The sequence below is a fragment of the Gossypium hirsutum genome, chromosome A06 (assembly GCF_007990345.1).
Source record: "Gossypium hirsutum isolate 1008001.06 chromosome A06, Gossypium_hirsutum_v2.1, whole genome shotgun sequence".
Classification (NCBI taxonomy): Eukaryota; Viridiplantae; Streptophyta; class Magnoliopsida; order Malvales; family Malvaceae; genus Gossypium; species Gossypium hirsutum.
In genome coordinates this window covers 107,479,325-107,623,503 of record NC_053429.1, presented here as the reverse complement: position 1 = coordinate 107,623,503, position 144,179 = coordinate 107,479,325, and the positions used below count along the sequence as shown (strand labels likewise).

Here is a 144,179-nt window from a genome sequence, read left to right as displayed (position 1 = left end):
CTAATTAAACATGATTAATGTTACTAAGTATGCAAAACAAATGAGAATGTTAACATAGAATAATGAGCAATATACAATAACACAAGTTTAATAACAATGACATGAAAGAGCTAGAAAAATTGCTTTCCTTAACTTAAAATTATGAAAAATAATGTTAATTACGTTACAAAAAAATCGTGGCAAATTGACTATTTACTAACCCAGAATTTATAAGTTATGAAGTCATACTTTTTAACCTATAAGTTTCTTTAGCATACTTCTATGTTCAATTAACTTCAAAGTTTCATAAGTAGACATCATATTTAGGGGTTATACAAGGTAATAATATTGCTAAATATCACTAAGAATTCAACCATTAAGAGATCAAACATGCACCGTTCAAATAGTGTCTACTAATTACCATCTTGTTTGGATTAAGTAATTAGTTCATATGCTTCCCTACATTAATTATGCATGATTAAGCATGTTCATGATATTATCTGAATGACTAAACAACCAATGCATATAACAACATCAAAAGAGTATTAATAACATAAGCTAAAGGATTGCAACCAATTTAGCATCAACAGAATTAAGTCATTATCGTTAAATTGAAAGCAAAAGAGTAAATGACAATCATGTTTATCAACTTGAACAAAATAAAAGATTAAAGGAAAAGAAACTATAAGTTGATTTCAGTGGTTTTCATGGCACTACTCATATTACTCCTCCTTATCTATTCTCCTTTGCTTCAATGCATAAATGCTCTAAAAGTTTCGAATTTGGCTGCTCTCAAAACCCTCTGAATTGCTTTCTCAATTCTATGTTGGTTGCTCTCAAATGTAGTGTGAGTGAGTGATGATTGAAGTGTAGCTAGTGCCCCCCTTTTATACTAGTGAAACCCATTGATTCTTTACTGTTTTTAGCATGGTCATCCCTTAAATATCTCCATCTAGGTGGCCTGTCCTTGATTAGTGGAGCATGAGTGGATGACATGCTTTGCTAAGTTGAAGAAATTGATTGAATTGTGAGAGGTGGACAATCACCTTGATTTGTAAAAAGGGAGGTCCATGATTCTATCCATGCTGATTTGGTGGTTAAATTAGGTGATTACCAAGTCATATGGATGGTTTGGGCTCCTTCCTCCCTTAGTAGGTTGTCCAGACTTGTTAACCCACTTTAGGTTGGATCAAAAGGAGTTTTGAGGTCCAATAAACATCTTTAGGGAGTCTAAAGATAACAACACATCACCCAATATCATAAGTCTTTGTGGGTCAAATGAGACCTATTTAAGAACTTGACCTATATGGGGTGTTTTGTATGCAATGGTCATAGGTTTTAATTCACAGCTTGTGACATTCTTCCCCACCCATTCTCACAACCCCCACGTTACATCCTTGAAATGACACTAGTTGGACTCATATTGAAACTCTTTCGATGCCTCGATCGATTCCTGACTAGCCTTTCTGTCAAGTACTCCTACCTTTTGAAACACTTACCTCGGCTTCTACTGTCTCCTAACTCAAATTGTTTCTCCTTTTTGGTACATCTTATTCACAAGAGCCTATTGCTCTCACTTTGTCCAACTTATGACTTGCCTTAGACCAGTCCCCTTGATCCATACAAATAGGCTTCGATGTGGCTACGTTCAACATCAACTTAACTTTGAGTATTCTCGCTAACTCTGGTTTGTAAACCCCTAAGCTTATCTGCTTCAAAACTCTAAAAAAAGGCCTCTATGTCCTTGTCAAGCTAGGTCAAAATTAAAAACACTACCAAAGTGTTTGAGATGTATCTCAATTGTTGCATTTACTCATATTAGCTGCCCAATTTACATCGCCATTTTTCCCTCAAAGTCTAATGCACAAACCACCTCTCTCTTAGGTGGTAGCCTCACTGGTAACTCAACAGGTTTCATATTAGTTTGTCGCCCCTCTAGAATTCCCAATAAGGTCTTTGTAGCACTCCTCAGATCTATCGAGTCAATATTCTTTCCCTAATGAACATCCTTAGCTAGTTGGATTATTGACAATGCCTTTGTTCACCCTTCATGTCTTAATTCATCGGCACAACACATTGTTGTTGTCGATGTAACACCCCTTACCCATACTCGAGACCGGGATCAAGTACGAGGCGTTACCAGACATGTACTTGAATATTTTTGGGAAATACAGGTTATAAAATTTCGTTCCAATTTGAACCCAATCAAACAACATCTTAGTGTCCCTATTATGGGCATACGAGGCCCAAAACATACATTGAGAAAGGTCCTAGACTAAACCGAGGACCTAAGAAAGTTCTTGAAAATTTTTTTAAGTTAAGCCTCACACGCCCGTGTAGAGGCAATGCACACGCCCGTGTGCTTTGGGACACGCCCGTGTCCCCTGCCCGTGTGGAATTAATTGAATTTATTTTCTATTTCAAACCTACAGGGGTTTTCACACGGCCAAGCACATGCCTGTGTCCCTGACCCGTGTCCTTCACACGGCCTAGACACGCTCGTGTGGTCGCCCGTGTCCAATAACTCGAGCATTTTGTTTATGACGTCAGCATGCATTTAGAGGCACACGGCCAAGACACACACTCATGTGCTAGGCCGTGCCTTCCACACGGTTGAGACACACAGTTGTGTCTCTACCCGTGTGTTTACTACCATGCATTCTGACTTAATATTTTTAGGAACAGGGGACACACAACCATTTCACACGCCCAAGGGGCGGTTCGTGTGTTACACACGCCCTTGTGTCCACCCGTGTGGATCTTCTTAGGCTATTTTCCAAGCCTTAGGTCACCCTCTAATAACCATATCCACTTATAGTTTTCAATAACACTTAACATGGTCTAATTATACTCTTAAATGACCTTAATATACCTCATTGCATGTAAACCTCATCTCATCGATTTTTATACATGCTAGGTTGTCCCCTTTATCTTAAGGATTTCCATGACTTGTGACTCAATTAAGATTGGCTCGTTATCTTAACTCATTGCCAAAATTGTGGCCTAACCACCCCATGTAATTTGGTCATGCTACATATAACTAATTGTAATACACCATATTTAATCATCACAAGAACATTGGAACATAACATGCACAATTTGGTAGGTCATAACCTACACCAACATGAGCCAATTTCCATGGCCATATACAAGTGAATATGTATACTTTTATAAGCCTTCTTATTAGCTAATCAAATGACAAATATAACAAAATAAAAAAAGGCCTATACATGCCATTGAACAAAATAAGAGTATCTATATACCAAAGCTAGACAAGATGATAGTGTGTTGACTCTCTAACCGTCTCCCAATCTTCGCGAGTCCACGAGCTCTGTAAGACAGGGAAAAGAGAGGGGTAAGTATTTACATGCTTAGTAAGCCCGAATAAATGGAAAGTAAACTTACCGATTAATTAGCATGCACCCATATTAGGCAATAAAACCAACAAGCATAAAATAGTTTCCCTATCACATGCACTCAATCAACAAGTTAGTCTCATAACAATGCACCATGTAATTTGTCTTAGATGAGCTCATCATTCAAAATTTTCATTTTTATATCTCATGTTCCCATTGGGTTTCTCAGAAGTCTCGATGGATTATCCATTTACCGTCAAGTCATAAGAGCAATCATTTCAAGTATGCACTCCCGTGAATCTCACATCATACGGCGGGATTACCAGTCTAGGATAAATCCCCTGCAATGTAAACTTATAGGGTGATGTCGGGATTACCAGTCCAGGCTAAATCCCTTGCAGCGACAAACACCCGTAAAGAGCTCGGATCTGAATTACCAGTCCAGGCTAAATTTAGACCTAGTCGGATTACCTGTCCGGGCTAAATCCACAATGTACACATATTCTTCGGGAGGCTCGATCACTCAAGGAACACCGATCCGAGCTAGATCCTTCCTATATTTGAGGTCAACGGATTACCCATCCGGGCTAAATCCTTTTCTGCAACACATGCAGGATCTCAAGTCATGTAGATCATGGTTTATCCATCGAGTTTCCCTTTTGACTTCAACCGAGACATTTATTATCATTTCATTATTATTAACATACTTCATGGATTTTCATGCCATCACTATAGTCAATTTTCATACATTCATAGCACATGCAACTAGGCATATTAATAGTTTACTTAAAGTTATTCAAACTTACCTGGTATCCGTTTCGGTTTTGCGTCTCGGTTATTTCGAAACCTTTTATTTTCCTCGATCGACCTTCGGAATTTGTTGCTCAGGGTCTATACCAATAAAAATGAATCATTAATACCTCACATTATTCTTTTCGAGTCTAAATTTTACCCGGACAAAATGACCATTTTGCCCCTAACCTTTCACATTATTTACGATTGAGTCCCTAGGCTCGTATGATGAAATGCATGAATTTTCTACATTACCCAAGCCTAGTTGAATGTTCTTTCCTCTTATGGCAACCCACATTTTTCCATTATTTCACATTTCTACCACATTTTACACCTTTTACAAAAAGGTCTTTTTAGGGGTTTTTCATGAAAATCACCTAAAAAAAGATGTTTAACACACATCCAACTTTCATATTCCTCCATAAATCATCAAAGAATAAACATGTCACACATGGGTCACTTTACATACATGAACCCTAGCTCAAAATAAGGGTAGAAATGGAGAGAGTAAGTTACCGGGATTTCAAAAATACGAAGAACATTAAAAACGGGGCTTGGGAGCACTTACTATTGAGCTTGAAAAGTGAATAAACCCTAGCTATGGTGGCTCTCAAATTTTGGCAGCAAGGTGGAGAATATGAGCTGAGTTTTGACTTATTTTCCCCTTTTATTTCATTAATTAGCCAAATGACCAAAATGCCCTTAAGCCCTTTCTTTCAAATTTATCCATACAAGCCCATTTTTGTCCAAAAACTTAAAAATTGGGAAAATTGATCTTTAAGGACTTCTAATTAATAATCTAAAGCAATTTCATACAAATTGATTTTAAAATCCAAGTTTTGCACTTTATTCAATTTCCTTAATTTCCAATTGGACACCTTACTCATAGAATTTCTTCATGAAACTTTAACACATGCATATACTCATATTCTAGACCTCATAATAATCATAAAATAAATATTTTGATGTCAGATTTGTGGTCCCGAAACCACTATTTCGATTAGGCCCTATTTTGGGATGTTACAGTCGAGTATCTGGGATGCATATACAGTCAACAAAAATAACCAAAAGAGCATTAATCTTGTCAAGAAAAATTAAGTCAAGAACAAATTTGTAATCATCCAAGTGAATTACCTCTAAGTCTTCCTTGCCTTTCTACTGACCGATCTGTAGCTCAACTACTTGTGCTACTCCCATAGTTGGGACCTATTTGGAATTAATAGTATTAACCTTCTTAGTTGATTCACTAACCGAGAGACCAAGTTTAACCATAGCTTTTTTTTATATGAACAGGTATGATGCCCCTGTATCAATAAGAGCACTCTTCCTTTGACCTGCAATGTTAATGTCCACGTACATAAACCCTTTCAGCTTGTGGTCCCTTTTTGCTTTTGTAGAATTGAGTATCATTAACCCAAGCTTCAAATCCTTACTCTATGGCTCTGTTTCCACTTTTTTTATTGATCACGGAAGTCTTGGATTGCTCTGGACTGTCCCGTATCCTATGCGAACCTGAACGTAATAAGCATTTCACTAGCTTCTTCTTATTCTCATTGCCCCTCTTGACTTCAACCCCATGCACAATTGAACCAAGCCTTATTGAAACTTTTTCTAGCTCATCATCCTCTTTTATAGAAAAAATACACGGATCACTTTGGAAGTCCCTCACCAATGTAGACCTTCACAAATGAAGCATTTCAATAGTCCTTTCTTATTTTTCCCATGACTTTTCAGGTTTCCTTTTCCCATTTTATGGTTTCCCCTTACCACTATGACCACCATTATCATTGCTAAACTTAACCTGCCCATATTCATCTTCCCCATAACTTCCCTTCTTTTTAAACTTGAAAGAGTCAAACTTATATTTCCTCGAAAAAGCTCAATTAAAGACTTTATTATGATCATGGTTTTCGATAGTTCTTGGACCTCTCGGCGTTTCAATTCCTGCTTAAACTACGACTTCAAACCATCCATGAGAAAGAAGAATGTCTCTTTCGCACTTAGATCTATGATTTAGAGCATGAATTCACTAAACCCCTTTATATACTACTAAATTGTGCCATGTTACGAAAACTGACGCAACTTAATCCGAGCCTCCTTCTCAGGATATTGAGAGTAAAACTACTCAAACTCATTTTGGAACTCCTCCCAAGTCCCAGTCGCAACATGGCCACGCTTTTCATCTATAGACCTATAACTCCACTAAAGAATAGCAAGATCAATAAAATATCGAGCAATAGTACTTATCTTAGCATCATCATCCTTGATGTTGACACATCCTGAAAATCGAGTCAGTAGAATTCGATATTAGATGGTGGGCTTGAGAGAAAAATTGGGTTTAATATCATAGGAATTAAAATAGAATAAAGAAATTAGTTAGTTAGTAATAGTAAAAATAATAATAATCAAATTAAATAATTATGGTATTAAGAATCGTGGCATTAGTAAAGATTAATAAAGACTTATTTGGAATAGTGGTTAAAGTAGAGGTTAAATATGTAAATTAAAAACTGGTGGTTAAAAGGGAAGCTATTAGAAAAAGGGAAAAATAAGAGAGGACTAAGAGGGCAAATAACCCAATTAAAAAAAGTTAGTTGGCTATAAAAAAGCCACACCCATTATTTTTATTTTGTTTCCCTCCATCCTTTTTTATTTTAAAATTTTGTTAGATCTAATATTGAAAGTTTTCTCTAAAAAATTTCTACATCTTTTATATTTTCTTAGCATCCAAAGACTCTCTTTCTCCAATTTCTCATCTAAACTTGGCTCGTTTTTGCTCAATCGGTACAAATTTGTGGAGGTTTTCGAACTAAAGGTAAATTTATTGTTTTCTTATGTATTAACTTTTTATTAGGTGTTTTTAATTTGAATTTTCATAGATCTAAGCAAGAATATTAAATATCCATGGTTTTTAAAGCTATCTTTTGTATAAAAATGGTGAATCTCATAATAAAGAGCTAAGAGATGTTTTTAAAATGATTTTTAATATATTTTGACGAGATTAAGAGGTTTACAAATTCAATTTATCAAAATCTTTAAGTAATTGCATGAATTAAATGGTTTTCTTTTGAGAATGAATGAACAATGTTTTTACAAAAACAATATTAATTAAAGAAATTAAGGAAAGTTAGAGATCTAGATCTGTAATTACATTTTAATTAAGGGGTTAGGAGGTAGAAATTAAGGATTTAATTAAGTTAAAAAGAAGAAATTAAGCAGAATAGATTGTACGAAATAAGTCGAATAAGTATGTGTGAGTGGAGAGCCGTTGTATGAACACAAAGAGATAAGGTAGATTGTTTTTGAATTCTTAGTAATATGTATATTTTTGTCTGAAGTTGAAAATGTTGGTGGAGCCTCAACAAACTGGGATAAAGGTAAGTGAAAAGTTGTCTAATTCGACGAGCCGTGGTGAGCTACAGGTGAGTGCATTTTGTATATTGTGTTTTTGCATGAAGCACACCCCTTGTGGTATGCAAACTTTGGCTTTTCTTAGTTCAAACAGTTAAAATTTTGTTTGAATAGCTGGGCATGCAAGCTGTGTAAAATTAAGGGTGCCAGATGAATAAATAAAACTCACGTGCACATTGTTATAATATAAATATACAAGCTGTAAACTGTAAATTTTGACGTGATAAAGGTGATGGAACCATTAATTGTTGCATGTGTAGGTAAGCTAAATATTGAAGATAGACTGAAGTGCTAAAAGGTAGGTTACACACATATATATATATAATATATATAATATTTAATGTAGGCTGAAGTGCTAAAAGGTAGGTTACACATATATATATAATATATATATAATATTTAATGTTGTTTATATAATATATATATGAGTGGGGTTGATAAATATATATGTATGGGTTGTTATACATATATTATATTATATGCGTGGATCTTAATATATATACTTATGGGTCTAGTTCTATATATATTTATGGTATTTTAATATATGCTAAAATTTGACGTGATAAATGTTACAAAATAAATATGTATAAATGTGTAATGTATATATTCGTATATGATTATGTGGTACTTGTGAATGGACATAAAAATAAATAATATAATGCGGACTTTTATAACATGTAAATTCTATTGATGGCGCATATTTATGCATGCGTGAAATCTTTAAGTGAATTATGAGTTTTATGATATTGCGAGTTTTGATTAGTGAAAATTTATATTATTGTGAAATGCTAAGTGCGAGCCAATTATATTGTGTAATAAAATGTGGTTACTTAGATATGTTTGCAATGTGAACACTTGAAACCGTTGGATATCATTAGCATGTCATAGTTTTGTGAGTACTCACCATTTTATTATGTGTTGGGCATTGTGGCCCTAAGATAGCGTTGGAGAGATAAGGGAATGTTGAGCATATCTCTATTCACCGTATATAGCGTAGTGTGTTGTTGAGCATATCTCTATTCACCGTATATAGCGTAGTGTGTTTGGAGAGTGTAAGCATACGTGCTACATTTGTATAGAGATAGCGTACGACTTTATGAATCATATGGTGTGTTTTAAATATCCGTTCATCCAATGAGTATATAATTTGACTATGTTTCATATTCACGAATTGCCAATGTATCACTATGTTGAGTATGTAATTTGTGTTATATGTGAATTGTTAAACTATGTTTAAATCCTAACATGTCTAGTGTGTATATTTGTGCTGTATGCATGTGTACTCACTGAACTTCTCCAAGCTCACACTCCTTACTTTACCTTGTAGATAAATAGTTTGCAGGCTAACGGGGAGGGTGGCAAATTGGTGATCCATCGTAAGGCATTTTTTTAGAGTATGTGTGTTGAGATTTTAAACTCAAAAGTGAAGGCAATGTAGGTTGTTCCAAGGGTTTAGTATTAAAATTAGACTTAGACTTTTTAAATAAAATTTTCAACGAGTTGTAAACTAACATTACGGACTATTTTTTTTTTGGACTTTTGAACATTATAATTGGTTGCTTGATTGCTTGTTTAGATGGTTTTATTACTTGATTAATCTGATGATAATTAAATGAACTAACAAATTTTTACAACTAAGGGAGACTGTCGAGTATTAAGGCATGCCTTATACCTTCTAATTGTGTGAATGAAATGATTAATTTAGAAAAGTATGTACTTAGGTTTAATTTCCTATGAAATATTCTGCAAATGTGTGGTGTGTATGGTTGGTTGGTGTGGCTCATAAAGTTTTAAAGGGAGAGTCACCTCAGTGGCTCATATGATGTTCGAAATTTGGGTTGGAACCATCCTAGTCAAGTTTGGGGTGTGACAGATGCCCACATGGAATTATTACTCCATCTCCTATAAGAAATTGTCTACTTCCCTCGTAGACCTTGCTCCTTTAAACTTCTCTATTTTGGGGACATTAATCTTTGGTTTAGTGTTGCACTCAACACCCCTTTACCCATAACAAATTTGCACACAACCAGCTCTCCCTTAAGCTCCTCAATTCTTGTGTTCAAAGTCGCCACTATGGCTTCATTTTCATCATTCATAATTGTCATTCTAACTTCAATAGCATTTTCATCAATTCTTACAACTGTGCTTTCAATTCTTTTAATTCGGTAGGATCCATTCTATAGGGTGCTATGGATATCAATGTTGTCCCTAGAACAAGGTCTATAGAGAACTCCACTTCTCTAACTGGTGGTAAACCAGGTAATTCTTCCGAAAATACATCAGGAAATTCACAAACAACCGGCACTGACTGAATCTTCCAACTCAGATAATTTAGTATCCAAAACATATGCAAGATAAGCATCACACCCTTTTTTGATATATTTCCGTGCTGAAATTGCTGAAATCACATTAGATAACCCATCTAGTTTATCAGATTCAACATGGAGTAACTTACCATTTTGACATTTCAACACAATATTTTTTTTTTTACAATTTACCACTGCATCATGCTGAATTAGCCAATCTATTCCCAAAATCATATCAAATTCATCAAAGGGCAACAACATTAGATCAGCTGAAAAGCAATAACCCTTTACCATCAATGGACAGGTTTTACAAATTTTATCCACGATAACATACTGGCCTAGGGGGTTTGAAACTTTAACCACAAATTCAGTAAATTCAACGGTAAATTTTTAACGGACACTAAATTTGTGCATATGTATGAATGTATGGAACCAGGATAAATCAAAGTAATAATATCAATATCAAGAAGAGAAAATGTACCGGTAATGACATCTGGTGCAGTAGCATCTTCTCTAGCACGAATAGCATATGTCCTTGTCAGTTCTCGTGCTTCAGATTTAATTACTGAATCCCTTGTAATATCTCAGCTACCACTAACATTTCCAGGATGACGAGGTGGTCTGCCTCTCAAAGCAGGATTACTCAGCTTCGAAGTTTGATCAGTATCTTTTTCAATCCTTTCAGGGCAATCTTTGAGGAAATGATCAAGAGAACCACATCGGCAACAAGCTCCACTTCTCAAACAACACTCCCCAAAATAAAATTTATTATAGTGTTTACACCTCGGTTTGGGCTTACTGACACTTCCCACACTTGTTACAGATAGAGACGAAGATCTCGGGTTAGAAGGTTGAGAGCCTCGCTCTTTCCTAGGATATCCCGTAAAGGTAGTAGAATGATCATGGTACTTCTTTTATTTCTTTGAAGCAGATGATTGTGATTTTCCTATAAATCTTTTACCAGAGATCCAAGCTTTTCTCTCTGCTTGATTCTTTTCTTTACTTAATTCCTCGGCTTTGTGTGCTCGATCAGCCAAAACCACAAATTCTCTATGTTCAAGAATTCTAATCAAAAGCTTGATATCTTCATTTAGGCCCTCTTCAAAATGTTTACACATATCAGCCTCAGTCGAGACCCATTCTTTGGCATACTTGCTTAACCGAACAAACTCTCGCTCGTATTCAGATATAGTCATGTTTCCCTGTTTAAGCTTTAAAAATTCTTTCTTTTTCTGATCCAGAAATCTTTGACAAATATACTTCTTTCTAAATTCAGTCTGGAAGAATTCCCAAGTAACATGTTCTCTTAGTACCACAGAAGTTATGGTATTCCACCAATGATAAATTGTGTCTTTCAGTAAAGATATTGCACATTTTAAACACTCAGCTGGTGTACATGATAATTCATCTAAAACTTTGATGGTCTTTTCCAACCAAAACTCAACCGTCTCTGGATTATCATCAACAGTAGCCCTAAATTCCTCTGCCCTATACTTATGGATTTTATCCACTAGAGGCTTACCGATTCTAACATGTTCAGCATATTGTAGCATCTCTAGAACCAGTTGAGGAGCAGGTGGGGGAGGTTATTGTACAGCAAGATTTGTTCTGAAATATTTAGTGAACTACTCGTTCTTCATTTGAAAGAAGGCTTCTTTTGCCTCCTCACCTCGGCCCTTAGATACAAGACTTCTACTATTACTAGATACAGCTCGTTGAATGGAAGCTTGAGCAGTGCTCTCAACTTTCTCGTATTCAGCTCTAACTTGGATGGATGACATTACTATATGAAAACACATTTAAAAATGGTCAAGAGATATCACACTATCACAAATTATATAATGGCATGTATAACTAAACTCATCTTGCTACGTTAGTCTGAGAATCAGCTAAACAGTAGCTCTGATACCAATAAATATAACACCCCTAACCCGTATCCATCACAGGAATAGGGTTACAGAGTATTACTAAAGTTTACAGAATAATTTTCATGCAATTCATGTCATTTATTGTTCATAATTGAAACTAATCATATTGTCCATTAAATGGAACCTCAAAATCCAATTTAAATATTAGAATCAAGTTGGGACTAAATTAGGAAGTCAGAATTTTTTTCGCAAAATCCCAAATTTTTCTTATATACAGGGGTCACACGCCCGTGTGGATAGGCCATGTGGCTCACACGGCCAAGTGACATGCCCATGTCTCAAGCCATGTGGGCATTCGCTGTGAGGCACACAAGTGTCCCAGCCCGTGTCCTTTCCTGTGTAACTCTCTGACTTGTATCACACAGTCTACCGCACAACCGTGTACTAAGCTTTGTGGTCAATTTAATTTTCACAAATTAGGTGTAGGTTTCATAAGGCTAAGATACATGCCCGTGTTCTAGGCCATGTATCATACACGCCTGTGTCTCTGCCCGTGTGCCCAATTCTGAGCATTCTATTTCTAAATTTTAAGATGCAGGGGATACACGGCCAAACCACATGCCCATGTGTCAGGCCGCATGTGATACACGGTAAAGACACACGCCCGTGTGTCTACCCATGTGGACAAAATAAGGCCATTTCCTAGCCTTATTTCTTACTCAAATTTAACCTTCAACGTACAACAACATTTGCATACATTTGCCAACAAATTCAAGTCATTTAAATCAGGCAAACATCATTAACATGTATGAAATAGTATCACATATTCATATGATCAACTTACCTTCTTGTGATGATTTATATTTTACCTTAATTCCATTTAACCAAAACACATATGTACAAGCCCGTTTGACCCCCTAGCCCCAAACCTATTTTCTAACCCTCAAGCCCAATACCCAAACAAAAGCCCAAATAACTCCCGGGCCCAAATAACCTTAACCCTAGCCTAAATTAACAAATCAGAAACAAAAGGACAAAAAAACCTAGCTGCTGCCTCCTCGTGCCAGGTCTGCCACCGTCTGTCACGTCCACCGCCTCACCGCCCAAGTTGCACCTGCAAGCATTAATAGGAGTGGACAGAAAGCAAAAAGAAAGAAATGTAATGGCTATTTAAAAGCCAGATCCAAAAACTGTAAAGAGATCCAGACACTTTGATGAAATAATAAGCAATATTAGACAAAAAAAAACAAAGCAAAAAACTCAAGAATCACAGCAAAAACAGATCGATCGGAGACTAAGCCGAAGGTTTATCCTTATTTCTCTTCATTTTTTTTCTTTCTTTTGAATCCATTCGTATATACACTTTTCACCCTATTTTAAAACAACATATATACTAAATACAAACATGTAGAAAACACAAAAAAGGAGAAAATTTTACCTTTTTCGAAACTCCGGCCACCGTACATGGTGACCGACGACGGTGGCGCACGGCGTTCAGGCGACCGGCCGGTGACCGGCCCCCTGGCCGGGAATCGCCCCTCTCCCCTCTCTCTCCTTTTTTTTCTCTCCTCAGCCGCTAAAATGAAATTTTTAGAAGTTTTTCAGGCTTTTATAGCCTACCAAAACGGCACCGTTTTGGTGCCCAGTTTAAAACGCAGAAACGACGCCGTTTCGAGCAATGACCCGAGGACCCAACCCGCCTATGCCCAGGGTCCGCGTGTTTTTGGACTGAGGGGTTATTTGCGCCCTCAGTCCTTCCGCTTTTCCAAGCTTCACAATTGAGTCTTATTTAATTTTAATTTGGCCCTAAAATTTACTTCGTTTTCAATTTGGTACCTTTGCGAACTGCGCCGTTTTAGTAGATCGGGATATTTACTCCTTTGGTCCCTCCTGGTTGCTCGCGTGTTCAAATTAATCCCCTTTCTCCTCCATTTATTTGAAATTCGCCTCAAAATTCCACTGTTAATTCAATTTCATCCCTTTTTTACTTTTCCTCATTATTCTAATATATTATTTATAATATCATATTTTATTATTGTTGTATTTTTATTAATAGTTCATTATTATCATTTTATTATATATATATGTTATAAAGTATTATTAATAGTTTCAATATTATTATTCTTATTAACACATATGTATGTTAATAATATATTTTGTCTATTTTTTATACATAGGTATATATATGTATATTCCTCTTTTTTAATACTATGTATATATTCTGATATATTACGTGTATGTTTTGTTTTGTATACTATGTGTATATTACGTATATGCCTTTAATCTTATTAGGTATTTATTTATATATATATTTATATAATATTATTAATAATTGTTTTTTTCCATCATTACCATTTCTAATATATATATCGTATATGCTTTTATATATAGTATGCATATATCGCTCGTATTATTAGTTATATGTATATCTATTTTCAATATATGTTTATGTAATGTTTTTAGTATTATCATTATCTTTGTATTGTTACTATCGTTATTATATCTTTCGTTGTCATCACTATTGCATTATCACTTTCATCATTATTATCATTACTAACATGTATATATACTATATATTTTTATTATATTATGTATACGTTTTTATATATACACTATGCATATGTATTTTTAAATATTGTATTATCATTATGTATATATATACTTTTTCTCATATATTTCTTATTACTTCTATTATTATGTATGTACCTTAATACATATATGTATATACCACTGTCGTTATCATTTTCATTTTATTTTGCCATTTTTGTTACATTTATCTATTTATTTGCTTGCGCATTCAATTACTTCATCTTCCTCACGTACGTGTTTACATTCACATATTTCTAAGCTTCAATATTATTTCGTCTTTTATACTTGCTCATATTATTATCTTCGACATAGTCGCACCTATTATTATGTTCTTATACGTGTTAATACCATATTATGCTTCTACGTTTTACAATAAATCGCGTTACTTTTTGCTCAACATATTAAAACAATTCTTTCATAAAAGCAAAATCCGTTATTAGGTAATTCGAGATAATCGTGCCCTAACTTACTGGGTTTCGACTTTTCTCATTTAACCTAAATAACGGAATATTCTTTTTAAATTATGATACAAGTCTTAAAAATGCTTATTTTTGGAGATACTAAGTGTGGTGCCCTAACTTACCGGGTATGACACTTTGAAACTTCGAAACAAGATCTTTTACAAGTAAAGGCAATGTTCGGTGTTCGAAAATTCGAGGAAACGTGCCCTAACTTATTGGGTCTCGATCTTCCTCGTTCACCCTAACTAACCGAATATCCTTTTAAAAGAGGTCAAAATATATTTATTTTAAATACAAGGCAAGCTCATTCTCAAAAGTGCGAGATGCCGTATCCTAACTCACTGGATATAACATGTCGTTGCCTTAAGACGAGAATGTCTTTGACATTTCAATGTTTACTTTACAAAAAAGGATCATATCTTAAAATCTTTCAAGTTTTCAATCTTCGACACTAAGACACTAATTAATCAACTAGGTACCAGTTTTGGGCGTATCGAGGATGCTAATCCTTCCTCGTGCGTAACCGACTCCCAAACCCGTTTTCTTGATTTGCGTAGACCAAAATTGTTGTTTAAATAAATCAAGTTATTTATTAAAAACAACCACTTTAACGAGGTGACCCGCTCACACCTAGTCAAAAAGGATTGGTGGCGACTCCCGTTTTTTGTGTTCATTTTCAAAATCCAAGTCGATTCCCTTTTTTTTCAAAAAAATGGTTACGACAGCTTGGCGACTCCGCTGGGGATACGAATGAGAAAGTCAAACCAAAAATTGATTAACACTTGTCTTTTTATCAAAAATTGAAAATTTGGTTTTGAAATACGATCCTTTCATTGCATTTCATCAGCTATTTTTGTGGTACAATACCTGCTGCGTTGGTTCGAGTCTTTAAATAGTTTTGCATATTGCATTGCATGACCGCTGTGGTCATACCCTTTTAAGTGGGAGTGAGAAACTACTCATTCGTGAGGTTTTCACCTCTGTACAGGATAGTGGATCGCTTTCGGGATACATCCGTACCTATGTCTTCGTGAGATTTTCATCTCCGTGCAGCCATAGGGAAATGTATTCCCCTGAACTGAACTCAGTCTGTATGAGCCTATAATGGGTGAAGATTGAGGAATCTGCTGGATCAGGTACCCTTACTCTAGAACTAAACCCCATGTAGCGAGCCTTAAGAACCCGCCCTAGGTAGAGCCACTCCGAAACCCTAGTGGTCACCTGAGCAAGTGCTATATTTATTATTCTCTATTTGCTTTGAACTGCGTATAAATTATTGACTTGCTTTGTTTTACTTTGATTGTATTTGTATGGCATTTTCATTGTAAAAGGTGTTGATTCGCATTCGGTTCCTAAATAGATAGCTTATCATGGAAAAGGGGTTTTTTGATAAAGTAGAAGATAACGCGGCTGTCCGGATATGGGCTGAGACAACACAACAAGAGAAAGGTGACAGTCTTACCGAGTGATACGTGTCAGAGTTGTGGAATTTTACCCGGATCAGCGTAACTCAGAATAATCTCCAAGAGATGAAAGAAATTTGGGATCAGTGGGATGATGAGGTCAAACAGCTATTCTATTGTCATTACGGTGATTTACCTTATCTGCTCGATGTCAAGGTAGATGAACACCTGTTTCGAGCCCTTGCCCAATATTGGAATTCTGCTTACAGTTGCTTCACTTTCGGGAAAGTAGATTTGGTACCTACTATAGAAGAATACACGACCTTGCTCCATTGCCCAAAGATTCAGGTTGACAGAATTTATGCCAGACCTGCTAACGTCCCAGCATTTTTGAAAAAGCTGATGAACATCACAGGGATGAGCGAACAGTGGGTGACAACCCGGATCAAACAAAAAGGAGATTGTAAATGCATTCCTTGGAGGAACCTGAGGGATCTAGTCTTAGCGTACCCCGACGTGAAGAAAAGGGTAGATGTCTTCGCCTTGAGCATTTATGGACTGGTCATCTTCCCCAAGGCTTTGGGGCATGTAGACGAGGCTGTTGCCGACCTTTTCGACAGGCTTGGTAAAGGAACCACACATGTACCTGCAATCTTGGCTGAAAATTTCAGATCATTAAATGTTTGTAGAAGAGCGGGTGAAGGGAAATTTATTGGATGTGCACAGCTCTTGCTATTCTGGTTCCACAGCCATTTTTGGAAAGTGGAAAAGGTCTCGTATCGCATCTTCTCTGAAAATTACTCTCCACTGAAAGAGTTAGTGGCTACACCGAGGTGAGATAATGTGACAGAAGAAAATTGGATGACGGTGCTCCAAAATCTGCAAGAAGAAGATGTTGAATGGAGAGCCCCGTGGGTGGTTCCTGATGAAATATTATACCGATGCGGAGACTTCGATTGGGTTCCCTTGTTAGGAGTATAGGGGGTCGTCGGGTATGCTCCTCTGCTCGCATTGTGACAATACAGATCCAGACAGTTTACACCACCAACATACGGGTTAGCCCAGTGCGAGTTCGTGTTCACAGGGAATAATTACAAAAAGAAAGTTTGCGAGATATCAAATGCCTGAAACCAGACTCGTAGAATAAAGAAGTTTGCTGCCAATCCCATGACTATTCCTGAGTACGACCGATGGTGGAATCAGAGGATTAACGACAACATCCCTACATCAGATCAGGGGAATCCTCAGTCGATGGAAGAGCACTTGACAGTAATCCCATCTGAGCTAGAAATCATCAGGCAAGATTTCGAGAGAAAGAGTCTGGAGCTAGAAAAAAAGATCGAGCAGTTGGAAGAAGAAAAGATGCAGTTAGGGTTAGATGTCGATGTCCAGAAACTAGAAGCTGAAAAACTCAGAAAAGGGAAAAACAAGGCTGAAGAGGACTTAGACAGTTTGAAAACAGACTATACGAAGCTGCGCAGATCAATGAGAACCGCTGGGTTAGGAAAAACATCCGAACAATGGCGACATGAAGTTAAAGAAGAACAAAGCAAAGCCAACCAGTGGGAGGAAAAATTTCGCGGTGCTCAAGCTCGAGAAGATGCTCTGAAAAGAAGTTTGGTAGAAAGCCGAATGAGAAAGAAGGGTTAAAGATCTGGGTATCAGAGTTAGAAAAGTCATTGTATCAGTATCGCTCGCGTAACTCTGCAATCGAGTTGAAAGCTAGTCAGAATAGAATCGAAGAATTAAAAGAGAATATAGAAGAACTCAAAACAGCGCTGCAAAATCGTGAACTTCAGATAGAACTCCTCGAGGTAAATAACAAGTGATGGAAGGAGCAACTTCATCAATCTCAAGACCAAGTCAGAAGCAGGGACTACGTCATGAGCGAAGCTTTGACTCAAGTGCGAGAAGTGGCTGATCACTTGAAAACATTAGCAGTACAAGCCGATGTGCTGAGTTTAAAATACGAGTCAGAATCGGACCGAGGACAAAAGCTAGCTTGGCTTCTTAGGCAGGTCAAGGCCTTAAGCATCAGGGCCAAGCCTTATATGTAATCTATTTTATGTAAAGAAACTTGTTTTCTAGAAAAGTTACTCTAATGAAATCGAATTGGAATCAACGTTTTTTTGCATTCATCGCATTCATCGCATTCATGCATCAGCATTGCATCATACGCACTAAAACTCACAAGAAACCCTAAAAATCATGGCAGTTACCCTGGAACATCGTTACGGTACAAGGGGAAAAACAAGGGCAATGGACCAAAGGTTAAAGAGATTGGAACAAATGCAAAAAGAGATGCAGGATCAACTACAAGCACGTAAGCAAGAACAGCTTGCCAAAATCCAGCAAGATATGAGGGACCACATGTTGGAGCCCCAGAAAAGCATGATGGACCAATTAACTCGTCTATTGGTTGGCGGATTAGAAAAAGGGAAAAGCTATTTGATCAATGCGGAAGAAGATAATGAAGATCCTACCTACCCTCCGGGTTTTGCCCCAGCAGACGTTCAGACACAACCTGACATGTACCCAAGAAGGCCATCGGTCACAATTAGGCCCCAACCATTTCAGGCCGGTGCTTTGGCACCAATGAATTATCAGGTCGGCTCGGGCTCTAATCCGGGGGACAATCCAACCAACCCTGTGGTCTTCAATCTCGATGAAGTAATAGAAGCAAAAAAGACAATGGTAGAACTCCCGAGAGAGCTTGAAGAAAGGTGTAGATGGTTGGAAGAAAAATTTAAAGAAATGGAAAGCACCGACTATCGTGGTGGAATCGACGCTAAGGAATTAAGTTTGGCTCCAGACCTGGTACTCCCTCCCAAGTTCAAAACTCCGGAATTTGAGAAATACAACGGGACTAGCTGTCTCGAAGCTCACATCACTATGTTCTGCAGACGAATGGCAGGCCATGTCAACAATGACCAGCTATTAATTCACTGCTTCCAAGAAAGTCTGGTTGGGGCCGCTTCTAGATGGTACAACCAGCTGAGTCGCGCCCAGATCAGTTCATCAAAAGATTTAGCACAAGCCTTCATGAAGCAGTACGGTCATGTGGCAGACATAGCCCCTGATAGAATCACTTTACAGAATATGAGAAGAAGCATAATGAGAGCTTTAGGCAGTACGCCCAGCGGTGGAGAAAAGTGGCCACACAGGTCCAACCCTCTCTGTTGGAAAAGGAAACCATTATGCTCTTCATCAATACCCTGAAGGCACCTTTTATTAACCACATGCTTGGTAGTACAACCAAGAGTTTTTCGGACATAGTAATGTCTGGAGAAATGATAGAAAATGCCATAAGATGTGGGAAAATAGAGGCTGGGGAAAACACTAAGAGGTCAGCGCTGAGAAAGAAAGAGCACGAGGTGAATAATGTGAGCTCATATTCGAAGTCGATCACCGTAAGCCAACCAAGGTCGACAACTACTGGACAGTAGGACCCACCCCGACAAGAGCCCAACACAAAACAAAATAGGGAGAAACTTCAATTTACGCCCATTCCAATAACGTACAAGGAGTTATACCAGAGTTTATTTGATGCACATGTCGTGTCTCCCTTCTATCTAAAGCCAATGCAACCTCCATACCCCAAATGGTATGACACAAATGCCCAATGCGAATACTATGCAGGAGCCACAGGACACTCGATAGAAAACTGTACCACTTTCAAGAAATTGGTTGAGAGACTCATCAACATGGGGGTTGTGAAATTTGATGATACATCCAGTGCAGAGAATCCATTACCTAACCATGGGGATAAGGGAATAAATACGATAATCCAGAGTTCGGGGAAAGAAATTAAGATGAATGTTGCAGAAGTGAATACCCCGTTGAAAGAAGTATGGGAGAAAATGGTGGAAAGAGGTTTGATGGCACAGAATTCGAGGGTCAGGCCTCGAGAAGCAAAGAATTATTGTGAGTTCCACGATCAAAAGGATCATGAGATTCAGAAATACAGCCAATTCAGGGCTTTAGTACAAGGATTGATGGATAATAAGGACCTGGAATTCTTCGAATATGTCGGGAACCTGGAAGAAGCAGATGTGTGTGCCTCCGAAGAGGGGTCGACGAAGGATGTTTACAAAGTCAACCACCCAGTGGTTATCATATCACGTCTGAGAATGAATGAAGCCGGGGCACGAGTTGCGCCAAAGGTCATGATCCAAAAGCCCGTTGCTTTTCCTTATAAAGATAGCAAAAGGGTACCGTGGAACTATAACTGCAATGTGACATTCCCGAGAGAGGAGACCCCGATTAATGCATCAGAGGAAGTTCAAGACGAAGGTTTTTATACGCGCAGCAGAAGGTGTTATACCCCAAATACAAAAGTCGAGCAGGTTAAAGAAAAATCATTAGCAATTGAGCAAAAGAAAGAGAAGCCGGCGAGGCATGAACCAACTGTTAATGAATCAGTGACTGAAAAAGAAGCCAAGGAATTCTTAAAATTCCTAAAGCACAGCGAATATAGTGTCGTGGAACTGTTGCACAAACAGCCAGCGCGTATATCGGTACTGGCCTTACTTTTAAGTTCCGAAACTCATCGCAGTGCATTGATGAAGGTGCTGAATGAAACTTATGTTGCTAATGATATCTCTGTAAACAAACTAGACCGCTTAGTCAACAATATAAGTGCCACAACTTCATATTCTTCAATGACAATGAGGTACCGCCAGGGGGCCGAGGATCAACTAAAGCTTTACACATCACGACTCGCTGTAAAGGGTACACGTTACCGGGGTATTGATTGACAATGGGTCTGCACTGAATGTCCTACCCCTATCTACGCTGAGTAGGTTGCCAGTGGATAGTTCCCATATAAAGACATGCCAAAGTGTAGTGAGAGCATTTGATGGCACGGAAAGGAGGGTAATAGGGAGAATTGAAGTACCCCTCTTAATCGGGCCGAACACATACGAGGTAGATTTCTTGGTCATGGACATTACGCCTTCGTATAATTGCCTATTAGGGAGGCCATGGATACACTCAGCAGGGGCAGTCATTTCATCGCTGCATCAAAAGTTGAAATTAGTGACCGAAGGTCGGTTAGTAACAATCAATACTGAAGAGGACATCATCGCGGCGATAACTAGTGATGCCCCATATCTGAAGGCAAATGATGAAGCGATCGAGTGCTCCTTTCGATCTTTGGAGTTTGTGAACGCGACGTTCATCATCGAAGGAAATAAGATTCCAATGCCCAGGTTATCTGAGACTACAAGAATGGGACTACGGTTAACTGTTGGAAAGGGGGCTCTACCCGGAAGAGGACTCAGGAGATACCTCCAGGGAAGGATTAATGTACCAATGATGAAGGACAAACAAGACCGTTTTGGGTTAGGGTTTAAGCCGGACATGAAACAAAGAAAGAAGGAACTTGTGAAGAAGCAAGAAAGAAGGAGAGCGCGATTGAGCGGGGGAGAAATCGAATGGGAACTAATGATCTTCTCCCATATATCGAAGACTTTTGTGTCTGGAGGGGTCATTCACTACGAGCGGAAGACGTCGGGAAAGGAAATCTTGGAAGGAATGATGGAGAGTTTGGACATCAACGCCACATATGAAGAAGGGACGGGGGTAGAGAATTTGTTAGGCATTCGCCCCTATGAGCCGGGAAGTGTTCTGAATAATTGGACTGCGGAAGAGATTCCTGTAGTCTTTAGAACTAACTCAGAGTAATGTCTAAAACACACTTATTACTCTAGGCCTAGGAGTAACAAGTGTCCTTTTATGAAATAGGCTTATGTTCGAAATCGTTATTTCAATGAAATGCATCCTTTTGACTTATTCCGTGCAAATATTCTTTTATTCTTTCATTCATGATCATACCACACATATCATTGTTCTTAGATTCTCTTGCTCTTTGCATCTTCCTTCACACCTACAACAAGTCTCCAGATATCAATGATGCGAGTGACGTTACTACTAATTCAGAATCTCCTTTTGAGCGAGATATGTGTCTAGAGGGATCCCAAGACTTTGAGGATGACGGAGACTGTAACTTATCCCCTGATTTGTTAAGGATGGTAGAACACGAGGAGAAACAGATTTTACCCCATAAAGAGACCGTAGAAGTCGTGAACTTGGGAGATGAACTAGAAAGGAGAGAAGTAAAGATCGGAGCTTGCATCACCACAAAGACAAAGCGAGACCTTATTGAGTTACTCCAAGAGTTCAAGGATGTATTCGCATGGTCATATCAGGATATGTCTGGGCTAAGTACTGACATTGTGGTACACAGGCTCCCCATCAAAGAAGAATGCAAGCCAGTTCAGCAAAAGCTTCGAAGGATGCGGCCCGATGTTCTATTGAAGATAAAAGAAGAGGTCAAGAAGCAATTTGATGTTGGTTTCTTACAAGTAGTTAAGTACTCGGAATGGGTAGCCAACATCGTCCCCGTCCCTAAAAAAGATGGAAAGGTACGGATGTGTGTAGACTACAGAGGCTTAAATAAGGCCAGCCCGAAAGATAATTTCCCGTTGCCTCATATCGACACCTTAGTGGACAACACGGTAGGTTACTCACTCTTCTCCTTCATGGATGGTTTCTCGGGGTACAATCAGATCAAGATGCATCCTGAAGACATGAATAAAACCACATTTGTGACCATGTGGGGAACCTTTTGCTATAAAGTAATGCCGTTCGGATTGAAAAATGCGGGAGCAACATATCAGAGAGCCATGGTAACCCTATTTCATGATATGATGCATAAAGAAATTGAAGTCTATGTCGATGACATGATCGCCAAATCTCGGACAGAAGAAGAGCATGTGCGAGTCTTGAGGAAATTATTTTTGAGGTTGAGAAAATTCCAGTTGAAACTCAATCCCGCAAAATGTACCTTCGGGGTTAGGTCAGGAAAACTGCTAGGATTCGTGGTCAGTGGAAAAGGGATTGAGATTGACCCAGACAAAGCCAAAGCCATACAAGAGTTACCTCCACCACGTACTCAGAAGGAAGTTCGAGGATTCCTAGGAAGACTAAATTACATCGCTCGGTTTATTTCACAACTAACCGAGAAATGTGACCCCATATTCCGTCTCCTTAAGAAACACAACCCTGGTGGTTGGGACGAGGAATGCCAGAAGACCTTCGACAAAGTTAAGCAATATTTGTCTAATGCCCCAGTGTTGACACCACCTAATCCAGATAAGCCGCTGATACTGTATTTGACGGTATTTGAAAATTCTATGGGATGTGTGCTTGGCCAACACGATGAATCGGGAAGGAAAGAAAGAGCGATATATTACCTCAGTAAAAAGTTTACTGAGTGTGAGACGAGATACTCGTTCATTGAAAAGTTGTGCTATGCCTTGATCTGGACAACCCGAAGACTGAGACAATACATGTTGTATCATACAAGTTGGCTGATCTCTAAAATGGATCCTCTGAAATACTTGATGGAGCCGACTGGCTTGAACGGGAGAATGGCCTGATGGCAAATTCTACTTTCTGAATTCGATACAGTCTATGTAAACCAGAGGGCCGTAAAAGGAAGTGCGATAGCGGATTTCCTAGCCAGCAGAGCCCTAGAAGACTACGAGCCTCTGAACTTTGATTTCCCAAATAAAGATCTAATGTGCATAGCAACTACTGAAGAAGACCTTCAAGAAGGTCACCCTTGGAAGCTAAACTTTGACGGAGCATCAAATGTCGTGGGTAACAGAATCGGGGCAGTTCTGGTGTCCTTGAACGGAGATCATTATCCATTCACTAGTAAATTGGATTTTGACTGCACGAACAATATGGCAGAATACGAAGCATGCATCATGGGAATACGTGCGGCCATAGAACGTAAAATCAATGTGTTAGAGGTATATAGAGATACTGCCCTAGTGATTTATCAACTCAAAGGTGAATGGGAGACAAGAGACCCCAAATTGATCAATTACCGGAGGTTGATCCTTGAGTTAATTAAAGAGTTTGATGATATTGTCTTCTACTACCTCCCACGAAAAGAAAATCAGATGGCTGACGCCCTAGCAACTTTAGCTTCTATGATTAAGGTGAACTAACCAGAGGATGTGAAACCAATCCAAATGAGCATTTACGAGGCCCCGGCTCATTGTTACAACCTCGAAGAAGAAGAGGAAAATGATGATCACCCTTGGTACCACGATATCCTACGATATGTGAAGAATCGTAAGTACCCTGACCAAGCTACTTAGAACAACAAAAAAATGTTGAGAAGATTGGCCAATGACTATGTCTTAGACTGGGAGATCCTATACAAAAGAAGAAAGGATCAGGTACTGTTAAGATGTGTAGACGCTATTGAGGCTAAGAAAATCTTGGAGGAAGTCCATGAGGGCGTCTGCGGGACACATGCTAATGGTTTTACAATGGCCAGGCAAATTATGAGGTTCGGTTATTATTGGTCCACCATGGAAGGAGACTGCATTAACTACACCAAAAGATGTCATAAGTGCCAAATCTATGGAGACAAGATTAATGTACCTCCCTCACCTCTGCATGTCATGACTTCGCCATGGCCTTTCTCAATGTGGGGCATGGATGTGATTGGGCCAATTTCACCAAAAACTTCAAATGGGCATCGTTTCATCTTTGTGGTCATCGATTATTTCACCAAATGGGTGGAGGCCGCTTCATATGCCAATGTCACTAAATCAGTAGTTAGCAAGTTCTTGAAAAAGGAAATCATCTGTCGATATGGAATGCCGGAAAGGATCATATCTGACAACGCATTGAATTTGAACAACAGCACGATAGCGGATGTCTGCAGTCAGTTCAAGATCAGACACCACAACTCGTCACCGTATCGCCCAAAGATGAACGGTGCAGTCGAAGCAGCCAATAAGAACATGAAGAAGATTGTTGGAAAGATGACAGAAACTTATAAAGATTGGCATGAGAAGCTACTATTCACCCTCTATGCTTATCGAACGTCTATCAGAACTTCTACTGGGGCAACGCCTTTCTCATTAGTCTATGGGATGGAGGCAGTTTTACCTATCGAGGTCGAGATTCCTTCCCTCAGAGTTTTGTCATAAGTAAAGTTGGATGAAGCAGAATGGATCCAGTCCCGATACGATTAATTGAATTTGATTGAAGAAAAGAGGCTACAGGCTATTCGCCATGGTCAGATGAACCAAAAGCGAATGGTGCGAGCTTACAACAAAAAGGTTCGTCCCAGAGAGTTCCACGAGGGAGACCTAGTACTGAAAAAGATCCTGCCCATACAAAAGGACTTCAGAGGAAAATGGATGCCAAATTGGGAAGGGCCTTATGTGGTAAAGAAAGCCTTTTCTGGGGGAGCATTGATATTGGCTGAAATGGATGGCAAGACCTTATCCAATCCCGTGAATTCAGATTCGGTTAAGAAATGCTTCGCCTAAAAAAAAAGAGGAGAGGCCAGGGTGAAAACTCGCAAAGAGCACCTTGAGACCAAAGGGATTTTGAATTGAAAACCCGTAAAGGGCAATTCAAATTTTGATCAAAGGTGGGGTTGCGATGGTCTTATGGTACCTAAATTAATAAGGAGGAGAGATGTTACATCTTGGGACATCTGCAAGAGTACTCTAGATCCCCTAAACACATATTGGGCAAAAAAAGAAGTCCTCAAGAAGTTAGTACAAAGAAACTCACGCTGCGATATCTGGGGCACCTATTCCCTTTTATTCATTTTGTATTCCAGCAATGTTTGTTGACTGTGATTAATCTATTCCCTTCAAATGTTGTTTCTGATAAATTTCAGTTTTGTCATTGTTATGATCTTTTTCAAGCATTTTGCATTGAAATGATGATTAATGGACTAAAGCCATTTTCGCAAAAAGAGTTCTGCATATTACTCTAAAAGTTTCTAAATAGTACAGGAACCTGAAACAGGACTATTTTTTTTAGAACTAACCAAACTCAAAGATTGGAAGCATCTGAGAAGAAAGAGTTTAAATTGGGACTACCTCTTCGGGTTTTCTATTCAAAATTTGAGCTGAACAAGAAGACAGGGTACCATTTTAGTGAATGAACCTTGATGAACAAAGAGCAATGGCAACCTAAAAAGGGATTCACGCTCACAACATGCTACATTCACACATTCATAGATCATTCATAATACATCTAATTAGGAGTATTTGATTCACTTTAATCATAGCATCCTAATTCTTTGGCATAAGCATAAATACATAGAACTGATTCTACAGGTCATGTCCCTAGAATCAGTGAATTCACCAAGCCTTAAACCCCTAAGCAGTAGGGTAACAGGTTAAATTTACAGACCTTAACCCCCTAAGCAGTAGGGTAATAGGCTGAAAATTACAGATCTTGTCTCCTTGAAGTTGCAGTGGAACAGATCGAATCTAGCAAGTCTCATCTCCCTGAAGTTGCAGTGGAGTAGACTGAAGATTTACAAATCTTACCCCCTAAGCAGTAGGGAAACAGATCGAAAGTGATGGGCTTCAACGCCCCTAAGCAATAGGGTAACAAGCCAAATTTTCAAACCTCAAACCCCTAAGCAGTAGGGTAACAGGTTGAATTTACAGATCTAAACCCCTAAGCAGTAGGGAAATAGGTCGAGCTTTAACCCCTAAGCAGTAGGGTAACAAGCTGAATTTTGAAGATCTTATCATCCTAAGCAGTAGGAAAGCAGATCAAAAGACGGTGAGTCTTGTCTTCCTGAAGTTACAGTGAAGCAAACTGAAGTTACAAGTCTCTTCTCCCCGAAGTCGCAGTGGGGCAGACTGAATATCTACAGATCTTATCACCCTAAGCAGTAGGGAAACAGATCGAATGCAATAGGTCTTAAACCCCTAAGCATTAGGGTAACAGACCGAATTACAGATCTTATCTCCCTCAGTAGCAGGGAAACAGATCGAAGGTAAAAGAGCCTTAAACCCCTAAGCAGTAGGGTAACAGGCTGAATTTATAGATCTTACCTCCCAAAGTAGTAGTGGAGCAGATCAAAGACAATGAGCCTTGACCACTAAGCAGTAGGGTAATAGGCTGAAAATTATAGATTCTATCTTCTTGAAATAACACTGGAGAGGTTCGAAGCCACAGTAGATCTCCTAGAAGTTTCAGTGGAGTAGATTAAAGTCACAAGTCTTATCTCTTTGAGGCTGCAAGCAGAGCAGACTGAAGATAGAAAATCTTATTTCTCTGAAGCTGCAATGGAGCAGATTAAAGTAGCAAGATGCATTGGGCTGAACGATGTCACCTAAAGAAGAGGAGCACCCAAAGAAGTCAAGATTCGACATGGCTGGGCCAAACTGGTCTTTCCTAAGAGTCTTTGCTTTGTTCTTGTTTCACGGAAACAAGCAAAGAGGGGCAGTTGTACAAGCCCGTTTGACCCCCCTAGCCCCAAACCTATTTCCTAACCCTCAAGCCCAATACCCAAACAAAAGCCCAAATAGCTCCCGGGCCCAAATAACCTTAACCCTAGCCTAAATTAACAAATCAGAAACAAAAGGACAAAAAAACCTAGCTGCTGCCTCCCCGTGCCAGGTCTGCCACCGTCTGTCACATCCACCGCCTCACCGCCCAAGTTGCACCTGCAAGCATGAATAGGAGTGGACAGAAAGCAAAAAGAAAGAAATGTAATGGCTATTTAAAAGCCAGATCCAAAAACTGTAAAGAGATCCAGACACTTTGATGAAATAATAAGCAATATTAGACAAAAAAAAACAAAGCAAAAAACACAAGAATCACAGCAAAAACAGATCGATCGGAAACTAAGCCGAAGGTTTATCCTTATTTCTCTTCATTTTTTTTCTTTCTTTTGAATCCATTTGTATATACACTTTTCACCCTATTTTAAAACAACATATATACTAAATACAAACAAGTAGAAAACATAAAAAAAAGAGAAAATTTTACCTTTTTCGAAACTCCGGCCACCGTGCACTGTGGCCGGAGACGGTGGCGCACAGCGTTCCGGCGACCGGCCGGTGACTGGCCCCTGGCCGAGAATCACCCCTCTCCCCTCTCTCTCCTTTTTTTTCTCTCCTCAGCAGCTAAAATGAAATTTTTAGAAGTTTTTCAGGCTTTTATAGCCTACCAAAATGGCACCGTTTTGGTGCCCAGTTTAAAACGCAGAAACGACGCCGTTTTGGGCACTGACCCGAGGACCCGACCCGCCTATGCCCAGGGTCCGCGTGTTTTTGGACTGAGAGGTTATTTGCGCCCTCAGTCCTTCCGCTTTTCCAGGGCTTCACAATTGAGTCTTATTTAATTTTAATTTGGCCCTAAAATTTACTTCGTTTTCAATTTGGTACCTTTGCGAACTACACCGTTTTAGTAGATCGGGATATTTACTCCTTTGGTCCCTCCTGGTTGCTCGCGTGTTCAAATTAATCCCCTTTTTCCTCCATTTATTTGAAATTCGCCTCAAAATTCCACTGTTAATTCAATTTCATCCCTTTTTTACTTTTCCTCATTATTCTAATATATTATTTATAATATCATATTTTATTATTGTTGTATTTTTATTAATAGTTCATTATTATCATTTTATTATATATATATATATGTTATAAAGTATTATTAATAGTTTCAATATTATTATTCTTATTAACGCATATGTATGTTAATAATATATTTTGTCTATATTTTTTTATACATAGGTATATATATGTATATTCCTCCTTTTTAATACTATGTATATATTTTGATATATTACGTGTATGTTTTGTTTTGTATACTATGTGTATATTACGTATATGCCTTTAATCTTATTAGGTATTTATTTATATATATATTTATATAATATTATTAGTAATTGTTTTTTTCCATCATTACCATTTCTAATATATATATCGTATATGCCTTTATATATAGTATGCATATATCGCTCGTATTATTAGTTATATGTATATCTATTTTCAATATATGTTTATGTAATGTTTTTAGTATTATCATTATCTTTGTATTGTTACTATCGTTATTATATCTTTCGTTGTCATCACTATTGCATTATCACTTTCATCATTATTATCATTACTAACATGTATATATACTATATATTTTTATTATATTATGTATACGTTTTTATATATACGCTATGCATATGCATTTTTAGATATTGTATTATCATTATGTATATATATACTTTTTCTCATATATTTCTTATTGCTTCTATTATTATGTATGTACCTTAATACATATATGTATATACCACTGTCGTTATCATTTTCATTTTATTTTGCCATTTTTGTTACATTTATCTATTTATTTGTTTGCGCATTCAATTACTTCATCTTCCTCACGTACGTGTTTACATTCACATATTTCTAAGCTTCAATATTATTTCGTCTTTTATACTTGCTCATATTATTATCTTCGACATAGTCGCACCTATTATTATGTTCTTATACGTGTTAATACCATATTATGCTTCTACGTTTTACAATAAATCGCGTTACTTTTTGCTCAACATATTAAAATAATTCTTTCATAAAAGCAAAATCCGTTATTAGGTAATTCGAGATAATCATGCCCTAACTTACTGGGTTTCGACTTTTCTCATTTAACCTAAATAACGGAATATTCTTTTTAAATTACGATACAAGTCTTAAAAATGCTTATTTTCGGAGATACTAAGCGTGGTGCCCTAACTTACCGGGTATGACACTTTGAAACTTCGAAACAAGATCTTTTACAAGTAAAGGCAATGTTCGGTGTTCGGGAATTCGAGGAAACGTGCTCTAACTTACTGGGTCTTAATCTTCCTCGTTCACCCTAACTAACTGAATATCCTTTTAAAAGAGGTCAAAATATATTTATTTTAAATACAAGGCAAGCTCATTCTCAAAAGTGCGAGATGCCGTATCCTAACTCACTTGATATAACATGTCGTTGCCTTGAGACGAGAATGTCTTTGACATTTCAATGTTCACTTTACAAAAAAGGATCGTATCTTAAAATCTTTCAAGTTTTCAATCTTCGACACTAAGACACTAATTAATCAACTAGGTACTAGTTTTGGGCGTATCGAAGGTGCTAATCCTTCCTCGTGCGTAACCGACTCCCAAACCCGTTTTCTTGATTTGCGTAGACCAAAATTGTTGTTTAAATAAATCAAGTTATTTATTAAAAACAACCACTTTAACGAGGTGACCCGATCACACCTAGTCAAAAAGGATCGGTGGCGACTCCCGTTTTTTGTGTTCATTTTCAAAATCCAAGTTGATTCCCGTTTTTTTCAAAAAAAAATGGTTACGACAGCTTGGCGACTCCGCTGGTTACGACACCATTTTCAAAATCCAACTCGATTCCCGTTTTTTAAGATGCAGGGGATACACGGCCAAACCACATGCCCATGTGTCAGACCACATGTCATACACGGTAAAGACACACGCCCGTGTGTCTACCCATGTGGACAAAATAAGGCCATTTCCTAGCCTTATTTCTTACTCAAATTTAACCTTCAACGTACAACAACATTTGCATACATTTGCCAACAAATTCAAGTCATTTAAATCAGGCAAACATCATTAACATGTATGAAATAGTATCACATATTCATATGATCAACTTACCTTCTTGTGATGATTTATATTTTACCTTAATTCCATTTAACCAAAACACATACATATAAGCTAAACATGTTATATAACCTTATAATAATATACCAAATCAAACCATTACTAGCCATTCCAATGGCTAGATTACAAACATTCATTTACAAGCCATCCATTGGCTAAGTTAACATATACATGCCATTATATCAAAATAAGTTTACTATTTATACCAAAATAAGCTGGTGGATAGTGTGATAATACTCCGACCGATCTTCAACCTTTGCAAGCTTCTGAGCACTATAAAACAGAGAAAATAAAACCTAGTAAGCATTTAATGCTTAGTAAGTTCGTATAATAGGAATTAAACTTACCAATCATACTCATTTAAATAAGCATAACAAAATCATGCTTCCAAAAAATTAGCAAATTTGCCTAATCGTATATACTCAAATAAGTAAGTTAGTTACATAATTCACATATACATCAAGTAAGCATAGATGAGCTCATCATGTTACAAACTTTCAAGTATTTCGGGAACATTCGAGATATAATTCATTTAATCTCATAGTTTTTCATTTCAGGAATTTATCCGTTGAATCATTGAAATTTCAACGGATACTCAGGTAGTACACTCATGGTGTATTAAACTATAAACCGTCAACTCATAATCAGGGGTACCCATTAGGGCACTTAATCAATGAGTACACTCTCGAGCCACATATTAAGATGCTCAGATGAGTCATGTAACAAGAAATTTATCCGGGCTAAACAGGAAACTCATAAGAGTTTTATTCAGAAAGCTCATAGAGCTTTACAGGTAACTCTGAAGAGTCATTATCAGAGAGCATCGGATAAAGTAACAGAGAGTTCAAACGAGTCATATCAGGAAGCCCATAAGAGCTTATATTAGGATGCTCACGTAGAGCTGCATTTGTGTCTGCATTATAAGCTGGATCACAACCGATCGAATCATGTAACAGAACGCTCAAAAGAGCTTCGGTAGTGTGCAACACATACAAAATCACTACCGATCAGGATGCTCGCAGGAACTATATAACAAGATGCTCTAGAGGGTTATAACAGGATTTCTCGTCTGAGCTATATTTTTTCCGCAACATATGCAGGACCATATTCAATACAGGAAATCATATATATTCATCGAAATTCATCATTCAAACGAAACTTAACTCAATTAAAATTCATCATTAAAACAAAACTTAATATTTTCCGGACATGATCAGACATATGAGTATTTCATATATTTATAACATTTATACAATTCATATAATGACATACCACATTCGATCAGGAAGTTTTACCTGGAATAAAAGAACAAAAAAATGGATTCATGAAGGTTTAATTTAATTAGTAAATCACTCAAACATAAAATAAACACAATTTAGTTACACGAACTGACCTCGACACTTGTTTGTATATAAAAATCTACTAATCCGAAACTTTTTATTTTCCTCGATCTAGCTTCAAATTTGAGTTTTCCTGATTTATATAAATGAATTTAATCATAAATTTATCACATTTCATATTCAATTGGATTCAATTTACATCCTAGGTAAAATTACTATTTTGCCCCTATACTTTTCATAAATGATAATTTCGTCCCTAGGCTCGGAAAATGAAATTCATACAATTTAATCCTTATTCCAAGCCTAACCAAAATTTTCATATAATATTTACAGCACATGTATTTCACAAAATTCAGAATTTTTCTATAACTTTTACGTATTTATAATTTAATCCCTAAATCATAATTTCATCAAAATTCACTTTGTAAAAGTTGTTTATCTATCAATAACCTTTCATTTTCTACCATAAATTTCAAAATTTTAGCATATTCATCCATGGAAAAACTTTGATACTTTGATAATTTTTCAAATTAATCCCAAAAATAGATAGATTAAGTTATTCTGATCTCAAAAATATAAAAATTACTAAAAACGGGACAAGAATACTTACCCAATTAACCAAGAAAGCTTGTTTTCTCCTTCTTAGGGTTTCCATGTATATCTTAGGGATGAAGATGATATAAAATAATAATATTTCTATTTAATTATTAATCATCCATTAATTTTCCACTTTTCAATTTAGTCATTACCTTTTTCTAATTTTCCATGGATGATTCATCAAAAATATCTACTAACTTTTCTTTAATTATCTAATTACCATATAAGGACCTCAAGTTTTGAATTCCATAGTTGTTTGATACTTATAGCTACTAGAACTCAACTTTTTCATTTTATGCAATTTGGTCCTTTCCATAATTAAACACATAATTGATAAAATTTTCTTATCAGAATTTTCATATAACAATCCTATCATAATGCAGACCATGCAATAATATTAAAATAAAAAAATTTCAGCTTGGATTTGTGGTCCCGAAATCACTGTTCCGATTTCACTAAAAATAGGCTGTTACACCTAATACAAGTTTTCATTAGGGCATTCTGCTCATTTGCTTCTTTCGACATCTCAACGAAACCTTTGAACCCTAGCTCTAATACCAACTGTCATGGGGCTAGACCTTTAGTTTGGCAAACCGCATGGCCTTAGGCGATATCTTATGTTCAAAACCTCCCTAAGTTAGCCTACTCTCGAAAATTGAGGATTCTTGCAAAAATTCTCTAAGTCACCAAAATATAACAGAAGCAAACTCGAACAAAAGAGCAACGAAAAACAGAAAAGCCAAAGAAAAGTGATGCACACAAGATGTTTGAGTAAATGCTCTCAATGAATTCTTTAGCTTAGAAAGAATAAAGTGATTACAAATACATGGGGAGGCCTCTATTTATAGTTGAACTCCCCAAAACCAACAGTGCAGATTGAGTTACATTGACGGTCAATATTAGAGTCTATCTACAATTGAAAGCCTTAAGGGATTTAAACTCTATACAATATTACCCCTTTAGGATTTACACTATTTATCCTTATAACTCTAGTTATACTGGAGTGTTTCATTAGGCCATCAAAGCTTCAAGTAGATGGGTTTTTCCACGGATTCCACAAATCGAACTAGTTCCTGTGGGTTCATTTAATAAGTTGAGCTCTATAAAGCATTTTGTGTGTAATGGTCACGGATTTTGATCTGCAACCCATGACATATTCACCATGTTTCGTAAAATGTCATATTGGCTTGTTTGGCAAGTTACCTGCGCTAATAATATTTATTCTTTTATACATGCTTTTATTGTAATTTTATGCATAAATTATTAAATGTTGAATATTATCTTATAACAATTTTTTTTAAATATAATTTAATGATTTAATTTTAGGTTAACGAAGTATATGTTAATTAAATTATTTTACTTAACCTTTTAACATAGAAAATTTAATAATTTGAAATTTAAATAAATTAATTAAATATTCATATTTAAATTTTATTAATTTTGGCGTAAATTAGTATAATGTGAATTCTACATTTAAATATTAATTAATTTAATTTAATTTAAAAAACTAGTAAAATTATATATTTAGATGACATGATTATTAATTTAAAAAAATTAAAATGTATTTACTATGTTCACCTTTGATGCTTATGGTGTCTGCTATTGGTAGGTTAAGAAATCAAATTATAAGCAAGAACTGATCCAGCTGTTGCTGCTAACAGCTAAAGTGTTTTCTGCTCCTGAAAGCAAGAAAATTACAAAGAAAATGCCAACTAAGCCACTCCCATTATTCTTAATTTATGTTTTAAGGCTACTAACCACATTACTTGTATGTTAGATTATGCCTTAAGATTCCTAAATAATGCCTACTTATCATTGTCAAGAATCTTTGAATGTGTTTCTTTTAACATGATATGTTATTTCTAAATTGAAATAAACTTATAAATTTATTAACACCTATCATTTGCATCAAGATTGAAATTTTAGAATTTGAAATTTATAGTGACTTAAAATGATTCAATTAGAGAAAATAGACTAAATCTACAACTACACACATAATACAGGACTAGTAATTGAATTTAGCCAAACTTGGCTCAAGAATAAAATTTATCAAATAAAAGTATAAGGACTAAATCCACAACTTTTACAAATTACAAAGATTACAAAGACTAATAGTAGAATTTGATAAATTTAATAACGTATGAAATAAGATGATTGTGAACAGGAAGTAGGAACTTAAAAATGATTTTGTTAGTGGTTAAACCAACAAAACGTAGCTGTCCAATACTTGATTATTACCATAATCTTTGCCTATAAAAAAGGCATTTCAAATCTCTAATTCATCTTCTAAGTCAAGCTCAAAACACAGGACTCACTTCAATAGCTTAGCTTCTCTCTCCCTTTGTAATTCTTAAAGAGGGCGTACCTGTTTTTGGGTCGGTCGGAAATGCAGGGTAGCAAGGTGGCCATGATTTTGATTGTCTACATTGCGGTTGTTGCTGTTTTCGCCACCGGGATCCCCGCTTTGAGGGAAGATCAAGTGGCAATTCCACCATCACCAATGGAAAGTGGGGGACTGGCTCCGGGTGTTCCTGCTGCACTGGCTGTCTTAGCTTCAATGGTTGCATGGTTCTTTTGAATTTAAGTCCTTAATTTTACATCGTCCAAACTCCAAACCCCTTTCCTTTTCGTTCTTCTTTCAAGTTTGTTTATGTATTGACTATCCTAATAACATTACCTCTAATAATATAGACATGATCTGCTTCAACGATAGAGATAATATCCTAGTGGTTCCCACGCATATGCTGTCCTCCAGATAGCTTTAAATGGTTCTGTTCTGCATTCCATCAACAAGGAGATACAAGATAAATAGCAAAAATTTAAAACTTTCAGAGCATCTTCAACATCAGTTTTCTTGACCTGCCATTATACACACAACAATGCATATAAAAGTATACAACTGAAGCAACAACAAATGTTGATGATGGCTTTTAAAAGTGGGGATTTTGCTACAACCATCATCATCATGCTATTAATGCCCCTAATTAAAGGAGCAATAATATAGCATAGGTTAAGCTTTTCCTAATCTAAGGCATAGTTGTATAGTAGTGCCATTATTTATAACTACAAAGACAAATAGAGAGAAAACAACTAACCTCCGTATCCCGTTGTTCAAATTAATTTCCCCTCCATCAAGTATGAGTAAAACCACAGCTTTGTTTATCCAAGAAATAACCAAGAAGGTCAAATTTATCATCTCCCATTGCCATCTTGTAATTCTTTTCCGGTCTTCAGGACTGTAGCCCCTTTGTTAATCAGAAAGACATTATTGGGTAGCCTATAAGGAAAGTCCCACATTGGAAAATCGCTCTTTCAGGATTTAGTTCCACAAGAGAGGTAACCTTGATTTTTTCCTTGAAATGCTTTATACGTCACGAACTCCAGGCTTGCAGGTCATCCTCTAGAATTGATAAGATCTGGTGATCTCTGTACTGGGAGAGACCCATAAGTCGCCATTTTCTGCTTAACCTAGTAGCTATGCTGCCTGATACTAGTTAGGAAATGAATCATTATTGGACTTGGAGGTGATGCTTAGGTACATCCCGATTGGATAAAATTAATTCTAGGAATTTATATGTATATCTAAAACGAACGAAAGGGCAAGAAGTAGATGGATGAAGGAAAAGACAACAATTGGGTCGTAGATACGTCTTCCTTAATTCCTTACCTGACTCCATCATCTATATTTGACTTGACCTCCCCTTTTCCATTTTCTTTCCTCTTTTCTGCGACGAATACACCATACATACGCTGTCAAAATCAGCCTCTCTCTCTTTCCTCTTTTTTTTCTCTCAGCCCAGACAGAGAGTGAGAGATAAAGCGGTTAATGCATTTCTCCTTCCTCTTCCCACTTCTGCAACGTATACACACCATAGTATGACTCAGTTTTCGTGGAAACTGAATCAACAGTTATTTTATAGTAAAACATTTCAAAGAATCTCGCAGAACATGACTCTATGGCCTAATGGGTAGAGCGGTTAATGCACTTCTCCTTCCTCTTCTCACTTCCGCGACGTATACACCATAGCATGACTCGGTTTTCGTGGAAACTTAATCAACAGTAATTTTATATAAAATATTTCTACGTACCACTAAGACGACTCCATGGCCCAATGGATAAGGCGCTGGTCTACGGAACCAGAGATTCTGGGTTCGATCCCCAGTGGAGTCGATGATTTATTTTTCCTGTTTTCCTTAAAAAGTATCTGATAATCCATGGATTTTAAATACATTAACGGGAGCCTATTTCTTAATGCCACTGCTACTGTTTTAACCACAAAAATAACATTTATATAAAATGTGTAAAAATTCAATTAAGGTTTTTTTTTTAATTACATCCAGTTGAACTCTACTCACAAAAAAAAGTTGTTAAATTAATAGACACTCTCCTTCATCGGTTTCATCATTCACGGGAGCTTAATTGATGAAAGTAATAAGTTCACATAGTAGCATATATTTTAAAAATGTATGTTCAAAATAAATTATTATTAAAAAATTATTATACAACTGTAAAAACCATATAAAAAAACTTATAAAATCATAAAAATTATTTACTTCTTTTTATTAACTATATATATTTTTTGAATTACAATAACAGGTAAAATCCGAACAACAAATGTGACTCGAACTCAGTTCACACCTAGGATGATGAACACCCTTAACCATCAAGCCATCACATAGGGTTCAATGTGAGGGATGCAACACGAGGACTTCCTAGGAGGTTACTCATCCTAATACTATTCTCACCCAACCATGCTTAAGTGTCACATAATGTTATATTATATATATGAACTTTATGATTCGGGAAAAAAAATTACATGTCAAATTTTCTTTGGTTAATTTAGCTTACTAAGTATGTTAACACTAAACACCATAATAATATATATATATACATATTGATGTTAAGCATTTTTAAAATACAATATCACATTAATTTTTTTTAAAGTACAAATATCATAATAAAATATATATTGACATTTTAAATACCATATTAAATTTTTTTTTTAAATAATATGACATTTTGCCTTAAAAACTTAAAAAAAGAAAAAAAAAACGATGTTAGGCTCTTATATGTAAGCCTTATAATGTCAAGGTTGACTTTTTTTTTTTTTAATCATGAGATCATATATTAAATCCTGTGTCATGATTCAATCCAACATAAATTTAATTGAAAGATGAATCTTTTTATAAAATAAAATTTATTATTATAAATGTTGATATTTTTATAAATCAATAAAAATCTAATCTTTTAATTTTATCAAGATTTAATTTGACTCGAATATGAATGATCCTGCAAACCGAGGATCATTGATATGATATTTTGATTTAAATAGTCCAGTCTTCTCAATAACTAAACATAATTTAGAGCATAACATTAAGAGTAGTTTAAAGAGGGGGACGGGGGAAATGACTCCTAAGCGCTTCCATTTGACTTAAAACTTATTATTACAACACTAACTGTTACATTTTTGGCTTCAATTATTGAAGCAAGCCAACGCCTATCTCTCTCTCTATCTTCCCTAACCAATGCAAAACTAAATGACAAAGACTTTCAAGGCTCGAAGGCCGAAAAGGCAACCACTGAGTTGTGTCCACCAAATCCGAATGAATTCGAAATTGCTGAGAATCATAACAACTCGGTTAGACTTATAGGGCTCTGGTCTAAATCAACTGAAACAGGATAGGATCAGGATTCAGGAGTCTTACCAACATTAACTTCGTGTTGTTTCTTTTGGTTGGCCACAGTGTCAAACTCAACTGAAGGCTCTGGATTCTGCATTAAACAAATGCATACAATAGATCACTTCATCTATACTGATAACGCCAGATGTGATCCAGATAACCATTGTCTGGGATTAGCAATACATGGTACATTAAACATTAAACAAGCAACTAGCACATACAAATTGATTTATCGAGGGATGCAGCCATCCTGTTGTGATGGCCTTCACTGTGGCAATGGCTTCTAAACCACCCGATGCGCCTAGACAATGCCCTATCATGGACTGAAACAAGAAGCAAAGCAATTAGCCAATTGCAAGGTAGCAACATTAGAGTACACAGTCACCTCAAATTTTGCAAAACTAGGGAGAAAAAGAAGGTACCTTTGTTGCATTGATTTTGATGTCTGATGTATTCTTGAATACCTTTTTAATAGCATTGATCTCAGCTAGGTCACCAGCAAGAGTAGAAGTTGCATGTGCATTGATGTAGTTAACCTGAAAAATAGGACATGCTTATCTTGCATAATTTCCACCTTTGAAATTATGCATAAGTTTCAGAAAATAATTACATTCTGAACCCTATTATTTGCACTTTTGCATATGAAGTAAACGCCACCACCACTTAAGTATCTTAACCATTAGGTCAGTTCTCTTTGTAGTCTAACTTAAAATGAAGCTTCGATCTAATGGATAATATGACAGGTGATGAAAGAGAAGGTAATTAGATGCACTTTTCAAGGAGACTCAACTCAAAGAATGCCGCTATATTTACCATAAAACAGACAATTCATTGGAGCTTGAATTTAGTTTTTCTAGGAAAATGCTTGCAAAGGTGTCAGAAAACTAGATGGAAAGCAACAACATAACATACATGACCATAAACATCTAGAAATAATGCCAAATTCTATTACTCCAATATATTAAGAGAGTTGGGTGAAAAAACCGAGAATTACCTCCTCATGGGACACGCCAGCATCTTCAAGACTCCTCTCAATGCATGAAGACACCCCAAAACCATCAGCTCTTGGATCAGTCATGTGATGAGCATCACAATTAACAGCTCCACCCAAATACTCAGCAATAATTGGTGCACCTCTTTTCATTGCATGTTCCAAGCTTTCCATTACCTAGAAATCAAAACACAAAATATCTCATAATAGAAGCCCATTGCATTTCCATCCCCATCAAGACAAGACAATTGCATAACTATAAAACCAAATAAGTAACAACGGAACCAAAAAACTGTGCATAAAAGCAATAAACCATTAACTCAAGACCATGCCTGATTAACCAAGCAGTTCAATGTGATAAAGGACAGAAATTGGTTTTGATAATAACATAAACATTTATATTTCATTCCTACGGAACACCACAATAATGAGTATGAAAGTTGACACAAACAGTGAATTAGGCTCATCTGTGTCAAACAAAACACTACAAAAGTGACGGATTTTATATTATAAAGGAACCAGTCAGTATCTCATTGAATGTGCACACACCCAAGAGCCAGTCTCCGTGTACCTTAAACCTGGGAGAAAATGCCTACTTCTCTTAACAACAGTATCACATATCACCAATGGAGACAAAACACAATGATAAATTGCTTACCGGAAATAGACAGCATAACAATCAACAAGAAGCTAATCATGCATATATTGGAGTTTGGTTCATAAATGCAAGCTTACCAAAACACCAGCACCTTCACCCATTACAAAGCCATCTCGATCTTTGTCCCATGGTCTTGAAGCAGTTCGAGGATCATCATTTCTTTGAGACAATGCCCTACAGGCAACAAAACCTCCCAGCCCAATAGGAATGATTGCAGCCTCAGTTCCACCAGCAATCATCAATTCAGCCTCACCTCGACGGATGTGATTAGCAGCAGCATAAAAGCAATAATTGGAGGTAGCACAAGCAGTTGAAATTGAATAATTGGGACCCATAAAACCAAGTTCAATTGCAAGCAAGGCAGATGACATGTTTGTTATAGAATAAGGAATGAAGAATGGTGTTATTTTTCTATAACCTTTCTCTATCAAATTTTGAACGCCATCAGAGAACACTGTAAGGCCACCCATACCAGTTCCAACAAGCACTCCAGTTCGCTCCTTATCAATCTGCAACAAGCACAAATTCAAAAATTTCTTAAGCACTATGGGAGAATACAACGAATATATAAGCTAAAAAGAGCCAGAATAATAAATACAACATCCCGTAGTACTTGCATAATTCTAAGAATAGATATCACTCTCAGCTCTCAAAATATCTACTTTTCTTGAATCTTTCATTCTGTAGGGTAAGCAATCATCCATGAGGATCATAAACTTATTCAGGAATTTTGCCTTTCTAAACACCATTTCCAAGGAATATTTCTGGTGGATGCATCACATTTGAATGTAAAATTAGTAGTGTGATGAATAAATCGCTTTCAAATATATGATCACATTAATATTATTGCGAACAAAAAAGCTATGAGCATATCGAATGACCAACTCAACAGTGAAATTGAACAAAACAATTCTGATGACCCCATTGCTTACATCACTTTATGAATCAGATATGATGAGTCACAAAGTATATAACACAACAAAGATTCCTTGGAACTGATTAGGAGAAAGCAGAAAATGTTTTTTCTTAGCAACTCTTTTGCTTAAAAATAATGACAAAAGTTGCAGATAAAAACACTTATAAACTCAAATAACACACAAAAGAAAAAAAAACCGCAGCAAGCAAACATGCAGTAACAAGCAAAGAAAAGCATCAGGATACGTAGAATTAAGCTACAGTTGAAAGGATTTCGAGCGAATAAAGAAACAACTCTCTGGTGTAAATGCTGCACATTGTGGAAGCCAATAAAAGAATAAGCTTTGGATCTGTAGTTAAAGAACAAAAACACAAGCGAATCAATAGCAAAGCAAGAACCACCCATTTCTTAGAACAAGTCGATTAATGAAAAAAAAAACACTAAAGAAGAAGAAAAAGAACCTTGGATAAGTTATCGGCGCCAAGATCAGCATCTTCCAACGCCTTCTTGCCTGCAACAATGCAGTACCTCAAGCAATCGTCAAGCCTCCTATCGTTCTTTCCATCAATGTAACCTTCAGAAGTGAACCCCCGGATCTGACCGGCGAACCGAGTAGGAAACTTGGAAGCATCGAAGCGGTCGATGAGTCCGATCCCACTCTCTCCAGCCAGCAGCTTTTCATAGTAAGCATCCACATCGTTCCCAAAAACGGAAACCAACCCCATTCCCGTAATAACGACCCGTTTCTTGGGGTCCTTTTCGCGCTTGGGAGCTGAAACAGTGGGGGATGAAGCGGTAATGGAAGAGAATTTCTTGGCAGGCCTGGGAGGGAGTGTTGATACATTGGGAAAATGGGGATTGGGTTTGGGGTTTTTGAGAGGTTTTAAAGAGGAAGGTCGAAGAGAAGAAGAAGGTTGAAGAGCTTGCATGGTTGAAGGCCAACACCAAGGCGATGATAACAATGTGAAGACTGAAGAGAAAAGCAAGACGTTTTATAGACAGCCAAATCTAACTGCAAATATATTCAAATAAAACAAAAAATCGTAGCCAATGCGTTGTGTTAGTGTGTTTATATATATAAATTATAAAGGTTGAAATCTTGGGTTGGGAAATTCTTGAACCTGGAGAGGGCGTTGAGCTACACTTGACAGCCAGCTACTTACGCAAAGTGGGATCCATTAAAACTTAAATAAATCTCAAATCTCTTCACGGTTGGTCCATTCGTCGAGTTGTGTATGCACGTTCGCAGTGATTTGTACAAGGAAGAATGATATGAATCGGAAGTTAGGCCCGCCGTAAGGAAATTACGTATCTGTGAATGGGTATAATGGGCTATGAAAAGTAGGCCTGTCGCAGTTTGCCAAGACAAACCCAATACTTTATTACTCGACCTAGCGCGTTGAAGTCCAAATCCCAACACGGTCCGATCCGACTACAAACAGGCGAGTCGTTGCGCTGTGACCCGGCTGAGACTTGGCATTTAGCAAAGCAGAAGCTCTCGGTCCAGACTCCAGGCTAACCACAAAAAAGGAGAAGAATATGGTCTTGGTAAAGAAAGCTCCAATCAAGGTCCAAAAGTTCTCCTTCGTCTTCAACCTCCGCTGCCTATGCTAGGTTATCAACACCCCCCAATCAGTATTTCTCCCTTTTATTAATTAGGTTCATTTGTTTTTGCCGGTAAGGGATTTTCGGGGTTAACAAAGTATGTGTGTTGTTTGGATAAAAATGGTGTTGAGGATAAAAATCAAGTGAGAAAATGAAGACCTCAGCTCAACAGAGTCGTAGTGAAGCCACCAAAATGAAGCAGAACGGCTTTGTTTTACTTTTTGTGAGTAATCCTTATGTAATCGTTTACGATCATAGATTATTTCTTTAATGCTTTAGCCATAATTTTCGTTTCGGGTGTTGAATTGAAGTCACTCTGTATTCTTGTTGACGGCCTTCATCATGCAACTGGTATGCTGGTTCTTAAGAGTTTACGCTATATGAAGCCTTGGATGTCCTACCTTTTTCAAATTCATATAGAATATAATGTATGTGTATACATATATTCTGGATGGTGAACATTGGTGTCTGTATCAAAGAGTTTGCCTGCTAGTTTTTGTTGATAGAACCCAAATCTAACTGATTTTTCCTTTTTTTTAAACTGAAGGGAGGATTTTCATAAGGTATTTCAAGAGCAGAATCCGGATATCAAGTCAATGCGTGATGTATTTTATGGTTTGGAAACACAAATCTTAAGCCAGCATATGAATCTATGTCTTTCTGTCTCTAACATATATGTTAATGGATACTGCAATGTATTGTTTCAGATTGGAAAAGGCCTGCGGTGAGAAGTGGAAGATGATGACATATGAGGTTTGTGCTTTGTAATCTTGAATTGGCTCTCTTTATTCCCTATTGCTTACAAGTTCATTTGATTTCCATATGAATTGACCATGTTCACCATTGTAAATCATAATCTGGTTGTTCTCATGCCGTTGAAAACTAGACGTTATGATAATTTATATTGACCTCTTGTGGTTATGTTTTTAAGAGTTAGTTGGTGGAAACGGTTCTATTTGAGTCCGAGAGCGACGCCGTTTTTAGTAATGATAAATTGTCTTGTTTCTGGTTAAAATAATACCCCATGATCTGTGTGATGCCGACTTGTCAGAGCCTACTTAAGTTCTCTTTATGTACAAGATGCAAAATAACGGTTGGCTCGTCACATTTGCGTAAAATAATAGCCCATGATCTTGCTGCACCATATTTTTAAGACGCGCATATTATCGCTTGGTGATAAAATTGTACCATTTTTTCGTTATTTCCATTAGTTCCTTGGCCTGGCTAGGGGTGCAGAAGTTAGTAGCTTGTATAGGGATAATGTGGCAAGAATGCCAATGATCTTAAGGGTTTATTGTTTATGTATTCCTGATTTGGACAAGATAAAAATAAAGGACCATAGAGAAAATGAGATACCAATGTCAGGGTTGTTTAACATTTTAATTTCAATTTCATCTTTGATAGGAAAAAGTAAAATATTATGATATCGCAACTGAGAAACAAGCAGAGTTTGATAGAACCGTGGAAGAATACATTAAATGAAAGGTATATTGCTTTAGGTTTTATATTGTATTTTATCCACGAAGAAAGTCTTTGATATGTATTTGATGAAGAGCTGCAACAAATAAGCAGTAGCTATCTTGCTCTACATTTCCCTTGGCTGAAACTGGTGAAGATCAAGAAACTTTAAAATGATTCGGACTTTGATGATTAAACCTTGGGGTTGATATACTTAGAAATTCACTGTTTCAGTAGGAATAGGTGCAGTGGTTATGATTTATAAGATTTATATTGGTGAATTGAATTCGGACATGCCTGTATCGTTTTTATGTTATTTTCTGCTTGGAGGTCACCATTATGTTATTACCGTGCGGACTTAATAGTTCATATGACCATTGTTCAAGAAAATATTCATGAATTTGATGGCTATTAAGATCTGATACTTTTTTTAATCTGCTTTTATTTGAGGAATTTGGATCCAATTCTATTCAAGAACACACCATGATCTACTTGTATATTTTTAATTGAGAGATTTAAAGGCATGGTGTCTGTAGCAACTTTGACTACTAAGTTATTTAGATTCAGCTTGTTTGGTAGCCATTTTGGACAAGAGCAGCAAAGAAGATGATGCTTCAATCTCGCTTATTCGCTGTTTGACCCTCTCGCGAAGCTGCCCCATTGCTTTCCTTATCTCAATAAGCTCATGCAGATTGAGCTCATTAATAGGTTTTCGGAACTTGGATCTTTTACGAGCCGCCTTGACTGCCTCATCGAGTATCTCTCCTCGCTTCATCTCTGCCTGCAGCTTCTTGAGAATGGCGTTAAGTCGTCGACTGAGCCTTTCAACTTTTGCCTCTCTCTGAAGCTGAGCAACAAGTTGTCTTGGAATAGAAACTCTCGATCTCAGGTTCAGAGTTAGAAACCGCTCTGCCACCGCCTCAACGCTTGGATGCCCAAATGAGTAAGGCTTGCCACCAGGGGAGAAAACAACGATGGCAACTTGAGCAGCGCAAAGGGTAGCGAGCTCGTTCGCTTTCTTGAATAGCCCTGAGCGGCGTTTCGAGAAAGTGACCTGCCTCGAGCCACTATCCTTCACCATTTTCATCTCGATTTTTCGCCGACCCATGATTTTGTGTTTTCTTTCTAAAATATTTTGATGGCATAAGATGTGCTGAATACATCAACATTTATAGTAAGAAATCAGTGAAAACTTGAAGGCCATTTGAATTGGAAATATTTCTATATTATTTGATACTGCCAAATACTAAATAATCTTTCATTATTTTATGTATAATTAATTATCCCAACATGGAAAGAATTTAAGCATGTTTTCTAATTTGGGGCAGTCCATTCATTATGGAACTTTTAACATTGTTTTATTGGCACAATTTAATTCTATTCTAAAAATAAAAAATTATAGAAAGAAATTCAATCTTTAGCTATTTTTCTTGGATTCTCCATCTTTTAAATCATGTATCATCAACTTTTTTTGTGGGGACATTTGGTTCATTTGCAAGGTTAAATGGGTGGTTTTCTTCTAGAGAAACTAACCAAATTTGTTTTTAAAGAATAATTAAAAAATGAAATATGAATAAACCCTAAAAGGAAAATATATATATAACTACAAAAAATAAAAAGATGGCACAATTCCACCAAAACAACTTACCATACATTCATTTCCTTTAGTTGGCAATGTTTTCTATTTAGGAAACTTGATTTGTTGTGGCTTAAAACAGTGTGTAAAAGGCAAACCTGCCAAAAAAAAAGGGGTTCATTCTTATCCCCACTCCTCACCCAAATAAAAAATCCACCCATTTTTTAAATTATCAATTGAGTCTTATTTGGTATGCATTGTTATCAATGTAAGAGGACGTGAGTTTAAGTGCACTAAAACGCATTATTCAAAGGGCTATTGATAATTGTAGACATTGTCTTAAAAAGAGCAAATATGATCAAAACATATAATGAGGTTATTCAAAAAAAATTGATGTACTTCATAATTACATTTCTAACAAATTGTTAAATTAAAAAAAAAGCCGTATTATTTTTAGTTCTTTTATACAATTCTTATAACCATTTATGTCCTAAATTAACCCTTAAACCCTTAATTTGGAAGATAATATACGCTTATGCACGTACAAATATACATTCTCATATTACAATAACAATATTACCAATTGAACTAAGGCCCAACCGATAATTTTTAGCTTTTTTGTAATAGCCCAATTTTGACCTTATTTGGAACGGTGGTTTCGGGATCACGAATTCGAGTCAGAATAATATTTAAATATTATTTTCTATGATTAAAATGTGTGAAGTTGCTTTTGTAAAAGTATCGTTTAAAAATTTTAATGTTTGGAGGTCGATTGATGAAAAAGGGTTTAATCGCGTAAAATGAAAAATTTAAGGGTTAATGTATAAGGGCCAAATTCTAAATGTTTTTATACTATGGAATATTAAGGTTGCAATTTGGCCATAATTAGGAATTAGTGGCCGGCCAATATGCATGAAATAGTAACTTGAATTGTTTATTATATATTATGACATTATGATATATGTTAATATATTATATTTGATAAAAGATGAAAGTGTTCATCTTTTTATTCTCATTTGGCCGAAACTAAGAGAAAGAAAAGAAATTCTAAGCTTTGGTATTTTCGGTCCTTGCAAATTCAATTAGATCAAGAACCAAAAAGATTGGACGTAGATCGGGGAAAATCAAAAATCGTTGAGTAGTCGAACTCAACTGTCCGTCGATATCCGAGGTAAGTTATTAAGCAAATTTTTGTGTTGTTGTTGATAAAAATTTAAATCAAATTAAGTAGATGAGCCGAATTGAATTACATGAAAGATTGATGTTGCCGAATTTAAATGGATGTGTATTGAGTAATAGAATTTAGGCACTAAGTGTGCGAGTATAAACGATTACGGATGTGAATCCTGCACTAAGTGTGCGAATGTGGCTATTGAGCACTAAGTGTGCAAGTTTAAATATTGAACACTAAGTGTGCAAACTATATATATATTTTCCGAGTAAACATTAGCACTAGGTGTGCGATTTATTTGAGTAGATCGGAAATGTTTGAATAAATTAAAGCTTCAAATTTCTTGATGAACAACTATGATGTATAGCTCAAGTTTGTGCAGGAGAGCATCGATTCTATGTGATAAATATTATAAATTGAAAGTATGTATAAAGATAGATTGGTTTTAATGGCTTTGTGCTCGAATATATTAATGTTATTCGATGATGAATGTTAAATGCATTCGGTTTTTGTGTTTGTGAGTAATGTAGTATATTGTGGTTGAGCAGATGCATATTGGACTTAGTTGAAATTGGTCATATGATTAATAAATTGCTTTGAATGTGATAAGATATTGACTAAATGATCTAGTAGCATGACTTAGTTAGATGATACTAGCCTATTAAATTTAATTTGGAGTTTTTGAAGCTTATAACTTACTAAGCTATGGTAGCTTACTTTGGATGTGTTCTTCTTGTCTCTATTTTATAGATTTTGGTGATCGTTACGCACTCGGGGATCGTTAGTAAAGTCATCCACACTATCTTCAATATTTTGGTACTTTTAAAAGTTGGTTCGGTAATTATGGCATGTATAAACTAATAACTCTTTTGGAGATGTTTAAATTTCATATATGTATAATGGTTAAGTCATGCGAAAATGACTTAATTTACATGTTAAAGTTTGGATATGTTTGGTTGTGGTTAGAGTTTGCCTTTATTTGTGATGTCTAAATTATGTGTATTTGTTTATAGTAATGATCAATATGGGTTATAATATTGGTTTAGTAGGATTAATTATGGTATGTATATGTTGTGGTAAGTGAGTTGTTTTATATGTTTTTGGTTTATAATCGAAAATTTTACTTATAATTTGATCAATTATGGGTTGGATATTGATATTCGATGTTAATGGCAAGCATGAAAATGTTTTAAGCTTAATGACTGGTATTTATATTCGGTTTATTACTTATATGATTTTGGTATGCATATTGAATATATATATGGTTTTATATAGATGTTCAAAATGATTGAAATGGACATGGTTATTTTACTTAAACATTGATGACAAATTATGCACATTTGGTCTTGTTATAATATGCACATTTGGTCTTGTTATAATGTTACTTCATGCGCAAAATTTTTTTTGTTAAGTACTTATATATATCTTTTTTTGTTGAGTAAATATCAAGCATTGATGGCATTTAGTTTAACCTATTAATTGTTTTTAAATGAATTCGTAAAATGGTCAATTGACTTTGTTAGTAAGTATAAGCAAATGAGTTGTTAAGTTTATATTTAAATTTGGCTTGGCAGCATATTATTATACAGTTAAATTTTATTATATGAATGTTCAAAGGTTGTCGTGATCGTTAGGTAATACCTCATAACCCCTTTGGCGACAGAATCGGGTTAGGCAGTGTTACATTTAATTGGTATCAGAGCTACGGTTTAGCCGATTCTCAGACTAATGTAGCGTGTTTAAGTCTAGCTATACATGCCATAAATTATACTGCGATAGTGTGATGACTCCTGACACTTGAAATGTGTTTTTCGTATAGTAAATGGATCCTGATCCCGATCGAACCGTAGCAGATGATGTCGAGAGTGTAGCGCCTGCTCCTGCGCAAGGGACAGCGCTAATTGATTCTCTGCCGAATGCAAGTAACCATGATGATAGGGCTAAAAAAGCCTTTTATAATGTGATGAACGAGTGGTTTACTCAATATATTCGGACAAATTCGGCTGTTCAACAACCCTTGAACCCGAATAACCCGCCTCCGATGCCTGTGGTATCTCCGTCTATTGATCCTGTGAGATTAAATAAGCCCCCTGTTGATAAAATTTGAAAATACGGGGCCCAAGAATTTAGGGCCACAGATGATAACGACGCTGAGAAGGCTGAATTTTGGCTCAATAACACTATTCGAGTATTTGAAGAACTATTATGTACTTCTGATGAGTGTCTAAAATGTGCCATGTCTTTGTTACACGATTCTGCCTATCATTGGTGGAATACTTTGGTTTCGGTTGTGCCGAAAGAGCGGGTCACTTGGGAATTCTTTCAGGCTGAATTCTGTAAGAAATATATCAGTCAAAGATTTATAGATCAGAAATGTAAAGAGTTTATTGAGCTTAAACAGGGTCACATGACTGTCACTGAATACGAGCGAAAATTTGTGAGACTCAGTCGATATGCCCGAGAGTGTGTTTCGATTGAAGCTGCTATGTGTAAAAGATTTGAAGAAGGGCTGAATGAAGACATAAAATTGCTTGTTGGCATACTTGAAATTAAAGAGTTCGTAGTACTTGTCGAACGAGCTTGCAAAGCTGAAGAACTTGGAAAAGAGAAAAGAAAAGCTGAGTTCGAAGTTAGAGATTTCCGCAAGAGATCAACGAGTAAGACTTTTCAGTCTGCATCAAAGAAGTTCCGAGATGATGGAAACCGATCTAAGACTACTGCCGGACTTTCTATACAAGATCGACTACCAGTGAGTTCACAAGCCACTTCCACTGCCAGTGTTGGTGATACTCTACCGAATAAACTCGAGTGTCAGTAATGTGGAAGACGGCATGTGGGTGAATGTTGGAGCAAATACAATAATAGAGTCTGTTATAGATGTGGTTCACGAGATCATTTCATTCAGGATTGCCCGGAGCTAGCTGAGAAAGATAATGTTCAGAGTGTGAGACCAAGTGGCGCTGTAGCTAGGGGTAGACCACCCAAGAACACGGGAGGTAAGAGTGGTACTCAGAGGGGGGCTTCGGACACAGCAGTTCGATCCGAGACTCATGCACTTGCCCGAGCATATGCCATTTGCGCTCGAGAGGAGGCCTCATCCCCTGATGTTATTACTGGTATATTCACTCTCTATAATATTAGTGTAATTGCTTTAATTGATCCCAGTTCAACTCATTCTTATGTGTGTGAAACATTAGTATCTAGTAAGACTTTGCCTGATGAGTCTATTGAGTTTGTGATTCGGGATCAAACCACCTGGGTTGATGTGTGTTAGTTGATAAAGTGTGTAAGAACTGCCCCCTGATGATACGAGATTCATGTTTCCCGGCTGATTTAATGCTATTGTTGTTTGATGAGTTTGATATAATTCTGGGAATGGATTGGTTAACAGTACATGATGCAATAGTGAATTGTAAAAGAAAGACTATTGATTTGTGGTGCTAGAATGATGAGATAATCCGAATTGAGTCTACTGATTTGAATGGTTTACCAGCAGTGATATCTTCTGTATGGGCTCGGAAGTATGTGAGAAAGGGTTGCGAAGCTTACCTTGCGTATGTGCTTGATAGTAAAGTAACTGAAAAGAAGATAGAATCTGTACAAGTGGTGTGCGAGTATCTGGATGTGTTCCCTGAAGAATTACCGGGATTGCCCCTATTCGAGAGGTAGAGTTTGGTATTGAATTAGTACCGGGGACGACTCCGATTTCGATTGCTCCATACCGAATGGCACCTACTGAATTAAAAGAATTGAAAACCCAGTTACAGGAGCTGACAGGTAGAGGTTTTGCGCGACCGAGTTTCTCTCCCTAGGGTGCACCTGTTTTATTTGTGAAAAAGAAGGATGGAACTATGAGAATGTGCATTGATTATCGACAACTCAATAAAGTAACCATAAAGAATAAATATCCGTTACCACGCATTGATGATTTGTTCAATCAATTAAAGGGAGCTTCGGTGTTTTCAAAAATAGATTTGAGATCGGGTTACTATCAGTTGCGAGTTAGAGATTCTGATGTGCCTAAGACTGTTTTCCGAATGAGATACAGACATTATGAGTTTTTGGTGATGCCGTTCGGACTTACTAATGCACCAGCTGTTTTCATGGATTTGATGAACCGGATTTTCAGACAGTACTTAGATCGGTTTGTGGTTTTGTTTATTGATGATATATTGATCTACTCTCGTGATGAAATTGAACATGCCGAGCACTTGAAATTGGTATTACAGACTTTACGAGATAAACAGTTGTATGCAAAGTTCAGTAAATGTGAGTTCTGGTTACACGAGATTAGCTTTTTGGGGCATGTAGTTTCAACATCGAGAATACGGGTTGATTCGAGTAAGATTTCAGCTATACTTGATTGGAAACCCCCGAGAAATGTTTCAGAAGTTTAGAGTTTTCTAGGACTTGCTGGTTACTACAGGCGATTTGTAAAAGGTTTCTCGATGATTGTAACTCCAATGACAAAGCTACTTCAAAAATATATTAGATTTGAATGGACAGATATGTGTCAGAAAAGCTTTGACCAATTGAAAACTTTGTTGACTGAAGCTCCAGTGCTTGTTCAACTGGAATCGGGTAAAGAGTTCGTTATCTTTAGTGATGCATCCTTGAATGGTTTGGGTTGTGTTATAATGCAGGAAGGCAAAGTTGTAGCTTATTCCTCAAGACATTTAAAGCCACACGAAAAGAACTATCCGACACACGATCTCGAATTGGTCACTATAGTATTTGCTTTGAAGATATGGCGTCATTATTTGTTCGGTGAAAAATGTCATGTTTATTCTGATCATAAAATTCTCAAATATTTGATGACTCAAAAATATTTAAATTTGAGACAGCGACGATGGTTAGAATTGCTTAAAGATTACGAGCTTGTGATTGATTATCACCCGGGAAAGGCTAATGTGGTTGTTGATGCCCTAAGCCAAAAATCATTGTTTGCTCTGCGTGCAATGAATGCAGATATGGCTCTGACTGACGATGGTGCAATTATAGCAGAATTAAAAGCAAGACCATTATTTGTTCAGCAGATTTGGGAAGCTCAAAAGGTTGATGATGACTTGTTGGCAAAAAGGAATCATTATGATTCGAATGCTGACTCAGAATTTTAGGTTGATGCTGAGGGATGCCTACGGTTCAGAAACCGAATATGTGTACCAAAGGATCCTGAGTTGATTCGGATGATTTGTAATGAAGCTCATAATAGTAGATTGTCTATTCATCCGGGAAGTACGAAGATGTAAAATGATCTGAAACAGTACTACTGGTGATATTTCAGACTTTATGTCGAAATGTTTGATATGTCAGCAAGTAAAAGCCGAGCATCAGGTACCATCGAGATTACTTCAGCCGATTACGATACCTGAATAGAAATGGGATCGAGTCTCGATGGATTTCGTATCTGGTTTACCATTAACACCGAGCAAGAAAGATGCAATTTGGGTTATTGTTGATAGATTGACGAAGTCGGCTCACTTTATTCCAGTCCGTACAGATTACTCACTCGATAAGCTAGCTGAATTATACATTTCTCAGATTGTACAATTACACGGGGTACCTATTTTTATTGTTTCGGATAGAGATCCAATGTTTACATCGTGATTTTGGAAGAAAATGCAAGATGCACTAGGTACTAAATTACATTTAGCACTGCTTTCCACCCTCAGACGGATGGTCAGTCTGAACGAATCATTCAAATACTCAAGGATATGTTGAAATGTTGTGTTCTCGAGTTCGAGGGTACGTGGGAAAGATACTTGTCCCTGATCAAATTTGCGTACAATAATAGCTTTCAGTCGAGTATCAGGATGCCACCTTATGAAGCTTTGTATGGTCGTAAATGTCGTACACCTTTGTACTGGACCGAGCTCTGTGAGAACAAGATATTCGGGGTTGATTTGGTGAAAGAGACTGAGCAGAAAGTAAAAGTGATCCGTGAAAGTTTGAAAGCAGCGTCAGATCGTCAGAAATCATATGCGGATTTGAAGCGAAAAGACATAGAATTTCAGATAGGTGACCGAGTATTTTTGAAAGTCTCGTCGTAGAAGAAAATACTTAGATTTGGTCGTAGAGGCAAGTTAAGTCCGAGATTTATTGGGCCGAATGAGATTGTAGAGCGGATTGGGCCGGTTGTGTATAGATTACAGTTGCCACCTGAGCTAGAAAAGATCCACAATGTTTTTCATGTTTTGATGCTCCGACGGTATAGATCCGATCCTTCTCATGTGATTAGTCCATCCAAGATTGAGATTCAGTCCGATTTAACTTATGAAGAAGAACCGATCCGTATTCTGGCTCATGAAGTGAAAGAGTTGAGGAATAAGAAAATCTCGTTGGTGAAAGTGCTATGGCATAAGCATGGGGTTGAGGAAGCAACATGGGAGCTTGAGGATTCGATGAAAGAACGTTATCCAAACCTATTCATCGGTAAGATTTTCGGGGACGAAAATCCCTAAGGTAAGGAGAGTTGTAACAGCCCAATTTTGACCCTATTTGGAACGGTAGTTTTGGGACCATGAATCCGAGTTAGAATAATATTTAAATATTATTTTGTATGATTAAAATGTGTGAAGTTGCCTTTGTGAAAGTATCGTTTAAAAATTTTAATGTTTGGAGGTCGATTGATGAAAAAGGGTTTAATCGCGTAAAATGAAAAATTTAAGGGTTAATGTATAAAGGCCAAAATTATGAATATTTTTATACTATGGAATATTAAGGTTGCAATCTGGCCGTAATTACGAATTAGTGGCCGGCCAATATGCATAAAATAGTAACTTGAATTGTTTATTATATATTATGACATTATGATATATTTTAATATATTATATTTGATAAAAGATGAAAGTGTTCATCTTTTTATTCTTATTTGGCCGAAACTAAGAGAAAGAAAAGAAAGTCTAAGCTTTGGTATTTTCAGTCCTTGCAAATTCAATTAGATCAAGAACCAAAAAGATTGGACGTGGATCGGGGAAAATCAAAAATCGTTGAGTAGTCGAACTCAACTGTCCGTCGATATCCGAGGTAAGTTATTAAGAAAATTTTTTTGTTGTTGTTGATAAAAATTTAAATCAAATCAAGTAGATGAGCCGAATTGAATTACATGAAAGATTGATGTTGCCGAATTTAAAAGAAATTGATGAATTTAAATGGGTGTGTATTGAGTAATAGAATTTAGGCACTAAGTGTGTGAGTATAAACGATTACGGATGTGAATCTTGCACTAAGTATGCGAATGTGATTATTGAGTATTAAGTGTTCGAGTTTAAATATTGAGCACTAAGTGTGCAAACTATATATATATTTTCCGAGTAAACATTAGCACTAGGTGTGCGATTTATTTGAGTAGATCGGAAATGGTTGAATAAATTAAAGCTTCAAACCTCTTGATGAACAACTATGATGTATAGCTCAAGTTTGTGCAGGTGAGCATCGATTCTATGTGATGAATATTATAAATTGAAAGTATGTATAAAGATAGATTGGTTTTAATGGCTTTGTGCTCGAATATATTAATGTTATTCGATGAATAGATTGGTTTTATTGGCTTTGTGCTCGAATATATTAATGTTATTCGATGATGAATGTTAAATGCATTCGGTTTTTGTGTTTGTGAGTAATGTAGTATATTGTGGTTGAGCAGATGCATATTGGACTTAGTTGAAATTGGGCATATGATTAATAAATTGCTTTAAATGTGATAAGATATTGACTATATGATCTAGTAGCATGACTTAGTTAGATGATACTAGCCTATTAAATTTAATTTGGAGTTTTTGAAGCTTATAACTTACTAAGCTATGGTAGCTTACTTTGGATGTGTTCTTCTTGTCTCTATTTTATAGATTTTGGTGATCGTTACGCGCTCGGGGATCGTTAGTAAAGTCATCCACATTATCTTCAATATTTTGGTACTTTTAAAAGTTGGTTCGATAATTATGGCATGTATAAGCTAATAACTCTTTTGGATATGTTTAAATTTCATATATGTATAATGGTTAAGTCATGCGAAAATGGCCTAATTTACATGTTAAAGTTTGGATATGTTTATCTCTCCCGCACTTTTCTTTTTTATTTGTCATTTTTATAAGATAAGTATTTCGCATTTATGATGAAATCGAATTTATGAAGATTAATTCGTTGTCTGTTTCTGTAAAAAAAAATCCTACCTAATTTACTAATTCTTGGGAAGATAGTGAACCCTTGTAGTTGAAAAATGTTTCAGGAGGAATCTCTGAAGTAGATGGTGGTTGATAGAGCAATCCTTGATTATAATTTCCAGTACGAGTACTGCGTACAAGACAAAACTTGTGATTGGTAGTAAAACACCGATCCCCCTGTTGAGATCTAATTCGATCTTCATAGATTTCGCGAGATATTTTCTTACGAAGTTTTGTTATAGCATCTATAACTGCCTCGGGTTTAGGGGGACAGCCCGGCAAATAGACATCCACGGAAATTAGCTTATCGACCCCCCGAACAGTACTATAAGAATCAGTACTGAACATCCCTCCTGTAATTGTACACGCTTGTGGTTAGAGTTTGCCTTTATTTGTGATGTCTAAATTATGTGTATTTGTTTATAGTAATGATCAATATGGGTTATAATATTAGTTTAGTAGGATTAATTATGGTATGTATATGTTGTGGTAAGTGAGTTGTTTTATATGTTCTTGGTTTATAATCGAAAATTTTACTTATAATTTGATCAATTATGGGTTGGATATTGGTATTCGGTGTTAATGGCAAGCATGAAAATGTTTTAAGCTTAATGATTGGTATTTATATTCGGTTTATTACCTATATGATTTTGGTATGCATATTGAATATATATATGGTTTTATATAGATGTTCAAAATGATTGAAATGGACATGGTTATTTTACTTAAACATTGATGACAAATGATGCACATTTGGTCTTGTTATAATGTTACTTCATGCGCATAAATTTTTTTGTTAAGTACTTATATATACCTTATTTTGTTGAGTAAATATCAAGCATTGATGGCATTTGGTTTAACCTATTAATTGTTTTTAAATGAATTCGTAAAATGGTCAATTGACTTTGTTAGTAAGTATAAGCAAATGAGTTGTTAAGTTTATATTTAAATTTGGCTTGGCAGCATATTATTGTACAGTTAAATTTTACTATATGAATGTTCAAAGGTTGTCGTGATCGTTAGTTAATACCTCATAAACCCTCTGGCGACAAAATCGGGTTATGGGGTGTTACATTTTTTATTCTATTTATATTAATGACAAAAATAATTGTAGCATGTACATATCTATAATATATCTATAACATATATAGAAGTACAAGTTTGAAGAAACATTTGAATTGACGAGAATACATTTTTATTATTCATTATATTATTAAACTAACAATATATAAAAAAAATATTTATTTTTTAATAATAGAGTTTTTATTCAATTATATAGTTGAGTTAATGTTGAATTCAACATATTAAGAATAAGTAATATTAATTAATTATCAATAATAGATTAAATCATATCAATAATAACTTTATTTTGCATAGAATTTTTATTGCTTTGAACTATAAAATTGAGTATATTAATTAATTATTAATAATTGATATTATTTTAAATTAATTATCATTTAATTAGTGTTAAAGTTATATACCAATTATAATTAATATTTACCATTATAAATAGCATTTACTACTTAAGCATTTTCAATCAAATAACACCTAATAATATCACGAAAACAAAAAGAGACGAGATTATTAACATTGTTAAGTTTGAAGTGTCTAAGAAATAATGCAGTTTTCAAAGAGGAAACTTCAAGTTATATTCAAATGACAATATAACAGAGAGAAATAAAATATCATTTTAATCGATGATGAGGTAAACTTATAATATTCTAAATTTATTTTAAACTTATTCCTCATTCTATTATTTAATATAATTTTAATTTTACTTTATGCTTTTTATTTAAGGTTTAATATCATTTTTAGCCCCTAAATTCTCACTTTTAACTTTTTTACTATTTTTTTCAATCACTTTATTTCGTCTACTTTCATTTCGTCACTCAATATAACCCATTGACCATTTTCTCTACAAAAGTATATGATGTAGTTGTTTAAACCAATCAAAAGCTAACATGTTAATCCACATCATTTTAATGATTAAAATGCCATTAATAATTTTTTAAATTTTTTCATGAAAATTCATTTCTTTTCGAACATGAAATGTTTTAAGAATCTAGAAATGTATTGTTCATCTTTAAAATGGGGACAACACAAAATTTTGTCAATTTTTTAAGAAAGATGGAAGCTCATAAGACCGAAAATTAGCTGCTCTGGCTTCATTACTGCTCAGCATCCCAGATTGGTCCAAGATTCTTAAAGCGAAGTATAGGGAACACGGTGGTGTTGAAGATGTTGACCAATAATGGTCACGGCATCGGATCGACAAACAATGACAAACTGGAGGCTTGAATTTTAGACCCTCAATGAACCCTTCTATGTTTTCCTTAGGTTTTCTAAGAAAACTAAGCCAGGTAGTCAAAGGAGGATGAAGTTTGTAACACCCCTAACTCGTATCCGTCACCGGAATAGGGTTACGAGACATTACCGGACTTATACACTATCATTTATACAAAATCGAGTCATAAAATTTGCATTTCAAATCAATTCTTTTGAAATTTCACCATAAAGTGCCTAATATGGGCCGACGGGGCCCAATGCATGCTTTGGAAGTGGTTCGGAACTAAACTAGCAACTTTGGAAATTTTTCCTTGAAGATAGGGGCACACGCCCGTGTGGCCTAGGACATGGCCGTGTGGCCAGCCCGTGGGGATCACATGGCCGTGTGGCCATCCCGTGTGGAATTCTGACTTACATTTTCTTAAGTATCAGAGGGGCATACGGCCTGGGCACATGCCCATGTGGCTAGACCGTGTGGTAAACTGATTTTTCACAATTTTTAAGCCATTTTCACACATTTTGACACACGACCATGTTTGAAACCCGTGTCCTTCACACGACCAAGACACACGGCCATGTCTTTGGCCTGTGTACTATTCTGACTTCATATTTAAGGATGCAGGGGACACACGGTCATATCACACGCCCGTGGGCATACCGTGTGTCTACCTGTGTAGACGAAAATAGGCCTTTTTAGGTCACTTCTCACCCTTTCATCCATTTCCTGCACTTAAACACAATTATACACTAGTAGAATCCAACCAATCAATTATTTCAAGCCAAAACATGTATATTTCATTCTCAAACACAAAACATCACATTCAACTTACTTTGCATACTTAATTGTTCCTATAATTACATTATCAAATCAACCCCTATACATGCCATATAAATCAAAAAGTTGTTTAACAAAATTTACTGTAATAAATCTGGATGTGTGATCTTTGATGTAGATCTAATCCTCTGTATGTATATAAGTCATCTACAAAACAAATAACATACACAAATAAGCTTATAGAAACTTAGTAAGCTCGTAGGCATAAAAACATAAATCTTATCGAACACTGTACACAATCATATATCTTTTAATTTAATTAATTCTTCTTGTAAATCACAAAATCATTAATAAGCTCATTTGAATAATTTCCATGTTGCTATTCACGAATTTAACTCCTTTGGGCCCATTTCTCATTTATTTCCATAGTTAAATTAGGGAACAATAATGGAATTGAGTGCTTCATTATCACATTGCCATGGTAAACCATAGACTTGCACTTAGTCACATATCACACACCAAAGCCATAGCCCCGCCATGGTCTTACACGGATCACATATCATACCGATGTCATATCCCAGATACGGTCTTATACGGAATCACGTTATCACATCACACTGATGCCATTGCCCAACTATGGTCTTATACGGGAATACGTATCACATTGCTCTGATGCCATAGCCTAGCTATGGTCTTATATGGGAACATATATCACATATTTTCTGTCAATTCATCATGGTCATAAAATGAAATCACTCAAAACCATTGTTCCAACTAATTTGTATTTTTAGTTAATCATTATTTAGTAATTAATACAATTTGATAGTATTCATCTACAATAAGGTACCTTAGCAATCATAATATTTTCATAATAAAACATTGAACTTTGTCATATGAACTTACCTGGACTAATTTGCAAAATTCGTAGAAATTCAGGGATTATTCCTACAATTTCGCATTTCCAAGATTCACTTCGTTTTCTTGATCTATATTTATAAAATCATTCCTCCATTAGCATCTATTTCAATTCTATTCTACTTCACAACTTATGCCCTAAAATTTTTGAAATTATACTATTACCCCAAACTTTTTAGTTTTTACAATTTAGTCATTGCTCAATTTATTCATCAATTTAGCTAATTCCTCTCAAATAACACTTTATCAAGACATTATAAACTACTTCAAAGCATTTAACACTCAAAATTTCATCACAAAACCCTAATTCCAACAACTTTCACAATTAGATCCTAAAAATTGATTTCTATAAAAATCTCTTCATAAAATCATCATATAATAAAATTAAAACCTCAATTCCATGATAAATCATCATAAAATTTCAGCACTTATTCATGGAAACTTTCAAAATTATCCATGAAATCAAAAACTAATGAATTAAACAAGTGGACCTAGTTATAAAAGTCCCAAAAACACAAAAAAATTACAAGAAATAATCAAGAATTGAGCTTACATGTAATAAAAATATGAGAGACCAGCTTAAAAGAACCCTTCAATAGTGTTTTTTCTGGACAGGATGAAGAAAAATGAAGAAAACTCTAGATATTCTAATTTAATCCAACTTTTAACTCTTCAATTTCAACTTAATTACCATTTTGCCCTTAGTTCACACTATTTCTCAGCCATTCACTTACCTAACCGTCCAGCCCATTTTATTTTGGGCCAATTTGCTCTTTGAGTCCCTCTTATTTATTATTAAAGCTATTTAATCACTTCCTACAATTTTACATCTTATTCAATTTAGTCCTTTTTCTTCAATTAGCTATCAAAATGGTAAAATTTCCTAACGAAACTTTAATACTAACTTATTAACACTCCATAAATATTTTTAGAAATATTTATGGCTCGGTTTATAAATTTAAGGTCTCGATACCTCGTTTTTATCTCATTTTATCTATAAATTTTCTTTAATTCATAATTTCACCAAAAAAATTTCTAAAATCACACTTAAATTTTACTTACTAACATCTAAACTCACATGTCGGATTTAGTGATCTCAAATCACTATTTTGATATCACTAAAATTTGGGTCATTACAAAGGTAGCCTTTGATTAGAGCTCTGACATCGGAATAAGCTAGTTAGTGGAAGTAAAAACAAAGTGAGGTGCTAGGTTTTTACTTGGGTTTTGAGTTAAGCTGAGAAAGAAAACAAGAAAAGGGAGAAAGATGACGCTATAAGCTTGGCTGGAGGAATGGTGACGATGATGAGCGGTGCAACGACGACAGTCGTGCGACGCCTAAGATTTCAATTTAAGGAAAGAAGAAGAGAAATTAATAAAGAAAAAAAATGTTCATTATTGCTAGAATTGAGTGACCCAAATCATTATTAAAATAAAATACAGTGGTAAAATAAAAAAATCCATATAGAACTACACTTCTTTTATTTTATTTTATTTTACAATAAAGTTTTTCAACCTTATTACACTTCATCTATTTGATATTGATTAGAATAAGGTGTTTCAATCTTACTACACTCCTTCTATTAGAATATGGTTTTACAAGCCTGTAAATAGACATAGTCTACTTCTCTTGTATTTATTTGAATTAGACTTAGTGAATTATATTCTCCTCTGTCCGTGTTTTTTTTTCCGAAAGGGTTTCCTCGTAAAATCTAAGTGTTCTTTATTTTTTTCCTCTTTTCTTTGCGACACATTGTCATTGTCATTATCGATGTTCTATTTTTCACAAATTGGTATCTGAGCTTTCCGGGTTTCTTATCTCGATCATGGTAATGGTGTCGCTGAAGTTTAAAATGTTCTGTTAGATTGCAACACCAGATTTGTGTTGTGACATATTAAGATGCATGTAGTTCTTTTGTAGATGGATCGGGAGGATGCCCTGCTATGGATAGATAAGATGCCTTCGACATTGACGAATGAAGAGAAGAAGTGTAAAGATCGAAAGGCTTTGATGCAATTACATCTACATTTGTCTAACGAAATTTTGTAGGATGTGATGAAGAAGAAGACCATCACTGCATTATGGAAGAGGTTGGAGCAGTTATGTATCTTGAAAACTCTAACCAGCAAGCTGAATGTGAAACGTCTTTATGCTCATCGTTTGGAGGAAAGTGTGTTTGTGCACGAACACTTAACAGTGTTTAAAGAAATTCTCTTAGACCTTGAGGCCATGAAGGTTCAGTATGATAAAAAAGATCTAGGGTTGATTCTGCTTTGCTCGTTACCCCTGTCTTATTCAACCTTTAGAGATACAATTTTGTATAGTCGCAAGTCTCTCACAGCTGATAAGGTTTATGATTCTTTGACCTCGTATGATAAGATGAAGCATATCGTGGTTAGAATCAACTCTTAGGGAGATAGTCTCATTGTTTGTGAGAAATAAGATCGAAATGTTAATGATGATCATGGAAAAAAAGGAATAGAATCATCGCGGTAAATCTAAGGGAATATCGAAGTCTTCAAATAAAGGTAGGACTTGTAACTTCTGTAAAAGGAAGGGGCACATTAAATTTGAGTGTTTTAAACTGTAGAATAAGATCAAAAGGGAGGCTGTGAATCAAAAGAGGAAACAACCAGAAAAATTCAGTGAAGCTGCTGTTGTAGAAGACTACAGCGACGGTGAACTTCTATTGTAGAAGACTACAGCGACGATGAACTTCTACTCGCTTTTGTCAACAATTCTAAAGTGAGCGAGGAGTGGATCATTGATTCGGGCTACACCTTTCATATGAGTCCCAATCGGGATTGGTTTACAACTTACGAAATAGTGTCTGGAGGTGCTGTTTTGATGGGAAATAATGCTTATTGTAAAATCGCAGGTGTTGGAACAATTAAAGTTAATGTGTTTAATGGAGTTGTCAGAACACTTAGTGACATGCGACATGTTCCAAAATTGAAGAGAAATTTAATTTCGTTGAGTATCTTAATTCAAAAGGGTACAAATACACAACTAAAAGTGGGGTTTTAAAGATTTCCAAATGTTCTCTCGTTGTGATGAAAGGGTAGAGAAAGACTGTTAAGTGTTTTGCATGGTTCTACTATTACTGGTGATGCAGCTGTCACTTCCTATTTCTTGTCAGATAATGATGTTACTAGACTTTGGCATATGCGCCTAGGGCATATGAGTTAGAATTGCGTGGCAGAATTAAGTAAAAGAGGATTTCTTGATGGGCAAGGAATTTACAAACTGAAGTTTTGTGAGCACTGCATTTTTGTGAAACAAAACAGAATTCGATTCACCAGAGGAATCCATAACATCAACATGTAACCCATTTATACCATTTTGGTAATTAATCCAACATGTAACCCATTTTTTTAATTTAATTATTATTTTATATTATCTGTGTAAAAAAGCCTTATTGTGTACATTGAATATGGTCTATAATTTTTAATATTATTAAAAATATAAATCTATAAATGTTCTAATTATCCTTTACTTTACACAAATTAAAATAATTAAAAATGTAATATTTTATAAAATTATATAAAAATTTAACTCATAACATCACGTACAATGCAGGTGACATTAAGAATAAAAAATAACTTATGTATTGTTACTATGTTTATTAGTTATTATTTGAGTAATGTTGATTTATATTAACTATATAAATTAAAGCTATATTGTACATTGAATATGATATTATGATTTCAATGATTTAAATATTATTAAAAAAATATTTATCTACAAATGTTTTAATTATGTTTTATAATATTGATTATTACTTTACACTAATTACAATAAATAAAAATGTGTTATTCAACAAAACTATTTAATAATTAAAAACTATTGTATTTGGGTGAAACTAGTTATATTCTTGGAATTCGAATCTTTAGGGATCGAAAGAATAAAATGATAGATCTATCACAAGCTTCATACATCGATAAGGCACTGGAATGTTTTGCAATGACCGATGCAAAGACAAGTGCTCAGCTAACTGCATCAGGTTTTCATCTTTTTTTAGATGATTGTGCTAAAACAGCAGAAGAAAGAGAGCATATGAGTAAGGTTCCATATGCTTTGGCAATTGGAAGTCTTATGTATGCAATGCTTTGCACACGTCCAAATAAAAGTTTTGCAGTAGGAATGGTTAGACGATATCAGTTGAATTCTGGTCTCAAGCATTGGCAAGTTGTAAAACATATATTAAGGTATCTTAAAAGAACCAAGGATTATATGCTTATGTATTCTAGGGAGAAACTTACTCCTATTGGATACACAGACTTTGACTTCCAAACCTATAAGATTTGAGGAAATCGACATCAGGAAATATATTCGTTCTAGGCCATTGAGCCATAATATGGAGAAGTGTAAAACAAACTTGCACTGCTAACTCTACTATAGAACCGAGTATGTGGTTGCTTCTGAGGCAATGAAAGAAGCAATATGGCTTCGAAATTTCTTAATCGAACCTGAAGTCATTCCTGGTATAAAAAAAGCTATAACACTATATCGTGATAATAGTGCTGCAATAGTTAATACCAAGGAAATGAGAAGTCACAAGAGAACGAAACACATTGATCGAAAGTATCACTTAATACGTGAGGTAATAGCCAAAAAAATTGTAGATGTAGTAAAAGTATCTTCTAAAGATAACCTTGTGGATCCATTCACTAAGACTCTTGTAACTAGGAGTTTCAATAAACACGTCGATGATATGGGAATGCAAAACATGACACATTTACTTCACTAGGGTAAGTGGAAGATTGTTGAGAAATGCGTTCATATTTTAGTAAACATGTAATTATTTTCTATGTATTTGAACAATGAATAAATAAATTTCACATTTCACTATTATATCTTTTGTATTTTTATGCATAGAGAAATTGTGACAAGAAAATATTAGCTCATTAATTGTCCAAATTCAAATTGATGATAAGTAGCATTGTAAGAACATTTACATTGCGAGAAAGACAACTTACTTCAGTAGATAATCTAAATGAGTCCGTAATCTCGTAAAAGAATCAAAGTAAGCATTTGATTTAAATACTGAGAAAGATTATTATATCGTCTACAATTCCAATTAAGGAGATGACTAGTTTTAGCTATCAGAGCAGTTGACTCCACGGGTAGAGACATAGATGTATTCATTGGCAGAATGATACATTGGACTGGACCCAAGATGAATTAATTCTAAATCCGTTTGTGAATTAGTTCACTTGTGATGTTCATGGTGTGATTTACTTAAATCTTGAGTTAGTAACTGACCATGCGTATGCAACTCATGTGCTTTGATATAAGTGGAGGCTTATGCTCTAAAGATGATCGAGCCCATAGCCGGCATGTTAGGTACATGACTTGTGTATGGCATGGCTTTACTAGCAATAGTGGAATTCATAGCTCAATTAAAGAGTTAATGATATCCTCTCATTGGCATTGTGTGGATCTATAAATATGAAACTTGACCACAAGTTACTTGTTCTCGAACGAGTAATTTATCATAGTCATTTGTTAACAGTGATCATATTAATCATTAAGAAAACATAATGGTGACAATGAGATAAAATAGAATTGTATTGAGTGAATGAATTTACCTCAAATGAATCAATGATATCATATAAGGGTAACACAAACATGACGAGGTCATTGGATAAAGCAGTTGGATGAATTGTTTTCGTAAAGAGTATACAATAAGGAGTTTTCAATCATGGTACTTCTTGTAGACTGACTCCATGATTAAGTCATTGCGAATTGTCAGAACGATGCTTCTGGACATAATTGCAATAACTAGAGCCTAATTGTATATGTTTGATTGTTCCCTCTGCTAGCTCAACAAAAACTCGATCAGACTACATTTGAATCAGAAGAAAATTCTACGACTTTAGGAATAATTTAATTGAGTCGATTTATTCGATGCTGAATTAAATTAGGTGATTGTGAGAATTGTTCAACTAGAGAATTTGATTAAAGAATTTTCTTGAAAAATTAATTTGAAAAACCTAAGTAATTTTTGGAAAAATTAATTTAGATCAACTAAAATTAAACTAATCAAATCAATTAAAATTAATATGATATTTTTAGAAATTAATTTTCAAGTCAAACAATTGACTCAATTGGTAATTGAATTTGAAAATTAGACCTGAGATCGTAAATTAGGCCCAGGAGCCCAAAATCGAGACCAAGACCCAAAAATTGGTCGAACCGGGCCTGATATGTGAAACTGGGCCAACAGTCCAACTGGTGGTTATATCTGATTGGTCGGGTTGTCTTTGGCCCGGATCGAACCGACAAAAATCAAACTAGCTCAGGGTGCCAGCGACTGCAACAGCGACATTTCGGTGGCTAAAAAATTGTTGACTTCGGTGGGTTTTCGGTGGTTGAGCAGTGGAAGAATTATACTCCTACTAAGACTCTACCAGAGAATTTGATTTCAGATTAACCATTCCAAAAATAATATTATTCTAATAGATTTAATATTAAATTTAATTTAATACTTATCTTAATAGTATTTTATAAATTTAATATTAAAGTGATTATCTTACTATTAAATTTAATTTAATGTTTATCTTATAGATAAATATTTTATTAATTTAATAGATTTAATATTAACTTTAATCTAATATTTATCTTGATAAGCACTATATTAATTTTAAATTAAATAGATTAAGTTTGATCATAGTTTTAAGTTTGATCATAGTTTAACTCTCTAGACTCTCCCTATATTATTTTTCACACTTGAATTCAAGAGAAAGTTGTAGAGTGAAAATTCTCTGAATAAATTATTTCAGAAAATTTCTAGAGATATTTTCCTTATTTACAACTTGACTCAAAAGTTTAGAGAAATTACCAAATTACTTACTGATAATTTTTGTGAAAAATTTTCTAATTCAAAGCGAGCCTATATTCGGCAAACGTGAACTTGAGGATTGTGGAGAAAACTAATCAGTCGAAGCGTTCATTCTAAACGAATCAAAAAAGTATAAATTTGATCAAGTGTTTATTACTTTAGATATCACAATCAAGTTCTTGTTTTGGAAAATTTTTTAAAACTTTGGTTCTTCCCTAAATTTATTTTTTGTTGCATTTTTCAAATCCAATTTTCCAACAGCGACATGATCAATTAAGAGACATTGAGGCATCTCGTATTGCGGAGTTAATTGACGGTGTTGAACTTGAAATTAGAAAAGGGAAAAATCAAGTTCGTACTCTCCAACATCCAGGCAATACCCGATGGGGATCTCATTTAGCTTCTCTCAATAGCTTGATGAGGATGTTTGATTTCTTCCATGTTATATTACAATATATCATCAAGTCCGACAACCTTACTTAAAAGATTGAAGTTGATGGAATATATGATGCAATGACAATCGTTGAATTTGTTTTCATATTGTATTTCATGATTGAGATGCTTGGAATCACTAATTATCTTCGTCAAGCATTGCAATATAAATCGCAAGGTATACTAAATGCGATGCAGCTGGTGTCATAAACTAAAACGCTTCTCCAGAAATTAAGAGAACATGGATGGGATCCTTTGTTTGAGAAAGCGAAGTTATTTTGTAATGATCATGAGATAGAAATCCCTAATTTAAGTGCTCCGTACAAAGCTGGTCGAGGCCGGTCTCCCATCTAGTGAGATAACCTCACAATTGAACATCACTATCAATTTGATATATTCATTGATGGTATCAATTCATTGCTAACAAAAATGAATTCTTGCTTTAATGACGAGGTAGCAGAGTTAATTGTTCTTAACTCCACTTTGGATCCACGCGATAAGTATAAAGCTTTTCGGATGGAAGATATCTGCAAGCTTATGAATGATTTTTATCTAGACGATTTTACAGAGCAAGAAAAGCTACACATGAAGATTCAATTAGAGCATTTTCAACTTGATGCTCATTAAATAATGGAGTTGCAGAAAGCTTCTATAGTTGTCGAGTTGTGTCAAGTTCTATAAGACAAATAAGTCGCGTATTTATCCTCTTTCTTGATAGAATTATTCGTCCTGTGCTAACTCTTCCCGTGTCTATTGCAATGACCGAACGAGCATTTTCAGGCATGAAAGTTTCGAAGGCAAGGCTTTGCAACAAAATGAAGGATGATTTTCTTTCAACTTACTTGGTAGCATACATAAAAAAAGAGATAACTCTAGAATTTTCAACAAATTCCATCATTGATGTGTTCGATCTTATGAAGAAGTGAAATGTGCAATTTAGGATGCCTAATATTGAGAAATAGGACTAAGCCTAATTTTTTTTAATTTAATTTTTGGAATTATAGTGTTTTATGAAATTTTTAGTATAGTATTAGTTATTCTTTTTTTACATATTGCAAATAAATATTTAATTTTATATAGTGTGATTTTTTCCTTTTAATTTTTTTACAATTAAATCGTTCATGTTTTTTAAAAAATATTAAATTGATTTGTTTGATAAGAAAAAAAAGTATCCGAGAAGAATTGACACTTTATTTATGTTAAAAAAAAAGTCATTTGGATTTAAAGTTTCGGCACCTTTGAAGTAAAATCCTGGAGTTCTCCCTGTGTATAACAATGCACATTTGTTCAAAGTTCATATATTATCCCTTTTGAAACTAAAAATAGAGAAATGAACAAACCAAATAAATAATACCAAATGTAAAATTCTCTTTTTATTTAAAATTTGTTTAGAAATAAAAAAAATGCTTCAAAATAGCATTTATATGCTTCAAACCTAAAAGGGTAAGTGGGCATTCTCGAAATCATTGAGATTGAGGTATCTTTCATATAAGTTTTACAATTTATAAGAACTAAATCTTTTTAGAGTTTTTGGTTAGTTTTATTATCAATGTTATCTTCAATGTTCAAATCCGAATCCTCCCTTTAAAATATAATTTACTTTACCATTACTTATTGATTTTTTTAATTAATATTTCTCATAATTCTTAACAATATCAACAAATACAATTTTATTAACTTAAAAGAGTTTGGGTACTTAAATTATGGAATTTGTAATTAGCTATCATTCCCCCTGAAACCTATTTACTAATGGAAAACAGTGAGCAAGCCTTACTTGGGTTGGCCTTAACCTTTCATGCAGTTGATATTATTTCATGAACTGCTCCATCTTTGCCTATTTGGTTTAGATTTTTTATTCTGCACTGTTTACCTATTAAGATTTTCCCAAAAAAGTAAGCTAGTAAAGGGTCTTTTATAGATTTTATAAATCAATCAGCTTCTTCTCTTTCCTTCTTTCCTCATCCTCTGTTCATTTTGATTGCCAAAAAAAGGAAAAATCATTCACTTCATAAAATCACCAGGGACCAAGACTGCCAAAGAAATTAAGATTGTAGCTTAAAACGTACATCATCAACCCTGTGAGACATTCTGACAAACATGTGTTGTGCACAGAAGTCCTCTCGATCTCCAATAATGCCAACCCAAATTGGTAGGAATAAATGACTACTTGGGTTTAGGTGCCAAGGATCCGAAATCTCTACGAGGCAATAACTATAAACAACAAAGAAATGATCAAAACTTGGTTAAAGCCAAACAGGTAAAGAACTAATGTAAAAATGAGAAGCGAAGGCTAACCGTCCAAAAAGCTTTGCCTTCCACAAGACCATAAGGAACAGCTCCGAAATTCCTCGAATCCTTTGTGTTATATATGTTATCTCCTTCTACCCAAACATGCCCTTTGGAACCTATATATTCACAAATCATTTTCATTCTTTGAATATACAAAAGTGGAAATCCTAAAAAATATACATTACCACAATAGTATTGCATTTATCACTGTTTTTGGGGTCGACGACGTAGGTGACTTGATCACCTTCCATTCCGACCAGCCGTTTGCAGACAACCCTCCTAGGATTCTCAGGCGACCGAAAGAAGACAACGTCACCAGGTCGAAGTTTTCCTGTTCGGGTCGAAATGCGCTCCATCAACAACACATTGCCTGTTATGCCCAAGGTTGGAAGCATACTAGGACCATAAGTCTTTAGAGTTCCGTCATTGCCGCCGCCGCCCAAAATTCATAAAAGTAAAATTAAAACCCATAAATGAAAACATGAAATGATGATTGATAAGCTTGTTTTTATGGGGGATAGTTGAAAGATTTCTTACAACAACGGTAGTGCCGAGATATTTGTGGGTAACATAAAGCAAACAGAGGCCTCTCACTATAGGGATAACCCTGCTGCTCCATTCTCCCATTCTTCTCTCTTTTTCCAACCAATTTAGATTCTGGGTTTTCGAACATGTAGTTACTTAATCAACGACAATGAAATGTTTGTGGGCTTTGAAATAGGAAGAATCCAACATTGATCCATTTATCCTGCTTTGGGCTTTATTACGTTGTTTTGTTTCAATCTTGGTTTGAGAAATAGGATACATCAAGGAATCCCAGTATTCCAGGAACTGGTAAATCTTCTTTATGAGAGAGGATTACAAGTCTAAAGATGCAATAGCTTCGGTCCTTTCTGCCATGATGCGTGATTTTTTTTTTTTTTTGAAATTACCGCTTAAAATATTCTGAAACTACTCTAATTATAGTTGAAGCATCAAATCAGTTTCAAGTATTAAAACAAAAATTTACTAATTTTTAAAAAAATTAAATGTTTTTTTTAATTTAAATTTAAATTTATATATTTTAAAACTTTATAGAAGAATTTTTGTAAAACTTTTTTGAATTATTTATATATTAAATATAATTTGTTAACATTTTTAATCAATATAGTATATAATATTAAAAATAAAAAAGATATGTGTTCTAATAACACCACATGAATAGTCAACATTAATCAATATCAGTTAACATGGTCAACACCGATTAATATCTGGTTAAGGGTGAATCAAAGTGAAATCTATTTTTAAAATTTAAATTTAACTTTTTTATTTTAAATAAATTTAATTACCACATCCCACAATTTGATTGCAGCTCAATGCGACCGAGCCAAATAACAAATTGATATATTAATACTAATCCAAGAAAAAAAATAATACACGCATAGTTCGGAATTAAACCTTATTAAAAAAATGAAACGAGAAAAGGCAGTCCAAGTTGCTCAGAAACCGTGGATCAAACCAGAATCAATTGAAGATAGGATTTGGTGATAACAGACGCAAATCTGAATAGGTTGTCAGATTCCTTGGACCATAGCTTAATCTGGCTTTATTATTGCAAATCAGTCGCAATAAATTCTGCAAAATTCAGAAAACCATGGATTACATTAGATTTTTTTACTCTAATTGTATGTGTTTACTGTGATATATTAATGATAGAGATGGAAACTACGTACCATGTGCTAGCACAAAATTAGACATTATCCTTTTGGCACCAAGTATAAAATCCCAACCCATCCTTCCATTGGCATTTTTCGTTCAACTTGCCATAATGGTGCTACCGCCATTACCTACATTTACACATTCAACATTTGCTGCGGAGTCAACTAAGCATTTACTAGTTGGAAGAGTGGAGTTTCCCGGATTCCCACGTCACGTTCTAGATTCCCATTGATTACACTCACTAAACGACATTATCATTACCATCTCCCACTTGTATTAATACACACTTTCGCTGGTAGGTGGGTCAGTCAAGTGTTTAGACTTGAAATCCTCTCCTTCTTAGCTTCTGAGCATAGGTGGGGTTTGAACTTTGTACGTATCTTTTCACTGTCAAAGACAATTCAGTTTGTTATCATATTCTGGATTGAGTTAAAAGGTCAATGATATGACACTCATTTTGGCTTCCAGGGATCAAAGATTGGTTGAAATTTGCATATAAGCCTGACTTTGAATCCAAATTCATCATCAGTTACGATAGTTCCTTTCAAACCAGCTTCAGCATTACCATTACCTTAGCTAGCAGTGATGTCAAAATGTGTCAGTTTAATCATTGTTATAGTTTGTTCTGTTTTACTTACTGTGCTGCATGCCGAACCAAGCTTGGAAGTTGAAGTTGAGGCGCTTCAGGCGTTCAAAAGATCTGTCACTCATGACCCTTTAGGAGCACTTGCAGATTGGACGGTGGCTAATCATCACTGCAACTGGTCTGGCATTGCCTGTGACCCTTCCTCAAGGAGAGTCATTTCAATCTCCCTGCTTGATAAGCAGCTTAAAGGGGAGATATCTCCGTTCCTGGGAAACCTTTCAAGCCTCCTGGTTCTTGATTTGACTTTAAATTCATTCTCAGGTCATATACCACCTCAACTGGGACTATGCTCCCAGCTTACTCAACTAATTCTTTACTATAATTCTCTGTCGGGTCCAATCCCACCAGAAATAGGTAACCTTAGAAATCTGCAGATGCTGGACTTAGGTGATAATTCTTTGAATGGAAGCATCCCTGATAGCATTTGCAACTGCACTTCCTTGTTAGCTCTCGGTATCATTTACAACAATCTCACAGGGACAATCCCAAAAGACATAGGAAACCTAGTTAATCTTCAAATGTTGGTAGCATATAGAAACAATTTGAAAGGTCCAATACCTGTTTCCATTGGCATGTTGGGAGCGTTGCAATCTTTAGACCTAAGTGAAAACCGTCTGTCTGGAGTAATACCTCCTGAAATAGGGAACTTGTCAAGTTTAGAATATCTTCAGCTGTTTAATAATTCACTCACGGGAGAAATTCCATCTCAACTAGGTCGTTGTAGGTCACTTCTTGCCCTTGAACTCTACACCAACAAGTTCATAGGAGCCATTCCTCACGAGCTTGGAAATCTGGTTCAGTTACAGACTTTAAGACTGTACGGAAACAAGTTGAATTCCACAATTCCTCCTTCCTTATTCCAATTGAAATCATTAACCCATTTAGGACTCTCAGAGAATGAGTTGATTGGAACTGTATCGGATGAGGTTGGATCTTTGACCTCGTTACAAGTACTGACCCTGCATTCCAATAAGCTCAAGGGGGAGATTCCTTCATCAATAACCAACTTGACAAATTTGACATATTTGTCAATGAGCTACAATTCCCTGACAGGAAGACTTCCACAAAATCTTGGATTGCTTTACAATCTAAAGAACTTGAGCCTGGAAGTCAATCATCTTGAGGGATCAATTCCCCCAAGCATTGCCAATTGTACCCATCTAATGTATATATCTTTGGGGTTTAATAGGATAACTGGGAAAATTCCATCAGGTTTAGGACAGTTGCCAAATTTAACACGTCTATCTGTAGGGGCAAATAGGATGTCAGGTGAAATTCCTGATGACCTCTTCAACTGCTCAAATCTTCGTCTCCTAAGTATAGCTGAAAACAATTTCACTGGATTGATTAAGCCAGATATCGGCAAACTCTATAATCTCCAGGTTTTGAAAGCTTCTTTCAATTCATTTGTAGGGTCAATTCCACCAGGGATTGGCAATTTAAGCCAACTCATGACCTTGACCCTTGCAGGAAATGGTTTCACGGGCCGAATTCCACCAGAAATATCAAAAGCCTCTCTCCTTCAGGGGCTCTCATTGCATGACAACGCTCTGGAAGGTGCCCTACCTGAGAGACTATTTGAACTGAAGCAGCTAACTTATCTAGACTTGCAGCACAACAAGATAACAGGTCCCATTCCAGATGCTGTCTCAGAGCTTGAGTTTCTTACATATCTCAACCTCAACAACAACAAGCTCAATGGGTCCATTCCAAATAGAATGGACTGTCTATATCGACTTTCAACATTGGATCTCTCTCACAACCATCTCAGTGGATCAATTCCAAAGTCCATGTTTGCAGGGATGAAAATGATGCAACTGTATCTGAACTTCTCCTACAATTTCTTAGATGGACATATTCCAGATGAGCTAGGGATGCTGGAAATGGTACAAGCCATTGACATCTCAAACAATAACATTTCAGGAGTCATTCCTACGACACTTAGAGGCTGCAGAAATTTGTTTTCTCTAGATCTTTCAGGAAATAAACTTTCTGGTTTCATCTCTGCTGACGCTTTTGCTCAATCGGATATGCTTAGAAGCTTGAACCTTTCAAGAAATAAATTAGATGGTGAAATTCCGGAGAACTTGGCAAAATTGAAGCATCTAAGCTCACTAGACCTGTCCCAGAATCAACTTCGGGGTCATATTCCAGAAAGCTTCACCAATAGTTCCAGCTTGAGGCATCTAAATCTTTCATTCAATCAACTTGAAGGCCATGTTCCCGAGAAAGGCATATTCAAAACTATCAACATGTCAAGTTTGGTAGGAAATAGAGATCTCTGTGGAAACACATTTCTCGGGTCGTGCAGCAAGAGAAGTTCAAATCGGTTTTCGAAAAAGGCAATAACAATTCTCAGCATACTTGGATCTGTTTCTGTAGTGCTGACCCTAGTGCTAGCCATTTCATTCCTCCTTTGGCATGCCAAAGAGAGTAACCCAGTCAAGTTGGAAAATCCAGAAACAGAGTTTACAGCAGCAGTTCTAAGAAGGTTTGATAAAGAGGAGTTAGAAAATGCTACAAGCTCCTTCAGTAAAGATAACATTATTGGAGCAAGCAGTTTGAGTACCGTGTATAAGGGCCAGCTGGAAGATGGCCAGCTGATAGCAGTAAAAAAATTAAATCTGCATCAGTTCTCCAAAGAATCTGATAAGAGCTTTTACAGAGAAGTCAAAAACTTGAGCCATTTAAGGCACAAGAATCTGGTCAAGGTACTTGGGTATGCATGGGAAAGTGAGAAGCTGAAGGCTGTAATTCTTCAATACATGGAGAACGGAAGTTTAGAGAGTGTTATACATGGCTCCATGATGGATCTTCATATCTGGACATTATCTAAGAGAATTGATCTTTGCATTTCAGTTGCTAGTGCATTGGATTACTTGCATTCTGGTTATGATTTCCCCATTGTGCATTGTGATTTGAAGCCTTCCAATATACTTCTGGATGGTGATTGGGTCGCACATGTAAGTGACTTTGGAACAGCTCGCATGCTGGATGTCCATCTACATGACGGAAGTAGCCTTTCTTCAACATCAGCATTTGAAGGCACTATTGGCTACTTGGCACCAGGTAATCTTCAATTGCTCCAACTTATTAAGCACTCATCCATTTCTCATATGTGCCAGAAAAATTTCCAAACCTGCAATATTTTCAATAAGCATCTTGAGAAAAGATATGGTCTCCCATGTTGCATGTAGTCTAGTTTCAACTATTCTAACACTAGAATTCCTTCATATCTTTGAATGGATCAAGTGATAATCAAATGACCATGCTTAAACAATTACATGCTTATAAACTTGCTAAGTTTCTAATGAACATCATTAGATTTCAAAACCTGAATTACTGAGACATTACTCTGCCCTCATTCAGAATTTGCATACATGAGGAATGTCACAACTAAAGTGGATGTGTTCAGCTTCGGCATAGTAGTCATGGAGTTCCTAACAAAACAAAGACCAACTGGACTAATGGAAGAGGACGGACAGCCAGTCAGTCTCCGTCAACGAGTTGAGAAATCCCTTGCTACTGGAACCAAAGGAGTCCTCCAAGTTTTGGATCCTATGCTAGCTTCAAATGATTCCAATAAACAAATGGAAGCAGTGGAGGAACTTTTCAAGCTAGCCTTGTTTTGTACCTCCCCTAATCCTGAGGAAAGACCCAACATGAACGAGGTTTTGTCTATCCTTTCAAAGCTAAAAGCAAATAACTATGAAAATGAGGCCATAATCTCATGAAGAATTGAGCACCCAGCTGTGTTGGAGAAGCATAACTGCAGACTCCATTCGATTCTAATGTATTGGAAGGATAAATATATGTAATAGCAGTTACTCTTCACAAGTGAGAAATGAAAAAGATTGCATCTTTGTTTTTGTCTTTAGGTTTTTGGCAATTAACCAATTAAAAGTATATATATCAGCAAATCTAAATAAATGTACAAACTTATATATATCATGCATATAAAGTTTTGGTGATTAACCAATCAAAAGTAAATATAAAAGCAAGTCCAAGCAAAATGTACAAGTATAAATCAGCTAGTCCAAAACAAAAAGTATTTTCATATTACCATTACATCCTAGTAATGTCTCAGACTGTCAGTCTTTGGGTGGGTCAATCTTTAAAAATTCATCTATAATTGACGGAAACTCCAGAGTTTGAAACCCAGAATCATCAGCACTCTCAAAAGCAGCTTTAGCCATAAGCAAGAAAGCCAACCTCAATGGCTCACTACCATTCCTGGAGAAATATATAATCCAACCTTCCAGTCTTTCCACTTCTTTGTCACACTTTGGCCCTTTAACACCAACAATCTTCTCATAAAATCCACACTCACATCCACAAGAATTCCCTCTACCAACAACAGTTTTGTGCTTCTCTCTTTTCTGGGTTTCTCCCAGATTATCCGATAAACCCAAAAGCTGCATCAAATATTCGATATCATCAGTGTCTTTGCTTGTTGCGGGGGAATGAGGGGGATTAATCTGAGGATGGGTTTCATTTGTAGAAAGGGACTGAGGTGAAGAAGACATGAAAGCTTGAGGGGGTTCGCTGTTGGTTATGTTAGTGTTGGAAGGGTGGGTTAAGTGCAGGTAAAGTGGGGTGCTAAAAGATTGAGTAGGGACATGGGGTTGTCCTGAATCTGGTTGGTTTTCTTCTAGTTTCAATCTTTTTTCAACCTTTAAGAATTTGAGGAAACGAATTCAGATAATATAAAAAGGCATGCACATGTTTGTATGGAGGCATATAGGATTGAATAATGAATACCTGTTTGAGAGATGAGAAGAAATTGCAGTGTAGAGATGGCGGTCGCATTATGCAAGTTTCTTTATTCCTTTCTTTTTTCCGGCCGGATGCAAGCTTGGTTTCTAACTCCCTTGCTATGCGCCTTCGCTTTCCAAATCACTGATTTTAACTACATATTTTTTCAATAATTTATTTAATTAAATAATAATTAATTTTAAATTAAAATTTTTACTAATTTAAGGGTCTGTTTGATTGCCAGTAAAATATTTTCCGTAAAATGATTTCTGGAAAATGTTTTACTTTTCTGTAAAATGATTTACTGGAAAATATTTTCTGGTGTTTGATTGAATCTGTGTAAAATATTTTCTGCTGCTTGGCAGATTCCCTGAAAATATTTTCTGAAAAAGTTATTTTTACATATATTAATATATATTAATAAATTTTTATATTTTAAATTATTTTTACATATATTGCAATGATTTATTTATAATAATACTCAATTATTAAGCTACAATATTAATCGTTATAAATTGAAAAAAAAACTAATATCAAATAAATTATTTGTAATTGTGTTAAAAAAACAAGTATTGAATAATTAAAAAAATAAGTAACTAGAATATCGATAAACAGAAGCAATTTTCTACCGAAAATGAAGGAAGGAATGAAGGAGGCAATAGAGAGGAGAGCACGGAAAATGTCTTACGGAAATTGAAAGGGTAAGACATTTTCCCTAAAATGTAATCCATTTTCCCTTATTTTGGAGTTCATTTTCCAAATGGAAAATGTTTTCTGCCAATCAAACGCTGGAAAAGTTAGAAATGATTTTCCGGAAAATCAATTCCGTCAATCAAACAGACCCTAAGTAATATTATGAGTTAATATTAGAAACAGCAATAATCTTTAAAAAATTGCATGTGACTTGTTAACTTGTGAAATTTAAAAATTTTACTCACAATGTATGAAATGGTATTAGTAACACCATAATCAAAATCTTTCCAAAAGCATTACAGATTTTGAGAATTTACAAATAAAAGTACACCAACCAACTAAAAACATGCGATGAAACAAGTGATAATCCTGGAAGTTTGACCGAAATTACAGAGATAAAATACGCATTGATTTGCAACAAAAAAAACATCACACCCAAGTTTCATGGTTTTTGAGGGGTTTTTTCTTCGTATTTTTATTTTTAAAAATTGTTTTCTGAATTTTTTTTAAAAAATTTATAAGTATTGTTTACTTTCCTTATGATAATGTGTCATTGGTTGACTTCAACTTTTTTAATAAAAATTTGGATTAAAGGTAACCATATACATAATAAAAATACATAAACTTAGCTGATAAAAAAAATAAAAATATTGAAGTAATAATTTAACTATATTATATAAGCCAAAAAGAAATTTTAAAATAATAATCATAACAATTATTGTGAGCTGCAATTTCAATCTTTGTACCTCCACAATCTCCTTGGAAAAAAAGGTAAACTATATATAGATATAATTACTTAATTATAAAAAAAATTTATTTTAAGCATTTATAATAAAAAGTTTGTAATTTAAATAATTATGTTATATAGTTCGATCATTTTAATTACAATTGACAAATTAACGTGACAGTTAAAAAATAATATAAGAACAAATTTAATTCTTTAACTTTTACATATTATATCATTATAGTTATAATTTTAAAAAATTAACGCTTAAAATTTATAAATAATCTCAATTTTATTCTCATTTTAAAAAAATATATATAAAATTACATATATACGTTTAAATTTTGTATTAACAATTATATTAATATTAAATAAAATAAAAATCTGCCAGGACCGTCCCCACCGTCCCTCAAAATTTTTGTTGAAAAGAGTCTTACAAATTCAAGTAGCCCTCTAATTGATGAAATCTCCATTGAAGGAAAAGGTAAATTTCCCTTTAGGGATTAAAGCTTTCTAATGTAAACAAGAAGCTTTAGTAAAGCAGGAACTCTTGCCTGTGTTTATTTACACCCACTCATACCCACTCGTCTCACGGGAAAAGACCATTGAAATTAAAAGAGTGGGATGTTTTGCAGACTTTTAAGGAGCATCTCTAGCCCGTCGTTGAAAATTGATTCAGTGCAAGACATGAAGAAATTCTAAGTGACCCCAAAATGTCGTGCTACCATCCATCTAACCAGGGCTGCATGCTCAACAATAATACCTAGATTCAAATCTAGTTTTCAAAAATTCAGAATCTAGGTTTTGTGCTTGTATTTCTAGGAATTTAATTTTTTTTATTTATCAAATTTTAAAATTTAAGTCCAATTGTTAATTTTATTTAGTTAAATTTGTTATTGTGACATTTTGAAATAGAAAAAATAATTCACTTAATAGTTATTAACTTAAATTTAACAAAAAAAATTTAATAATATTTATAATTAGACCTGAACTTTAAAATTTAAAAAGTAAAAAAATTAATTTCTTAATAAAAAGTACAAAAACTACAAGCATATTTTAACCTAATATCTAATATAATGTGTTTAATAAGGAAAAATTACAGGAAACAACCCGCGGAGGGAGGGAGGGAAGGAGAGTAAACGTTGGAAGAGGAGGAGGATGGTGGGGGATTTTTTATTTTATTTTATTTAATATTAATATTAATATTAATTTTATTTTTTAATAACATTTATGTATTTATATATATATATTAGAATTAGGATTAAATTTAGATCACTTATAAAATTTAAAAATTAATCTTTTAAAACTATAATTAAATTAATATAATATATAAAAGTTGATTACTAAATTTATTATTATATCTATTTTTTAATTACTAATGTTTGCAATTTTAACAGCAGGGGCAAAAATTACTGAAATATGTAATGTGGGATTGAAATCTGAGATGGGCAAGCGTGTTCAATTTTTACCCACATCCAATGCCACTCATTTCTTTATTTTGTGATTGTGCTGCCAAAATGTCTAGGGGTATACAATAATGTATATAATGAAAAGTGTAGACATATTAATATCATATAGGATTATATTAGAAAATTAATTTCTAATGAAAAATGTTCATTACATATATCAAATTAGTTAGCAATTTAGTAATTTCTTTAATCAAAAGGTTTATCAAGGGGTTTAGTAAGTAATGCTAATATATATATATATTTTAAATCACTTAATAGACACTAATAATAGGAATCCAACTTTTAATTAGTAACATCTAATTATAATGTTTAAAGAGTAAAAACTAATTTTTCTAACTGTAAAACTGTTTTCTTTACCCTATTTTTCCAACAAGGACATCTTAGCCACCTATGAGGACGCGTCGGGGTAGGCAATGAATTTTCAAAGATTTTGACTGTTGTTTAGCTCGAATACATCTTTTTTGGACAGGGCTATGGTTCAATCGATGTTAGGGGTGGATGTCTTGATTGAGTAGGGTCGCTATCTGGCTCTTCCATCACTTATCAATTGTAATAAATAAATAAAAAAGGGAAGTCTTCAGTTTTATTTAGGAAAGGCTCTGTAAGCATACTTTTTAATTAGAAAATCTGGTTTCTTTCTCGACCAGGTATGGAAGTTGTGCTTAAGACAATTGGACAGGCGCTCCCAATGTATTGTATGAGCATTTTCCTCCTTCCAGTCAGTACATGACTTGGGTTTGCAGCGGCTTATGAACTCGAATTGATGGGCTTCAAACTCTAGTAATTTGGCAAATCTTCATTGGCCATCATCGGATAGACTTTGTACTACAAAAAAGGTGGGTAGTACAGGTTTTTAAGATCTTTACTACTTCAGTTTAGCCATGCTTGGCAAATAAGGTAGGAGGATTCTTTCAAATTCGAACTCCCTTTTAAGTCGTCTCTTCAAACCTAGATACTTTTCGAAAGGTGAGTTTTTTTTATGTAAGCGAGGGTACTAACTTGTCTTTTGTTTGGAGTAGCATTTGTCCGCCCAAGTGTTTGCTTGAAAAGGGCTCCCATTGGCCATGTACTTATGGGTTGTTCTTTTGCGGTTCAGGTATGGTCTTTATCTGCTATTACATTTCCGTCAGTGTCTTTTTCTAACTGCTTCTCTTCGTTGCTACTTGGTGTTGATAGTCCTTTGCTTGGTAGAGTGGTTGTTACTGCTTGGTCTCTCTAATATTTTCATAATCGGTTTCTCTGGTGTATGGACACAGCTACAGCGGCCTCAAATGGGATTTTTGCTACTCGCTTCAGGCAAGACTGAGCTACTGCGCTTTAGCCTATCAGCAGGTGCAACCTACTGTTGTTCAAACGGTTGTGCTCCCGTTGCTAGCTGGTGTCGACCACAAGTAGTCCATGTCAAGTGCAATGTTGACACTGCTTTTAGTGAGGATGGGCAGTAGGTAGGTTACGGGCTGATTATTAGGGATGAGGAGGGCGCTTTCTTTCACGCAGCCATCGGCCATCTTCCTGTTGTGTCTCGGGCAACAATGGATGAGGTTATGATCATACGGGAACCTCTTTCTTGGCTCAAACTGGTGTTGGTAATGCATAAAAAAATCAGAATATTTTTTGTTGCAGAAAATCCTATGCAATTTTTGGAAATTTACACGGCTGTTTTACTATTTTGTCATTTAGAAAACTGTATAAACAGGAGGTCATTCTCGTCATTTTTCACATAACACAACAAGAGAAAAACAACTTCTCTTTGTTCTCTAAATTATGGTGTTCTACGAAATTATACGAGAGCAAAATTTTGTCTAGAAGATTGGGTTTTAAGCGAGATCGTCTATGATCCCTCCGATCTTTTTTGGAAATTCAACCTAGTGTGATTTCGCCGATTGTCTTCCAATTTATTTTCCAATAAGATTTCCCACCAATTGATTTTGTTTTTTGTTTTTTGTTTTTTTTTTGTTTCGATTCCTTTCGAGAAAAATAATATCAATTGTGTTTCACTTTCTTTATTTGGGTGTACAAATATTGAGATACTATGTTAACCTTGAAGGGCGATATCCACTACAAGATTACACCGATGAAGACGAATTTGCTTTTAAGGCAACAATTCTTCCACGACATAATGATTGCTTTATTTATTTACTCTTAGTTTGGTTTCTTATTAGTGCTAACGATTTTGTTTTATAATAGTATATTTTCATAAATTGGTAGGTATAGACAATGTTGTCTTGCAAACTGTTTGTCTCGAAGCTTTATGAGCTCTAAACTCTTATAACCATGGTATTTCTGAGTTTATTTTTTTTTATCAATGATTGTTGCGTTGTGACTTTCATCATCTTTCTTTTCTATTGGATTCGTAAGAGTGCTAACAAGGTTGTCCATCGTCTTGTTTGCGTAGCATTGTCCTAAGCATGTCCTCATGTTTATAATTCAATTCCTCATTTCTTAGTATCTTTGCTTCATTTGGTTGTTTCTGACCTGGTTCGTGAGGAAAGGCCTTAGATTGGTTGTATAGGGAGAGCCTGTTGGCTTGGGATTAGTTTAGCTCTTTTCTAATGAGTTGTCTTTTGTCTTGCCTATTTGATTTTCTAATGAAATACCTCTTTCTCTCAAAGAAGAGGAAAAAAGTGAATATCTCAAACGCTTCACGGGTTAAGGAATGGTTATGTCACAAATTTCTTTTTTTCTTTTTTATTTTCTAAACTAAAATGAAGTATTATTAAACAAAATGTGTTATAACTTTACTAAATAATTTAGTTTAAATTGGGATCAATCAAGATATTGTTTAAAAAAATTCAATTATTCAATCTAAGTTTATTTAGGGTTTAGGGTTTAGGGTTTATTATTCTAAAAATAATAAAATATTAAAAATATAATAATGATTATATATTTTTATATTCAACTTAAAAAAATTAGTTTCATCATTAAAATATTAATTCAAATCAATTCGAGCCAACCCAAATTAAAAATTACTTTACTTACACCTATTTTGAATTAGGTCGAGCTTACCAAATTAAGCGGATAATTCAACCATTAAACAAATATATAACTACAAATACCCAAATAAATAAATCCAACCACTAACACAATATAATTAATTATTTTTAATCCTGAAAGGCATGATAATTCATTTGCCCTCCAACTTTATAAAAAAAAAGTTATTGTAGCTTTCTATTTAATTTTTCGCCTTTTTTAGCTCATAAACTTATATTGTTTGTAAAATCACCCCAAAATGAATGAAAAAGTTAACATTTGTTAGCTTTGTTGACATGGCATCAATGTGTATTGTAACAGCTTGTTTTTAGTCAAATCGGAACAGTGATTTCGGGACCACAAATATTAGGTCAAAATAATTATTTTATTATTATTTTAATGTATACAGCATGATAGTATGATTGTGAAAAATTTTCGTTTAGAAATGTTATCATTTGAATGCTCAATTCGAAAAAAAGGACTAAATCGCGTAAAGTGAAAAATTTGAGTTCTATTAGCTAAAGGTGTCTAATAGCTATGGAACCTTAAAGTGGAGGTCCTTATGAGGTAATTAGACCTTTAGTATGTTAGTGGATGATAATGGCTTGACAATTTTGTAAATTGAATTAATTTAAAAGGTTAATTAAGTAAATTAGTAAATAAGTGATAATAAAATAAAACTGAACATTTCTTCATCTTCATCCATCTTCCATCACTGAAATTAAAGAACAAAAGACACCATTTTAGGGCTTGAGCATTTGGCTATCTTGGAGAAGCGCATATTAAGAAAAACGAAGTTCGGATTTAGATCGGGGGAAAAACAAGATAGTTGATTGATAACTCGTTTCTCTCCATATAAATCTAAGGTAAGTTCGTATGTTAATAAGCATTAATATAATTGTATTTTAAATGCTTTATTATTGAATTAATTATGAATACGATTTTACGGAAATGTTCGACGAAGATTCGGCAATGTTAAATCCCGGTTGAATCTTAGGAATAAATAAGATACAAATGACATGTCATTAGGGGTTATTGGATTTGGGTGCCAGTCCATATGTTCTAACGGTGGCTAAGTTATCTGGCATGTGTTGCGGATCCTCGTCAGCTTGTGTGAGCAGCACCGTGTAGTTACGTCTTGACCATTAGCTTGTGTGAGCAGACTCGTTGATAGCTCGAGAGTGAGCATTATATGAGATATGAGATTGAGATAGCTTCGGGTATGTATTGGCACTTAGGGTGCAAGATTCCCGAGTGTCCAATATTATTCGAAATGGTTCAACGGGTATATCGATGAATTGGAGGAATATGAAATTGATACGAGTTAGTACAAGTATGTACGTGAACTATACAATCATTGAATCGAGAAAATAGATGGAATTCATGTCCAACATGTGGATTGAACACGTGTTAAGTTTTGAATTTAAATTTAATTGCATTATGTGATGTTTAAGTATTTGAATTGTAAGTTTTACTTTTTTAACATACGAGCTTACTAAGCTTTATAGCTTACTCTGTTTACTTTTTCGTGTTTTATTTTGGGCTGTATGATTGATTGTGAATGACTTTTATTTGGGAATGGAAAATGTATGTGAAATGTATGATTGTTTATGAAATATGTCTGGTAATGCTCCGTAACCCTATTCCGATAATAGATACGGGTTAGGGGTGTTACATGTATTCCACGTTAGCAGTTAATTATTTTTAACAAATTAAAAAATTAAAAATTATTTTTATAATTTTTGAATTTTTATATTTAAAAATAATTAATTGCTAATATAACAATTTAAGTGTATGCCACATCAATAAAGTTAATAGATGTTAATTTTTCTATCCATTTTAGGGTGATTTGATAAATAATACAAATTTAAAAATTAGAAGAGATGAAAAATTAAATGAAAGATTAAAATTACGTATATGGAATTATATGTATGAACAACAAAATCTAAAATTAGATGATAGGTAACAAATAACAATGTTAATGGTAGGGAAAAATTGAATAAATCTATATAATTATGTGAAATAAAAGAATACTGTAACTGATACGAATGAGGGCAGATAAATGCGGAAGAGAATCGTAAAGTTTGTTTAAGTCGCAGATTTGACTTAGGGCTCTAGACGATTAGAAAAAAATTTGAATTTTGACACAACTTAAAACACAATCAAATCCAGGTCAAATGAAACAAATAAAAAGATAACTAAGATAAATAAATAAAACAATAAATCAAATATTGGAATAATAAAGAAGAAAATAAAGAAGATAGATGGAAAAGATAGAACGTGATATGTAGAAATTCTAAGAAGTCTTAGAAATAAGAAGAATCTACAACATATTTCTGGCGACTCTAATGTCCCCTCTAAGATAGAAAACTTAGCAAGAAAAAGTTTGAAGATGATCCCTACAATCTGAAAAGATTGTTAAAACTATTTTAAAAGAAATTCAAGAGAAATTCTTAAAAAAAAATTTAAAGAGAATTTATTAACTCAAAAGAGAAGTTGAATAATAATGAATTGTGTACAATGTAAAGGCCTATATGTAGGCTACCTAAATAAATCTAAATAAAAATATTAAGTATTCTAGAATTCTAATTAATCTAAACAAGAAGTAGTTTTAAACTAAATTTTCTCAAACTTTCTTGTTGATATAAAATTCCTAAATAACTTAAACTACTTAATAATTATTAAAAATTTGGAATAATAAAATAATAAGAGTTGTTAAATACAATATTAAGCTCATATATAATAAAAATTAAGCCGAAAACTTGAACTCAAAATGATTTAAACTCGAATTAAAAGATCGAGACTCGTAATTCTCGTCATAATCCCGTTCAGAAATTCTACCCGTTCAGAAATTCTGCTCGTAATTCTTGTCATAACTTGAGTTTCCAAACTCAAAATAGAGTGATTCAAAGTGCGTTTTGAAGCTACGAGATAGATCTTTGAACGCCATGAAGGCATCTCAACCTAGAAATGTCAGGATCCTATTAAAAAATCCATCGCAAGTCTGCTGATTTCCCAAGCTTGAAAATTGGCAGCTTCGGTGAATGGAATTTAATAAATTCTACCCCATCCATGCATGTATCATTCCCCCTTTCCTCGAAAAGATTTGTCCTTGAATCTTGTCTTTGACCAAATCCTGATTTGATTTGCTTAGCCTTTAACATTGCTGTTGGCCCTTAAGGTAGTGTGAGCCTATCACATCCATGGATCTAAAATTGGGCCTTGAGACTTGCATCATTCCCCCCTTCCTCGTGAAGATTCGTCCTAGAATTTTTAGTTGCACAACAAGAAAAAAGATTAGAATAAATAACAATAAAATTAAAAAAAACACTTACCTAAGCTTTCGTGTGCGCCAAGACTATCTTCAAGATTAAAGACACTATTTTGATCTTTCAAATAAACTTCGATCATGTATGTCTCCTCTAAAAACAATGTTTCAACACTAAACAAGGAAGTGTTAGGTACATGAGCCTTCAAGGAAAAAAATAGCCTGCAACTTTTTTTGAATATGCATGGTCATCCATAAGAATTTCCAACGATTGGTCAAGAATTTCACATAATTATAAAAATCAAGAATTTTAATATTATTTTGTAAAAATTCATCATTAAAGGTCAAAATAGAAAATTTTGTTGCAAGAAAAAATCTATAAAATGCTTTAAAAAACCTATTTAATGCAACAAAATTACTCTTTTTAACCTTTACAAATTTAGATAAATCCATAAAATCAGTTGAACTTTCAAACCAAGGTTTAATGAAATTTGACCAATGAAAAAACATGTTGTAAGGAAATATTTTACAAACAAAATTAGTAGCATACTTATCAAAAACATTTAAGGTATGCCTTCTTAAATTAATTCCTATTGTTTCTTTACCTTCGTTACCTTCTAACACTTGTGGGGAATTATCAATATTCAACTTACATTTTTCCCACAAGTAATGGTAGAGTAATATAATTCAAAGTCCATCAATGGATCTTTGAAGTCCTGTAATGAAGAAACACCGTTAAAAAAAGTTGAGTTAAGGTTAGTTAAAACATAATTACCCCTCACCTTTGTATGGCTATTTTCTTGCTTTTATTTTCTTTTTCCTCTTGAGAACTTTCCAATTTTACCTCATATGGATTTTCTCTCACCAAATTTGGACCATCAAATAGACTTTTATCACTCAAGATCTTTTTTCTCTCTATCTTTTCACATGATTCTTCCTCACTTCCCATATCCCCCTCACATGTATTATGAATATTAAATTCAATACAATATATCTCAGTAAGAGAACACGACATTTGTCTATCATTTAACTCTATAGATTCAAGGAAAACAATTCTCATTATCATCTTTTTTCGGTTCACAAAGTTCGTCATCACAAATCACTTTTCCACTAGAGTAAGAGACAATAGAAGATAATCATACTTACTTTCTTCTCTAGTTGGATATTTATTTGGACATTGGAAACCCTCATGATCTTTTGAACTACACCAATAACGTCTCATAATAGATGAGAGATCAGTTGTACTCCTCTTTTCATTTGGCCATATCTTCTTAAAGTACTCATCAACTGATCAGTTAACTTGAACATGGTGTCGACATTTCATTGTAACCTATTTGTAGTAATGAGAAAGAGCGTAACGCTTTCACATCACTTGCTTCAATTCGTACCATGTTTCAATTACCCTTTCATAGTTTCTTTGACGATTAATTCCAAGTTGAATCCACCAACTCAACGCATAATCTGGAAATCCAAGTGTTGCCAATGAGACTTTTTCCTTTGTTGGGCATTTATAGTAACAAAACATAAGTTTAATTTTTTATTCCCACTCACAATATGCTTCAGGATCATGCTTCCCTCAGAATGGTGGAATGTTGAACTTTGGTTTAGCTACAAAAAGCTGGCCTCGATCAGGAATACCCAAAGTTTCATTAGTGGGATGATATCCTCGTCCACCATTATTAGAATGAATATGAAGCTATTAATTGTCTCCATCGTCATCATCACCATCACGAGCACAAGATCGTCAGTTCGAAAAAGTCTCCAAACAAGCAACAACTTGAGTTAGCATTTGAATATTATTGGCATGTTGATTGGCAAGCTGATTAATGCTCACTTTTTGTTCCGTTCGAAACTTAGTCAAATTGGTCTCAATTGTATCACGTAACTCGTTCAATTGTTGATGTTGATAATTTATCATCCCCACAATATTCTCAAATTTAACATCTTGTTCTTTGTCATTTGATAATGTCTCATCATGATTTTTACGATTACGAGTGTCATGAGTCATTGTGAAAGCCTGGAAAAACACAACACTTAAAAGAAATTTTACGCAAACATCACCTTATGCACTCAGAAATAAAATAAAATTATTAATGAGGTAAGAATTAATCTTGTGAGTCTTTTAAAAGTGTCCATATCAATCAACCAGAATGTATTAGAATCAAACTAATAAAGTAAACCTAACAGCACTATGAGTCCAAAAATCGGCTAGACATAAAAGAATTATGTTGCAAGGAGGAAGGAATGTGTAACATGCTTTAACCTACTAACACAAGAAACAATAAAGTGTTAGAATGTGTATAGGAACAATAAAAAGGAAAAACAAATGAAAACCTAAAGCTAAGAGTCAATGAAAATCCTTGAAACCCAAAAATCTAAAAAATTGTGAAGCAACTTGACAAACTTCGTTTGAGGTGTTCCCGATTTTCAAAAGTTACAAAATTTAAACTGAAGCTTCCTCATTGATCTGAAAATTTTCAACACGAATTTTTTTTTCTTTTTGAGAATCAATAAAGAGAATGCTCTCCCACAACCCTTTTTTTCACGGTTTAGGCAGCGAGCAAAAATCAACTCACTTTTGCTCCTCTCCCAAAGGTCTCTGCCCTTCCATCCCTTGGATCGACGAGAGTGCGCCTAGCCAGGAGTGTGGTAGGTGTCACCTCCTGTGCACTAGCTGTGCCGGATGTTTATTCGCCCACTCCTTCACAGAGCGAAAAATTTTTATATTTGAAAATTTTGCTATGAAATAGCATGTAAAATTTCAGATCATTTAAAAAACGTTTACCCTTTGAAAAATCTTTCTTTTTGAAAATTGTCTAGGCAAAAAAAATTATTTTGAGGCTGTTTGTTAGAAATCAGCTTATAAGAACAAAGAGAACACCTGAAACGCCCAAATCTGATACCAAATGATAAGGAATGAGACAAATGAATACAATATTGGGCTCATATACAACAAAAATTAAGTCCAAAATTCGAACCTAATATGATTTAAACTTGAATTAAAAGCCCAAAGCTCGTAATTCCCGTCATAATCTCTTTTAGAAATTCTGCCCACGCAGTCTTTACTAAAATAGTCATAACTTGAGCTCTCGAACTCAAAATCAAGTGATTTAAAGTGTGTTTCGAAGCTAAGAGATAGACCTTCAAACTCCATGAAGACATCTCAAACTAGAAATGTCAGATTCCATCCAAAAAGTTATTGCAAGTCTGCTGATTTCCCAACTTGAAAATTGGCAACTTTGGTGAATGAAATTTAATAAATTTCACCCAATTCGTGCATGTATCAGTAATAATTAAGGGTGTTCAAACTTCGGTTAAAACCAAATTAACCGATTGAATCGATCTAATTCGATTAATCGGTTAGTTAACTGATCTAGTTCGATCAGAGGTCGGTTAAAAGTTAATTCGGTTTGAAATCTGGTAATTAACTGAATTAACTGAACTTAATAAATAATATTATATATTATATGTATTAGGCTATTACTAATTCGGTTAATTCAAATAATTCGGTCAAATAAATATTATCAATTTTTTTTATATGTTTTGTACTTGTTTTAACAAAAAAATATATAAATTTTAGTTCGGTTAATTTTTTTAAAAAAAATTAGATTCAATTAATGTTTAAAGAATACAAAAATTTAATTTAATCTAATTAATATTAATTTGATTCGGTTAACCATTTAAACGCTCTAAATATCAATATAAAAGCAATATAATTGTGGGTTCCACTTACTTAAATGTTGTTGTTAAGTGAAGCTTTCAAAAATAAATGCTCTAATTAATGATGATGTTATTTTTGTACAGAGTTAACTCCCTGCCACAAATATACACTTTCTGTCAATTTTAAAATTAAATAAATTAGTTGCTCTCAAAATTATTTACAAAAAAATAAAAAGTTCCAAAATAATTTACATAAATTAGTTGCTTTCAAAATAAAAAAGCTTCCTAAATTAAAAAAAAACTTAAATTCAAACAATTTCCAATAATTTACTAAAAATTAAAAAAATTAAATATATATTATATAAAAAGTTTACAAAATTTTACAAAAATTTCAAAAAACTTTGAAAATTTTCCAACATTTTGATAAAGTACGAAAAAATGAGTAATATATATATATTTGACATTTTTTGGTAAACGACATAGTATCACTTTTAATTTTAATACTTTTAATAAAAACTTTGTCAAGAAAATGCAAAAGAAGTCTAAACCCCCCCAAAAAAATTTTTTAAAAATATAAAAAAATTCATAAAACAAATAGACTTTCCAAAAAATTTAATTAATTTTTTGGATTTTTTTTTCAAAAATTTAGAAATATTATTTTATTCATTAATTTTCCAATTTTTAATATTTTTATTGAAACTCTTTTTTTCCTTTTATTTTGGATATATATTTGGATTTTAGACAATTTGTTTGTATTTTTAAAATTTATTTCTTAAAAAATTAAAATATATTTATTATATAATATCAGTAACGAAAAAAATTGTCAATTTTTTATTTTGTATTTTTTAAAATTGAAATTATAAAATTTTTGAAATTTTTATAATTTATTATATTTTAAATTTTCAATGATTTTTTGGAAAAATAAATTATAAACTTTATTTTTGGATGTTAGAAGATTATTTTGTATTTCTTTTAGACAGTTTGAGATTTTTTTTTCATTTTTTAATAATATTTACTTTTTTAGTATTTTGAATTTTTATAAATTTTAAATCTTCTTTTCGAAATTTTGAAAATTTTATTGATTATTTAGGATTATTTCAAATTTTATAATTTTTAAATATTTTTAATATTATATGATATTTTTAGTTCTATTAAATTATTTAAAAATTAACCAATTATAATTTGGCTCATGCCATGTATGGAAATAGTTATGGAGCAAATTATTCCTTTTTCTTCCAAGAACCAATTTATCTAATTTTAAAATTGGCAAGGTCCTAAGGAGTATTTAAACCTACAATATTTTTAATAGCCTACTAATTACATAACACTTAATTTTAAATTAGGTTTTATTAAATAATATTTACTTTTTTTCTTTTTTTTTAAATATAGATATTAATTTTATTATATTATTGTTTTTAATTATTAAATTGTACATTTATGATATTATTAAATTGATTTAGGACAATTTTTTAAAATATATTATTTAAAAAGGTTTTTACAAGGCAATAGGGTATGAATCCCAAAATATGTTGGTGGTGAACATGTTGGTAATATTATTATTTTTAATTAAAATTATAATTATAATAATTACATCATACTTTAAATAAGGAAAAAAATGATGATATATTTCTTTCTTTCTCTTCCTTTTCTTATCTTTTATCTTTCCTTTTTTTTTTCTTCTTTTTTTCCATTCCTTTTTCCTTCCCTTTCCCCCCCACCCAAAGCAAACAAACAAAAAAATTGTAATGCGTAAACATTTGAGGACCGCTTTTATAGAAAAAAAAACACACACACACAACAATAATTCATATATTTTTGCTTTAATATACATTATAGATGTGTATGTACCATAAATAATCATTTTTTTACGAATAAATAATCATTTAAGTAATATAGAAAAGAGATTATTTAAGATATGAAAACTTTTAAAAAATTAATAAATATTGATAAAAAAATAAAAATAATATTAAGGAGATTTTTTTTTAAGATTTGCACTACCCATATAACTCTATTAAATGTTGTTATTGTTTTTTTTTAATATTTTTTTGTCTAATTAACTTATAATACCAATTTAATTAGAAATTTTAATAATAGTCTATTAAATTATGACAAGCCAAAGTATGGGTGAAAAAAAGCTTTATCTGAAAATATATGCTTATAAAAGATTTATTTATCAAAAAAATAGGTGAAGTGTAAACGACCTATATATAACATTTCATTAATTTTTGGTTTGAGGCTTGGATATATGGTTAGTTTTAAGTATTAATTTTTAGTTGTTTTATTTAAAGATTTATATAAAAATATTTTATAAAATGGCATTACAATAACATTTATTACAATTTTAAAAAAAGGTTTTTAAGTCATTCATCAACTTAGTCGATCTTTAGTTAACTCGTTGTAATAACTTAATACAGTAAGACATTTTAAGTTAGTAAAGATATATAACTATAATTATTTGGTACACTAATGGTGCAGTTTTACACGCTCGTGTAAAATTAAAATGTTTTTTTTTAACATTAATTTCATTCTAGGTTATTATCATATCTGCTCTTTTTGATACAAGGAAAAGACGAATAGATATGTAAGTTACCTGTATTGGCGCACTATTGTAATATAACCCATCACTTTTCAAAATTTTGGCAAGTTAAGTCCTGGCGCATAATGTACCTGCCCATTTAGAATCTAAGGATTTCATCTTGAGGTGTTTTCCAATTGAAGAAGAGTAAAATAACCAAAGAGTATGGCCCAGAAGAATTTTGACTAAGCATGACGTGCATGTCAAGTGTATGTGAGAGTTTTAAGAAATTAGATCGTCTTTAAGAGCACGCCTGATGAGAGTTTTCGCCAAAGGTATGGTACACCTGATTTGCTCGAACATTGTGCCATGTGGGTTTTGTAACTTGATTGGGTGGGAGTCAACTGAATGGATTGGGCTGGTCAAACAATATCTGCACCGGATTCTCTTTTATGTTTTTTTCGGTTTTGATAGGGCATTAAAGAGACAATTTCTGTATGAATTTTGACTAAGCATGACGTGCATGTCAAGTGTATGTGAGAGTTTTAAGAAATTAGATCGTCTTTAAGAGCACGCCTGATGAGAGTTTTCGCCAAAGGTATGGTACACCTGATTTGCTCGAACATTGTGCCATGTGGGTTTTGTAACTTGATTGGGTGGGAGTCAACTGAATGGATTGGGCTGGTCAAACAATATCTACACCGGATTCTCTTTTATGTTTTTTTCGGTTTTGATAGGGCATTAAAGAGACAATTTCTGTATGCATATAACATTTGTCAAGATCCACTAAGAGGAACTAAGTGTATATATATATATGGTAAGAAATTAACATTCAGATGTTTTTCTTTTTTTCCTTTCGTTCTACACTCTAGTTCTTCTTCTTAAACCTATTTGGGATAATAGGTGGATGTTTCAACCTCCTGGTAAGTTTGATGGCTTTGCATGTTATGTTTTTGAAAGAGTAAAGATGTTATGAGACATAAAAATAGTAGGGTGCAAGTAGGAGGCCCTGTATGGAAAGACCATGTCAATGGCATATTCTGGAAAGGATGAATGGTCCACATTTATCTGCTTAGGTTTTTGCGTGTCCCGGGGAAATGAAGCGCAAACATCACGCGATAATGAGTTTAAGCAAATCAATACCACAAACACATCAATTCATGTGGTGCCTTAGTGGCAACCAAACAAAGCATTTTAGGCAAGTTACTTGCGATGCCTTTGTGGCATATTTTGTAATGCCTTTGTGACGTATTCTATAATGCCTTTGTGGCATATTTTGTAATGCCTTTGTGACATATTCTGTAATGTATTTGTGGTGTATTCTTCAATGTCTTTGTGGCATATTTTACAATGCCTTTGTGGTGTATTCTGCAATGTCTGTGTGGTAAGTTTTGTATCATCTAAGTGGTGAGTATCTGTTTTGTGGCAATATCTTAAATTATGTTTGAAGAAATATCTGAAGGAGTTTTCTCTACATATACTCGATATATAAATCTGCTATAGTTCCGCTAGAATAGATAATTCGATGTGCTCGAAGTTATGGGTAGTATAAGCGTCCGTCAAGCCAGAGTATTTTCATAATAAGTATAGAGGTTACTTTGTTTCTATAGTATCCGCTAAATATGGGTATCTCTCGCTATGTAATATAGTGTTCTAGGATTTTATTGAATGTCTAAAAATATTGTATCCATTAGAATTGGTTGTTCTTCGGGTTGGTTTAAAGTTATGACCTGATCAATATTCTGACAGCTCTGGAATTAGTGTATGAGTTCACCAGAGATAGGATCTGTTTGCAAACCATTCTGATTTGAATATCCAACGTTTGTCTGTATAAGAATTTGCCAAGAAAAATAATTGTTTACATAGTATTCTAGGCAAAACATTAAACATCTGTCTGAGTAACAATATGCTGAAAGTAACTTCTGCATGAATATCACTACGAGGAATGTATCTAGCTTCTACCTTTCTAGAGTGTGAGAAATAAGACCCGCGTTGAGAGGTAAATTCTGCAATCTGCCTAATAAGTGAAATGTGTATATAGGGTTAAGTGTAGAGTTCGGCGTGTAGGTATGCGTCTGCTGTTTAGGAAAGTGTCCACCAAAGACTAAAGAGAAATTCAAAATCTTCGAGTTGAGGAATTCTGCAACAAATGTTCAAAGGTAATCTTGGTTAAAATTCACTAAGTTCATTTGAATTTATGAGTGTCTGGTTGTTATGCAGGTTTTAAAGTAAAGTTGATATGCTAGTAGCGATTGAGCAAGGAATGCGCCAAAGTGGTAGTTCATTTTAAGATATTATGCATACAGAGAGCATTATAGGGATATGGCAAATTGTATTCTACGCAATATTTGGGTCTGTCTTTAACAAGGTTTTAAGTTTTTAATGACTTGTATACCATAATTTAGTTTTGTTGTATTTAAAGAGTACTTCTTCTTAATAGTTGTGAAGAAATAAATAAGAAGTTTGTTGTAATAAAGTTACGCCATTTAAAAAAAATTATTAAGTGTTTAAGTCTAGAAGCATCCAATATCTAGATTCGGTAATTCGGGTCAGGTAAATGGTGTTACAACTAAAGTAATAAATGTAGGCAATTAATGTCAAACCATTCTAATCTTTTGTGTAAATTTTATTTGAGCAATTCTTCCAAACTTTTAAACACAAAATCACCCCTATCTCGATGTATCTTGAGCCTAATAATGTTCTTGTGGTGTTTGGTTTTTAGCTTTGGCGGAGCCAAAAAGCTACAAAAGTGTTAGTTCTTTGTAAGACTTTGTTATCTATTTTTCTTTTTGTTGTTTTAGTGTTATCATGCACTTCTTGTCTCAATTCAAGAATGAACACCTTTTCATCAAAAATTTTAAATAAAAATGGAGTGTTATGCATCATGTTAATCTTATGTAATCCTATATACACTTGTAATACAGCTTCTCAATGCTTTCAACAAAAAAATGTTTTGTCATTCTACATCTACTTGCTCCAACTATTATGATTGGTGTTTATTCATTGTTTTGTTAGAATATTATTAATACTAAGATCAACATTTTTCTTGCCATATGTAATCATGTTGTAGCTATTTCATCCGGCTATTAGTACTTGGAGATTTTCATGGAGCTTGATCTAGTTTAAATGTCATGGCATTAAATAAATATAATGATTACTATATGATGCTATTGCTAATGGGATATACAAGATGAAAAAGACTATGGGCTCAAATCTAGTAGCATTTTATTTAACAACAATATCATATCAAACAAATATGAGCATCTAGATGATGTGAATTGTATAAGAGAGAGTAATTCAAAAGCTTTCATAGATATGGTGATTAAAGACTTTAGATTAATTAAAGTAAATTCTTTGGATGCTAAAGTATTTATTTTTGCTAATGATTTCATGAAAGTGAGTGACCAATTTTGTATGTTTACCAAGATAAATTAGGACAATCACATTTTCATGAGATGCCACTTAAATTATAACAAAAAGCAATAAATCGACCACAATTCTAGTGTAAGGTGCAAAATGCTCTAAGGAAAGACAACGTGGAGTTTGATAAATTAGCTAAGGCTGGTATAGATAGAACCAATATATTGTTAGTTATGTTTTCATACGTCTACAAGTGGTTGTTTTGTTTAGTACATAGTTTACAAGTTTTTGAAATTGTTTCAAAGTTTGAAATGGTTTTGTTTTAAAGAGTGTGCTATGGCAACAAATGAAGGGAGAAGGAAGTAAAAAGTCATTGAAGGATGCAACTTCCAGTATGTACATAGAGATACTAACTTTAGTAACCGATAGTCTTACTACACATGATTTATTGACACCTCATGATACTCACGGGTTAAAAGATTACCCATCTTTATTCACTAGAATGTTATTAAATATGTTATCCATTCTCGAATTGTAATAAAAGCTTTATTCAAAAAACTAAAGTGTGCTATGAGCTTTTCTTATTATAGCAGTCTATAGTTCAATTCTTTACTTTCGTACGCAATAAAATGCTTCAACTTTTTTTTATATATAAAAAAAGCATAAACATGTATAAGATTTTCTTATTTTCTTGACATATTCTATGTTATTTAAATTCAAGTACTAGTATTAAAAATTATTTTTTAGATTAATTATAAAAAAATAGCTTTGAGAATTAATGTTGTTTGTTGATTTACACTTAAATTTATGTTGTGTTTGTTTCATTGATAATAATTTTCAAAATAATGAGTTTAGGAAAAAATTTTAAACAACAAAAAATGTTATTGAGAATACAAATATTCAATCTGTCACTGTCTCTTTTTAGTTGAGTTAATATTTTTCCTATATTTGTTAAAAACATGTTATACTATAGGTAGCATTTGGAAACTTATATTTGGATTTGGATTCCAAAATTTTAATTTTAAAAATTCATGATTTCCAAATTTTTTGTTTGAGTATTAAAATATGTTAAATTCAAGAATTTTTAGATTTTAATTAGTTTTAAGATTTGAAAACATTTTTAAGAAGTAAATTGTGGATAAATTGTAAGTAAAAATACTATAACAATAACATTACATGTCAAGTCCAAACTCTAAAATTCATTATTAAATTAAGATTTTTATCTAAATCACTTCGAAATTTTTAAAATGTAATAATAATTATGAAATTATAGTTTTTAAAAAATAAAATAACATTTAATTCGACACAATTAACTCAAAATCATCAGAACGTGATCACAAAGTAACAAGAAACTAAATCCATATAACTTGTCATTGAGTTAGTGACTTCAATTCCTTGATAATGAAATAATCCATACAACTAGCCAACTAATTTCATATAAAATAAAACACAATCAATGTTGTTGTCATCGGATAAAGATTTCCACAAATAAAGTTGTTATGGTTTACTATTTATCAACCTTTCAATAGTTGTAAAAAATACCATTTCCAGTAAGACATGTTATCTTTGAAAAATCTTCATGTATCTCTTTGTCGGTAGGTATTATTATTACACTCAATGCTCTCTATAACAGTTTTATTTCCCTGTTAAGATTTCAATCTTTATAGAAAAGTGGCTAGTATACACCTATAATAGCATGTTGTTAATTGTTGTAAACCTACTATAAAATTCATATTGTGATTTCATAAAATAAAGAAAGTGAGAATTATGTATAATAATAATCATCATAATAAAAAAGAATGTGAGAATCAAATTAACAAAATTAAAAGAGGTATAGTAGGGCCATGTATTATTGCTTTTATGCATATTCTCTTCTATATTATTTCACATGACTAATTATGAACTTCACAAATTTACCATGTTCAGTTAACCAATGAGTTATCAAAATTAAATTAATTAATTTATCACGAGTTATTAAATTCAAGTAATCAATTTATAAGTTTATGATGTTCCAAATTCATAGTAGAATATTTAATAAGGGAACTTAATAGTTTATTGAATTTGTATCTTTAATTCTACTCATTGAAGATTATTTTATTAATAAATTAACAGATTTTTTCATGTGAAATTTAAACATTTTATTGAAATAATATTTTAATTAAGATAATTTTTATTTAATAAATTTGGGGTGTGCCTCGCATTTATTGGACACGTTGCAGGCATCTTAGACAAGAACCGATGAGGATTCAAAGAAGGGCCAAAACAAAACTGAGTCAGGACGACGCGACAAACTCCCAACTTAAGGTAGCGGCGACATCATGACGAGCATGCATGAGATGTCATGATTACACGATGTGTTCTCCTCGTATGTAGCCGCATTTTTCACTCCAAGTAGGACTACTTCTCCCAATCAAACTATGATTATTTTAGGGATATTTTAGTATGATTAGAACTCTGATCTTAGCCTATTTAAAGGGGTCATTATATCCCTGTTTTGTACATGCCAATTAGCAATGATTTTTATTTGAAGGAGACAAGATGTAGTAGCATATGAGTTTTGGAGAGAGTTTCGTGGTAACTATGGAGAGAATTTTATTCCTGAGTTATGACTTTATTTTGGGGTTTGGATATGTGCACTTAGTACTTTTAGGTTTATTTTCTCCATATTGTATTTTCGTTTATTTACTCATTTAGTGAAAAGTTGATACCTCATTTGCCCGTGGTTTTCCTTCTTTGAAGGTTTTCTATGTAAAATATTTGTGTTCATTCCTCTCCACTCTTACTATCTTGTTGTTTATATAGGTCGATTCCCAGCAATAAATTATAATTAATAAATTTACTTAAAATTTTAGACAATATGTTGTTATAGAGAACTAATTTAATAAAAAATGTAATTCACCACTATGACTATCACTTTTATAAACGAAAAGTTATTATAGAAGATTAAATAAAACATAAAAGATGGATTCAAAATCCTACAACTTCACTTGTTTCTCAATCTTATTTGCCTTAGGATTAATTCAAATATCAAACAAGCACATACCACAAGAAATTTCAAATAATAAGCTTCTTGGAAATATAATTTAATAAATTTAAAGTAAACATATGAAAGATATAGAAATTTTTTACAATTATTAAATTATTGTGCCATCTTAGTTATGAAGGGACAAGGCTCAAGTTGATTCAAGAGTGAAGGTGAAATTGAAAAAAGAAAGTTTATAACTATTATACATTATATATAAAAAGTAAAAAAAAACAACAAAATTTTAATAAGTGGATTGTTTTTCTCGTTTCTCTAAAGTAGTTATCCTTTTAATAGATAAAAAAAATTACAAATAAACCTCCTATACCACTTTACCCTTTGCATCAAATATATCTACTCTTTGAGCATCTTGTGAAACACACTATACGGTTATAGAAAAAGACAATGATAGATTAGGGGCAAAATTGTTGTATAATGTTTGATGTTAGTGAAAAAAATATGAAAAAATAAAAATTTAAGTTTTAGTTGAAATAATAAAGTTGAATTTTAGTATATTGATATTTTAGGTTTAAGTTTTATAATTTATGAATTTATTTTAAGTTTAAATTTTTTTTTACAGATTTTATATAAAAAAAACAGGGTTTTCAATTATGTTAATATAAATTATAAATAAATAAGGAATTGGAGATTTTTAAGTTTGGACATTTTGGAATATGTTAAAGAATATTAGTAATTTATTGATAATTGTGAATAAATAAAGAAGTGATGTCTACCTAAAAACAATCTGCAAACTAAAACATTTGATTACAACTCCACGCCTCTTTGGTAGTGGAACGTTTTGAGTGGGCACCACCAATGAATGCATGTAAATAAATCATGTTTGCTTGTACCCAAAATCAGAACCTTGCCTACATGCTTTTAGCGTGAACAAGTATTCCCAATTTTACACGGTGATTACTGATGCCATCTTCCTAAATATTATCTTCCGCTTTTTTTTCTTTTTCTTTTTTGAGCACTCATGCAACTAATTTAGTGAAATTTTACTTTTGTTTTTAATTTAGTACCTAAAATCTTTTTTATCCAATTTGATATTTTAACTTGACATTTTTTTTAATTTGGTATTTTAAATTTTTTTAGCCCAACTTGATATCCAAACTCGATACTTTTTCTTAATTTGATACGTAAGTTTTTTTTTAAATGTTCAATTTAGTACCTAAGTTTATTAAATATTATACAAATTACGGAAAACACTAACTATGTTAAATTTTTTTTTGTTATGCTACAAGAATATTGTCAGTATTAGAGGAAATTGATGTTTAGAAAAATATGTATTGAGCTATACTTAACGAATTAATACTAAATAAGAAAAAAATATTTTTAAAACCCCAAATTAAAAGAAATTCATTATTTTCAATTAATAAAATAATTAAAACTAAAAGTAATTGAACATAAAAAATACAAAAAAATCATATTATCTGTCACATGTCGATTATACATGTAAAAATAACTTTGTTAGTATATTGGAGTAATTTGTAGAACGTTTGACTAGTACCAAATCGAAAAAAAAGAAGAAGAGGAAATTAGGTACAAATTAAGAAAAAAAAGTTAAGTTCAAGTATCAAATTGGACTACCAAAAAGTTTAGGTACCAAATTAGGAAAAAAAATGTAAGTTTATGTACCAAATTGGATAAAAAAAAGTTTAAATATCAAATTTAAAAAAATGTCAAGTTGAGGTACTAAATATTATATTAAACCTTTTAATAACTATTGATGTTATATTGTGAAATAAAAGATTTGGGTTGAATTAATCTCAAAAACTTTAAAGAAGAAAGCAAAGTATAGGCATAAATACAAGAAATGTAACTTCTTGCTCTAGGATTGATTACCCAATACTAATTTTTGACAAATTTTGATTTAAAGTTTTCCAGTATCAGAGTTTCGATCATCAAGATAGTGCTGGTAAACATAGGACACAAATCCCCATATGGCCAACAACATGGAAATGACCTTAACTCCAGTCATTGGATCGTGGAAAAACACCATCGCAAACACTGGAACAATGGGTAGTCCTAACGTGCTGATAACATTCGAGAAAAGCGATGACGCTTCGAAGATCAAACCCACCGCACCAATCGAGAAAACTTGCCACCCTACAGCAATCCAAACCAAAACGTTAACGTATGCCGACTTACCCAGTTTAAACCCTTCCATTTCTTCGCCCAGACTCTTCCACTCCCCACTGGCGAAAAGACCCACACTGATCATCAAAGTTGCAGCCGATGACTGGTAGATTATCATGTCCAACACTGCCTTAAATGTTTGTTTCTTTAGAATCTTTTCGAAACAAAGTTGTGTTAGAGACAACATCAATCCATACCCTGCTGAAGCAGCCACCGTGCATACAAATCCGATCACATATTTGGCTCTGGGAACTGGTGTGGAACCTGAGGAATCGTTTTGGAATACGAGGAGGGTGGAAGAGATTGTGAGGAGGACCAAAGAGTTTATTATGAAAGGGGTGAACTTTTGTGAGTTAAAGAAGAAGGAAAACAAGGCATTGAAGGCTAATTGGGAAGCACAAATGAGTGAATAAGTGGAGACCGGGAGATACAAAAGACCAACTGAATACAACAAGCAACCGGCTGCCAAAAGTAGTCCAAGCCCAAAATACATGCCCGAAAGAACTAAAAGAGAGGGTGGGTTGGTTGTAATGTTGCTAGTGTGTGAAGATTTGTAGGATGGAAGGTAATATAAGGGAATGAGGATTGGGAAACCGACGACTTGAACAATGGTTGCTAGCCACTTGCTGTTTCCGCCTTTGTCATAGTACAATCTTCCCAGAAGTGTAGCCACTGACTGACCAGAAAGAAGAAAAAATGTATAGATTGTCATTAGTAGCCACCATTTGTAGGTTCTTTGTTGCGTGATTGTTGTTGACTGGTTTCCATTTGTTTGCTGCTCAACTGAATCTTCATTTAATTTCTCATCCTCAGCTGGTAAACAATCAAACACTTTACATGTTAATTTATAATAGCTAACAAGCATGTATATCTATAGTGAAAAGGTGACTTACACGGGACCTGCAGTTGTATTTCTGGAGCTTCCCCCATGTTTCAAAGTGTAGAGTAGTTGAATGTTCAATCAAGGCTTAAAAGGAGGAGAAACAAAAGAAAAGAAAGCACATGGCAGTACTGGTAGTAGTGTAGCATATGAATCATACATAAGAGGCAACTCTGGATTGCTTCAGGGACTGGGGACTCCACTTGCATTAAAAGTCCTACCAAGAAGAAGCTTGATCTTGGCCCTGGGTGGGCCCATTTTCATTTATTTATTTATTTTTTCTTCACAATTTAATTTCAACAACTTGCTCGAAAACTTCACTATCATCGCCCTTCCTCCTCTTGCATCTTTCATGGTAAAGACAAAAATGAAAAAGAACTGCATTACCAAAACAAAAAAGAAAGCATTAACTCAACGACATTATTGTTTTCTTCTTTTGCCTTTAATTACGACACTAATATCTCTCTGGCGCTTAGCAGTTTTTAGGTGGTTTTATAATACATTAATTTCTTCCTTTTCCTTTCTCTTGGTTTTATATTACAGTCAATAATAATTATTTATATTTTTTAATGATAAAATGTGATGTTGGTTATTGTATAAACTATAGGCTTACATTACAAGTCTCTTAAATGTTGTTTTGCTCCTCAGTTGGGGAGATAAAGCATATCCTTTATAGCTTTCTTTTTTAAAGGTGCCTTTTTCTTTTTCAATCACATATAAAGACAATTACGTGTAATTAATAATAGCAATAACAATGCGATCTTAATGTATAAGAAACAAACATTATTAGTATTGAGTAAACAAACCTGATTTCTAACATTTTTGCAAAATTATTAAATTAAGTTGTTATCACAAAATGCAATCATTTGAGCTTTTAATGAAAACTTAACAATTATTTAAGTTCTTGAAATGTATTTTTTTATGAAATCTTCTTATAGACAGTTAAGGGTTGACGTAGAGACTATTATACAGGACTTAATTGATTTTTTTTAATTTATTTAAGCCTACAAATTATTAAAACATATAACAAATTTAAGAAATTTAAATTTTATAAAAAAATACTAAAAATATTTCAAAAATTAATGGTAATATATATATATAGAAATTATAAAAATATAGAAAAAGTATAAAGTATAAAGTATAATATATTATTAGTATATTAAAAAATATGGAAGAATTAGAAAATATTATAAAAATTTTAGAAACTATAGAAAAATTAAAAAAAAAACTGTAATAGTTATAATAAATTATCAACATGATAAAAACTTAAAAAACTTATTAAGAATTATTAAAAAATTATAAAGTTATATTGTTATTTTGAAGGTTTCAATTTTTTCTATTTCGATATTGAAGTGTGAAGTATCAAGCATGAGCGGAGCTAATTTTATTTTAAGGGGATCGAAATTAAATTGTAATTTTTACAATAGTAAAAATACAATTTCACCGTTTTAATAGTTTATATCTTTATAATTTTTAAAGGATTAAATCAAATTTTTTTATCATTTTTAGGGGGTCAAAGTGCAAGTTTACCTTTATTAATTTAAAATTTTAAAAAATTTGAAGGGCCAAAATAAAAATTTTTCCATTTTAGGGGGGTCGGGTCCTCTGCCAGCCCCTCTAGTTACACCCCTTGTGACACCCCATACTTGACCTAGACGACATGACCAAATTTGGAGAGCTACATCAAATATTTGTCAAAATATAATTTCAAAGTCTTCCAAACCAAGGAATTTAACAAACATAACATTTACTCTAGAAATTATCCTTTAGAAAGTTAAATATCTGGAAAATACTGAAATTAACTAATATTAATAATAGTTGATAGAAAGTGTGACCAAGCGCCCAATCTGCCAACCCGGTCATGTTTGTGCATTATTTGTAATTCAGTCAATAGACAAAATGAATCAATAACTTCAATAAAGAAATAATAATATATTCAAACAGAGTTAAACTTAAACCGATAAGGTCCCAAATTCATATTTGAAATCAGATACATAAGATAATATGTTTAATTTAGCATATCAGAACAAATCAGTTAAATAAGAAGTCAACTCATTCCCAGATACAAAACATATCAGAACAAATGCAATTTTCCTACTCTCATCCACTACATCTTTGACCAACCCAACACACCAAATTGAATATTTAATACTTATCCAACCCTACACACCACATAGTGTCAGTATAACACTTTTCGATAATTGCAGACTAGCTGCCAGATCAAATTACAGATACTGGTGACTTAGCCACTAATTTAAAATAAATCACTTCCTCTTTTACCTAATTCTCACTCAATGTAGATGCATATTTCAGATGACAGTTAACAAGGATGCTTATATGATCATTCATATACAGTTTATGCTCATATAGTATATATCTATTTCATTAACAATTTTCACGATCAATACCATTATAGAGTTTCAATATACAATCTCAGATAAAAAAATATCAATTTATATGGTTTAATTCAATTCAGACGGACCATCACAGAAGGACTTCATTTGTTTCAAACAATGCTTGTGGCCTAAGGAAAAAAATCCAATTTTTAGTCCACACGCCCTAGATAACTGGCCCGTGTGGCTCCACACGACTTGACACGCGTCTGCATGTTCACCTGTATGACCTTACTTTCCAAAATAGTGAGTCACAAGGTCTGGACACATGTCTATGTCTCGACCCATGTGACACACAAGCCCGTGTAGTCCTAATTCATAAACAGTGAGTCATATGGCCTGGACATATGCCCGTGTCCTTAGCTCGTGTGATGCACACAACCTAACACACGTTTGTGTCCTCAACCCGTGTCTCTAATTCGTGAATAGTGAGTTACACGGCTTACCACACGGTTGTGTAGTGCACATGACCTACCACACGGTCGTGTTGCATCGACAACCATGTTTTTTGGCATCTAAAATTCATAAAAATTTAGGTTTTCGGTACGCACTTGGTAACTATTTGACGTAGGAACAACACAGAGAAGTCTCAGAACCTAAATTGATCATCCAACAACCCAATAAAGAACTAAAACGATGAAATTCACACAAATCAAGACTTAACTAACTGTGTCAAAATTTCGACATGGAACTTCCAACGAAAACTAACGCTTACTAATAAAACAAAGAAATTAACCCAAAATAGTACGAGGGCGATCACTACCTCCGATATCTATGCTTAGAACAAAGAAAGTCAAACGATCATTTAACCTAGAGTTCAAACAATTCAAGTCGAAACCAACTTCGACAGAAATGAAGGAATAATCGTTTAATAGAAGTTCTACAGTTAACAAAAATTCATGCAATTAACATTTCAATCAACAAAGGAGAAATGTCTACTCACCCGATTACCACACCGAACTCTAACAACAACCCAAAGTAAAGGAAAAGAAAAAAGAATAAGAAAGGAAAAAGAATGGTACAGGAGAAAAGCAAAAGGGCTTCTCAGTGCCATAATTCTCCACAAAACCTTAACTAGAGGGACGATTGTCTTCCTCAAGAACTTTAACATCTCGTTCCAGAATCTGAACTGGCTTATCCTCAAATGTCAAATCTAGTCACACCTCAACTTCCTCAAGAGGAACAGTGTACGACGGATTAGACCAATACCGCTTCAACATAGAAATGTGGAACACATCATGAATTTAATCTAATTCAGGAGGTAATTTTAACTAATAAGCAATGGTTCCAATACGTTTCAAGATACGATAAGGTCCAATAAACATCAGGCTCAACTTACTCTTTCGCCTAAACTGAAGAACCATTTTCCACGGAGAAACTTTCAAAAATACTCGGTCACCTATAGAATACTCAATATCTTGCCTTTTCAAATCTGCATATGATTTCTGTCGATTGGAAGCTTCCTTAAGATGATCTTGAATCAACCTGACCGTATTCTCTGTCTTAGATACTAACTCGGGACCTAGAATTCGATGTTCACCTAACTCTGTCCAACATAGTAGGGTACGACACTTACGACCATATAGAGCCTTGTAAGGTGTCATATGTATGCTAGACTGGAAGCTGTTGTTGTACGTAAACTCAGCCAGTGGTAGATAGTCCTTCTAACTACCTTGGAAATCGATTACACAACTTCGCAACATATCTTCCAGAATTTGAATAACTCGCTCAGACTGTCCATCAGTTTGAGGGTGATACGCCATATTGAAATCTAATCGAGTCCCAAAGCCTTGTGAAGCTTCTTCCAAAATCGAGAAGTAAAACGCAGATCCCTATCTGAAATGATCGAGACTGGAATTCCATGCAATTTTACTATTTTATTAACATAAAGCTTAGCCAAATTCTGTAATGAGTAATTAGTCTTGACAGACAAGAAATGAGCAGATTTGGTTAATCGATCAATGATAACCCAAACTGAATCCTTCTTATTAGATGTCAAGGGCAAACCACTAACGAAGTTCATCGATACATGCTCCTACTTCCACATGGGAATTTTAACTGACTGAAGTAAATCAGAAGGCAACTGGTGCTTGACCTTAACCTTTTGACACGTCAAACAGTGAGATACAAATGTAATCACCTCCTATTTTAGACTAGGTTTCACGGAAATCTTGAAACATTTTATTCCCACCAAGATGTATAGCATAATGACTACTATGCGCCTATTGTATAATCGATTGCCTCAACTCAACGTCATTAGGCACACAAATCTGACCCCTGAAACACAAAACCCCGTCACTGTTCAACCCAAAATCAGTAGTTTTGTTTGATTCAATCAAACACAAATGCTGAACCAAAGACTCATCATTCAATAATTTAACTCGAATCTGATCAACGCTAGTCGGTTTAACCTACAACTCAGCTAACAGGCTCCCATCATCGAAAAAAATCAGACGGGTGAACACCGCTCTCAGATCTGTCATCTTTCTCCGACGAAAAGCATCAGTCACCACATTGACTTTGTTGGAATGATACTTTATTATGCAGTCGTAATCCTTAAAAACCTCAACCTATTTATGTTGCCTAAGGTTTAACTCCCTTTGAGTTAACAAATATTTAAGACCTTTTTTATTGGTGTAAATGATACAATGCTCACCATACATGTAATTCATTCAGATTTTCGGAGCAAATATAACTGCAGCCAACTCAAGATCATGTGTAGGTGGTGTGTCATTGAAAGAACCAAATATATATTATCCCTAAATAACTAAAAAAATATTATAAGATGAGTAATGTCAAATCCTCATGGAATAGATCGTTACAACTTCTTGTTCCTCGAAATCCTGAACGCAATCGTGCCCAATAAATTTAGCTGACCTGAGAAAAAATATAATAAAAAAACATATTTAAGAATGTGGATGAGTTGAAAGTAAATATATTGAAATTGCAATTGTGAAAAGAAGCAGATTTGAGAAAAATAGGTTTTCGATTTGAGAGACTCCAACTTTCGGTTATCTCGATCCTCATTTGGCTAAATTACAGACTTTTAGGTAATCCTTCTCATGACGGAATAAGCCAGTTATAGTGGAAGAGGGTGCCTACAACTATCATCTCCACTTAGGTTACAGTTTTACGATCTAGAGGAACCTAACTCTAGCCAACTGTCACTTTTGTGAGACCATCTTACACTAGATCATTGTTTCTCAATGGCAAATGCCACACCATTTTGTCTATTGGGCTTGAAAACCTCTAACACAGTAGGTTAGCAAACAGACTGTGCAACCTTCCTAAAACATAAAAAGTAGTCGCCTTTGTGCAAGATGAAAAAATTACTTTTGGAAGGACATAGACGAAAGCGTCAGTCTCGTAATGCGGAGAAATGATGAATACTCGTTGAAAAGGGATACATGCGGGTTCTAAGCCTCATGAACTCTTTTTGAGGAATCTTGATAACCTTTTGTAATACCCCTACCCGTATTCATTGCCGGAATAGGGTACGAGGCATTACCGGAGTTTACGAATTAATTTTTTTTATATTCAATATAGCCCCTTTATAAATATCTAACATTCCCTGCAATATTAAATCGAGACCAATCCACATCAACCAAATCAATTCAACATATTTTCAAGATAAATTTATGCATATTTATAAGATAACGTCATCACATATTTAAAACCAGGTTTGTTAACCATACTAATGGCTAACTTTACATTCATTTCACGTTAACATTTACTTTGTTAGCTTATACATGCCATTGATTTCCAAAATAAAGTTTCTTTATATATCGAAATCCTGAGGTTGACAGTGTGATGTGTCTCCGACCAAATCCGACCTCCGAGCTCTTAACACTACAAAATAGGGAAAAAGGAAACGGGGTAAGCACTTCGTGCTTAGTAAGCTCATGTAACAAGAATTATACTTACCTAATATTTTCAATACAATACAATAAACATCCATATATCCATTCAATGCATTATTACCCTAATATGCACAAACTCAACATTCAAGTTAGTACAATAATTTCCATGTACCAATAATATATACCATGATTGATGTACTCATCAATACCATTATTTTCATTCCCTTATTATTTTCCATATTTATCCCGTTGAATTTATCGGAATTTCGATGGATTTTCAGAGGTACACTTTTAGTGTACAATTCTGGGTTCGTCAATTCATATTCATGTGCGCACATTTCCATTTCAGAGAGCACACTCCCGCGAACCTCAACCTTGCAGCGGGATTACCAGTCCAGGCTAAATCCCCTGCAATATAAACTCATAGAGTATTGTCGGGATTACCAGCTCAGGCTAAATCCCCTGCAACGACAATTACTCTAATGAGCTTGGATCTGAATTACCAGTCCAGGCTAAATTCAGACCCTAATTCGGATTACCCGTCCGGGCTAAATCCATTTTACACATATTCTTCGGGAGGGCTATATCAGGATAGGATCACCCATCCGGGCTAGATCCTTTTTACCGTCAATTCCTTTTCAGAGATCCATCGAATTTTCCTTTCATTCAACCGGGATTTCTTCCCATTTTATCAAATATATCAATGTTTCATTAATTTTCATACAATGAACACTCAAATTATATTCACATCAATAACATACAATCTCAAGCATTTAAGAATATAATTCAAGTTACACGAACTTACCTTGATACTTGTTTGTAAACAATAAAAATCTACTAATCCCGAACTTTTTCCTTTCCTTGATCTACCTTCGTATTTGAATCTTCCGGATCTAAATAAATAAATTTAATTATCAATTTAATACATTTCATGTTCATATGCAACATTCTCTATAATTCAACTATTATTTATAGTTCATTCAAAGCTGTCTACTTGAGTCATAGTCACTAAATTATTTATTACTTGAGATACAGAACTCCAAATTAAGATCCATTAATTTTCCCTCAAACTAGACTCATATATATTTTTACCATAAAATTTTAAGAATTTTTGGTTTAGCCAATACGTACAGTTTATTCTTTAAAGTCACCCCTGTTCTACTGTTGACAGTTCTGACCCTTCTTCACTAAAAATTAATTATCTTTTCATACAGAATTCAAATGATGTTATTGCTTGTTTCTCTTAAAAATAGACTCATTAAGGATTCTATACATATAAATTTAAGCCCATAATTGTTTTTATTAAATTTTTTATGATTTTTCAAAGTCAGAACAGGGGAACCGAATTCATTCTGACCTTGTCTCACAAAATTCATTATATCTCAAAATTTACAAATCCATTACTTACACTATTTCTTCTATGAGAAACTAGACTCAATAAGCTTTAATGCCATATTTTTTTTCATCTTCTAATTCAATTTCTACAATTTATGGTGATTTTTCAAAGTTAGTCTACTGCTGCTGTCCAAACTATTTTTGTGCAAGCTGTTTATTACCATTTTTCCCCTTAGCTTTTAATAAATGATAATTTCGTCCCTACTCAATTAGCCTCTCAATTGAGCTGATTTTTCTCAATTAACATTTTATTCTATCACCTTAAACTAGTTTAAAACCTTTAGGAATCAGAATTTCAGTAATAGACTTTAATTCCAAGCATTTTCACAATTAAGTCCTAAAAATCAATTTCTATTGAAATTACCTAATAAAATCATCTCATAAACAAATTAAAGCTTTAATTTCATTCTATTTCATCATAAAATTACAGCACTCAACCATGGTGACTTTCAATTTCATCCATGAAATCAAAAACTAATGAATTTAATAGTAGGACCTAGTTGTAAAAGTCTTAGAAACACAAAAATTACAAGAAAAAGGCAAGGATTAACTCACTTGGTGCAAAAATTATGAAATAACAGCTTAGAGAACCCTCCTATGGCGTTTTTAGCTGCTGTAATTGAAGAGAAATGAAGAGAAATCTAGATATTTCCTATTTAGTCCTAGTTTTATTTAGTTAATTTTGCAATATTCCAATTTTACCCTTAATTTATCAATTTTTCTGCTGATTTCACACCCTTGCCGTCCAGCCCAAATAACTTTTGGGTCTAATTGTCTTTTAAATCCTTTCTCATTAGACTTTTAAGCTATTTAATCATTCTAGCAACTTTTACACCTATTACAATTTAGTCCTTTTCATTTAATTGACTACCCAAACATTAAAATTTCCTAACGAAATTTTAATACCACATTAATAACATTTCATAAATATTTATAAAATTATTTTTGACTCGGTTTTACGATATAGAGGTCTCGATACCTTGTTTTTACCCAATTTCTTCAATAATTTCTTTTTCTATCTAATCACTAAATCGGTAAAATTTTCTATCAATATTTTCATACGATTTTCCTATCATATCAATTTTCATGCAAAAATATTGAAATAAATTTCTCTTTAAATCGGATTTGTGGTTACGAAACCATTGTTCCGATAACCTTGAATTTAGGCCATTACAACTCTCCCCCCCTTTTAGGATTTTCGTCCTCGAAAATCTTACCCGTAAAGAGATTTGGGTATTGTTTCCTCATTGCCTCCTCCGGTTCCCATGTCGCTTCCTCAATCCCGTGCTTTTGCCATAATACTTTCACCAAATTTATCTTTTTATTTCTAAGCTCTTTTGTCTCCCGTGCCAATATCTTGACCGGTTCTTCACTGTAAGTCATATCCGATTGAATCTCTACTTCTGTCAGAGAAATAACATGTGAAGGATCTGATCGATAGCGTCGTAACATAGATACATGAAAAACATTATGGATTCTATCAAGTTCCGGTGGTAATGCCAATCGATAAGTGACCGGTCCAATTCTTTCTATGATTTCATAAGGCCTGATAAATCTTGGACTCAGTTTACCCTTTCGACCGAATCGGAGGACTTTCTTCCAAGGAGACACTTTCAGAAATACCTTGTCACCGACATGAAATTTAATCTCTTTTCGTTTAAGGTCGGCATATGATTTTTGACGATCGGAAGCTGCTTTTAGACTATCCCGAATAACCTTTACTTTTTCTTCTGTTTCCCGGATCAAACCAACCCCATGTATCTTCCTTTCACTAAGCTCTGTCCAATATAACGGTGTTCTACATTTTCTACCATACAAAGCTTCATACGGAGCCATTTTAATACTAGACTGATAACTGTTATTGTCAGCAAATTCAATCAAAGGTAGATACCTCTCCCAATTACCTTCAAACTCTAGTATACAACATCGGAGCATATCTTCCAATACTTGAATTACACGCTCAGATTGACTATCTGTCTGAGGATGAAATGCAGTGCTGAAATACAACTGAGTACCCAAGGCTTCTTGCAATTTGTCCCAGAAATGAGACGTAAACCGGGGATCTCTATCTGATATAATGGAGACAGGCACTCCATGTAGCCTGACAATCTCAGATATGTACAGTTCAGCTAGTTTATCTAAAGAATAATCTATATGTACCAGAATAAAGTGAGCTGACTTTATTAATCGGTCAACAATCATCCAAATAGCATCTTTTTTTCCTCGGAGACAAAGGTAGCCCCGATACAAAATCTATAATGATTCTTTCCCATTTCCATTATGGTATAGTAATTGGCTGAAGTAACCCCGAAGGTACCTGATGTTCAGCTTTAACTTGTTGACATATTAAACACCTTGATACAAACTCAGAGATATCACGTTTCATTCCCGACCATAAGTATATCTTTTTCAGATCATTATACATTTTATTACTCCCCGGATGTACAGACATAGTACTGCTGTGAGCCTCGCGTAGAATCTTCTGTATGAGCTCTGAATTCTGAGGTACACATACCCTACCTCTGAATAATAAACAACCATCAGAACCAATCTGAAATTCAGAATCATTACCTGACTCACACTGTGTCCGTTTAACTTGTAACTTCTCATCATTCTTCTAAGCTTCACATATTTGCTATAAAAATGTCGGTTTAGCTCTTAATTCTACTAGGATTGAACCATCATCAGTCAATGATAACTGGGTATTCATAGCTCGTAAAGCAAACAGAGATTTTCGGCTCAAAGCATCAGCTACAACATTAGCCTTACCCGGATGGTAATCAATAATCAAATCATAGTCCTTTATCAGTTCAAGCCACTTGCGCTGTCTCAAATTTAAATCTTTCTGTGTCATCAAATATTTCAAGCTTTTATGATCAGTATAAATATGACATTTCTCACTGTACAAGTAATGCCGCCATATCTTCAGCGCAAATACAATAGCAGCTAATTCAAGATCATGTATTGGGTAATTGCTTTCATGTGGTTTAAGTTTTCTTGAAGCATAGGCTATTACTTTACCTTCTTGCATCAAAACACAACCTAAACTATTTAATGAGGCATCACTGTAAATAACAAATTCCTTACCCGGTTCAGGCTGCACTAATACAGGTGCTTTCGTTAATAGTTTTTCAATCGGTTGAAACTTTGTTGACATTCATCAGTCCACTCGAACTTTACATCTTTCTGCAATAATCGAGTCATTGGAGAAGCTATCATAGAGAATCCCTATACAAATCTCCGATAATAACCAGCTAAACCCAAGAAACTTCTAACTTCAGATGCATTCTTCGGTGGATTCCAATTGACAATAGCTGATATTTTACTTAGATCTACCCTGATGCCTTCGGCAGATACAATGTGTCCAAGAAAACCCACTTTTCGAAGCCAAAATTCACATTTACTGAGTTTAGCATATAACTGCTTCTCTCGTAGAATTTGCAACACAATTCTCAAATGTTCTGCATGTTCTTCTTCATCCCGAGAATAAACCAAAATATCATCAATGAATACTACTACAAATCTGTCTAAGTACGGTCTGAATATCCGGTTCATCAAATCCATGAATACTGCAGGTGCATTAGTTAGCCCAAATGGCATAACTAGAAACTCATAATGCCCGTACCTGGTTCTAAAGGCTGTTTTTGGCACATCTGACTCCTTTACCCGTAACTGATAATAACCGATCGAAGATCAATCTTTGAAAATACAGTAGCACCTTTCAGCTAATCAAATAAATCATCAATTTGGGGTAACAGGTACTTATTCTTTATGGTTACTTTATTAAGCTGCCGGTAGTCGATACACAATCTCAAAGACCCATCTTTCTTTTTCACAAACAGAACCAGAGCACCCCAAGGTGAATGACTCGGTCGGACAAAACCTTTGTTAACAAGTTCTTGCAACTGTGTCTTTAACTCCTTTAATTCTGTAGGAGCCATACGATATGGAGCTATGGAGATCGGAGTAGTTCCCGGAATCAAATCTATAGAAAATTCCACTTCTCTTTCTGGTGGCAGTCTGGTAATTCCTCTGGAAACAAATCGAAAAATTCACATACTACTGGAACTGCCTGTATCTTTGACTCAGATACCTTAGTGTCGAGTACATAAGCCAAGTAAGCATCATACCTTTTTTTGACATACCTTTGTGCTGCCATTACTGAAATCACATCAGATAACCCCTCTGTTTGATCAGATTTAACCCGGAGCAACTCACAATTCTGACATTTTAGCACAATATATTTTTGTCTACAATTTACTACCGTATCATGCTGGGTTAACCAATCCATGCCCAATATCACGTCAAATTCATCAAATGGCAGTAACATCAAATCAGCCGGGAAACAATAACCTCTTACCATCAATGGACAATTTTTACAAATTTTATCCACCAACACAGACTGGCCTAGGGGGTTCGAGACTTTAACCACAAATTCAGTTGGTTCAACAGGTAAATTTTTAACAATTGCAAGTTTAACACATATATATGAATGCGTAGAACCAGGATCAATTAATGCAGTAATAGCAGTATCAAGTAAAGAAAATGTATCAGTAATAACATCGGGTGCTGAGGCATCTTCTCTGGCACGAATGGCATATGTCCTAACAGGTGCTCGTGCCTCAGGCCTACCTACAGTATCTTTTGTAGCTCCTCGACTACCACTGACATTACCGGATGGTCGAGGTGGTCTACCTCTCGAAACTGAATTACTCAGCTTCGATATCTGTTCAGCTTCTTTTTCACCTCTTTCTGGACAATCTCTGAGGAAATGGTCAAAAGAACCACATCGGTAACAAGCCCCGCTCTTTAATCGACATTCACCAAAATGAGCTTTATTACTGTACTGGCATCTCGGCTTAGGAGTGCCAACACTACCAACACTGGTCACTGATGGAGTAGAAAGTCTTGAATTAGTGTGTTGAGAACCTTGCTCTCTGCCCGAATACCCAATGGCTGAAGTAGAACGATCCTGATACTTCTTCAATTTCTTTGAAGCAGAAAACTGGGATTTTCCCATCGGTCTTTTACTAAAAATTCGAGCTTCCCTCTCAGCCTGTTTCTTTTCTTTGCTCAATTCTTCTGCTTTATAAGCTCTCTCTGCCAATGTAGCAAACTCTCGAATTTCAAGAATTCCGATCAGTAGTTTAATGTCTTCATTTAACCCTTCTTCGAATCGTTTGCACATTTCAGCTTCTGACTGTACCCATTCTCGAGCATATTTACTCAATCGAATAAATTCTCTTTCATATTCAGATACTGATCTGTTACCCTGTTTCAACTCAAGAAATTCTTTTCTTTTCTAATCGGGAAACCTCTGGCTGATATAATTTTTTCTAAACTCGGTCTGAAAGAATTCCCATGTAATTTCTTCTTTCGGAACAACTGAAGCTTTAGTATTCCACCAATGGTAAGCTGTGTCTTTTAGCAGTGAGACGGCACATTTCAGACATTCTTTTGGTATACAAGATAATTCATCCAGAACCTGAGTAGTGTTTTCTAACCAGAATTCAGCCCGTTCAGAATCATCATCAACTGCTGCTCAATATTCTTCGGCCCCATATTTTTGAAATTTATCTACTGGAGCTTTTCCTTTTCTGACAGATTCAGTACCTGCACCTTGTGGGATCTCGGGAACCGATGAAGGAGCAGGAGGGGGAGCTTGAACTTGCTGCACTACAGGGTTAGTTCTTAAACATTGATTAAACCATTCATTCATCATTTGAAAGAAGGTTGTTTTTGCCTCCTCCCCTCGACCCTCTGTCTCGGGCCTTCTACTGCTAGTTTCTTCGCTTTGTACTGAAGCCGGAGCATGACTCCCAGCTTCCTCAGATTGAGCTCGGTCGGATGACATTACTATAAGAAAAACACATTTTAAATGGTTAGGAGATATCACACTATCAATAATAATTTAAATGGCATGTATAGCTAATCCCGTATTTGCGACATCAGTCCTAGAACTGGCTAAACCGTAGCTCTGATACCAATAAATGTAATACCCCTACCCGTATTCATTGCCGGAATAGGGTACGAGGCATTACCGGAGTTTACGAATTAATTTTTTTTTATATTCAATATAGCCCCTTTATAAATATCTAACATTCCCTGCAATATTAAATCGAGACCAATCCACATCAACCAAATCAATTCAACATATTTTCAAGATAAATTTATACATATTTATAAGATAACGTCGTCACATATCTAAAACCAGGTTTGTTAACCATACTAATGGCTAACTTTACATTCATTTCACGTTAACATTTACTTTGTTAGCTTATACATGCCATTGATTTCCAAAATAAAGTTTCTTTATATACCGAAATTCTGAGGTTGATAGTGTGATGTGTCTCCGACCAAATCCGACCTACGAGCTCTTAACACTACAAAACAGGGAAAAAGGAAACGGGGTAAGCACTTTGTGCTTAGTAAGCTCATGTAACAAGAATTATACTTACCTAATATTTTCAATACAATACAATAAACATCCATATATCCATTCAATGCATTATTACCCTAATATGCACAAACTCAACATTCAAGTTAGTACAATAATTTCCATGTACCAATAATATATACCATGATTGATGTACTCATCAATACCATTATTTTCATTCCCTTATTATTTTCCATATTTATCCTGTTGAATGTATCGGAATTTCGATAGATTTTCAGAGGTACACTTTTAGTGTACAATTCCGGGTCCGTCAATTCATATTCATGTGCGCACATTTCCATTTCAGAGAGCACACTCCCGCGAACCTCAACCTTGCAGCGGGATTACCAATCCAGGCTAAATCCCCTGCAATATAAACTCATAGAGTATTGTCGGGATTACCAGTCCAGGCTAAATCCCCTGCAACGACAATTACTCTAATGAGCTTGGATCTGAATTACCAGTCCAGGCTAAATTCAGACCTTAATTCGGATTACCCGTCCAGGCTAAATCCATTTTACACATATTCTTCGGGAGGGCTATATCAGGATAGTATCACCCATCCGGGCTAGATCCTTTTTACCGTCAATTCCTTTTCAGAGATCCATCGAATTTTCCTTTCATTCAACCGGGATTTCTTCCCATTTTATCAAATATATCAATGTTTCATTAATTTTCATACAATGAACACTCAAATCATATTCACATCAATAACATACAATCTCAAGTATTTAAGAATATAATTCAAGTTACACGAACTTACCTTGATACTTGTTTGTAAAGAATAAAAATCTACTAATCCCGAACTTTTTCCTTTCCTTGATCTAGCTTCGTATTTGAATCTTCTGGATCTAAATAAATAAATTTAATTATCAATTTAATACATTTCATGTTCATATGCAACATTCTCTATAATTCAACTATTATTTATAGTTCATTCAAAGCTGTCTACTTGAGTCATTGTCACTAAATTATTTATTACTTGAGCTATGGAACTCCAAATTAAGATCCATTAATTTTCCCTCAAACTAGACTCATATATATTTTTACCATAAAATTTTAAGAATTTTTGGTTTAGCAAATAAGTAAAGTTTATTCTTTAAAGTCACCCCTGTTCTACTGTCGACAGTTCTGACCCTTCTTCACTAAAAATTAATTATCTCTTCATAAATAATTCAAATGATGTTATTGCTTGTTTTTCTTAAAAATAGACTCATTAAGGATTCTATACATATAAATTTAAGACCATAATTATTTTTCTTAAATTTTTTATGATTTTTCACAGTCAGAACAGGGGAACCCGAATTCATTCTGACCTTATCTCACAAAATTCATTATATCTCAAAATTTATAAATCCATTGCTTACACTATTTCTTCTGTGATAAACTAGACTCAATAAGCTTTAATGCCATATTTTTTTTTCATCTTCTAATTCAATTTCTACAATTTATGGTGATTTTTCAAAGTTAGTCTACTGTTGCTGTCCAAACTATTTTTGTGCAAGCTGTTTATTACCATTTTTCCCTAAGCTTTTAATAAATGATAATTTCGTCCCTACTCAATTAGCCTCTCAATTGAGCTAATTTTTCTCAATTAACATTTTATTCTATCACCTTAAACTAGTTTAAAACCTTTAGGAATCAGAATTTCAGAAATAGACTTTAATTCCAAGCATTTCCACAATTAGGTCCTAAAAATCAATTTCTATTGAAATTACCTAATAAAATCATCTCATAAACAAATTAAAGCTTTAATTTCATTCTATTTCATCATAAAATTACAGCACTCAACCATGGTGACTTTCAATTTCATCCATGAAATCAAAAACTAATGAATTTAATAGTAGGACCTAGTTGTAAAAGTCTTAGAAACACAAAAATTACAAGAAAAAGGCAAGGATTAACTCACTTGGTGCAAAAATTATGAAATACCAGCTTAGAGAACCCTCCTATGGCATTTTTAGCTGCTGTAATTGAAGAGAAATGAAGAGAAATCTAGATATTTCCTATTTAGTCCTAGCTTTATTTAGTTAATTTTGCCATATTCCAATTTTACCCTTAATTTATCAATTTTTCTGCTGATTTCATACCCTTGCCGTCCAGCCCAAATAACTTTTGGGTCTAATTGCCTTTTAAATCCTTTCTCATTAGACTTTTAAGCTATTTAATCATTCTAGCAACTTTTACACCTATTACAATTTAGTCCTTTTCATTTAATTGACTACCCAAACATTAAAATTTCCTAACGAAATTTAATACCGCATTAATAACATTTCATAAATATTTATAAAATTATTTTTGACTCGATTTTACGAGATAGAGGTCTCGATACATTGGTTTTACCCAATTTCTTCAATAATTTCTTTTTTCTATCTAATCACTAAATTGGTAAAATTTTTCTATCAATATTTTCATACGATTTTCCTATCATATCAATTTTCATGCAAAAATATTGAAATAAATTTATCTTTAAATCGGATTTGTGGTTACGAAACCACTGTTCCGATAACCTTGAATTTAGGCCATTACACCTTTGGCTAGACGAGTTTAGTTACTCATTTTTTTGGGAATAAAAACACAAGTATAATGAACGAAATTTTGTTAGAAAGGGAAAGAAACAAAAGGCTAAGTGCCTTAAGCGGAAGGAGTTTTTTTTATAGAAGTGATGAATCAGTATTCATGTCACTCCATCTCTTATTTATAGTACGTGAAAAACCTTAATTAGTTCCTATTTAAACTCTAGATGATAATGTTTAAGAGATATAATTTGAAATTAAATCTAAACAATATAATAATCCTAACAATAATCCTAAAAATAGAATTCAAATTTAAACAAAGTTTTAGGTACATAAATCTCTTCTTTGAAAATTTGCCTTAAGTCTTCAACACTTTGTATTTTCAATACCACTTCTTCCCTTTATCGCATTTTGACCCATTTTATCTTTAAATTCACGCCTTTTACCCTCAAATTTCTTTTTGCCTTTAATTTAGTTCTTACAAGATAAAAAAACCATAAAAACACAAATTAATAGGATCATACCCAAAATATATATGTAATTAACACAAAAAAGTATATCATTTTAAAGTTTTATCAGTAGGATAATTACCTTCGTTTGACTTAAGTTGCCGAGACACATATGCTATGACTTTACTATCTTGCATTAGAACGCATCTCGAACCGACGCACGATGTATCACTGTAAACCACAAACTCCCTACCTAATTCAAGCTTAACTAAAACAGGAGCTTGTGTCAGAACAGACTTGAGCTTTTTGAAGCTCGGCTGCTATTCATCAGACCACGCAAATAGGGTGTTTTTGCGTAATAACTTAGTCAAAGGGGACACAATCAGAGAAAACCCTTGACAAACCTCCGATAATACCCTGCCAAGCCTAGAAAGCTTCGAAGATTAGACACATTCTTTGACTGTTTTCACTCGACCATAACCTTAATTTTCTTGGGATAGACCTAGATCGATCTGGATCCGACAGTCACAACATACCTCAGAAAGGAAACTTCCTATAACCAGAACTCACACTTACTAAACTTAGCATATAGTTATTTTTCATGGAGTGTTTATAGAACAATACGAAGGTGCTTATCGTGCTCAGACTCAATCTTGGAATAAATCAGAATGTAGTCTATAAAAACTACAACAAACTTATCCAAATACGGCTGAAACACTCGATTCATTAAGTCCATAAATGCAGCTGGAGCGTTCATCAAACAAAATGGCATAACTAGGAACTCGTAATACCTATAGTGAGTCCTAAAAGCAGTCTTGTACACATCAGTCTCCTTAACCTTGAGTTGATAGTACCTAGATTGAAGATCAATTTTAGAGAATACCGATGCCCCACAGACATGATCGAATAAATCATCGATCCTTGGTAATAGATACTTATTCTTTACTATCAACTTGTTTAGCTGACAGTAATCTATACATATTCTGATGGAACCGTCTTTCTTGACAAAAAAAATCAGTGCTCCCCATAGAGACACATATGACCTAATGAACCCTTGATCAAGAAGTTCCTGAAGTTAAACTTTTAACTTTGCAAGCCTCTTCGGTGCCATGCGATACGGTGCAATGGACACTGGAGCAATACCCGATAACAATTCTATATCGAATCTCCTTGTTTGGAGGCACACTAGGTAACTCATTGGGGAAAACATCTGAGAAGTCTTTTACCATATGAATATCTTTAACGGAAAGCTTTGCAGAAACAAAATTAGACACAAAAAGAAGGTATGTCTCGCAATCTTTTCGAACTAGTTTTTTTAGCTATTAGGGCGGAGATTACATTAGAGAGGAAATCTTGACGCTTACCAATCATAACGATCTCGCAATTCTTGTCAGTTTTTAAGGTAACTTTTTTAGAGGCACAATTTAGACTGACCCGATATTCCACGAGCTAATCCATTCCTAAAATTAGATGAAACTCATCAAAAAGCAACTCCATTAAGTTAGCTAGAAATACTAACCCTTGAATCTCTAACGAAACCCGTCTATATATTTAGTCAACCCGAACCGACTAACCCAAGGAGTAATCACAAAAACCTCTCTAGCAGTACATTCAACAGAAATACCCAATTTCACAGATATAATACTAGATATATAGATGAGTGTGTAGACCCTATATCAATTAAAACAAAATATTGAATAACATGAATAAAGAATGTACCCGCTATAACGTCAGCATCGACCCTATCCTCGCGATCCTACGTCGCACACACAAAAGTAAGTTGATGTGCCTCAGTTTGGCCTGCACTTTTGCTCGGTCCTCTCTGACCTTGATCAGAACGAAAACCACTCCCAACCATATCACGGCCCCTAAATGGCTATTGCACTACTCTCGGAGGTTGAACATGATCCGAAGTGGCTGCCAATGAAGGAGCTTGCACCTGATCAATTCGTTGGGGTAAGTCCCGAACACTATGTTCCATTGATCCACATCAAAGACAAGCCCTCAACTTTTTCCAACACTAGCCCGGATAGCTTCTCCCACAGTAACTACAGGTCTAAACCTTAATCGCTGTAGCTGGTGCCTCAGTCCTTAGAGGCCCGTCAAATCTAACCCGTTTCTTAGAGTGCTGTATAAAACTAGAGGGACCCGAATTCTTAGTAACCTTACTTTGATCTCTCTTTCGGTCTTGCCTCTCGTGCTTAGTGTGTTTAAATTCTTTTGCTATCTTAGCCTTGCCAGCCAAAGTTGCAAATACTCGCTACTTTTGAAGAGCTATCAGGACTCGTAGATCCTAATGTAAACCTTTTTGAAACCTTACACTTTTACCATAACCAGATGCCACCAATGCTCGAGCATATTTGCTTAATCTTAAAAACTCAGCCTCACATTTGACCACAAACCTCTTACCCTGAATTAAATTCATAAACTTGCATCGACGAGCCTCCAAGTAACTTGCCCCTATGTATTTACTCTAGAAGGCATTCTTGAAGTAGTCCCAAGTAATTTTTTCGGGCTGAGGACTCTGCACAATCGTCAATCACCACTGATAGGCTTCATCTCAGAGTAGAGATACAACACCCTTCAGTTTTTGTATAAAAGTGTAGATAATGCCGTTCTTTATACGCTCAGTGGCCTCTAACTAACACTCGGCCACTGTAGGGAAGAGTCCCATAATACCTCTAAATAACTCAGTGTCATTTGACCGGAGTCGCTCGGTAACTAAACCATGGCCCCCAGATCCAGAATGGGTCACAGCAACCCTCTTCAGCACACATAACATAGCCTGGGATAATTCGCTGGTAACTAACCCAGCGGTAAGAGTCTAAGACCCAATCTCAACAGTAGGAGTTCCAACAATTTCGCTGGTTTCCAAGTTAGGCATATTACCCATAAAGGATGGCTTTGTTCGAGCTCCCCATCGGTGTCCATGACGCCCACGAGAATCATATCCACGACTACCGCGTGAACTCATAATATTAGTTTATCTATAATGCCAAAAGTGCACAGATCAATTTAGAATTCTCATCAGATATATTAATTCACAACTCATATCAAAGTCACATAATTTTAGTTACTATAGTAGTTTCTAGCCAATAGTATAGCTAAAGTAGGAACACTTACAGGTTTGGCATCGGAACTCGATCTTTTAAAAAATCAGTTATTAGAATTATTCGAATATGTATTTCTTTTAAAACATATTTTTATTAAAACAATATCTCAAAAACACAGCTCAAGTGTTCGGAACCTAGTTCTAATACCACTAAATGTAGCAACTTATACTCAGCCTAAATGACAAAACCAAATTTGGAGAGCTACATCAAATATTTGTCAAAATATAATTTCAAAGTCTTCAAAACCAAGGAATTTAACAAACATAACGTTTACACCAGAAATTATCGTTTAGAAAGTCAAATCTCTAGAAAATACTGAAATTAACTAATAGTAATCATAGTTTATAAAAAGTGTGACCGAGCGCCCGATCCACCAACCCAATCATGTCTATGGTTACCTATAATTCAGTTAAAAGAAAAAATAAATTAATAACTTCAATAAAGAAACAATTATATATTCAAACATAGTTAAAGTTAAATTAATAAGCTCCCAAATTCATATTCGAAATTAGATAAAGAAGATAATTTGTACTTTAGTAGATCAAAACAAATCGGTCAGATAACAAGTCAATTTATTCCTAGATACAGAATAAAAGTAATTTTTCTACCCTCATCTGCTACACACAATCTCCAACCAACCCAACCCACCAAATTGAGTATTTAATACTTATCCAGGCCTACACACCATAGTATCAGTAGAACACTTTTCGATAATTATAGACTAGCTACCAGATCAGATTACAGATACCGGTGGCTTAGTCACTAATTCAAAATAGAACACTTCATTCTTTACCCAATTCCCACCCAATACAGATACATATTTCAGATGACAGTTAACAATGATGCTTAAATTGTCATTCATATATAGTTTATGCTCATAGAATATATCTATGTCGTTACCAATTTTCACAATCAATACCATTATAAATATTCAGTATACAATCTCATATCACAAAATAACAATTTATACAGTTTAATTCAGTTCATATGGAACCCTACAAAAGGCCAACATTCATTTCAAACAACTCTTGGAGCTCAAGGGAAAAATTCTAATTTTTAGTCCACATGTCCGCGTGGTTTCACACTGCCTGGATGGCTGGCCCGTGTGGCTCCACATAGCCTAGCACATGCCCATGCGTCAGCCCGTGTAACCTTACTTTCCAAAACAGTGATTCACATGGCTTGGACACACGCCCGTGTCTACTGCCTGTATGGTCCTAATTCATAAACAGTGAGTAAAAATTGAAATTTACATCATTACTGAGGATCAAACCTAGATTGTCCGTGTGTTAAAATAATTAACTTTAAAAAAAACTAGCCAACTAAATATCGATCTTTCTTTTAGTTGTTAAATCTCTCTTTGATTGATCAATGTGTGATATTTCGAATCATCATTACTAATGGAATCGAAATGATCTCTGGATTGATCAGAAGATCCTTTCAATTGGCGAAAATTCGTCACTTGAACTAAACTAGATCTTGTGGAATCATATTGAATATTTGACGATACATTCCGTACCTTGCTAAAAAATTGATCCCTGTTTACCAACCATACATTGTTTCCACAAAGACTTGAACACAAGATCGGTAAGGGAACAGATGCTTAACCACTTAACCAACAGGCTCATTCTTGACATAGAATTAAACATAATTAAACTTAAGTCGATAGATCAAGAATAGGAATTCAATTAAAATAAAATAGTAGGATCTTTTAAAAGAACGACTCGAAACCTTGACCTCGAACACATAAAAGAAGCACTTAATCACAGATATAGAGAAGTAAGTACGATAAAATTCTACAGCCAACAATCAAATTTTTGGGGTGTTACACCCCTGGTATCAAGTGAAGGTTTAAGTAACAATGAGTTTAGTATTTGGTGGGTTAAGGTGAGTCTTTCATCCCAAAAATCAGGTTAGTAAGACCGATGTAGTAGATCGAGTATTTGAGTTAGGTGCCGGAAACTAGGATTGTAATAAATAATTAAATAAAATATTAAAACAAAAACCATAATTAAAAAAATTAATTAATTAATAAAAGAAATTAAAGTTTGTTGTTCGAGAATTAATTAAGTTAAAATGGAATTAAATACGAGCTCAAATTTTAAAGTAATGAGTTCTAAATTGAATTAGGGTTAATTTGAATAAGGAAAGAAATAGGAAGGGGACAAAAGGGTAATAACCCAATATTTAAAAATTGATTGGCTATATGAACACCCAACCGTTTCTTAATTTGATTTCTCATTCAACAAAAATTCTCAAATTTAAATTTGATATTTTCTCTCGAAATTAACTCATCCTTAGTGATTTTCTAACTATCCAAACACCTCAACACCTTCCAATTTTAAAGAAAAATCATTAAATCCTCATCAAATTCGTCATTATCCTTCTCACGTTCAACTTCAAATTAGCTCCAAAAAATGTTGTTTTCTTCAAATTGAGGTAATGTCTTGACTTATTATGACTAGATTAAGGTTGTTTTTCTAATTTGGAATTTAATTGAGTGTGTTGAGAATTTTTAACATTTAAAGCTTTTTAATCGAATCTTGGTTCAACAATAGTGAAATCCGAAATAATGGATAACCTACTATTTTTGATTGATTTCTAACCTATTTTGAACCAAATAGAAGGCATTTGAACTCAATTTTATAGATCGGTATCTAATTTTAATGAATTTTGAGTTTCCCCCTTTTGTGTGTTCACACAAGCTTGATTTTTTAGAAATTTAAAATTTGTCAGATTAGGTAAAATTGAAGGTTTATGTTTATAATAATAGGTTAATTAAGGTTTAGGAGCAAAAATCGAGTGAGGAAACCTGACATTTTGGAAAAATGAGTTGATTTTCGGTATGAGAAAGTAAGCTTAGAATGGTGATTTTGGTGTTGTTTGTTTGAGTTTATGGCTATTAATAATGTGTTTTTGATGTATTTAATTTGTATGCAAAGTGCCAGACTCGTCGGGAACTTCTACGAGCAAGGTGAAAGAGAAAGAAAAGCTCATTTGAGATCATTGTGCAAAAGGTGTTGACTAGGTAAGCCGTTGGAATTGTAGCTTTCAAGCATGATTCCTAAGGTTGAAGGGAGCTTAGGTTGTTCTAAACACCTAATTTAAGTCTGAGAGAACCCTAAACTATATCCTATTACATATGATGCTTGTATGTGAGGTCGTAAAAAATCACATGAAATATTTAAGCAAGTGATAAGTGAATTTGGCAATGTTTGTTAAGTGAACTGCTAAATCTTGCACACTATTATGTTTTAAAGTAACTATGGCTCTTTTGAGCAAATGTGTTAGCACTTGAGAGTGCATATAATGAATTGTGAAAGTGTTATTAACAAGTGAATATGTGTATAAAACAATATGTAAATGTGTATTTAAGTGGATATGTTGGCATTTTGAACACTTGGAAGTTTTAGATATCATTTACATGCCATAAGATAGTGAGTACTCACCTTTATTGTTTATGATGAGGCATTATGTCCCGAAGATAACGATAGAGGGATAATGGAAAGTAGAGCATAGCTCCATTCGTTATAGATAGAGTGGAGTGTTTGGAGAGTGTTAGCATTCATGCTACACTTATATGGAGATAGTGTATGACTCTTTGAGTCATATGGAGTGTTTGGAGATCTGCTTATCCAATGCATTACTGATTATATATATGTTCCTTGTCACATTATGCCAATATATCGTTATGAGTGTAATGAGATATCTTTGATGCTATACCATGATTTCTTGACTTAGTGTGCTCTCTTCAACTATGTATTTTATGCCTAATGGTTGCAAACCATGAGCACTCTCTGAATTTGAAAAAGCTTACACTTTCTTATGTTTATTTTGCAGAAAAATAGCTTGTGTGAGGAGGGGGGTAGTATGCAAGTGGTGATTCAAAGCAAGGCAATTTTTTAAGTAGGTGACTTGGTTTGAATTTGCAAATAATAAAGGCTATGTTGGACTTATCCATAGAGGGAATTAGACTTTGTTTTGTTTGGATTGTAATAAGACATTATGATCTGTTTAATTGATTTTTAGGACTTTGGATTGTTTTAGAATGTTACTTGAAATGCTTGAACGAGTATACATGTTAATAGATGGTATGTATGGTAAATTGGTTGTGGACTTGTAAATGCATGGTAGTATAGATAATTGGATGAAGTTTTGAATTGTATTGTTTTATGTTTTAATAACTGTAAACATGTTTGTGTGTTTTATGTATGCTATATAATATGTTAGATTAAAGAAATTTGGCATGTTTTGTGGTTATGACAATTTAGTCCTGATTTTTATACTAAGTAATCAAATCCCTTAAAAATAATACAATGTTTAGAAAATTTGCACGACCAAGTTTTATAAGATTAGTTTTATAATTTTACTTTCAATATTATAAAAATATATTTTTTGGAAAATTTTCCAAAATTATGATTTAGTCCTTAACCTTTATTTTTAAAATTAAATGAGTTTTACTTACCGGTTCTAGTCTTTTCTTCCAATTAATATTTGAAATAATATGCCATAGCATGTATGCATGTTTAAATTTGTGGTTTTATGAATGTTTCGTTTATTGTATGTAAAAAGACATTTTTACCCTTGAATGTCATTTTAATGATTTTGTTAGAAGAGCATGATTTTAGGGCTTGCGTGTTTAATTTCATTTATTTATTGGTAATTAAGCGTGTACCTATACAGTCTGAATGGTGGCTTCTGTGGTATGTTTTGATGATCAACGAAGAGATGTGACATTCTGGATTCAGGTTGAGACGCTACATTTGATAGTATTAGAGCTAGGTTTGTAAAAATTAAGTTTGCCAAGTTTGACAGCACTTGGACCAAGGTTTATTAACTCTCAGGTTTAAAATATTTTGAAAAAAAATATTAATAAGCCTTAAATTTTAAACATGCCTTTGAATCTTACCAATTTTTCAGTTTGATCTCCCATAACTCGTTAGGATTTTAATTTGATTGATTTGAAGTTTATGATTCGATCTCCTTCCTCAATTATTCACTTGTATAAAAAAAATTATTGTATCAATACTTTTAATTTTTTTAATTTATCATTTCCAAATTTGAGTTATTTTAAATTTTTGAGTTTGGATTTAGATTATTTCAAGTTTTTATTGGATCATTATGAATTTCGATCTTTTCAAAATTGAATTATTTTGAGCAAGTTCTGATCCCTTTAAAATGGAAAATTTATAAAATTTTAAATTAATAAAGGTAAAATTACACTTTGGTCCTCCCAAAAACGATAAAAATTTGATCTAATCCTTTAAAAATTATAAAGATATAGGCTATTAAAATGGTGAAATTCCATTTTTACGATTAACAAAAAATACAATTTAATTTCGACCCTCCAAAAAATTTTCTACCTTCGCCTTTAATTTTAAGTCCGAGTTAAATGAATTCAAAAATTTTCATTTAAGTAACTATGCTGTTAAAATCGTTGTTGTATGTCCTTCTTTGCCTATACTGTCTATACCAATCGAAAGGTCTCCTCTACAATTTAGTTTTTTTTCCCATAAATTAACTTTGAACGTTACAAATATTCAAACCAAAATCCAAAAGCTTTCTTCTTTAATCTTCAACACTGGCCATCAAATCAACTTGGATCTAAAGTATGTTATACTCGTCCATGGTACTAATTCACCGTATCAATCATCGAATCGTTGTTTGGAGCTTGGAGTTTATTAGTCGGAATATAAAAAAAATTGACATATAAATGTTATATATAAAGAAAAATATATCTAAAGAAATAGTTAATGTTTTTAAAAAATAATTACATATTTATTATTTGATTTTATAAATAAAACATAGATGAATTAAAAATAAAAAAAACTTGAAAATAATATATTTATTAATTATAAACATAAATTAAAAATAAAAAACTTAAAATAACATGAAATAAAAAATACAAATGTAAATAAGAGAAGAATCAAACTCAGGACTCAAGAAAATAAGCATTAACATTTAATGGAATTCAAAATTTTATATCAGGAAGCATGAAATTCATAATTTAATATACTAATTATATTCAAATTATTTTTCCATTTAAATAAAAATAATATAAATTTTATAATCCTAATTAATCACTAGCTTACTTTAATGAAAATTTTAGGAAATAAAAAAAATTAAAAACAAAATTTAATGATAAAAAAATAGAAGTGAAGGCATTTAATCAATTAAATAATGAAACATCATTATGTCCTTAGTTAAGTACGCATGCAACCTTAAAAAATTTCAATGAAATATCATTAAAACATATAATAATTTCATTTAAAATAAAAATAAATAAATTAATTAATTAAAACAACATCCTTAAATAGCTATGCATGAGAGTTACTTTCACAATCGGAGACTAGAATAAGGAAAGTTAGGTAGCATTTGGTGCTTCCAATGCAATCTAATTTCTTGGAAAGTTATTTTATAACATTTAATATTTATTAAAATATAAGAAAGTTACATTATTATTTTTTATTCACTGAGTAATTTTTTAAGAATGTAATAATGATTTATGAATTTATCATTATTAAATAAAAGATAATATTCATGTATTTAATTTTTATAATAAACTTTACTCTTAATAAATATTTAGATTAAATATTCAATAATAAATTTTAATTGATATTTTAAATTTTTTTAATTTATAATGTTAATTGAATGTAAACTTGTTTCAAATTTGTCGTACATATATTTTATAAATATAATAATGCACATATAAAATCATGTATATATAAAACTTGTTTCGGAATAAATAAAAAAAATGTATATATAATACTTGCGAATAATCTATTTAAATAATAGAGAAAATTTAGTATGACAAAGAAAGAAGGCAATAACTTTTTTTTTTACATTTTATTAATAGACTAATACCTTAAACTAATATAAAATATAGTTAATCTTGTCTTAATATTATTTTTAATTTTCTCACATTTTATTAAGGAAATCACTTTGGCATGTTCATGATAAAGTAACTCTTAAGGGGATTTTTTTTTTTTTTTTGAGAAAAATCAGACTAGTATATTGAAGAAAGAAAAGATACAAATGGGCTATCAAAATCCACAAGCCCACCAAAAAACAAAACCCAACTATGGCAAAAACTTAAATGATTCCTAAAGAAATAGATGAAAAAACTAAACAGAAATTAAATAAAACATCCAGTCTGATAACAGTTGGAATCTAATTAGCATTTCGCATTTAATGCATCAATTCTAATCCCCAGAAAAGCGGTTTCCAAAACCCGTTAATTTCCACTTTCCTTTTTACTTTCCACGCAGAGACCCTCTATCAAACAACCATCAATCAGGTTCATTTCTTCTCCGTGGATCCATCTCCAATGATTTTGGCTCAAGGACCTTTCCGACCAGGTAAGTTCGCGACTCTTCTTTCATCGCTTCTCTAGCTAAGTTGTGAGCCATAATATTTGCAAATCTGTTTGTATGTTGAAAGGTTATTTGGTGAAAAAATTGCTTTTGCTGCTGAATGTTCCTTATTTTACCCCCAATCACCTATTTATTAGTATTCTCTGAGTTACTTTTTTTTATTACTGATACTAAAACTCATTCGATGATAACTGATATGAACCCCATCTGTTTTCCCAAAAACATTGCTTGACCTCTGTTTTGAAGGTGAGGACCTCTCCCGAAGCATTTCTAGCCACCACCCATGAGACTAATTTTGCCTGAGAGTCATCAAAAGCGGCATTGAAATTCAATTTGACAATGGAATCAATTGGTGGGCACCAACCTATAGACTCATGCCTCGTGGTAAAATCCTGAATCTCACACCCTTCTAGTTCCTTAATATATTTGTTTATACATGCAACTATTTCTGGACCTGTACTTTTCTTTCCCTCATGTAATGCTTTGTTTCTGGCCGTCCAGATCGCCCACAAAGAGCAACAAAATACTCGACATTGAATGCTGGAACTGTTCTTGAACACCCAGGTAAACCACTCCCAGTGTGATAAAAATAAATTTGTTAATACCCATTCCAAATTCAAGCTAATCCAAACTTCTCGTGCCACAGGGCATTCTCTGAAGATATGGTCAATGTTTTCATCAGCTACCCCACATCTGGGATAGACTACCTCTGAGAGCAATCTCTTGCACCGAAGATTAACAAAATGGGGAATAAAATTCCAAGAAATTTTCTAGATTAGGATTTTAATTCACTGAAATGTGAATATTCAATAATTTTTTTGTAAAATAACTTAGCCTCAGTCTGTAAATAATTAAGAATAAAGCCATGTAATAGTTTACAAGCACTTCTCACCGAGATTTCTCTCTGGGCCTCCCCCTTCCATACCATGAAGTCCGCATGAGGTTCCATTGCTAAGGGAATTCGTACAATTCTAATTATTTCTTCTCTAGAGAAGGTAGAATAAATTAAATCAGACTTCCATTCTATCTTTTGTTCATTAATAAGCTCTGCCACTTTACTTAGTTCACTGGAATTCCTAATTGATTCTACCTTATTGTCGAAACCATCAACCTGTGGAGTAGCCACCAATCTCTTTGCTTAGGTGGGAGTAGGTCATCTACTAAAATTTTTTATTCTATTTAAAATAATTTTGTAAAATTTTTTAAAACAATGAGTTTGGGAGTCGGTTACGTATGAGGAAATGTGAGCATCTTCATTACGTCTAAAAATTGGTACCAAATTGATTCGATGCTATCCTTATATCAAAGATTTTAAAAAAATATCGTTCAAAGCATAGTTCTTTAAAATGATTAATAGTTCAATTTAACTGTCAAAATTCTCTCGTTTCAAAAATATGCAGCATTATACCCAGCACGATTGGATACGATCCTTTATATCTTCAAAGATACGATTGATTTTTGACTTTCAAAAACTTGTACCCTAAAATTATAAAATGATATCCAAATATTTAGTTCACCAAAAAATCATACCCAGCACGGTAGGGCACGATTTCTGGAATTCCCAAATATTGGATATTGCCTTATTGTAGAATTTTTGAATAATAAGGAAAATTGGAATTTCGCTCAAAACGCATTTATTTGTTTTAAAATAGATGGAATACTTAATGCATTGTAACGAAACATTTGTATAGAAAAGGATTAATGAACATGAAACAATATGTACATATAGTACAATAAACCACAATTAATAAATCCAACAATTATGTACAACTATTCTAAGTAAATGTAACCAAATTCTTAATCATGGATGGAGCACAATTAATATAATGAACAAAACAATGACTAAATGATATACATAAAAAATAAATATGGCACAATATAAAATAATCCCCAAAACATGTACAAAATAAAATGGAATTTAGAAGTCAATGTGGTGTAAGACATTTTCAAAATAATGATAAATTAATGAACACATAATATAAGTTGACAAGCTTGTATAAAAACTTGGGATATATAATTATTGAAATAAATATTATAGAATAAAAGTTTGAAGCAAATTATATACAAAATATTTTAAACATAAATTCATTTAAAAATTTGACAATGTACATGATTCTTAAATAATATATAAGCTATGAAAGAATAATAAAAATACATTATAAGATATAATACACATAACAAATTCACAAAACATGCATATATATTAAGAATAATTATTTGTAAAAATTAGCATGAGATTAATAATATATATAAAATTAAATTAATGTTATCATAGATTGTATATGTAATAGATTTTAAAAACATAATGATGTATACAAATAAATTTAAAAGAAATTATATGAATAAAATAACATGGATTTAATGATGTATATAAATCAAACATATGTACCAATATACATGTATATATATATAATAATAATTTAAATAATACATTTGAGATGTAGGATCTTCCTTTAAATAGCAAAGATATATAATAAAATATAGGAATAAATTTAATGGAAATTATATGTATAAAATAATATAAGATTAATAATATACATGGAATAAAATTAACCTTATCATGAATTATTTATATATACAATAATGTACAAAAACATTTATAAAAAAAATATTATCTAAAATGTTAAAATAATATGATATAAAAAGGAATTTAAAAATAATAATTTTGAAAAAAACAAAGTAAACTTATCAAGGTAATTCAAAATGTATATAAAAAAATAAAAAAATAAAAGATGAATGCTAAAAGGATTTTTTTTTTTAAAAATAATGAGATATATAAATTGAAGTAAAACTTAATTGAAATGAAATCAAATTAGAAGGGATAATTAATAAATATAAAAAACTATTGAAATAGAAATAAGGACCAGCGTGCAACGGGTGCAAATGTATAGGGATTAGATATGAAAATATCCCAGTTTTCCAAACACTGTGCCTAGGCGCAGACCGAAACGCAAAGACACAAATTCTAGGACAAATTCAAAATAAAATAAAATGTAAATAAAGATCAATTAAAAATTCTGCGCAAAGTCAAAGGACCAGACGCGCAAATTAACCTTTCAAGGTGAAAAAGGCGCAGATTCGGCTTCCAAATGGGTTAAGGCGCAGATCCATGTTTTTACTAAACGGTGCCGTTTTTGAGCATATATATGAATCAAAACAAAAGCCCTAATAACCTCAGACTGATTATTCTTCTCAAAACAGCTTTCAAAACCATTTTCTCTCAAAATTTTTCAATCTCTTTTCCTCCTCAACCGAGCGAACCAAGAAGTTCTTCTCTCCTTGCTTCCATGTCAACAAATCGGACCCCCCTGAATCCCCATCAAAGCTTCGATTTCAACGAAGTCAACAAGGATTCGAAGGCTCCTTCTATTAGATAAGTGCTTATGCCCTTGTTTATTTTGTATATTACACACAATAATGAAAATCAAAGGGAAAAAAAAACAAAATCGAAAGAAAAAATAAACTCTAAAATCACCTCTTGAAAACTCTTTGAATTGATTTCTCCTCTTTTCATATATGCGTATATTCAACTATTATTCTCTTCGTAGAAAGAAAGGAAAAAAAATATCCCATTTACATCATTTTCCTTCGGTTTATAGCCGAAAAATAAAATAAATAAATAAAAGAAAATACAAATTCTTTGCTGTAATTCGCTGTGATCTGCTATCAATTGCTGCTTCGTTGTTTTCTGTTGCAGGTGTGCATGGCGTGGAGGAGTTATTCGTGGGCGTGAAGCATGGCGCGCGTGGAAGAATCGATTGGAGGCTGCGGCGGCTGAAGCTTCTAGTGACCTAGGGTTTCTGCCGAAAAAATTCATTAGTGTTTTGGGCCATTGGGCCTATTTTGTTTTATTCGGGTATGGGGTTTGGGTTGTTTGTTAATTAGGTTAGTTTTAGTAGTTGGGCTGAGTGGTTTGGTTTTAATAGTTAGGGTTGAGTTGTAAAAGGACTTGGACATTTAATTTATTTGGTTTATGATTTTATTTTTATTATTATTTTTTGTTTTGATTTTAGGTATGGGCCCAGGCAAATTTGGGCCTATACACTTATAACTTTCAGTACTAGGAAGCCACGCATCAATAGCAATTGAAATATTCTAACTCGTTCCCACCCTCCAACAAATCCCATTCTTCAGCAATTCTTTAGCAGCCCATACACTCTTCTAGGTATACGAAGGTAGTCGTCCTAACTCAGAATTAAGAAAATCTGTATTTAGAAAGTACTTAACTTTTATAACTTTCGTTAATATTGAATCTGGATTATTAAGAAGACGCCAACCTTGTTTAGCTAATAATGCAACATTGAATTTGGATAAACAATGAAATCCCATACCCCCATTCTCCTTCAGATCGCAAAGTCGTTCCAAGTGCACCAATGAATCCCTTTTCGCCCTCGTCCTTTTTGCCACCAAAATCGAGTCATTATGCTGTCCAATTCCACATACAAAGACTTTGGAAGTAAAAAATAGGCCATAGTGTAAGTGGGTATAGCCTGTAAAATAGATTTAATAAATAATTCCTTTCCTCATTGAGAAAGGAACCTCACATTCCAATTCTTAATCTGTTGCCTCATGCGATCCTTTACTAGCAAAAAAGAAGATTTTTTATTTTTCCCCACAAGATTCGGCAAACCAAGATATCTTTCCATATTATTTGAATTTTTCACCGCAAGAATAATGGAAACAACTCTCGTGGATTCTTCTGCAGTGTTGCTACTATAAAAAAACTGTTGATTTGTCGTAATTAACACTTTGCCCCGAGGATCTTTTGTATTGCATTAGGATTGATTTCAAAACTTGTACGCCCCACTCGCTAGCTTCTCCAAACAATATACTGTCATCAGCGAATAATATATGAGAAACTAAGAGATCCCCTCTACTTGCTTGTGCTCCCTTAATCGACCCCTTCCTCAAGGCCATCCTTATAAACCCCGAAAGGCCCTTACTACAAATTAAAAACAATAAGGGACTAAGAGGGTCCCCTTGTCTAATTCCTCTCGTCGGTTTAAATGCCCAACCACTTCTCCCATTAATAATTACTAAATATGAGACTGAAGTGACACACTTCAAAATATTTTCCACCCACAAAGTATGAAATCACATCCTTAACATCAGAGCTTTTAAAAAATACCACTCCACCCTATCATACGCTTTGCTCATGTCTAACTTAAGTGCCATAAAACCTTTCTTCCCAATTTTTTTTTGTCTAAAGGTATGAAAAATCTCATAAGCAAGGAACATGTTATCCAAAATTAATCTATCAGGCACAAAGGCACTTTGGGCACCATCACTGCAACTACTTATAATGCTTTTGAATCGATTCACGATCATTTTGGCTACTATTTTACAAAGGACATTGCATAAACTAATAAGTCTGAAATTTCCTAAATTCATTGGATTAGAAAATTTAGGAATAAACACAATATTAGTAAAATTACAGCGGTCCACAAACATACCTCTATTTAAAATCCCCAAGTAATAATCCGTAACCTCGACGCCCACAATATGCCAAAACTGTTGAAAGAATATAGCCAAAAAACTGTTCTCCCCTGACGCCTTCGTAGGATCCATCTCCTTAAGAGCTGCCACAACCCTCTCATTAGTAAAATTCTTTATCAGATTCAAATTTTCTTTATCAGAAATACACATTTCAATCCCAATAAGGATTTGCTCAATGTCGCCACAACAATTAGATGAGAAAAGTTGTTGAAAATAATGAATGCCTTGCAATTTTCTCCAACTCCCCTTCATCACAAGTTTCTCTTCCGTTATCGTATCTTAAACTGCGAATGGTATTTTGTCTCCTTCTTTGTGAGGCATAATTATGAAAGAAAGTCATATTTTTGTCCCCTAATTTCAACCAGTTTACCCGAGCCCTTTGTTCCTAATACATATCATCTTTATCTATCTCTAGATTAAGATGTACTCTAGTATCAATCAATTCAGCCATATTCTCATCAGTTCTATCTTGATCTAAGAGAAACTCTATTTTTTTTATTAATTCCTTCTTACGCCCTTCCCTCTTCTGTCTAACCCCAACTGCACATCTAATAAGCCTACTTGCCATAATTGTCTGACATCATCCACATAGGTTTTCTCCTTCACCCACCGCGCCTCAAATTGAAATACCCTTTTAAACATGAGCTTCAATCCTATGTTTGTATCAAGCAGAATGGGACAATGGTCAGAAAAAGAATGCGACAAATGATGAATTATTGCTGATGCAAACATATTCCTCCATTCGATATTTGCCACACCCCTATGATGCATTTCACAAATATTAGTCTTCAGTAAATTCTCACTTTCCCAAGTAAACTAAGTACCTAAGAAACCAACATCCGTCAGTTGACACTCCTCCAAAACATCCCTAAACTCTGCCATATTTCTTTCTTCCCTTGGCGCGCCATCCACCTTCTCAAAAGAATAAAAAATCTCGTTAAAATCTCCACAAACCAACCAACGTAAACCTTGGAGTCGATTCAAGTTTCTCAACGTTCCCCAAGTAGTCCCTCTATTTTGCGTTAAGGGAAGCCATAAAACCCCATAAACCTCTATTCCTTTCCATCATCATTTTCCCTCAATGCGACATCAATGTGATAGGTCGAATAGCTTTTTAAACAAATATTTATATTATCCTTCCATGCCAAACATAAACCTTCTTTTGAACTATTTGCTGCAATATCAATCCCATTTAGAAAACCACACTTCCTTCTAACATTTTCCATTCGTATCTTGCTTAGCTTAGTCTCCATAATGAAGACCACCTAGGGATTGTATAGTTTTAGCACATACCGAATTCCAAGAAACGTAAATAAAATTTAATATACCAAATGTTACTTTCCAATTAATTAAATTCTCAGAAAAGTGATACTTTCCATTATACCAAATGCTACCTTATTGTATTTTTCAGAAAATAAAAAAAAATCAAATAATATATTCTATTCTTTTACAACTTTAAAAATTGCAAAAGATGCTTAAAACATTCACAAATTTCTTAATCAAATCATATATTGCACACATACACACATTCTATAACAAGGTTTTATTAATATTGTTGGCATGGATGACTCGGACTCAATAGTTAACCCTTTTTTTAAACTCAATTAATTAGAACAATCTATGATATATTGATGGTCATCGAATCCACCAAAAACAATTCCTACAAAATAGCTCTAATTAGTAGAAGAGTGGTAGTAGGGTCGGGTCCACAGGGATTGGTACTCTAATCAACTTTCGAGTTTGGCTTATGAACAGAATGTCGTGTCAATGGTCGTGGCTAGAGTCGTGCCCACGACTCAAAACGTACCAGCTGAAAAATAAGCAAATAAATAAGTAAAGCAGGGGATTTTGAAATTGAGTAGAAACTAAATAATTAAAACTGCTAAGATAAATAATTAAATAAATCAGAAATTAAATTGGGATTTGCAATCAAATGTAATAAGCCTTAACCTTAGACTCGGTAAATTCTGTGTTGAGAATCGATCCTCGAAAATTGATATTCTCCTTCAAACGATAAGCTGATTATAGTGATTAAGAACGTCCTAACTACCAGTTCTTCCTCTCGTAGCTGGTCCCGGTACGTCCTGCAAACCAACCCTTATCGATAGTCCAACCGAGATACACATGTTCCCGATTCAAGATTCAGTAGCCTTGCGTTCTGAAGAACCCAACTCAAATTAACGGCCTCAACCGCGTGGGTCGTTTAAACCCGATCACCTCTTCCTCGATTTGTTCTCGGAGATCCAAATATAGCACGGCCGATTCGTTTCTCCAACTGTCAGAAAACATGACTCCAACCCAACGAGCTCTTTTTGACTTAGAATCGAATTATCCTTAAGGGATGAGTTGTCAATCCTGATACTTAGGAAAAAGGTGAATACCGATTGGAAGGATTTTAAGCGCGAGTACGAATCTCATGATTCTTGACCGAAAAGAACACCGGCCTAAAGCTAAGATAGAATTTAGTTAAGCATGAAATTGTTCATGCTTTGTGGCTTGGAAAAAAGATTGATGATTATGGTGATGGAAATTGGAAAGGAAAAACACTTGAAAGGCAATTAGCCTAATTTTAGAAAAGAAACAAAACCAAATGAAAAATGGAAGAATGCTTAACACCAATTTGAAAAGGAAAATAATAGTATTTCTATTCCAAATAGAAGTAGGAATACAAAATGAATGATGATTTCCTAAGAACTAAAAGTCCCATTTATATACATAGGGTTTACTAAAAATAGCCTAACCTAAATTAATAAAATAAAATAAAATAAATAATAAATAATAAATAATAAATAATAAATAATAAAATAAAAATAAAACAAAATAAAATCTTTGTATTTTTAGCTTTTTACAAAGTCAAAATATATAATAAATCCTTGGCTTTCTCCATCCTTTTGATTTGGCCCTGATTCAATGATTTGTCTTTTAATTTGACCCCTTTTTGCTAGTTTTTGACCAATTGCATCCCTGACAAGATTAAATCATAAAAACACCAATTAAGCAGGGATTAATTCAGAAATAAACCAAATTAAACACAAGAATCATGTAAATTAATATGTTTATCATATATATTGTGTGCCATAATACATAAAAGTAAATAATTATAATATAAAGTGATTTAATATATTTTTATCAATAAATATCATTAATTTGTGCATCTCAAAATGATAAAAACTAATTAATAACTATATATATATTTTGATAAATAAAACAAAGGATTGTATAGAAATATTCATAGATGAGTTATTAGGAGTGCTCTCTTCTTTCAAGATCCCTTTAATCTCCAGCAGGAGGTCCTTAAACATATACAAAGCTTCATAACTTGATAGAGCCAATTTCGCTAAAGCGTCTCCTATCCAATTAGTCTCTCTAGGGACATATCTCAAAGACCACTTTCCTTCAAAGGCAAGAATTTGTTGAATCCTCCTTATTAGAGAGATTTTTGGACCTTCAATCTTCCTATCACTAATAGATATAACATTCTCGAGGTTATCCGACTGAATGATGACCTCATCATAACCTTGTTTCTAAAGAAGAAGTAAGCCATCCAAGATGCCTCAAAGCTTAGCAACCGCGACTAAACATTTTCCCAGGAAATGATTATAGCCTAAAATCCAGGTACCCTTCCCATCACAAATTCCTCTACATGCAGTAGAAAAACCAAAATCAGAGTGAACAACACCATCAGTATTAAGATAAACACACATGCCTGACTTCGGAATATTGGATCTGTATTGCGTACTAATCTCCAAAGCTTTATTGTGGGTAGAAATAAAATGTTTCGCCCAACAATACAAAACTCTGATGACTTCCTCTGGATTCATAGCTTTTCCTTGGAAGAACAAGTTACGATTTTTTTAAATGAGCCACAGGGTTATCTCGAAAAAATAGGTCCAAGCTGATTCGCTCAAGTAATTGGTCGTATGGACTTGCAAATTCAAGAATAACCACTTCGAATTATTACCAACAAAAAAAAATCCAATATGATTGGGGGGAATGATTTGATGCCAAATTTCCTTTGTATAGGAACAATCCCTAAGGACATGTAAAACATCTTCAATAATATGACCACAAAGATGGCACGACTCATCCTGCGCAATACCCCTCTAAACCCTTCCAGAATTTGTTAAGAGCCTTTGTTTAAGGATTACCTAGATAAACTGTCGAATACATTGAAGGGTAGGTATTTTCCAAACTGTACTCCAATTACTATCCTTCGGATTCCAAGATTCCTCCTTAAGCATCCAATAAGTGTTTTTAAATGAGAAAACACCATTCGTTGTCCTAGACCAGGAAAGAGAGTTCAGGCCTACTAATTCAAAGGGAGGTGGAACGCTAATGATACGTTGGGCGACCTCTTCTGGCAACTAAATTCGGAATAAATCAAGATTCCATGCGTCATTCCCCAAAACCATATCATGAAGTTTACACTCAGTAGATATATTTGCATAACCGAAATATACTTAATAAGTGGTCCCACATTGGGAACCCAGTTATCTTCCCAACATCGAACGGACTGTCCATCTCTAATAGACCAGATCATATTATTACACAATAAAGGCCAAACCATCGCAACATCTTTCCACATAAATGAACGTCTACTCCTTAGAATGTAATCCGACATACTCACCTGAATACCGTACTTAGCTCTAAGAACCTTAACCCATAAGGCTTTAGTCTTAGTGACTAGGCTATAATCAATTTTCATCATGAAACCTTTATTTTGACCTCTCGATCTCCTAATCCCGAGGCCTCCATTTGATCTCAGTCAACAAATATTATCCCACCCAACTAAGGACATTTTTCTCTTTCCATCAGAAGCACCCTAGATGAACTGTCTTGCCATCTCTTTAATTGAGTCACAAATACCTTTATGAACCAAAGTCAATTACATAAGGTAGCTCAGAATAGTCAACAAAATAGTCTGTACTAAAGTAACCCTCCATGCAAAAGTGAGTTTTTTAGCCTCCCAACTAGAAAGATGATTACGAACTCTCTCCATCATAAAATATAATGTGTTATTAGTAAATCTCTTATGAAAAAGTGGAACTCCCAGATAATGTCCCAAGTCATTAACTTCTTGAAAATGTAACGCCCCAAAAATTGGGCCTAGAAGAGTTGGGCTTTGAGTCTAGGATTCGGATAGAAGAAAACCTGAATATTGAGAAGTTTTAAATATTACTAGTGTTTAAAAAAATATATATTGATAAAATATTTATGTTATTACTAATATTTAATTTTTATGAAAATTATTATCATTATAATTATTAGATACAAATATATTTATAAAATTATTGTTGTTAATTTAGTGCTTAAATTAACATATTATTAGAAAATTTTACTGTATCTATTTTTATTGATTTATGGAAATTATAATTATTATTATTAGGAAAAAATATATATATTATCGTATTTGAAATTTTCATTATTATGGTTATTATTATTATTATTATTTTAGTTTTTAAATAAATTACAATGGATTTAAAGTGTGGGAAAAATTCGGACCAAGACTCTAGCAAAAAAAAATATTATTTTTGCTCCTTTAGGGGATCTGGGCATTAAGGTTTATTAATAAGTTCGGCTAAAATTTGACATAAGGAGGAGTCTCGTCTAGTGGTTAGGCGTGTTAAGCAGTAGGAAGGGAGCAGGGGTTCGATTCCCTGCGTGCGCAAATGTGAGTTTTTATTTTAGAAAAACCAAGGGCTGTCACAGGTAGGCCTTATTATTTATTCAGGCTAATTCATGTCATAAGCAAGCATTTGGCCTAGTGGCTAAGTATGCTAGGAGGGTGTGGGAGGAGCCTGGGTTCAAGGCACGGCGTGCGCAATTTGTGTTTTTTTTTTTAATATGCAGATCGCGGCTAGATAAGGGTTAACATGATTTGCGAGTATAATTTAACACAAAAAGAGTTTATGGCACGGTGGCAGCAGCGCGTTAAAGGGACTGAGAGGGCACGAGTTCGAATCCAGGTGCTGGCGTTATTTTGGTTTGGTTTTAGGCGGACCAAGACTTCAGCAGGTAAGGTTTATAATTAACTGTGACCGTATATAAGTAAAGAGAGAAGCATGGTGCAGTGGCTGGCAGCACGGGCGAAGGCAGAAGGGCAGACGGAGGTCTGAAGTTCAAACCTCACCTTGTGCACGGAAGGCTTTTATTTTTGCTGCTCACTTGGGGGAGAGTCAGAGTTTGACCGAAACTCTACTAGCCATGGCTTGAGTCGGTCAAGCGGTGGACTACTGTTGATGGTGCAAGGAAGTTGGATAGGATTTAAATTGGTGGTGGCTGAAATTAAGGAGAAAAATAGGGAATTTAAACTTGGGAAGGATTTGTATGCCGAAATAGGATTCATGGTGGTACCAATTCGGCTATAGGCAATTAAATGCCGAAAACGCTCTCAAATTTTGGCTAGGATGATGTGTTTGTTTATTTTTTCAGCTCAAATTCTCTTATCATATTTTCTTTATTTTATTTTATTTTCTCAAACTTCATTCTTTTTGATTCATCTTTCTTTTCTTCGCCGAAGCCTAAATCTTCTATTGCTATTCTTAAAATTCTTTTCCCTTTTCTTTTTCTTCCATCGATCTCTCTCAAACCATTGCTAACCGATTACCCTTCGAAAGGCTGAACCACACTACGTGATAGCCGACTTTACTCCTTAGCCGAATTCTCTATTCGTTTTCTTCGTTATTCTTCTATTTTCTTCTTAACTCGAAATAAGCATACCTAAGAATAAGTTCTAAAAGCCGAAAACCCCATAGTCTTAGGAGCATAGCCGAATCTTTAGACCAGTAAAGGATCGATTTCTGCTAGGGTTTGAGGGTTAGATCTACATCAGAATTGAATAAGAACTAAAGTGGAATCGTTGGCTGAAGGAATTAGTGGTAAGTTTTCGAATCTATTTCTTTATTTCAGGAATTAAGAAAAGCCAAAACCCCTAAGGGTGGCTAGCGTTTTGATCTAAGGGTTTTTTTTTGCCTCTTTCTTTTGATTGTGTAAGAGTTAGCATAGACAAGAGGACAAGAGGACGTACAACGAAGGGCTTGAAGACTAATTCGGTTGGCTCTTCAGATCTAACCCATATTTCGGCAAAAGGTAAAAAAACTCTGGGATCTAAGGCTGTGTTGGACGAGTATGGTAAGAGGTTAAATAAGTAGTTTGTTTTCGATATTTAGATTGATGTGGTAGTAATCCAATTGTAGGCAGTTCGTGTGTGGATCTCGCCAATGTATCGTTCTAAATCAGGTGTGTAAACGACACCTACTCATAGACTAGATCGGTAAAAGCCGAAAAGCCGAAAAGCCGGCATTTATGAACTTGCGAGCGTGCGAGCGCTTGTGAGGTGGTTTGGTTGTTAATTTTGATAATCGCAAGCAGTATGATTGCAGAGTGCGTAATTTCGTGCACTTCGGTATATTTGGGCTTAATGGGCCGAAAATAGGTTAGTAGGCCAACGGGCCCGATTCAGTAAAAACGCTCGATAAGTGCTTCTGTTAATGTGTTAATGGTTAGAATATGTATGTAAACCCTAGAATAGTAAATTTTATTAAACTACCCCTAAGTATGAAAATTACCGTTTTACCCCTAGGTGCTAAATGACCGTTATACCCCTAGGGTTAATTTTGACTGAAATACATGATATTCTGATTTTGTTTGTTATATGCCATGACATGTATATCTGTTGCATGGGGCTGGGTTTTGTTATGGAGGAAGAACCCGTTCTGGTGGCTGTGCCACATATTCTGATATAAGCAGCTTTGTTGCGGATTATAGTTAGTGCCGCAATCGGTGCTAACACTGTAAGCGTAGGGATGGCGTGGGTGATTTATTCCCCACAGGAAGTGTAGGGATGGACGGAGGCAAGTGCAGGGTTGGATGGGGTTATCATGCATTAATCATATGAGACTGTATTGAAATGGGCCCAACTGTGTTGATATGGGCAAGGCCCAATATATCTCGACTTGTAATAGGGCTACGGCCCAGATTAATACTGATATGGGCTAGGCCTAGTATACTCTGTTACTGTAAGGGGTTATGGCCCAGATTAATACTGATATGGGCTAAGGCCCAGTTAACACTGATTTCTGAATAGGGCTTAGGCCCAGTAAAGCTTGAACTGATTTGGGCTCTGGTTGGGATACTTTACACACTGAGTTTTCCAAACTCACCCCATTTTTCCCATCTTTGCAGGTGAGCCTTAGATCGATGGACTTGGAGCTGGGCGGGATTCAGAGTGGCCACGAAGATTAAGTTTTGTTTTCTTTAAAATAAGTTTTGCATTTATTATTTGATTATTTTATTCTGGTTAAAGTTGTAATAAGGCCACTCTTTTTATTATTTTTAATATTTTGGGTTATTAAATTGGTTAGCTCTAGGGCACGTTTTATAAAAGTTACTTATTTTTAAAATATCACGATAACCGAGCAAAGCTTCCGCAACGTAAATGTTTTCAAAGGAAATAAATATTTTAAATAGACTTAAACTTAATTTGTTGTTCGTGGATAAGTAATAAGCTTAAAGTGTGGCAATGGATGTATGCATGTCTAGGATTGAATCATGGAAGAGCTAGGTACTTAAGCAGTCTAATTGACTCATCTCCTCTTTTCTTGAATCCTACCTGGTGCGTAGTATCCATTCACTTTAAGCCATGACAAAGAAGGTTTGATTTTTTTTCGATACTTAACTGTTTTTTTAAAATAACATGTTTCTGCCACTACAAAGGTTTACAAGTTTTCAAAGTTTCCCATAAGATTTTACAAGGTTGTTAACAATGCTTTGATTATTACAATGAATCACATTTTGGAAAAAAAATAAGGCTAAGGTTTTATTCAAGTTTAAACGGCAAAAGTTTCTAAACATTAAGAAGGGTTTTCAATGAAAACATGGTTTTCGAAAAACAGTTCAATGTGACACGCCGGATTCGGTCGTAACGTCTGAGCCGGGTTTGGGGTGTTACAGAAAGCCTATCAAATTACTGATATCCTTCATTAAATTATCCTTAACACCAGTAGAAAAGCACACGTTGGATTTCCTAGCATTAACCTTATGTCTGAAGAGCTGACAAAAAAATCCCTAGAAACTCTTTGAGAAGACCATTATGCTTTAAATTAGCTTTGCCGAAAATAACCAGATTATTTGTAAAAAAACAAATGTGAGTGATTTGGTCATGTGCGCGATAACTGAATAGGACACCACTCTCTTGACGAGATAGCCGCATGGAAGCAATGCCTCAACCATTCCATGCAAAGGACGAAAAGATATGGAGAAAGTGGGCAAACTTGATGAATGCCCCCTTACTGGCTTGATTTTTGAAGTTGGAACTCCATTCCAAAAAACTTTCACAGTAAATGTCAAAATAGCATCATAATAACCTATATTAAGTAAGAAGGAATACCTACAAATTTGAGAGAAGCGTCTACAAAATCCCATTCACTCTGTCATAAGCTTTCAACAAGTCAATCTTGACTGCCATCCATTAGAGGTTCTTCTTAGTTCCCATCGAGTGTAAGACTTCCTGTGCAATGATAACATTATCAATGATGCTTCTCCCTACTATGAATCCAACTTGTTCTTGGCCTATGATTTTTGGAAAAATGCTCTTAAACCTGTTCACAATGACCTTCATCACCAGCTTATACAACATAGAACAAAGGCTAATGGGTCTAAACTGATAGAAGTTTTTAGGATTCAAAATTTTAAGGATTAAGACAATGAGAGCGTTATTAAACTATGAATCTATATTCCCTCCATCGAAAACCTTTCTGACCCACTCATAGATGGCTTCTCTTAAATTATTCCATTGATTCTAAAAGAACGCCACTTAGAAACCATCACTACCTAGATCTTTCAAAGATGCCATGTCGAAAAAAGTATAATCTTAATTTCCTCATTTGAAATAGTTTTCTTAAGAAAATTAATGTCTTCTAAAACGAGACTTGAAAAGGTGCTTAGGGGTAAGTTCCCCAAAAGACTTAGAGTCCCATCTAAAGATTTTGAAAGAAATTGACCATTTCAACTTTAAGGGCTTTAGGTTTAAATATCCACTCCCCATTGGAATTACATAAAGCAATAATTTTATTAAAGTTCATTCTTTGGATTATAAGTCTGTGAAAATATTTTGTGTTATGATCTCCCAACTTTAACCACTCGCACATCGATTTTTGTGTCCAAAGCATCTCCTCATGATGAAGAATTTTCTCAAGCTCCTCTCGAACCTCCAATTCGCGTTGAAGAAGATAATTAGATCTAGATAAGTCCATAACTCATTGTAAGTTAGAGAGCTTGTGCAGCAACTGTGTCTTCTGGTGATTTATGTTACAGGTAAATACATTTGTTCCAATTTTTGAGCTTACTAATAAACCCAGCAATCACACTATTCATGTCACCATCAAAACTCCAATTATCCTTCAAAAAATCAGAAAAACTCGCATGTTCCATCTAGCCAGCTAAAAATCGAAAAGGACTCTCATTCAAGGAATTGGGAACATAATAAAAATTCAGAAGCAACAGCTTATGGTTAGATTTAATTCTTGAAAGGTGAGTTACCAAACAGTTCAAAAAATTCTCCATCCAAGCTACATTCCCTACAGCCCTATACAGTTTCTCAAAAAGATTACCTCGGTGCCACATAAATGGAGGACCCTGAAAACCCAGATTATGAAGTTGAGCTTTATCTATGAAATCACCAAAGAACTGACACATATGCCCTTTAACATGACCACCTTTTTTGTCTTCCAAAGAGAGAATGTTATTAAAATCGCCAATGGCCATCCAATGGTAGAGCCCAATCAGGATATAGAGGCTTAAATCTCTCCACAATATTTTCCTTTTTTGTTAGTCTGGGCTTCCATACACAAAAGAAATAAAGACAAAATGATGAAGATTGGAATGAATACGAACCAAAATAAATTAGGGATGATTACTAACCACCTCCAAATCAATCAAATTATTTCAGCCTAGCCAGATACCACCAGAAAAACCAATTG

General features: G+C 34.0%; 5 protein-coding genes, 3 long non-coding RNA genes and 1 other non-coding gene across 12 annotated transcripts; 4 read left to right on the top strand and 5 right to left on the bottom strand.

The window, feature by feature from the left end:
* Positions 1-36,704: 36,704 nt before the first annotated feature.
* Positions 36,705-36,777, top strand: TRNAR-ACG (transfer RNA arginine (anticodon ACG)). Its single transcript has one exon. It is a non-coding gene; the product is annotated as a tRNA-Arg (tRNA).
* Positions 36,778-37,874: 1,097 nt separating this feature from the next.
* On the bottom strand, positions 37,875-42,009 carry LOC107961795 (3-oxoacyl-[acyl-carrier-protein] synthase I, chloroplastic). Its single transcript, XM_016897932.2, has 7 exons — positions 41,315-42,009; positions 40,015-40,446; positions 39,283-39,456; positions 38,711-38,824; positions 38,510-38,611; positions 38,313-38,379; positions 37,875-38,225 (listed from the first exon to the last, which is right to left on the bottom strand). The coding sequence occupies exons 1-7, from the start codon at positions 41,780-41,782 to the stop codon at positions 38,158-38,160; spliced, it is 1,425 nt and encodes a 474-aa protein (XP_016753421.1). The 5' UTR covers positions 41,783-42,009; the 3' UTR covers positions 37,875-38,157.
* A 600-nt stretch (positions 42,010-42,609) lies between these two features.
* On the top strand, positions 42,610-44,094 carry LOC121230535 (high mobility group B protein 14). The gene is made up of 5 exons (XM_041115440.1): positions 42,610-42,681; positions 42,770-42,852; positions 43,006-43,064; positions 43,168-43,211; positions 43,863-44,094. The coding sequence occupies exons 1-5, from the start codon at positions 42,610-42,612 to the stop codon at positions 43,938-43,940; spliced, it is 336 nt and encodes a 111-aa protein (XP_040971374.1). The 3' UTR covers positions 43,941-44,094.
* LOC107961797 (agamous-like MADS-box protein AGL29) lies at positions 43,166-45,275 on the bottom strand. Its single transcript, XM_016897935.2, has one exon. It carries the CDS (start codon positions 45,022-45,024, stop codon positions 44,470-44,472), a length of 555 nt encoding a protein of 184 aa, XP_016753424.1. The 5' UTR covers positions 45,025-45,275; the 3' UTR covers positions 43,166-44,469.
* Positions 45,276-67,971: 22,696 nt separating this feature from the next.
* Positions 67,972-69,300, bottom strand: LOC107963390 (uncharacterized). The gene is made up of 4 exons (XR_001701893.2): positions 68,905-69,300; positions 68,553-68,777; positions 68,374-68,483; positions 67,972-68,289 (listed from the first exon to the last, which is right to left on the bottom strand). It is a non-coding gene; the product is annotated as an uncharacterized lncRNA (long non-coding RNA).
* A 357-nt stretch (positions 69,301-69,657) lies between these two features.
* On the bottom strand, positions 69,658-75,602 carry LOC107961799 (uncharacterized). Of its 4 annotated transcripts, XR_005928421.1 has the most exons (4): positions 75,473-75,585; positions 70,704-73,850; positions 70,080-70,452; positions 69,659-69,981 (listed from the first exon to the last, which is right to left on the bottom strand). XR_005928421.1 is itself a non-coding variant. In XM_041115148.1 (3 exons), the coding sequence occupies exons 1-2, from the start codon at positions 75,518-75,520 to the stop codon at positions 74,803-74,805; spliced, it is 372 nt and encodes a 123-aa protein (XP_040971082.1). In that variant the 5' UTR covers positions 75,521-75,602; the 3' UTR covers positions 72,124-73,850; positions 74,775-74,802. The 4 variants fall into 4 exon arrangements, 2 of the variants coding, with proteins under 2 accessions (XP_040971082.1, XP_040971081.1); XR_005928420.1 differs by having other exon boundaries at positions 69,658-69,981; positions 70,080-73,850; positions 75,473-75,591; XM_041115148.1 differs by lacking the exons at positions 69,659-69,981; positions 70,080-70,452 and adding an exon at positions 74,775-75,126 and having other exon boundaries at positions 72,124-73,850; positions 75,473-75,602.
* Positions 75,603-78,884: 3,282 nt separating this feature from the next.
* Positions 78,885-80,286, top strand: LOC107961800 (uncharacterized). Its single transcript, XR_001701416.2, has 2 exons — positions 78,885-79,448; positions 79,609-80,286. It is a non-coding gene; the product is annotated as an uncharacterized lncRNA (long non-coding RNA).
* Positions 80,287-98,948: 18,662 nt separating this feature from the next.
* Positions 98,949-100,641, bottom strand: LOC107961801 (purine permease 21). The gene is made up of 2 exons (XM_016897938.2): positions 100,183-100,641; positions 98,949-100,102 (listed from the first exon to the last, which is right to left on the bottom strand). Exons 1-2 carry the CDS (start codon positions 100,217-100,219, stop codon positions 99,024-99,026), a joined length of 1,116 nt encoding a protein of 371 aa, XP_016753427.1. The 5' UTR covers positions 100,220-100,641; the 3' UTR covers positions 98,949-99,023.
* Positions 100,642-127,439: 26,798 nt separating this feature from the next.
* LOC107961802 (uncharacterized) lies at positions 127,440-128,728 on the top strand. Its single transcript, XR_001701417.2, has 4 exons — positions 127,440-127,689; positions 127,951-128,088; positions 128,206-128,268; positions 128,351-128,728. It is a non-coding gene; the product is annotated as an uncharacterized lncRNA (long non-coding RNA).
* The last annotated feature ends 15,451 nt before the right edge of the window (positions 128,729-144,179 follow it).

Excerpts from the sequence above, each read along its gene's own strand:
- LOC107961795 (XM_016897932.2), bottom strand. The coding sequence starts at position 41,782 with ATGCAAGCTCTTCAACCTTCTTCTTCTCTTCGACCTTCCTCTTTAAAA. Across the intron at positions 38,612-38,710 it reads TCAAAATCAATGCAACAAAG|TCCATGATAGGGCATTGTCT; the intron begins GTACCTTCTTTT and ends TTCTTGTTTCAG. Across the intron at positions 38,380-38,509 it reads ATCCCTCGATAAATCAATTT|AATCCAGAGCCTTCAGTTGA; the intron begins GTATGTGCTAGT and ends TGTTTAATGCAG.
- LOC121230535 (XM_041115440.1), top strand. The coding sequence starts at position 42,610 with ATGAAGACCTCAGCTCAACAGAGTCGTAGTGAAGCCACCAAAATGAAG. Across the intron at positions 42,682-42,769 it reads ACGGCTTTGTTTTACTTTTT|TCACTCTGTATTCTTGTTGA; the intron begins GTGAGTAATCCT and ends GTTGAATTGAAG. Across the intron at positions 42,853-43,005 it reads CGCTATATGAAGCCTTGGAT|GGAGGATTTTCATAAGGTAT; the intron begins GTCCTACCTTTT and ends TTTAAACTGAAG.
- LOC107961797 (XM_016897935.2), bottom strand. The coding sequence starts at position 45,024 with ATGGGTCGGCGAAAAATCGAGATGAAAATGGTGAAGGATAGTGGCTCG.
- LOC107961799 (XM_041115147.1), bottom strand. The coding sequence starts at position 75,520 with ATGCGACCGCCATCTCTACACTGCAATTTCTTCTCATCTCTCAAACAG. Across the intron at positions 75,385-75,472 it reads TCTTCTCATCTCTCAAACAG|GTTGAAAAAAGATTGAAACT; the intron begins GTATTCATTATT and ends AAATTCTTAAAG.
- LOC107961801 (XM_016897938.2), bottom strand. The coding sequence starts at position 100,219 with ATGGGGGAAGCTCCAGAAATACAACTGCAGGTCCCGT. Across the intron at positions 100,103-100,182 it reads AATACAACTGCAGGTCCCGT|CTGAGGATGAGAAATTAAAT; the intron begins GTAAGTCACCTT and ends ATTGTTTACCAG.